Below are 131,058 nucleotides of genomic sequence, written 5' to 3'. Positions count from 1 at the left end.
TAGGATTACTCTAGATTCCATATGATGTGCAATGTAACCTGAATGCATTTTCGGGTGATTTTGCGCTTCCTAAGCTTAGCTCAGGCTTAGGATTACTCTAGATTCCATATGATGTGCAACGTAACCTGAATGCATTTTCGGGTGATTTTGCGCTTCCTAAGCTTAGCTCAGGCTTAGGATTGCTCTAGATTTCATATGATGTGCAACGTAACCTGAATGCATTTTCGGATGATTTTGCGCTTCCTAAGCTTAGCCCAGGCTTAGGATTACTCTAGATTCCATATGATGTGCAATGTAACCTGAATGCATTTTCGGGTGATTTTGCGCTTTTCAAGTTCTCAGGCTTAGGATTACTCTAGATTCCATATGATGTGCAATGTAACCTGAATGCATTTTCGGGTGATTTTGCGCTTCCTAAGCTTAGCTCAGGCTTAGGATTACTCTAGATTCCATATGATGTGCAATGTAACCTGAATGCATTTTTGGGTGATTTTGCGCTTTTCAAGTTCTCAGGCTTAGGATTACTCTAGATTCCATATGATGTGCAATGTAACCTGAATGCATTTTCGGGTGATTTTGCGCTTCCTAAGCTTAGCCCAGGCTTAGGATTACTCTAGATTCCATATGATGTGCAATGTAACCTGAATGCATTTTTGGGTGATTTTGCGCTTTTCAAGTTCTCAGGCTTAGGATTGCTCTAGATTTCATATGATGTGCAATGTAACCTGAATGCATTTTTGGGTGATTTTGCGCTTTTCAAGTTCTCAGGCTTGGGATTACTCTAGATTCCATATGATGTGCAATGTAACCTGAATGCATTTTCGGATGATTTTGCGCTTCCTAAGCTTAGCTCAGGCTTAGGATTACTCTAGATTCCATATGATGTGCAACGTAACCTGAATGCATTTTCGGGTGATTTTGCGCTTCTTAAGCTTAGCTCAGGCTTAGGATTACTCTAGATTCCATATGATGTGTAATGTAACCTGAATGCATTTTCGGATGATTTTGCGCTTCCTAAGCTTAGCTCAGGCTTAGGATTACTCTAGATTCCATATGATGTGCAACGTAACCTGAATGCATTTTCGGGTGATTTTGCGCTTCCTAAGCTTAGCTCAGGCTTAGGATTACTCTAGATTTCATATGATGTGCAATGTAACCTGAATGCATTTTCGGGTGATTTTGCGCTTCCTAAGCTTAGCTCAGGCTTAGGATTGCTCTAGATTCCATATGATGTGCAACGTAACCTGAATGCATTTTCGGGTGATTTTGCGCTTCCTAAGCTTAGCCCAGGCTTAGGATTACTCTAGATTCCATATGATGTGCAACGTAACCTGAATGCATTTTCGGATGATTTTGCGCTTCTTAAGCTTAGCTCAGGCTTAGGATTACTCTAGATTCCATATGATGTGTAATGTAACCTGAATGCATTTTCGGATGATTTTGCGCTTCCTAAGCTTAGCTCAGGCTTAGGATTACTCTAGATTCCATATGATGTGCAACGTAACCTGAATGCATTTTCGGGTGATTTTGCGCTTCCTAAGCTTAGCTCAGGCTTAGGATTGCTCTAGATTCCATATGATGTGCAACGTAACCTGAATGCATTTTCGGGTGATTTTGCGCTTCCTAAGCTTAGCTCAGGCTTAGGATTACTCTAGATTCCATATGATGTGCAACGTAACCTGAATGCATTTTCGGGTGATTTTGCGCTTCCTAAGCTTAGCTCAGGCTTAGGATTGCTCTAGATTTCATATGATGTGCAATGTAACCTGAATGCATTTTCGGGTGATTTTGCGCTTCCTAAGCTTAGCCCAGGCTTAGGATTACTCTAGATTCCATATGATGTGCAACGTAACCTGAATGCATTTTTGGGTGATTTTGCGCTTTTCAAGTTCTCAGGCTTAGGATTGCTCTAGATTTCATATGATGTGCAATGTAACCTGAATGCATTTTTGGGTGATTTTGCGCTTTTCAAGTTCTCAGGCTTAGGATTACTCTAGATTCCATATGATGTGCAATGTAACCTGAATGCATTTTCGGGTGATTTTGCGCTTCCTAAGCTTAGCTCAGGCTTAGGATTACTCTAGATTCCATATGATGTGCAACGTAACCTGAATGCATTTTCGGATGATTTTGCGCTTCCTAAGCTTAGCCCAGGCTTAGGATTACTCTAGATTCCATATGATGTGCAATGTAACCTGAATGCATTTTCGGGTGATTTTGCGCTTTTTAAGTTCTCAGGCTTAGGATTGCTCTAGATTCCATACGATGTGCAACGTAACCTGAATGCATTTTTGGGTGATTTTGCGCTTTTCATGTTCTCAGGCTTAGGATTACTCTAGATTCCATATGATGTGCAATGTAACCTGAATGCATTTTCGGGTGATTTTGCGCTTCCTAAGCTTAGCTCAGGCTTAGGATTGCTCTAGATTCCATATGATGTGCAATGTAACCTGAATGCATTTTCGGGTGATTTTGCGCTTCCTAAGCTTAGCCCAGGCTTAGGATTACTCTAGATTCCATATGATGTGCAACGTAACCTGAATGCATTTTCGGGTGATTTTGCGCTTCCTAAGCTTAGCTCAGGCTTAGGATTACTCTAGATTCCATATGATGTGCAACGTAACCTGAATGCATTTTCGGGTGATTTTGCGCTTCCTAAGCTTAGCTCAGGCTTAGGATTGCTCTAGATTTCATATGATGTGCAATGTAACCTGAATGCATTTTCGGGTGATTTTGCGCTTCCTAAGCTTAGCCCAGGCTTAGGATTACTCTAGATTCCATATGATGTGCAACGTAACCTGAATGCATTTTTGGGTGATTTTGCGCTTTTCAAGTTCTCAGGCTTAGGATTACTCTAGATTCCATATGATGTGCAATGTAACCTGAATGCATTTTCGGGTGATTTTGCGCTTCCTAAGCTTAGCTCAGGCTTAGGATTGCTCTAGATTCCATATGATGTGCAACGTAACCTGAATGCATTTTCGGGTGATTTTGCGCTTCCTAAGCTTAGCCCAGGCTTAGGATTACTCTAGATTCCATATGATGTGCAACGTAACCTGAATGCATTTTCGGGTGATTTTGCGCTTCCTAAGCTTAGCTCAGGCTTAGGATTGCTCTAGATTTCATATGATGTGCAATGTAACCTGAATGCATTTTCGGGTGATTTTGCGCTTCCTAAGCTTAGCTCAGGCTTAGGATTGCTCTAGATTCCATATGATGTGCAATGTAACCTGAATGCATTTTCGGGTGATTTTGCGCTTCCTAAGCTTAGCTCAGGCTTAGGATTACTCTAGATTCCATATGATGTGCAATGCAACCTGAATGCATTTTTGGGTGATTTTGCGCTTTTCAAGGTCTCAGGCTTAGGATTGCTCTAGATTCCATATGATGTGCAATGTAACCTGAATGCATTTTCGGGTGATTTTGCGCTTCCTAAGCTTAGCCCAGGCTTAGGATTACTCTAGATTCCATATGATGTGCAATGCAACCTGAATGCATTTTTGGGTGATTTTGCGCTTTTCAAGGTCTCAGGCTTAGGATTGCTCTAGATTTCATATGATGTGCAATGTAACCTGAATGCATTTTCGGGTGATTTTGCGCTTCCTAAGCTTAGCCCAGGCTTAGGATTACTCTAGATTCCATATGATGTGCAATGTAACCTGAATGCATTTTTGGGTGATTTTGCGCTTTTCAAGTTCTCAGGCTTAGGATTGCTCTAGATTTCATATGATGTGCAATGTAACCTGAATGCATTTTCGGGTGATTTTGCGCTTCCTAAGCTTAGCTCAGGCTTAGGATTGCTCTAGATTTCATATGATGTGCAATGTAACCTGAATGCATTTTCGGGTGATTTTGCGCTTCCTAAGCTTAGCTCAGGCTTAGGATTGCTCTAGATTCCATATGATGTGCAATGTAACCTGAATGCATTTTCGGGTGATTTTGCGCTTCCTAAGCTTAGCCCAGGCTTAGGATTACTCTAGATTCCATATGATGTGCAATGCAACCTGAATGCATTTTTGGGTGATTTTGCGCTTTTCAAGGTCTCAGGCTTAGGATTGCTCTAGATTCCATATGATGTGCAATGTAACCTGAATGCATTTTTGGGTGATTTTGCGCTTTTCAAGTTCTCAGGCTTAGGATTACTCTAGATTCCATATGATGTGCAATGTAACCTGAATGCATTTTCGGGTGATTTTGCGCTTCCTAAGCTTAGCTCAGGCTTAGGATTACTCTAGATTCCATATGATGTGCAACGTAACCTGAATGCATTTTCGGGTGATTTTGCGCTTCCTAAGCTTAGCTCAGGCTTAGGATTACTCTAGATTCCATATGATGTGCAACGTAACCTGAATGCATTTTCGGGTGATTTTGCGCTTCCTAAGCTTAGCTCAGGCTTAGGATTGCTCTAGATTCCATATGATGTGCAATGTAACCTGAATGCATTTTCGGGTGATTTTGCGCTTCCTAAGCTTAGCCCAGGCTTAGGATTACTCTAGATTCCATATGATGTGCAATGCAACCTGAATGCATTTTTGGGTGATTTTGCGCTTTTCAAGTTCTCAGGCTTAGGATTACTCTAGATTCCATATGATGTGCAATGTAACCTGAATGCATTTTCGGGTGATTTTGCGCTTCCTAAGCTTAGCCCAGGCTTAGGATTACTCTAGATTCCATATGATGTGCAATGTAACCTGAATGCATTTTTGGGTGATTTTGCGCTTTTCAAGTTCTCAGGCTTAGGATTACTCTAGATTCCATATGATGTGCAATGTAACCTGAATGCATTTTCGGGTGATTTTGCGCTTCCTAAGCTTAGCTCAGGCTTAGGATTACTCTAGATTCCATATGATGTGCAACGTAACCTGAATGCATTTTCGGGTGATTTTGCGCTTCCTAAGCTTAGCTCAGGCTTAGGATTGCTCTAGATTTCATATGATGTGCAACGTAACCTGAATGCATTTTCGGATGATTTTGCGCTTCCTAAGCTTAGCCCAGGCTTAGGATTACTCTAGATTCCATATGATGTGCAATGTAACCTGAATGCATTTTCGGGTGATTTTGCGCTTTTCAAGTTCTCAGGCTTAGGATTACTCTAGATTCCATATGATGTGCAATGTAACCTGAATGCATTTTCGGGTGATTTTGCGCTTCCTAAGCTTAGCTCAGGCTTAGGATTACTCTAGATTCCATATGATGTGCAATGTAACCTGAATGCATTTTTGGGTGATTTTGCGCTTTTCAAGTTCTCAGGCTTAGGATTACTCTAGATTCCATATGATGTGCAATGTAACCTGAATGCATTTTCGGGTGATTTTGCGCTTCCTAAGCTTAGCCCAGGCTTAGGATTACTCTAGATTCCATATGATGTGCAATGTAACCTGAATGCATTTTTGGGTGATTTTGCGCTTTTCAAGTTCTCAGGCTTAGGATTGCTCTAGATTTCATATGATGTGCAATGTAACCTGAATGCATTTTTGGGTGATTTTGCGCTTTTCAAGTTCTCAGGCTTGGGATTACTCTAGATTCCATATGATGTGCAATGTAACCTGAATGCATTTTCGGATGATTTTGCGCTTCCTAAGCTTAGCTCAGGCTTAGGATTACTCTAGATTCCATATGATGTGCAACGTAACCTGAATGCATTTTCGGGTGATTTTGCGCTTCTTAAGCTTAGCTCAGGCTTAGGATTACTCTAGATTCCATATGATGTGTAATGTAACCTGAATGCATTTTCGGATGATTTTGCGCTTCCTAAGCTTAGCTCAGGCTTAGGATTACTCTAGATTCCATATGATGTGCAACGTAACCTGAATGCATTTTCGGGTGATTTTGCGCTTCCTAAGCTTAGCTCAGGCTTAGGATTACTCTAGATTTCATATGATGTGCAATGTAACCTGAATGCATTTTCGGGTGATTTTGCGCTTCCTAAGCTTAGCTCAGGCTTAGGATTGCTCTAGATTCCATATGATGTGCAACGTAACCTGAATGCATTTTCGGGTGATTTTGCGCTTCCTAAGCTTAGCCCAGGCTTAGGATTACTCTAGATTCCATATGATGTGCAACGTAACCTGAATGCATTTTCGGATGATTTTGCGCTTCTTAAGCTTAGCTCAGGCTTAGGATTACTCTAGATTCCATATGATGTGTAATGTAACCTGAATGCATTTTCGGATGATTTTGCGCTTCCTAAGCTTAGCTCAGGCTTAGGATTACTCTAGATTCCATATGATGTGCAACGTAACCTGAATGCATTTTCGGGTGATTTTGCGCTTCCTAAGCTTAGCTCAGGCTTAGGATTGCTCTAGATTCCATATGATGTGCAACGTAACCTGAATGCATTTTCGGGTGATTTTGCGCTTCCTAAGCTTAGCTCAGGCTTAGGATTACTCTAGATTCCATATGATGTGCAACGTAACCTGAATGCATTTTCGGGTGATTTTGCGCTTCCTAAGCTTAGCTCAGGCTTAGGATTGCTCTAGATTTCATATGATGTGCAATGTAACCTGAATGCATTTTCGGGTGATTTTGCGCTTCCTAAGCTTAGCCCAGGCTTAGGATTACTCTAGATTCCATATGATGTGCAACGTAACCTGAATGCATTTTTGGGTGATTTTGCGCTTTTCAAGTTCTCAGGCTTAGGATTGCTCTAGATTTCATATGATGTGCAATGTAACCTGAATGCATTTTTGGGTGATTTTGCGCTTTTCAAGTTCTCAGGCTTAGGATTACTCTAGATTCCATATGATGTGCAATGTAACCTGAATGCATTTTCGGGTGATTTTGCGCTTCCTAAGCTTAGCTCAGGCTTAGGATTACTCTAGATTCCATATGATGTGCAACGTAACCTGAATGCATTTTCGGATGATTTTGCGCTTCCTAAGCTTAGCCCAGGCTTAGGATTACTCTAGATTCCATATGATGTGCAATGTAACCTGAATGCATTTTCGGGTGATTTTGCGCTTTTTAAGTTCTCAGGCTTAGGATTGCTCTAGATTCCATACGATGTGCAACGTAACCTGAATGCATTTTTGGGTGATTTTGCGCTTTTCATGTTCTCAGGCTTAGGATTACTCTAGATTCCATATGATGTGCAATGTAACCTGAATGCATTTTCGGGTGATTTTGCGCTTCCTAAGCTTAGCTCAGGCTTAGGATTGCTCTAGATTCCATATGATGTGCAATGTAACCTGAATGCATTTTCGGGTGATTTTGCGCTTCCTAAGCTTAGCCCAGGCTTAGGATTACTCTAGATTCCATATGATGTGCAACGTAACCTGAATGCATTTTCGGGTGATTTTGCGCTTCCTAAGCTTAGCTCAGGCTTAGGATTACTCTAGATTCCATATGATGTGCAACGTAACCTGAATGCATTTTCGGGTGATTTTGCGCTTCCTAAGCTTAGCTCAGGCTTAGGATTGCTCTAGATTTCATATGATGTGCAATGTAACCTGAATGCATTTTCGGGTGATTTTGCGCTTCCTAAGCTTAGCCCAGGCTTAGGATTACTCTAGATTCCATATGATGTGCAACGTAACCTGAATGCATTTTTGGGTGATTTTGCGCTTTTCAAGTTCTCAGGCTTAGGATTGCTCTAGATTTCATATGATGTGCAATGTAACCTGAATGCATTTTTGGGTGATTTTGCGCTTTTCAAGTTCTCAGGCTTAGGATTACTCTAGATTCCATATGATGTGCAATGTAACCTGAATGCATTTTCGGGTGATTTTGCGCTTCCTAAGCTTAGCTCAGGCTTAGGATTGCTCTAGATTTCATATGATGTGCAATGTAACCTGAATGCATTTTCGGGTGATTTTGCGCTTCCTAAGCTTAGCTCAGGCTTAGGATTGCTCTAGATTCCATATGATGTGCAATGTAACCTGAATGCATTTTCGGGTGATTTTGCGCTTCCTAAGCTTAGCTCAGGCTTAGGATTGCTCTAGATTCCATATGATGTGCAACGTAACCTGAATGCATTTTCGGGTGATTTTGCGCTTCCTAAGCTTAGCCCAGGCTTAGGATTACTCTAGATTCCATATGATGTGCAACGTAACCTGAATGCATTTTCGGGTGATTTTGCGCTTCCTAAGCTTAGCTCAGGCTTAGGATTGCTCTAGATTTCATATGATGTGCAATGTAACCTGAATGCATTTTCGGGTGATTTTGCGCTTCCTAAGCTTAGCTCAGGCTTAGGATTGCTCTAGATTCCATATGATGTGCAATGTAACCTGAATGCATTTTCGGGTGATTTTGCGCTTCCTAAGCTTAGCTCAGGCTTAGGATTACTCTAGATTCCATATGATGTGCAATGCAACCTGAATGCATTTTTGGGTGATTTTGCGCTTTTCAAGGTCTCAGGCTTAGGATTGCTCTAGATTCCATATGATGTGCAATGTAACCTGAATGCATTTTCGGGTGATTTTGCGCTTCCTAAGCTTAGCCCAGGCTTAGGATTACTCTAGATTCCATATGATGTGCAATGCAACCTGAATGCATTTTTGGGTGATTTTGCGCTTTTCAAGGTCTCAGGCTTAGGATTGCTCTAGATTCCATATGATGTGCAATGTAACCTGAATGCATTTTCGGGTGATTTTGCGCTTCCTAAGCTTAGCCCAGGCTTAGGATTGCTCTAGATTTCATATGATGTGCAATGTAACCTGAATGCATTTTCGGGTGATTTTGCGCTTCCTAAGCTTAGCTCAGGCTTAGGATTGCTCTAGATTTCATATGATGTGCAATGTAACCTGAATGCATTTTCGGGTGATTTTGCGCTTCCTAAGCTTAGCTCAGGCTTAGGATTGCTCTAGATTCCATATGATGTGCAATGTAACCTGAATGCATTTTCGGGTGATTTTGCGCTTCCTAAGCTTAGCCCAGGCTTAGGATTACTCTAGATTCCATATGATGTGCAATGCAACCTGAATGCATTTTTGGGTGATTTTGCGCTTTTCAAGGTCTCAGGCTTAGGATTGCTCTAGATTCCATATGATGTGCAATGTAACCTGAATGCATTTTTGGGTGATTTTGCGCTTTTCAAGTTCTCAGGCTTAGGATTACTCTAGATTCCATATGATGTGCAATGTAACCTGAATGCATTTTCGGGTGATTTTGCGCTTCCTAAGCTTAGCTCAGGCTTAGGATTACTCTAGATTCCATATGATGTGCAACGTAACCTGAATGCATTTTCGGGTGATTTTGCGCTTCCTAAGCTTAGCTCAGGCTTAGGATTGCTCTAGATTCCATATGATGTGCAATGTAACCTGAATGCATTTTCGGGTGATTTTGCGCTTCCTAAGCTTAGCCCAGGCTTAGGATTACTCTAGATTCCATATGATGTGCAATGCAACCTGAATGCATTTTTGGGTGATTTTGCGCTTTTCAAGTTCTCAGGCTTAGGATTACTCTAGATTCCATATGATGTGCAATGTAACCTGAATGCATTTTCGGGTGATTTTGCGCTTCCTAAGCTTAGCCCAGGCTTAGGATTACTCTAGATTCCATATGATGTGCAATGTAACCTGAATGCATTTTTGGGTGATTTTGCGCTTTTCAAGTTCTCAGGCTTAGGATTACTCTAGATTCCATATGATGTGCAATGTAACCTGAATGCATTTTCGGGTGATTTTGCGCTTCCTAAGCTTAGCTCAGGCTTAGGATTACTCTAGATTCCATATGATGTGCAACGTAACCTGAATGCATTTTCGGGTGATTTTGCGCTTCCTAAGCTTAGCTCAGGCTTTGGATTGCTCTAGATTTCATATGATGTGCAACGTAACCTGAATACATTTTCGGATGATTTTGCGCTTCCTAAGCTTAGCCCAGGCTTAGGATTACTCTAGATTCCATATGATGTGCAATGTAACCTGAATGCATTTTCGGGTGATTTTGCGCTTTTCAAGTTCTCAGGCTTAGGATTGCTCTAGATTCCATATGATGTGCAACGTAACCTGAATGCATTTTTGGGTGATTTTGCGCTTTTCAAGTTCTCAGGCTTAGGATTACTCTAGATTCCATATGATGTGCAATGTAACCTGAATGCATTTTCGGGTGATTTTGCGCTTCCTAAGCTTAGCTCAGGCTTAGGATTGCTCTAGATTTCATATGATGTGCAATGTAACCTGAATGCATTTTCGGGTGATTTTGCGCTTCCTAAGCTTAGCTCAGGCTTAGGATTGCTCTAGATTTCATATGATGTGCAATGTAACCTGAATGCATTTTCGGGTGATTTTGCGCTTCCTAAGCTTAGCCCAGGCTTAGGATTACTCTAGATTCCATATGATGTGCAATGTAACCTGAATGCATTTTTGGGTGATTTTGCGCTTTTCAAGTTCTCAGGCTTAGGATTGCTCTAGATTCCATATGATGTGCAATGTAACCTGAATGCATTTTCGGGTGATTTTGCGCTTCCTAAGCTTAGCCCAGGCTTAGGATTACTCTAGATTCCATATGATGTGCAATGCAACCTGAATGCATTTTTGGGTGATTTTGCGCTTTTCAAGGTCTCAGGCTTAGGATTGCTCTGGATTCCATATGATGTGCAATGTAACCTGAATGCATTTTTGGGTGATTTTGCGCTTTTCAAGTTCTCAGGCTTAGGATTGCTCTAGATTCCATATGATGTGCAATGTAACCTGAATGCATTTTCGGGTGATTTTGCGCTTCCTAAGCTTAGCTCAGGCTTAGGATTACTCTAGATTCCATATGATGTGCAATGTAACCTGAATGCATTTTCGGGTGATTTTGCGCTTCCTAAGCTTAGCTCAGGCTTAGGATTACTCTAGATTCCATATGATGTGCAATGTAACCTGAATGCATTTTCGGGTGATTTTGCGCTTCCTAAGCTTAGCTCAGGCTTAGGATTGCTCTAGATTTCATATGATGTGCAATGTAACCTGAATGCATTTTCGGGTGATTTTGCGCTTCCTAAGCTTAGCTCAGGCTTAGGATTGCTCTAGATTTCATATGATGTGCAATGTAACCTGAATGCATTTTCGGGTGATTTTGCGCTTCCTAAGCTTAGCTCAGGCTTAGGATTACTCTAGATTCCATATGATGTGCAATGTAACCTGAATGCATTTTCGGGTGATTTTGCGCTTCCTAAGCTTAGCTCAGGCTTAGGATTACTCTAGATTCCATATGATGTGCAATGTAACCTGAATGCATTTTCGGGTGATTTTGCGCTTCCTAAGCTTAGCTCAGGCTTAGGATTGCTCTAGATTCCATATGATGTGCAATGTAACCTGAATGCATTTTTGGGTGATTTTGCGCTTTTCAAGTTCTCAGGCTTAGGATTGCTCTAGATTCCATATGATGTGCAATGTAACCTGAATGCATTTTCGGGTGATTTTGCGCTTCCTAAGCTTAGCTCAGGCTTAGGATTACTCTAGATTCCATATGATGTGCAATGTAACCTGAATGCATTTTCGGGTGATTTTGCGCTTCCTAAGCTTAGCTCAGGCTTAGGATTACTCTAGATTCCATGATGTGCAATGTAACCTGAATGCATTTTCGGGTGATTTTGCGCTTCCTAAGCTTAGCTCAGGCTTAGGATTGCTCTAGATTTCATATGATGTGCAATGTAACCTGAATGCATTTTCGGGTGATTTTGCGCTTCCTAAGCTTAGCTCAGGCTTAGGATTGCTCTAGATTTCATATGATGTGCAATGTAACCTGAATGCATTTTCGGGTGATTTTGCGCTTCCTAAGCTTAGCCCAGGCTTAGGATTACTCTAGATTCCATATGATGTGCAATGTAACCTGAATGCATTTTCGGGTGATTTTGCGCTTCCTAAGCTTAGCTCAGGCTTAGGATTACTCTAGATTCCATATGATGTGCAATGTAACCTGAATGCATTTTCGGGTGATTTTGCGCTTCCTAAGCTTAGCTCAGGCTTAGGATTACTCTAGATTCCATATGATGTGCAATGTAACCTGAATGCATTTTCGGGTGATTTTGCGCTTCCTAAGCTTAGCTCAGGCTTAGGATTACTCTAGATTCCATATGATGTGCAATGTAACCTGAATGCATTTTCGGGTGATTTTGCGCTTCCTAAGCTTAGCTCAGGCTTAGGATTGCTCTAGATTTCATATGATGTGCAATGTAACCTGAATGCATTTTCGGGTGATTTTGCGCTTCCTAAGCTTAGCTCAGGCTTAGGATTGCTCTAGATTTCATATGATGTGCAATGCAACCTGAATGCATTTTTGGGTGATTTTGCGCTTTTCAAGGTCTCAGGCTTAGGATTGCTCTGGATTCCATATGATGTGCAATGTAACCTGAATGCATTTTTGGGTGATTTTGCGCTTTTCAAGTTCTCAGGCTTAGGATTACTCTAGATTCCATATGATGTGCAATGTAACCTGAATGCATTTTCGGGTGATTTTGCGCTTCCTAAGCTTAGCTCAGGCTTAGGATTACTCTAGATTCCATATGATGTGCAACGTAACCTGAATGCATTTTCGGGTGATTTTGCGCTTCCTAAGCTTAGCTCAGGCTTAGGATTGCTCTAGATTTCATATGATGTGCAACGTAACCTGAATGCATTTTCGGGTGATTTTGCGCTTCCTAAGCTTAGCCCAGGCTTAGGATTACTCTAGATTCCATATGATGTGCAATGCAACCTGAATGCATTTTCGGGTGATTTTGCGCTTCCTAAGCTTAGCCCAGGCTTAGGATTACTCTAGATTCCATATGATGTGCAATGCAACCTGAATGCATTTTTGGGTGATTTTGCGCTTTTCAAGGTCTCAGGCTTAGGATTGCTCTAGATTCCATATGATGTGCAATGTAACCTGAATGCATTTTTGGGTGATTTTGCGCTTTTCAAGTTCTCAGGCTTAGGATTACTCTAGATTCCATATGATGTGCAATGTAACCTGAATGCATTTTCGGGTGATTTTGCGTTTCCTAAGCTTAGCTCAGGCTTAGGATTACTCTAGATTCCATATGATGTGCAACGTAACCTGAATGCATTTTCGGGTGATTTTGCGCTTCCTAAGCTTAGCTCAGGCTTAGGATTACTCTAGATTCCATATGATGTGCAACGTAACTTGAATGCATTTTCGGGTGATTTTGCGCTTCCTAAGCTTAGCTCAGGCTTAGGATTGCTCTAGATTCCATATGATGTGCAATGTAACCTGAATGCATTTTCGGGTGATTTTGCGCTTCCTAAGCTTAGCCCAGGCTTAGGATTACTCTAGATTCCATATGATGTGCAATGCAACCTGAATGCATTTTTGGGTGATTTTGCGCTTTTCAAGGTCTCAGGCTTAGGATTGCTCTAGATTCCATATGATGTGCAATGTAACCTGAATGCATTTTTGGGTGATTTTGCGCTTTTCAAGTTCTCAGGCTTAGGATTACTCTAGATTCCATATGATGTGCAATGTAACCTGAATGCATTTTCGGGTGATTTTGCGCTTCCTAAGCTTAGCCCAGGCTTAGGATTACTCTAGATTTCATATGATGTGCAATGTAACCTGAATGCATTTTTGGGTGATTTTGCGCTTTTCAAGTTCTCAGGCTTAGGATTGCTCTAGATTTCATATGATGTGCAATGTAACCTGAATGCATTTTTGGGTGATTTTGCGCTTTTCAAGTTCTCAGGCTTAGGATTACTCTAGATTCCATATGATGTGCAATGTAACCTGAATGCATTTTCGGGTGATTTTGCGCTTCCTAAGCTTAGCTCAGGCTTAGGATTACTCTAGATTCCATATGATGTGCAACGTAACCTGAATGCATTTTCGGGTGATTTTGCGCTTCCTAAGCTTAGCTCAGGCTTAGGATTGCTCTAGATTTCATATGATGTGCAACGTAACCTGAATGCATTTTCGGATGATTTTGCGCTTCCTAAGCTTAGCCCAGGCTTAGGATTACTCTAGATTCCATATGATGTGCAATGTAACCTGAATGCATTTTCGGGTGATTTTGCGCTTTTCAAGTTCTCAGGCTTAGGATTACTCTAGATTCCATATGATGTGCAATGTAACCTGAATGCATTTTCGGGTGATTTTGCGCTTTTCAAGTTCTCAGGCTTAGGATTACTCTAGATTCCATATGATGTGCAATGTAACCTGAATGCATTTTCGGGTGATTTTGCGCTTCCTAAGCTTAGCTCAGGCTTAGGATTACTCTAGATTCCATATGATGTGCAATGTAACCTGAATGCATTTTTGGGTGATTTTGCGCTTTTCAAGTTCTCAGGCTTAGGATTACTCTAGATTCCATATGATGTGCAATGTAACCTGAATGCATTTTCGGGTGATTTTGCGCTTCCTAAGCTTAGCCCAGGCTTAGGATTACTCTAGATTCCATATGATGTGCAATGTAACCTGAATGCATTTTTGGGTGATTTTGCGCTTTTCAAGTTCTCAGGCTTAGGATTGCTCTAGATTTGCGCTTCCTAAGCTTAGCTCAGGCTTAGGATTACTCTAGATTCCATATGATGTGCAATGTAACCTGAATGCATTTTTGGGTGATTTTGCGCTTTTCAAGTTCTCAGGCTTAGGATTACTCTAGATTCCATATGATGTGCAATGTAACCTGAATGCATTTTCGGGTGATTTTGCGCTTCCTAAGCTTAGCCCAGGCTTAGGATTACTCTAGATTCCATATGATGTGCAATGTAACCTGAATGCATTTTTGGGTGATTTTGCGCTTTTCAAGTTCTCAGGCTTAGGATTGCTCTAGATTTCATATGATGTGCAATGTAACCTGAATGCATTTTTGGGTGATTTTGCGCTTTTCAAGTTCTCAGGCTTGGGATTACTCTAGATTCCATATGATGTGCAATGTAACCTGAATGCATTTTCGGGTGATTTTGCGCTTCCTAAGCTTAGCTCAGGCTTAGGATTACTCTAGATTCCATATGATGTGCAATGTAACCTGAATGCATTTTTGGGTGATTTTGCGCTTTTCAAGTTCTCAGGCTTAGGATTGCTCTAGATTTGCGCTTCCTACGCTTAGCTCAGGCTTAGGATTACTCTAGATTCCATATGATGTGCAATGTAACCTGAATGCATTTTTGGGTGATTTTGCGCTTTTCAAGTTCTCAGGCTTAGGATTACTCTAGATTCCATATGATGTGCAATGTAACCTGAATGCATTTTCGGGTGATTTTGCGCTTCCTAAGCTTAGCTCAGGCTTAGGATTACTCTAGATTCCATATGATGTGCAACGTAACCTGAATGCATTTTCGGGTGATTTTGCGCTTCCTAAGCTTAGCTCAGGCTTAGGATTGCTCTAGATTTCATATGATGTGCAACGTAACCTGAATGCATTTTCGGATGATTTTGCGCTTCCTAAGCTTAGCCCAGGCTTAGGATTACTCTAGATTCCATATGATGTGCAATGTAACCTGAATGCATTTTCGGGTGATTTTGCGCTTTTCAAGTTCTCAGGCTTAGGATTACTCTAGATTCCATATGATGTGCAATGTAACCTGAATGCATTTTCGGGTGATTTTGCGCTTTTCAAGTTCTCAGGCTTAGGATTACTCTAGATTCCATATGATGTGCAATGTAACCTGAATGCATTTTCGGGTGATTTTGCGCTTCCTAAGCTTAGCTCAGGCTTAGGATTACTCTAGATTTCATATGATGTGCAATGTAACCTGAATGCATTTTTGGGTGATTTTGCGCTTTTCAAGTTCTCAGGCTTAGGATTACTCTAGATTCCATATGATGTGCAATGTAACCTGAATGCATTTTCGGGTGATTTTGCGCTTCCTAAGCTTAGCCCAGGCTTAGGATTACTCTAGATTCCATATGATGTGCAATGTAACCTGAATGCATTTTTGGGTGATTTTGCGCTTTTCAAGTTCTCAGGCTTAGGATTGCTCTAGATTTGCGCTTCCTAAGCTTAGCTCAGGCTTAGGATTACTCTAGATTCCATATGATGTGCAATGTAACCTGAATGCATTTTTGGGTGATTTTGCGCTTTTCAAGTTCTCAGGCTTAGGATTACTCTAGATTCCATATGATGTGCAATGTAACCTGAATGCATTTTCGGGTGATTTTGCGCTTCCTAAGCTTAGCCCAGGCTTAGGATTACTCTAGATTCCATATGATGTGCAATGTAACCTGAATGCATTTTTGGGTGATTTTGCGCTTTTCAAGTTCTCAGGCTTAGGATTGCTCTAGATTTCATATGATGTGCAATGTAACCTGAATGCATTTTTGGGTGATTTTGCGCTTTTCAAGTTCTCAGGCTTGGGATTACTCTAGATTCCATATGATGTGCAATGTAACCTGAATGCATTTTCGGGTGATTTTGCGCTTCCTAAGCTTAGCTCAGGCTTAGGATTACTCTAGATTCCATATGATGTGCAATGTAACCTGAATGCATTTTTGGGTGATTTTGCGCTTTTCAAGTTCTCAGGCTTAGGATTGCTCTAGATTTGCGCTTCCTAAGCTTAGCTCAGGCTTAGGATTACTCTAGATTCCATATGATGTGCAATGTAACCTGAATGCATTTTTGGGTGATTTTGCGCTTTTCAAGTTCTCAGGCTTAGGATTACTCTAGATTCCATATGATGTGCAATGTAACCTGAATGCATTTTCGGGTGATTTTGCGCTTCCTAAGCTTAGCCCAGGCTTAGGATTACTCTAGATTCCATATGATGTGCAATGTAACCTGAATGCATTTTTGGGTGATTTTGCGCTTTTCAAGTTCTCAGGCTTAGGATTGCTCTAGATTTCATATGATGTGCAATGTAACCTGAATGCATTTTTGGGTGATTTTGCGCTTTTCAAGTTCTCAGGCTTGGGATTACTCTAGATTCCATATGATGTGCAATGTAACCTGAATGCATTTTCGGGTGATTTTGCGCTTCCTAAGCTTAGCTCAGGCTTAGGATTACTCTAGATTCCATATGATGTGCAACGTAACCTGAATGCATTTTCGGGTGATTTTGCGCTTCCTAAGCTTAGCTCAGGCTTAGGATTGCTCTAGATTCAATATGATGCGCAATGTAACCTGAATGCATTTTAGGGTGATTTTGCACTTCCTAAGCTTAGCTCAGGTTTAGGATTGCCCTGATTCCATACGATGCGCAATGTAACCTGAATGCATTTTCGGGTGATTTTGCGCTTCCTTAGCTTAGCTCAGGCTAAGGATTGCTCTAGATTCCATATGATGTGCAACGAATGCATTTTCGGGTGATTTTGCGCTTCCTAAGCTTAGCTCAGGCTTAGGATTGCTCTAGATTCCATATGATGTGCAATGTAACCTGAATGCATTTTCGGGTGATTTTGCGCTTCCTAAGCTTAGCTCAGGCTTAGGATTGCTCTAGATTCCATACGATGCGCAATGTAACCTGAATGCATTTTCGGGTGATTTTGCGCTTCCTAAGCTTAGCCCAGGCTTAGGATTGCTCTAAATTCCATATGATGCGCAATGTAACCTGAATGCATTTACAGGTGGAGAGACTTTCATGCACAAAAAACAAAACTTGAGCTAGTGGATAACGTGTTAATGTTGAAGGATAAAGTAATAATTCCTTATTGCCTGAGAGAAGGTTTATTGAAATTGTTGCACACGAATCATCAAGGCATGGTTAAAATGAAAACGCTAGCTAGGAGAATAGTGTATTGGCCAGGATCAACATCATATATAGAAGACTTTGTAAAATCTTGTTCAAGCTGTGCTAAGTAATCAAGAAGCCAGAACCAACTGATTCTTGGATTGCCACTACTCGTCCTTTTAGTCGTCTACACGCGGATTTCTTCTATCTAGAGGGAAACAACTTTCTTTTAATTGTAGACAGCCATACGAAGTGGCTAGAAATTGATTGGATGCGTTCTGGTACGACTGCGAGAATTGCAAATAAGAAATTTGCCACAATGTTTGCGAGGTTTGGTCTACCGGATGTAGTGGTCACCGACGGAGGACCACCATTTAACTCGCATGAATTTGTTGGATTCCTGGAAAATCACGGTATTAAAGTATTGAAAAGTCCTCCTTACCATCCAGCCAGTAATGGCCAAGCTGAGAGGATGGTGAGGGTGGCTAAAGAGGCACTGAAAAAGTTTCTACTTGACAGTAAAACAAAGTCATTAGACGTTGAAGATAAACTAAATTTATTTCTGATTAACTGTAGAAATAGTTGTATTGGTGCAGATGGCGAATTTCCTTCTGAAAGAGTTAACTGTAGAAATAGTTGTATTGGTGCAGATGGCGAATTTCCTTCTGAAAGAGTTCTTTCATACCAGCTGTTCCGTCGGAGGAACAGCACAGGACCGGTAGCTCGATGGGAAGGGAGGAAATCTTAGCCTTCGGAAAGGCTGTGGCTTCCACTGGGGAGGAAAAGGCGGTTTTACACTACAAACTACTTAACTACTGTATTTCACTTCTGTACAGGTTCGTGGTTGAATGGAGACTCTTTTCTCTGCAATGCGCACGCAATCTTCCAAGGAGAAGGAGGTAGAAAAAACTGCATGCGCTGCGCTATGGCAATGATGGAAACTTCCATTTACATAGGCGGTGGTGCGATTGTTCGGGCGTCGTCGGCTACTGGCACATAAGGACATGCCGTTTATGCGTGGTCGGTCGGCTGATCCTTGCGTACATGCTTGTTCACGTTGTCGGGTTGTCGCTCGGTTGGTTGGAGGGGCAAACAGACGATGTGGTGTGTGTGAAGGTAAATTGGGTGATTGTTAGTTGGGGCTGGAGCCGTAAATTACTCGCGGCGACTCGAGGTTAGTTTTGGTTAGGATATGGTCAAAATCTAAAAGCTACTTCGCGTTGGGAGCGAACACCAGCCAAAAATGTTACTGGATTTGATTAATCCGAAGAAAACGTACAAACATTATTTGAGAGATACCGAGCAACGTTCCTTACCAGGAGAGGAGGAACTAGGAGCGGTTTCTAAAATGCCTCAAGATGGTTTAGATAAGCTGGTGGCAGAGGATAAGCTATTTTATGAAAATATCAACAAATTCCCGAGATGGTTGGAGGCCGTATTTATAAAAAGAATGTCTAATAATATTTTCCAGATTCTGATCGGTAAGCATAAGACGAATGCCCATAGACGACAACTGAAGGCCGTTCACGAATCCAAGCGAAACCGAACAGTGGTCCACTTCCCAATCACTGCCAACGCGATGAATAAGCGTAGAAGGGACTCAATCGAGGATGATGACGATTTCTATGGATTTCCGGAAGAACTGACATCTGATCGCATACACGAAAGAAAGAAGGCCAAGCTCGTCCGAAGTCCCATCAACACCCGCTCGAGAGCAGCCCGATATAGCTGGGCATCAACTTGCTGAAGCTGAATTACCATCGTCAACGAGTTTTGATATCGAATGTTTGAAATGCTTTGAATTATTGAAATGTTCATTCTGAAATTTATTTGATAATTGTCTTTTCTTAAGAAGGGAGAATTACCCAGACAACCAGTAATCATTTAAGATGTTGTATTGGATGATAAAGTGGGGGCATATGTGTGCATGCTTCCATTCAGACGCATATCGCCTCCACTTTAACATCTTATTTAACATCTAATACGACCACTGGTTGACTGGGTATAGTGTGCACCCTAATCTGAACTATATATCACTATGTTATCCTGTAACGCATCTGAAAGTCCATCAATAAAGAGCTAGCTCAGTCTAGCATGAGCTGTTGCATGGGACGGAGTCGGAACGTACCTAACGTATTTTACTTCCTTTCATAGAAAGAGTTTCTTCCCTAGTTTATTTATTTAATATAAATCTTTATCGGTCAAGTTTAGTTATCGTATATAACAACATCAACTTATGAACGAGAACACCGAGGTCATATCCAATCTGAAATGAAATATAGTGACACCTTAGCTTCAAATATGCTCAGGTGACATCAACTCATGAACGAGAACAACGAGGTCATATCGAGTCTGAAATGAAATATAGTGACACCTTAGCTTCAAATATGCTCAGATGACATCAACTCATGAACGAGAACACCGAGGTCATATCGAGTCTGAAATGAAATCTGGGTCAACCTTAGCTTCAAATATGCTCAGGTGACATCAACTCATGAACGAGAACACCGAGGTCATATCGAGTCTGAAATGAAATCTGGTTAAACCTTAGCTTCAAATATGCTCAGGAGACATCAACTCATGAACGAGAACACCGAGGTCATATCGAGTCTGAAATGAAATCTGGTTACACCTTAGCTTCAAATATGCTCAGATGACATCAACTCATGAACGAGAACACCGAGGTCATATCGAGTCTGAAATGAAATCTGGTTACACCTTAGCTTCAAATATGCTCAGATGACATCAACTCATGAACGAGAACACCGAGGTCATATCGAGTCTGAAATGAAATCTGGTTACACCTTAGCTTCAAATATGCTCAGATGACATCAACTCATGAACGAGAACACCGAGGTCATATCGAGTCTGAAATGAAATCTGGTTACACCTTGGCTTCAAATATGCTCAGGTGACATCAACTCATGAACGAGAACACCGAGGTCATATCGAGTCTGAAATGAAATATAGTGACACTTTAGCTTCAAATATGCTCAGGTGACATCAACTTATGAACGAGAACAACGAGGTCATATCGAGTCTGAAATGAAATATAGTGACACTTTAGCTTCAAATATGCTCAGGTGACATCAACTTATGAACGAGAACAACGAGGTCATATCGAGTCTGAAATGAAATATAGTGACACCTTAGCTTCAAATATGCTCCGGTGACATCAACTTATGAACGAGAACACCGAGGTCATATCGAGTCTGAAATGAAATATAGTGACACCTTAGCTTCAAATATGCTCAGGTGACATCAACTCATGAACGAGAACACCGAGGTCATATCTAGTCTGAAATGAAATATAGTGACACCTTAGCTTCAAATATGCTCAGGAGACATCAACTCATGAACGAGAACACCGAGGTCATATCGAGTCTGAAATGAAATATAGTGACACCTTAGCTTCAAATATGCTCAGATGACATCAACTCATGAACGAGAACACCGAGGTCATATCGAGTCTGAAATGAAATCTGGGTCAACCTTAGCTTCAAATATGCTCAGGAGACATCAACTCATGAACGAGAACACCGAGGTCATATCGAGTCTGAAATGAAATATAGTGACACTTTAGCTTCAAATATGCTCCGGTGACATCAACTTATGAACGAGAACACCGAGGTCATATCGAGTCTGAAATGAAATATAGTGACACCTTAGCTTCAAATATACTCAGGTGACATCAACTCATGAACGAGAACACCGAGGTCATATCGAGTCTGAAATGAAATCTGGTTACACCTTAGCTTCAAATACGCTCAGGTGACATCAACTCATGAACGAGAACACCGAGGTCATATCGAGTCTGAAATGAAATCTGGTTACACCTTAGCTTCAAATATGCTCAGGTGACATCAACTCATGAACGAGAACACCGAGGTCATATCGAGTCTGAAATGAAATCTGGTTACACCTTAGCTTCAAATATGCTCAGGTGACATCAACTTATGAACGAGAACAACGAGGTCAAATCGAGTCTGAATTGAAATATAGTGACACCTTAGCTTCAAATATGCTCAGGTGACATCAACTCATGAACGAGAACACCGAGGTCATATCGAGTCTGAAATGAAATCTGGGTCAACCTTAGCTTCAAATATGCTCATGTGACATCAACTTATGAACGAGAACAACGAGGTCATATCGAGTCTGAAATGAAATCTGGTTACACCTTAGCTTCAAATATGCTCAGGTGACATCAACTTATGAACGAGAACACCGAGGTCATATCGAGTCTGAAATGAAATCTGGTTACACCTTAGCTTCAAATATGCTCAGGTGACATCAACTCATAAACGAGAACACCGAGGTCATATCGAGTCTGAAATGAAATCTGGGTCAACCTTAGCTTCAAATATGCTCAGGTGACATCAACTTATGAACGAGAACAACAAGGTCATATCGAGTCTGAAATGAAATCTGGTTACACCTTAGCTTCAAATATGCTCAGGTGACATCAACTTATGAACGAGAACACCGAGGTCATATCGAGTCTGAAATGAAATATAGTGACACCTTAGCTTCAAATATGCTCAGGAGACATCAACTCATGAACGAGAACACCGAGGTCATATCGAGTCTGAAATGAAATCTGGTTACACCTTAGCTTCAAATATGCTCAGGTGACATCAACTTATGAACGAGTACACCGAGGTCATATCGAGTCTGAAATGAAATCTGGTTACACCTTAGCTTCAAATATGCTCAGGTGACATCAACTCATGAACGAGAACACCGAGGTCATATCGAGTCTGAAATGAAATCTGGGTCAACCTTAGCTTCAAATATGCTCAGGTGACATCAACTTATGAACGAGAACACCGAGGTCATATCGAGTCTGAAATGAAATCTGGTTACACCTTAGCTTCAAATATGCTCAGGAGACATCAACTCATGAACGAGAACATCGAGGTCATATCGAGTCTGAAATGAAATCTGGGTCAACCTTAGCTTCAAATATGCTCAGGTGACATCAACTTATGAACGAGAACACCGAGGTCATATCGAGTCTGAAATGAAATATAGTGACACCTTAGCTTCAAATATGCTCAGGGAGACATCAACTCATGAACGAGAACACCGAGGTCATATCGAGTCTGAAATGAAATCTGGTTACACCTTAGCTTCAAATATGCTCAGGTGACATCAACTCATGAACGAGAAAACCGAGGTCATATCGAGTCTGAAATGAAATCTGGGTCAACCTTAGCTTCAAATATGCTCAGGAGACATCAACTCATGAACGAGAACACCGAGGTCATATCGAGTCTGAAATGAAATCTGGGTCAACCTTGGCTTCAAATACGCTCAGGTGACATCAACTCATGAACGAGAACACCGAGGTCATATCGAGTCTGAAATGAAATCTGGTTACACCTTAGCTTCAAATATGCTCAGGTGACATCAACTTATGAACGAGTACACCGAGGTCATATCGAGTCTGAAATGAAATCTGGTTACACCTTAGCTTCAAATATGCTCAGGTGACATCAACTCATGAACGAGAACACCGAGGTCAAATCGAGTCTGAAATGAAATCTGGTTACACCTTAGCTTCAAATATGCTCAGGTGACATCAACTTATGAACGAGTACACCGAGGTCATATCGAGTCTGAAATGAAATCTGGTTACACCTTAGCTTCAAATATGCTCAGGTGACATCAACTCATGAACGAGAACACCGAGGTCATATCGAGTCTGAAATGAAATCTGGGTCAACCTTAGCTTCAAATATGCTCAGGTGACATCAACTTATGAACGAGAACACCGAGGTCATATCGAGTCTGAAATGAAATCTGGTTACACCTTAGCTTCAAATATGCTCAGGAGACATCAACTCATGAACGAGAACATCGAGGTCATATCGAGTCTGAAATGAAATCTGGGTCAACCTTAGCTTCAAATATGCTCAGGAGACATCAACTCATGAACGAGAACACCGAGGTCATATCGAGTCTGAAATGAAATCTGGGTCAACCTTAGCTTCAAATATGCTCAGGTGACATCAACACCGAGGTCATATCGAGTCTGAAATGAAATCTGGTTACACCTTAGCTTCAAATACGCTCAGGTGACATCAACTTATGAACTAGAACACCAAGGTCATATCGAGTCTGAAATGAAATCTGGTTACACCTTAGCTTCAAATATGCTCAGGAGACATCAACTCATGAACGAGAACACCGAGGTCATATCGAGTCTGAAATGAAATCTGGGTCAACCTTAGCTTCAAATATGCTCAGGTGACATCAACTTATGAACTAGAATACCGAGGTCATATCGAGTCTGAAATGAAATCTGGGTCAACCTTAGCTTCAAATATGCTCAGGAGACATCAACTCATGAACGAGTACACCGAGGTCATATCGAGTCTGAAATGAAATCTGGTTACACCTTAGCTTCAAATATGCTCAGGTGACATCAACTCATGAACGAGAACACCGAGGTCAAATCGAGTCTGAAATGAAATCTGGTTACACCTTAGCTTCAAATATGCTCAGGTGACATCAACTCATGAACGAGAACACCGAGGTCATATCGAGTCTGAAATGAAATCTGGGTCAACCTTAGCTTCAAATATGCTCATGTGACATCAACTCATGAACGAGAACAACGAGGTCATATCGAGTCTGAAATGAAATCTGGTTACACCTTAGCTTCAAATATGCTCAGGTGACATCAACTTATGAACGAGAACACCGAGGTCATATCGAGTCTGAAATGAAATCTGGTTACACCTTAGCTTCAAATATGCTCAGGTGACATCAACTTATGAACTAGAATACCGAGGTCATATCGAGTCTGAAATGAAATCTGGGTCAACCTTAGCTTCAAATATGCTCAGGTGACATCAACTCATGAACGAGAACACCGAGGTCATATCGAGTCTGAAATGAAATCTGGTTACACCTTAGCTTCAAATATGCTCAGGTGACATCAACTTATGAACTAGAATACCGAGGTCATATCGAGTCTGAAATGAAATCTGGGTCAACCTTAGCTTCAAATATGCTCAGGTGACATCAACTCATGAACGAGAACACCGAGGTCATATCGAGTCTGAAATGAAATCTGGTTACACCTTAGCTTCAAATACGCTCAGGTGACATCAACTCATGAACGAGAACACCGAGGTCATATCGAGTCTGAAATGAAATCTGGTTACACCTTAGCTTCAAATATGCTCAGGTGACATCAACTTATGAACTAGAATACCGAGGTCATATCGAGTCTGAAATGAAATCTGGGTCAACCTTAGCTTCAAATATGCTCAGGAGACATCAACTCATGAACGAGTACACCGAGGTCATATCGAGTCTGAAATGAAATCTGGTTACACCTTAGCTTCAAATATGCTCAGGAGACATCAACTCATGAACGAGAACAACGAGGTCATATCGAGTCTGAAATGAAATCTGGGTCAACCTTAGCTTCAAATATGCTCAGGAGACATCAACTCATGAACGAGTACACCGAGGTCATATCGAGTCTGAAATGAAATCTGGTTACACCTTAGCTTCAAATATGCTCAGGTGACATCAACTTATGAACGAGAACACCGAGGTCATATCGAGTCTGAAATGAAATCTGGTTACACCTTAGCTTCAAATATGCTCAGGTGACATCAACTCATGAACGAGAACACCGAGGTCAAATCGAGTCTGAAATGAAATCTGGTTACACCTTAGCTTCAAATATGCTCAGGTGACATCAACTCATGAACGAGAACACCGAGGTCATATCGAGTCTGAAATGAAATCTGGTTACACCTTAGCTTCAAATATGCTCAGGTGACATCAACTCATGAACGAGAACACCGAGGTCATATCGATTCTGAAATGAAATCTGGTTACACCTTAGCTTCAAATATGCTCAGGTGACATCAACTCATGAACGAGAACACCGAGGTCATATCGAGTCTGAAATGAAATCTGGTTACACCTTAGCTTCAAATACGCTCAGGTGACATCAACTCATGAACGAGAACACCGAGGTCATATCGAGTCTGAAATGAAATCTGGTTACACCTTAGCTTCAAATATGCTCAGGTGACATCAACTCATGAACGAGAACACCGAGGTCATATCGAGTCTGAAATGAAATCTGGTTACACCTTAGCTTCAAATATGCTCAGGTGACATCAACTTATGAACGAGAACAACGAGGTCAAATCGAGTCTGAATTGAAATATAGTGACACCTTAGCTTCAAATATGCTCAGGTGACATCAACTCATGAACGAGAACACCGAGGTCATATCGAGTCTGAAATGAAATCTGGGTCAACCTTAGCTTCAAATATGCTCATGTGACATCAACTCATGAACGAGAACAACGAGGTCATATCGAGTCTGAAATGAAATCTGGTTACACCTTAGCTTCAAATATGCTCAGGTGACATCAACTTATGAACGAGAACACCGAGGTCATATCGAGTCTGAAATGAAATCTGGTTACACCTTAGCTTCAAATATGCTCAGGTGACATCAACTCATGAACGAGAACAACGAGGTCATATCGAGTCTGAAATGAAATCTGGTTACACCTTAGCTTCAAATATGCTCATGTGACATCAACTCATGAACGAGAACACCGAGGTCATATCGAGTCTGAAATGAAATCTGGGTCAACCTTAGCTTCAAATATGCTCATGTGACATCAACTTATGAACGAGAACAACAAGGTCATATCGAGTCTGAAATGAAATCTGGTTACACCTTAGCTTCAAATATGCTCAGGTGACATCAACTTATGAACGAGAACACCGAGGTCATATCGAGTCTGAATTGAAATATAGTGACACCTTAGCTTCAAATATGCTCAGGTGACATCAACTCATGAACGAGAACACCGAGGTCATATCGAGTCTGAAATGAAATCTGGGTCAACCTTAGCTTCAAATATGCTCATGTGACATCAACTCATGAACGAGAACAACGAGGTCATATCGAGTCTGAAATGAAATCTGGTTACACCTTAGCTTCAAATATGCTCATGTGACATCAACTCATGAACGAGAACACCGAGGTCATATCGAGTCTGAAATGAAATCTGGGTCAACCTTAGCTTCAAATATGCTCAGGTGACATCAACTTATGAACGAGAACAACAAGGTCATATCGAGTCTGAAATGAAATCTGGTTACACCTTAGCTTCAAATATGCTCAGGTGACATCAACTTATGAACGAGAACACCGAGGTCATATCGAGTCTGAAATGAAATATAGTGACACCTTAGCTTCAAATATGCTCAGGAGACATCAACTCATGAACGAGAACACCGAGGTCATATCGAGTCTGAAATGAAATCTGGTTACACCTTAGCTTCAAATATGCTCAGGTGACATCAACTTATGAACGAGTACACCGAGGTCATATCGAGTCTGAAATGAAATCTGGTTACACCTTAGCTTCAAATATGCTCAGGTGACATCAACTCATGAACGAGAACACCGAGGTCAAATCGAGTCTGAAATGAAATCTGGTTACACCTTAGCTTCAAATATGCTCAGGTGACATCAACTTATGAACGAGTACACCGAGGTCATATCGAGTCTGAAATGAAATCTGGTTACACCTTAGCTTCAAATATGCTCAGGTGACATCAACTCATGAACGAGAACACCGAGGTCATATCGAGTCTGAAATGAAATCTGGTTACACCTTAGCTTCAAATATGCTCAGGAGACATCAACTCATGAACGAGAACATCGAGGTCATATCGAGTCTGAAATGAAATCTGGGTCAACCTTAGCTTCAAATATGCTCAGGTGACATCAACTTATGAACGAGAACACCGAGGTCATATCGAGTCTGAAATGAAATATAGTGACACCTTAGCTTCAAATATGCTCAGGAGACATCAACTCATGAACGAGAACACCGAGGTCATATCGAGTCTGAAATGAAATCTGGTTACACCTTAGCTTCAAATATGCTCAGGTGACATCAACTCATGAACGAGAACACCGAGGTCATATCGAGTCTGAAATGAAATCTGGGTCAACCTTAGCTTCAAATATGCTCAGGTGACATCAACTTATGAACTAGAATACCGAGGTCATATCGAGTCTGAAATGAAATCTGGGTCAACCTTAGCTTCAAATATGCTCAGGTGACATCAACTTATGAACTAGAACACCGAGGTCATATCGAGTCTGAAATGAAATCTGGTTACACCTTAGCTTCAAATATGCTCAGGAGACATCAACTCATGAACGAGTACACCGAGGTCATATCGAGTCTGAAATGAAATCTGGGTCAACCTTAGCTTCAAATATGCTCAGGTGACATCAACTTATGAACTAGAATACCGAGGTCATATCGAGTCTGAAATGAAATCTGGGTCAACCTTAGCTTCAAATATGCTCAGGAGACATCAACTCATGAACGAGTACACCGAGGTCATATCGAGTCTGAAATGAAATCTGGTTACACCTTAGCTTCAAATATGCTCAGGAGACATCAACTCATGAACGAGAACACCGAGGTCATATCGAGTCTGAAATGAAATCTGGGTCAACCTTAGCTTCAAATATGCTCAGGTGACATCAACTTATGAACTAGAATACCGAGGTCATATCGAGTCTGAAATGAAATCTGGGTCAACCTTAGCTTCAAATATGCTCAGGTGACATCAACTTATGAACTAGAATACCGAGGTCATATCGAGTCTGAAATGAAATCTGGGTCAACCTTAGCTTCAAATATGCTCAGGTGACATCAACTTATGAACGAGAACACCGAGGTCATATCGAGTCTGAAATGAAATATAGTGACACCTTAGCTTCAAATATGCTCAGGAGACATCAACTCATGAACGAGAACACCGAGGTCATATCGAGTCTGAAATGAAATCTGGTTACACCTTAGCTTCAAATATGCTCAGGTGACATCAACTCATGAACGAGAACACCGAGGTCATATCGAGTCTGAAATGAAATCTGGGTCAACCTTAGCTTCAAATATGCTCAGGTGACATCAACTTATGAACTAGAATACCGAGGTCATATCGAGTCTGAAATGAAATCTGGGTCAACCTTAGCTTCAAATATGCTCAGGTGACATCAACTTATGAACTAGAACACCGAGGTCATATCGAGTCTGAAATGAAATCTGGTTACACCTTAGCTTCAAATATGCTCAGGAGACATCAACTCATGAACGAGTACACCGAGGTCATATCGAGTCTGAAATGAAATCTGGTTACACCTTAGCTTCAAATATGCTCAGGAGACATCAACTCATGAACGAGAACACCGAGGTCATATCGAGTCTGAAATGAAATCTGGGTCAACCTTAGCTTCAAATATGCTCAGGTGACATCAACTTATGAACTAGAATACCGAGGTCATATCGAGTCTGAAATGAAATCTGGGTCAACCTTAGCTTCAAATATGCTCAGGTGACATCAACTTATGAACTAGAATACCGAGGTCATATCGAGTCTGAAATGAAATCTGGGTCAACCTTAGCTTCAAATATGCTCAGGAGACATCAACTCATGAACGAGTACACCGAGGTCATATCGAGTCTGAAATGAAATCTGGTTACACCTTAGCTTCAAATATGCTCAGGAGACATCAACTCATGAACGAGAACAACGAGGTCATATCGAGTCTGAAATGAAATCTGGGTCAACCTTAGCTTCAAATATGCTCAGGAGACATCAACTCATGAACGAGTACACCGAGGTCATATCAAGTCTGAAATGAAATCTGGTTACACCTTAGCTTCAAATATGCTCAGGTGACATCAACTTATGAACGAGAACACCGAGGTCATATCGAGTCTGAAATGAAATCTGGTTACACCTTAGCTTCAAATATGCTCAGGTGACATCAACTCATGAACGAGAACACCGAGGTCAAATCGAGTCTGAAATGAAATCTGGTTACACCTTAGCTTCAAATATGCTCAGGTGACATCAACTCATGAACGAGAACACCGAGGCCATATCGAGTCTGAAATGAAATCTGGTTACACCTTAGCTTCAAATATGCTCAGGTGACATCAACTTATGAACGAGAACACCGAGGTCATATCGAGTCTGAAATGAAATCTGGTTACACCTTAGCTTCAAATACGCTCAGGTGACATCAACTCATGAACGAGAACACCGAGGTCATATCGAGTCTGAAATGAAATCTGGTTACACCTTAGCTTCAAATACGCTCAGGTGACATCAACTCATGAACGAGAACACCGAGGTCATATCGAGTCTGAAATGAAATCTGGTTACACCTTAGCTTCAAATATGCTCAGGTGACATCAACTCATGAACGAGAACACCGAGGTCATATCGAGTCTGAAATGAAATCTGGTTACACCTTAGCTTCAAATATGCTCAGGTGACATCAACTTATGAACGAGAACAACGAGGTCAAATCGAGTCTGAATTGAAATATAGTGACACCTTAGCTTCAAATATGCTCAGGTGACATCAACTCATGAACGAGAACACCGAGGTCATATCGAGTCTGAAATGAAATCTGGGTCAACCTTAGCTTCAAATATGCTCATGTGACATCAACTCATGAACGAGAACACCGAGGTCATATCGATTCTGAAATGAAATCTGGTTTCACCTTAGCTTCAAATATGCTCAGGTGACATCAACTTATGAACGAGAACACCGAGGTCATATCGAGTCTGAAATGAAATCTGGTTACACCTTAGCTTCAAATATGCTCAGGTGACATCAACTTATGAACGAGTACACCGAGGTCATATCGAGTCTGAAATGAAATCTGGTTACACCTTAGCTTCAAATATGCTCAGGTGACATCAACTCATGAACGAGAACACCGAGGTCATATCGAGTCTGAAATGAAATCTGGGTCAACCTTAGCTTCAAATATGCTCAGGTGACATCAACTTATGAACGAGAACAACAAGGTCATATCGAGTCTGAAATGAAATCTGGTTACACCTTAGCTTCAAATATGCTCAGGTGACATCAACTTATGAACGAGAACACCGAGGTCATATCGAGTCTGAAATGAAATATAGTGACACCTTAGCTTCAAATATGCTCAGGAGACATCAACTCATGAACGAGAACACCGAGGTCATATCGAGTCTGAAATGAAATCTGGTTACACCTTAGCTTCAAATATGCTCAGGTGACATCAACTTATGAACGAGTACACCGAGGTCATATCGAGTCTGAAATGAAATCTGGTTACACCTTAGCTTCAAATATGCTCAGGTGACATCAACTTATGAACGAGAACACCGAGGTCATATCGAGTCTGAAATGAAATATAGTGACACCTTAGCTTCAAATATGCTCAGGAGACATCAACTCATGAACGAGAACACCGAGGTCATATCGAGTCTGAAATGAAATCTGGTTACACCTTAGCTTCAAATATGCTCAGGTGACATCAACTTATGAACGAGTACACCGAGGTCATATCGAGTCTGAAATGAAATCTGGTTACACCTTAGCTTCAAATATGCTCAGGTGACATCAACTCATGAACGAGAACACCGAGGTCATATCGAGTCTGAAATGAAATCTGGGTCAACCTTAGCTTCAAATATGCTCAGGAGACATCAACTTATGAACGAGAACACCGAGGTCATATCGAGTCTGAAATGAAATCTGGTTACACCTTAGCTTCAAATATGCTCAGGAGACATCAACTCATGAACGAGAACACCGAGGTCATATCGAGTCTGAAATGAAATCTGGTTACACCTTAGCTTCAAATATGCTCAGGTGACATCAACTCATGAACGAGAACACCGAGGTCATATCGAGTCTGAAATGAAATCTGGGTCAACCTTAGCTTCAAATATGCTCAGGTGACATCAACTTATGAACTAGAATACCGAGGTCATATCGAGTCTGAAATGAAATCTGGGTCAACCTTAGCTTCAAATATGCTCAGGTGACATCAACTTATGAACTAGAACACCGAGGTCATATCGAGTCTGAAATGAAATCTGGTTACACCTTAGCTTCAAATATGCTCAGGAGACATCAACTCATGAACGAGTACACCGAGGTCATATCGAGTCTGAAATGAAATCTGGTTACACCTTAGCTTCAAATATGCTCAGGAGACATCAACTCATGAACGAGAACACCGAGGTCATATCGAGTCTGAAATGAAATCTGGGTCAACCTTAGCTTCAAATATGCTCAGGTGACATCAACTTATGAACTAGAATACCGAGGTCATATCGAGTCTGAAATGAAATCTGGGTCAACCTTAGCTTCAAATATGCTCAGGAGACATCAACTCATGAACGAGTACACCGAGGTCATATCGAGTCTGAAATGAAATCTGGTTACACCTTAGCTTCAAATACGCTCAGGTGACATCAACTCATGAACGAGAACACCGAGGTCATATCGAGTCTGAAATGAAATCTGGTTACACCTTAGCTTCAAATATGCTCAGGTGACATCAACTTATGAACGAGAACACCGAGGTCATATCGAGTCTGAAATGAAATCTGGTTACACCTTAGCTTCAAATATGCTCAGGTGACATCAACTTATGAACGAGTACACCGAGGTCATATCGAGTCTGAAATGAAATCTGGTTACACCTTAGCTTCAAATATGCTCAGGTGACATCAACTCATGAACGAGAACACCGAGGTCATATCGAGTCTGAAATGAAATCTGGGTCAACCTTAGCTTCAAATATGCTCAGGTGACATCAACTTATGAACGAGAACAACAAGGTCATATCGAGTCTGAAATGAAATCTGGTTACACCTTAGCTTCAAATATGCTCAGGTGACATCAACTTATGAACGAGAACACCGAGGTCATATCGAGTCTGAAATGAAATATAGTGACACCTTAGCTTCAAATATGCTCAGGAGACATCAACTCATGAACGAGTACACCGAGGTCATATCGAGTCTGAAATGAAATCTGGTTACACCTTAGCTTCAAATATGCTCAGGAGACATCAACTCATGAACGAGAACACCGAGGTCATATCGAGTCTGAAATGAAATCTGGGTCAACCTTAGCTTCAAATATGCTCAGGTGACATCAACTTATGAACTAGAATACCGAGGTCATATCGAGTCTGAAATGAAATCTGGGTCAACCTTAGCTTCAAATATGCTCAGGAGACATCAACTCATGAACGAGTACACCGAGGTCATATCGAGTCTGAAATGAAATCTGGTTACACCTTAGCTTCAAATATGCTCAGGTGACATCAACTCATGAACGAGAACACCGAGGTCATATCGAGTCTGAAATGAAATCTGGTTACACCTTAGCTTCAAATACGCTCAGGTGACATCAACTCATGAACGAGAACACCGAGGTCATATCGAGTCTGAAATGAAATCTGGTTACACCTTAGCTTCAAATATGCTCAGGTGACATCAACTCATGAACGAGAACACCGAGGTCATATCGAGTCTGAAATGAAATCTGGTTACACCTTAGCTTCAAATATGCTCAGGTGACATCAACTTATGAACGAGAACAACGAGGTCAAATCGAGTCTGAATTGAAATATAGTGACACCTTAGCTTCAAATATGCTCAGGTGACATCAACTCATGAACGAGAACACCGAGGTCATATCGAGTCTGAAATGAAATCTGGGTCAACCTTAGCTTCAAATATGCTCATGTGACATCAACTCATGAACGAGAACACCGAGGTCATATCGATTCTGAAATGAAATCTGGTTACACCTTAGCTTCAAATATGCTCAGGTGACATCAACTTATGAACGAGAACACCGAGGTCATATCGAGTCTGAAATGAAATCTGGTTACACCTTAGCTTCAAATATGCTCAGGTGACATCAACTTATGAACGAGTACACCGAGGTCATATCGAGTCTGAAATGAAATCTGGTTACACCTTAGCTTCAAATATGCTCAGGTGACATCAACTCATGAACGAGAACACCGAGGTCATATCGAGTCTGAAATGAAATCTGGGTCAACCTTAGCTTCAAATATGCTCAGGTGACATCAACTTATGAACGAGAACAACAAGGTCATATCGAGTCTGAAATGAAATCTGGTTACACCTTAGCTTCAAATATGCTCAGGAGACATCAACTTATGAACGAGAACACCGAGGTCATATCGAGTCTGAAATGAAATATAGTGACACCTTAGCTTCAAATATGCTCAGGAGACATCAACTCATGAACGAGAACACCGAGGTCATATCGAGTCTGAAATGAAATCTGGTTACACCTTAGCTTCAAATATGCTCAGGTGACATCAACTTATGAACGAGTACACCGAGGTCATATCGAGTCTGAAATGAAATCTGGTTACACCTTAGCTTCAAATATGCTCAGGTGACATCAACTTATGAACGAGAACACCGAGGTCATATCGAGTCTGAAATGAAATATAGTGACACCTTAGCTTCAAATATGCTCAGGAGACATCAACTCATGAACGAGAACACCGAGGTCATATCGAGTCTGAAATGAAATCTGGTTACACCTTAGCTTCAAATATGCTCAGGTGACATCAACTTATGAACGAGTACACCGAGGTCATATCGAGTCTGAAATGAAATCTGGTTACACCTTAGCTTCAAATATGCTCAGGTGACATCAACTCATGAACGAGAACACCGAGGTCATATCGAGTCTGAAATGAAATCTGGGTCAACCTTAGCTTCAAATATGCTCAGGAGACATCAACTTATGAACGAGAACACCGAGGTCATATCGAGTCTGAAATGAAATCTGGTTACACCTTAGCTTCAAATATGCTCAGGAGACATCAACTCATGAACGAGAACACCGAGGTCATATCGAGTCTGAAATGAAATCTGGTTACACCTTAGCTTCAAATATGCTCAGGTGACATCAACTCATGAACGAGAACACCGAGGTCATATCGAGTCTGAAATGAAATCTGGGTCAACCTTAGCTTCAAATATGCTCAGGTGACATCAACTTATGAACTAGAATACCGAGGTCATATCGAGTCTGAAATGAAATCTGGGTCAACCTTAGCTTCAAATATGCTCAGGTGACATCAACTTATGAACTAGAACACCGAGGTCATATCGAGTCTGAAATGAAATCTGGTTACACCTTAGCTTCAAATATGCTCAGGAGACATCAACTCATGAACGAGTACACCGAGGTCATATCGAGTCTGAAATGAAATCTGGTTACACCTTAGCTTCAAATATGCTCAGGAGACATCAACTCATGAACGAGAACACCGAGGTCATATCGAGTCTGAAATGAAATCTGGGTCAACCTTAGCTTCAAATATGCTCAGGTGACATCAACTTATGAACTAGAATACCGAGGTCATATCGAGTCTGAAATGAAATCTGGGTCAACCTTAGCTTCAAATATGCTCAGGTGACATCAACTTATGAACTAGAATACCGAGGTCATATCGAGTCTGAAATGAAATCTGGGTCAACCTTAGCTTCAAATATGCTCAGGAGACATCAACTCATGAACGAGTACACCGAGGTCATATCGAGTCTGAAATGAAATCTGGTTACACCTTAGCTTCAAATATGCTCAGGAGACATCAACTCATGAACGAGTACACCGAGGTCATATCGAGTCTGAAATGAAATCTGGTTACACCTTAGCTTCAAATATGCTCAGGAGACATCAACTCATGAACGAGAACACCGAGGTCATATCGAGTCTGAAATGAAATCTGGGTCAACCTTAGCTTCAAATATGCTCAGGTGACATCAACTCATGAACGAGAACACCGAGGTCATATCGAGTCTGAAATGAAATCTGGGTCAACCTTAGCTTCAAATATGCTCAGGTGACATCAACTTATGAACTAGAATACCGAGGTCATATCGAGTCTGAAATGAAATCTGGGTCAACCTTAGCTTCAAATATGCTCAGGTGACATCAACTTATGAACTAGAATACCGAGGTCATATCGAGTCTGAAATGAAATCTGGGTCAACCTTAGCTTCAAATATGCTCAGGAGACATCAACTCATGAACGAGTACACCGAGGTCATATCGAGTCTGAAATGAAATCTGGTTACACCTTAGCTTCAAATATGCTCAGGAGACATCAACTCATGAACGAGAACACCGAGGTCATATCGAGTCTGAAATGAAATCTGGGTCAACCTTAGCTTCAAATATGCTCAGGTGACATCAACTTATGAACTAGAATACCGAGGTCATATCGAGTCTGAAATGAAATCTGGGTCAACCTTAGCTTCAAATATGCTCAGGTGACATCAACTTATGAACTAGAATACCGAGGTCATATCGAGTCTGAAATGAAATCTGGGTCAACCTTAGCTTCAAATATGCTCAGGAGACATCAACTCATGAACGAGTACACCGAGGTCATATCGAGTCTGAAATGAAATCTGGTTACACCTTAGCTTCAAATATGCTCAGGAGACATCAACTCATGAACGAGAACAACGAGGTCATATCGAGTCTGAAATGAAATCTGGGTCAACCTTAGCTTCAAATATGCTCAGGTGACATCAACTTATGAACTAGAACACCGAGGTCATATCGAGTCTGAAATGAAATATAGTGACACCTTAGCTTCAAATATGCTCAGGAGACATCAACTCATGAACGAGAACACCGAGGTCATATCGAGTCTGAAATGAAATCTGGTTACACCTTAGCTTCAAATATGCTCAGGTGACATCAACTTATGAACGAGAACACCGAGGTCATATCGAGTCTGAAATGAAATATAGTGACACCTTAGCTTCAAATATGCTCAGGAGACATCAACTCATGAACGAGAACACCGAGGTCATATCGAGTCTGAAATGAAATCTGGTTACACCTTAGCTTCAAATATGCTCAGGTGACATCAACTTATGAACGAGTACACCGAGGTCATATCGAGTCTGAAATGAAATCTGGTTACACCTTAGCTTCAAATATGCTCAGGTGACATCAACTCATGAACGAGAACACCGAGGTCATATCGAGTCTGAAATGAAATCTGGGTCAACCTTAGCTTCAAATATGCTCAGGAGACATCAACTTATGAACGAGAACACCGAGGTCATATCGAGTCTGAAATGAAATCTGGTTACACCTTAGCTTCAAATATGCTCAGGAGACATCAACTCATGAACGAGAACACCGAGGTCATATCGATTCTGAAATGAAATCTGGTTACACCTTAGCTTCAAATATGCTCAGGTGACATCAACTTATGAACGAGAACACCGAGGTCATATCGAGTCTGAAATGAAATCTGGTTACACCTTAGCTTCAAATATGCTCAGGTGACATCAACTTATGAACGAGTACACCGAGGTCATATCGAGTCTGAAATGAAATCTGGTTACACCTTAGCTTCAAATATGCTCAGGTGACATCAACTCATGAACGAGAACACCGAGGTCATATCGAGTCTGAAATGAAATCTGGGTCAACCTTAGCTTCAAATATGCTCAGGTGACATCAACTTATGAACGAGAACAACAAGGTCATATCGAGTCTGAAATGAAATCTGGTTACACCTTAGCTTCAAATATGCTCAGGAGACATCAACTTATGAACGAGAACACCGAGGTCATATCGAGTCTGAAATGAAATATAGTGACACCTTAGCTTCAAATATGCTCAGGAGACATCAACTCATGAACGAGAACACCGAGGTCATATCGAGTCTGAAATGAAATCTGGTTACACCTTAGCTTCAAATATGCTCAGGTGACATCAACTTATGAACGAGTACACCGAGGTCATATCGAGTCTGAAATGAAATCTGGTTACACCTTAGCTTCAAATATGCTCAGGTGACATCAACTTATGAACGAGAACACCGAGGTCATATCGAGTCTGAAATGAAATATAGTGACACCTTAGCTTCAAATATGCTCAGGAGACATCAACTCATGAACGAGAACACCGAGGTCATATCGAGTCTGAAATGAAATCTGGTTACACCTTAGCTTCAAATATGCTCAGGTGACATCAACTTATGAACGAGTACACCGAGGTCATATCGAGTCTGAAATGAAATCTGGTTACACCTTAGCTTCAAATATGCTCAGGTGACATCAACTCATGAACGAGAACACCGAGGTCATATCGAGTCTGAAATGAAATCTGGGTCAACCTTAGCTTCAAATATGCTCAGGAGACATCAACTTATGAACGAGAACACCGAGGTCATATCGAGTCTGAAATGAAATCTGGTTACACCTTAGCTTCAAATATGCTCAGGAGACATCAACTCATGAACGAGAACACCGAGGTCATATCGAGTCTGAAATGAAATCTGGTTACACCTTAGCTTCAAATATGCTCAGGTGACATCAACTCATGAACGAGAACACCGAGGTCATATCGAGTCTGAAATGAAATCTGGGTCAACCTTAGCTTCAAATATGCTCAGGTGACATCAACTTATGAACTAGAATACCGAGGTCATATCGAGTCTGAAATGAAATCTGGGTCAACCTTAGCTTCAAATATGCTCAGGTGACATCAACTTATGAACTAGAACACCGAGGTCATATCGAGTCTGAAATGAAATCTGGTTACACCTTAGCTTCAAATATGCTCAGGAGACATCAACTCATGAACGAGTACACCGAGGTCATATCGAGTCTGAAATGAAATCTGGTTACACCTTAGCTTCAAATATGCTCAGGAGACATCAACTCATGAACGAGAACACCGAGGTCATATCGAGTCTGAAATGAAATCTGGGTCAACCTTAGCTTCAAATATGCTCAGGTGACATCAACTTATGAACTAGAATACCGAGGTCATATCGAGTCTGAAATGAAATCTGGGTCAACCTTAGCTTCAAATATGCTCAGGTGACATCAACTTATGAACTAGAATACCGAGGTCATATCGAGTCTGAAATGAAATCTGGGTCAATCTTAGCTTCAAATATGCTCAGGAGACATCAACTCATGAACGAGTACACCGAGGTCATATCGAGTCTGAAATGAAATCTGGTTACACCTTAGCTTCAAATATGCTCAGGAGACATCAACTCATGAACGAGTACACCGAGGTCATATCGAGTCTGAAATGAAATCTGGTTACACCTTAGCTTCAAATATGCTCAGGAGACATCAACTCATGAACGAGAACACCGAGGTCATATCGAGTCTGAAATGAAATCTGGGTCAACCTTAGCTTCAAATATGCTCAGGTGACATCAACTCATGAACGAGAACACCGAGGTCATATCGAGTCTGAAATGAAATCTGGGTCAACCTTAGCTTCAAATATGCTCAGGTGACATCAACTTATGAACTAGAATACCGAGGTCATATCGAGTCTGAAATGAAATCTGGGTCAACCTTAGCTTCAAATATGCTCAGGTGACATCAACTTATGAACTAGAATACCGAGGTCATATCGAGTCTGAAATGAAATCTGGGTCAACCTTAGCTTCAAATATGCTCAGGAGACATCAACTCATGAACGAGTACACCGAGGTCATATCGAGTCTGAAATGAAATCTGGTTACACCTTAGCTTCAAATATGCTCAGGAGACATCAACTCATGAACGAGAACACCGAGGTCATATCGAGTCTGAAATGAAATCTGGGTCAACCTTAGCTTCAAATATGCTCAGGTGACATCAACTTATGAACTAGAATACCGAGGTCATATCGAGTCTGAAATGAAATCTGGGTCAACCTTAGCTTCAAATATGCTCAGGTGACATCAACTTATGAACTAGAATACCGAGGTCATATCGAGTCTGAAATGAAATCTGGGTCAACCTTAGCTTCAAATATGCTCAGGAGACATCAACTCATGAACGAGTACACCGAGGTCATATCGAGTCTGAAATGAAATCTGGTTACACCTTAGCTTCAAATATGCTCAGGAGACATCAACTCATGAACGAGAACAACGAGGTCATATCGAGTCTGAAATGAAATCTGGGTCAACCTTAGCTTCAAATATGCTCAGGTGACATCAACTTATGAACTAGAACACCGAGGTCATATCGAGTCTGAAATGAAATATAGTGACACCTTAGCTTCAAATATGCTCAGGAGACATCAACTCATGAACGAGAACACCGAGGTCATATCGAGTCTGAAATGAAATCTGGTTACACCTTAGCTTCAAATATGCTCAGGTGACATCAACTTATGAACGAGAACACCGAGGTCATATCGAGTCTGAAATGAAATATAGTGACACCTTAGCTTCAAATATGCTCAGGAGACATCAACTCATGAACGAGAACACCGAGGTCATATCGAGTCTGAAATGAAATCTGGTTACACCTTAGCTTCAAATATGCTCAGGTGACATCAACTTATGAACGAGTACACCGAGGTCATATCGAGTCTGAAATGAAATCTGGTTACACCTTAGCTTCAAATATGCTCAGGTGACATCAACTCATGAACGAGAACACCGAGGTCATATCGAGTCTGAAATGAAATCTGGGTCAACCTTAGCTTCAAATATGCTCAGGAGACATCAACTTATGAACGAGAACACCGAGGTCATATCGAGTCTGAAATGAAATCTGGTTACACCTTAGCTTCAAATATGCTCAGGAGACATCAACTCATGAACGAGAACACCGAGGTCATATCGAGTCTGAAATGAAATCTGGTTACACCTTAGCTTCAAATATGCTCAGGTGACATCAACTCATGAACGAGAACACCGAGGTCATATCGAGTCTGAAATGAAATCTGGGTCAACCTTAGCTTCAAATATGCTCAGGTGACATCAACTTATGAACTAGAATACCGAGGTCATATCGAGTCTGAAATGAAATCTGGGTCAACCTTAGCTTCAAATATGCTCAGGTGACATCAACTTATGAACTAGAACACCGAGGTCATATCGAGTCTGAAATGAAATCTGGTTACACCTTAGCTTCAAATATGCTCAGGAGACATCAACTCATGAACGAGTACACCGAGGTCATATCGAGTCTGAAATGAAATCTGGTTACACCTTAGCTTCAAATATGCTCAGGAGACATCAACTCATGAACGAGAACACCGAGGTCATATCGAGTCTGAAATGAAATCTGGGTCAACCTTAGCTTCAAATATGCTCAGGTGACATCAACTTATGAACTAGAATACCGAGGTCATATCGAGTCTGAAATGAAATCTGGGTCAACCTTAGCTTCAAATATGCTCAGGTGACATCAACTTATGAACTAGAATACCGAGGTCATATCGAGTCTGAAATGAAATCTGGGTCAACCTTAGCTTCAAATATGCTCAGGAGACATCAACTCATGAACGAGTACACCGAGGTCATATCGAGTCTGAAATGAAATCTGGTTACACCTTAGCTTCAAATATGCTCAGGAGACATCAACTCATGAACGAGTACACCGAGGTCATATCGAGTCTGAAATGAAATCTGGTTACACCTTAGCTTCAAATATGCTCAGGAGACATCAACTCATGAACGAGAACACCGAGGTCATATCGAGTCTGAAATGAAATCTGGGTCAACCTTAGCTTCAAATATGCTCAGGTGACATCAACTCATGAACGAGAACACCGAGGTCATATCGAGTCTGAAATGAAATCTGGGTCAACCTTAGCTTCAAATATGCTCAGGTGACATCAACTTATGAACTAGAATACCGAGGTCATATCGAGTCTGAAATGAAATCTGGGTCAACCTTAGCTTCAAATATGCTCAGGTGACATCAACTTATGAACTAGAATACCGAGGTCATATCGAGTCTGAAATGAAATCTGGGTCAACCTTAGCTTCAAATATGCTCAGGAGACATCAACTCATGAACGAGTACACCGAGGTCATATCGAGTCTGAAATGAAATCTGGTTACACCTTAGCTTCAAATATGCTCAGGAGACATCAACTCATGAACGAGAACAACGAGGTCATATCGAGTCTGAAATGAAATCTGGGTCAACCTTAGCTTCAAATATGCTCAGGTGACATCAACTTATGAACTAGAACACCGAGGTCATATCGAGTCTGAAATGAAATATAGTGACACCTTAGCTTCAAATTTGCTCAGGTGCTGTTTCCATTGTCATAAACTGCTATAATAATATAATATGCTAAGCTACTTACTTGTTGCAACATACCTATACAATACACAGATTTGTTAGTTGACAAAATCTAACCGAGATTCAATTATGCAACGAAAAGTTTCGCATTAGTGTTTGTATGTGATACAAAATAATATGGTAGTACATATCTTTAATCGTAAACTGACTAAAGCCTAGGCAGATGAATATATTTTCATAAAATGAGAAGAAAAAACCGACCAACTTACATGATTTTAAAATTGTGTCCCCAAGCGATCTCAGAATATTTTTCAAAATTAGGACATATTTTCGCTACCGCAGTGTACAAACGCCGCCTTCAGTTTGTGGCGTCTTCTATGGACTTTCTCGCGATCTCCTTGTCAAAAATGTCACTCTCGTTGATTTCCAACACGGACGCCAGATTCCACTCGGCGCTGGGAATCGGATTAAAGATAAATTTGGCAGCCACTGCAACCGAGGGCAGCAAATGCGACTGCAGTGCTGTCCAAGGTGTTTGACTTGATCGGATCCCGCTCCCGCTCGTCCATGTCGTTCAGGTCATGAGAACTTGGATGGTAAATCAATCGTTTCAGCGCCAGATGCCGCAGTATGACGACCGATGAATCCCGGAATGACGACGATATTCTGTGGAGGGACAATCAGGACCAGGCGAAATTGAGAAAAATGCCACCAGATAGTAGGGGGCCTTGAACTTGGTGGGAAAGATTTACGGTTTGAGCATTGAGAACAATATCTCGTTGATTCCCAGATGGGAAAAAAATATGTTGCTGGATGAGGACAAAAATGTCCTGCATGACAAGGAGGCTGATGGCACCGCTAACGTCCAGCGAATCCACGAGGTAGTCGGTCAGCAGAACTGGTTTAACCAGATGAAACCTTCTCCAGCAGAAGCATTAATAGCTGCCGATGAATGGTTTCGCAGGACCAGATTTAGTTGATGTTTCCGGATTGGATTTAGGAGTTGTCCAGCTGCATCTGATTGCAGATGAACCTTTTTTACCACAAGCTTCCTAATAATTCAGCATGAAAACCGTTTCCGGGCAGAATTCCTTGGGTGCCATCGATGTCACAATTTTCTAGCAGAAGTAAATCCCGTCCGTGGGCCGAATATTCCAAAAAACGATTCATAAGGCGAATATTTAGCGGATCATAGGACAGCATCGCTTGAAGCACTTGTCTCAGCTTGGACAGCGGGAAGTGAACGGAATAGGCTGTGTTTCATTTCCGCGACCAATGTTTGCGAAACTCCCGCTGCCTCCGAACGACTCCGGTATGGTACTGAATTCAGCTAACGACTGTTTGTACTGGGCTTGCCTTTGCTTGTGGGACAATCCGGATGATTTATTGGCTATAGCTTCCATAGTTTCAATGGCCGTATCACATTTTGTTTCAGCAGCTTGCAGAAAATAGAATCTACCGCCAGCAGGGATACGGCACTTTTTATTGATTTTAATGCTCTTCAAAAAAACGCGACGATATCCGGGAGCTTTCCTCTTTAGCTAACGAGAGATGGCCATACTGCTGGATGACTGTTTTTGGCTGGAATGGGCAGACGACATTCTTCGCGAACTATTGAAACACTGCTGAAAATATTAATTATTTTATTAATTTTCCTGTTCTGACGACGACGACGAGACGACAACGACGACCGTAAACAAAATTCAAATTTCCAACTGAAACGGCACAGCTTTCAAAACAATATTTTATCACTAACACCACTATATAAAAGCGTCAAATGACTGCTAATCGAAATAAACGATCAGCGCGGCACAACGAAATGCGGCATAGAAAAGGGAGCCCGCCAGCATGTTAGGCTAACTTTTTGTCTCACTTTTGCCTAATGTTAGTCTAAAATTAGACAGATATGACACACTTTTGTTAGACATGTTGCAAATTCGAAACATGTTTGTTAGTCTAACATTAGACTAACGTTAGACATGTTTTAGTATGGGCTGTTAGACGAATGTTAGGCATAGATTTTATGCTGCTTGTTTTCATTCCAGCTGTCATCCGAGCAAGAAGTGTGATTGAAGTAGTGAACTTTTATCGGCGTTCACTACTACAACCGCACTTCTGCCTCGAATGGAAGCTGGACGAAACATATTTAAAAAAAAAACTCGGAGCCTGTTTTATTTTTTTTTTATTTCAATTTAAATTTATTTAAATTTAAATTTAAATTTAAATTTTTATATAATTTTAATTTTAATTTTAATTTAATATCAATTTTAATTTTAATTTTAATTTTAATTTTAATTTTAATTTCAATTTTAATTTTAATTTTAATTTTAATTTTAATTTTAATTTTATTTTAATTTCAATTTTAATTTTAATTTTAATTTTAATTTTAATTTTAATTTTAATTTTAATTTTAATTTCAATTTTAATTTTAATTTTAATTTTAATTTTAATTTTAATTTTAATTTCAATTTTAATTTTAATTTTAATTTTAATTTTAATTTTAATTTTAATTTTAATTTTAATTTTAATTTTAATTTTAATTTTAATTTTAATTTTAATTTTAATTTTAATTTTAATTTTAATTTTAATTTTAATTTTAATTTTAATTTTAATTTTAATTTTAATTTTAATTTTAATTTTAATTTTAATTTTAATTTTAATTTTAATTTTAATTTTAATTTTAATTTTAATTTTAATTTTAATTTTAATTTTAATTTTAATTTTAATTTTAATTTTAATTTTAATTTTAATTTTAATTTTAATTTTAATTTTAATTTTAATTTTAATTTTAATTTTAATTTTAATTTTAATTTTAATTTTAATTTTAATTTTAATTTTAATTTTAATTTTAATTTTAATTTTAATTTTAATTTTAATTTTAATTTTAATTTTAATTTTAATTTTAATTTTAATTTTAATTTTAATTTTAATTTTAATTTTAATTTTAATTTTAATTTTAATTTTAATTTTAATTTTAATTTTAATTTTAATTTTAATTTTAATTTTAATTTTAATTTTAATTTTAATTTTAATTTTAATTTTAATTTTAATTTTAATTTTAATTTTAATTTTAATTTTAATTTTAATTTTAATTTTAATTTTAATTTTAATTTTAATTTTAATTTTAATTTTAATTTTAATTTTAATTTTAATTTTAATTTTAATTTTAATTTTAATTTTAATTTTAATTTTAATTTTAATTTTAATTTTAATTTTAATTTTAATTTTAATTTTAATTTTAATTTTAATTTTAATTTTAATTTTAATTTTAATTTTAATTTTAATTTTAATTTTAATTTTAATTTTAATTTTAATTTTAATTTTAATTTTAATTTTAATTTTAATTTTAATTTTAATTTTAATTTTAATTTTAATTTTAATTTTAATTTTAATTTTAATTTTAATTTTAATTTTAATTTTAATTTTAATTTTAATTTTAATTTTAATTTTAATTTTAATTTTAATTTTAATTTTAATTTTAATTTTAATTTTAATTTTAATTTTAATTTTAATTTTAATTTTAATTTTAATTTTAATTTTAATTTTAATTTTAATTTTAATTTTAATTTTAATTTTAATTTTAATTTTAATTTTAATTTTAATTTTAATTTTAATTTTAATTTTAATTTTAATTTTAATTTTAATTTTAATTTTAATTTTAATTTTAATTTTAATTTTAATTTTAATTTTAATTTTAATTTTAATTTTAATTTTAATTTTAATTTTAATTTTAATTTTAATTTTAATTTTAATTTTAATTTTAATTTTAATTTTAATTTTAATTTTAATTTTAATTTTAATTTTAATTTTAATTTTAATTTTAATTTTAATTTTAATTTTAATTTTAATTTTAATTTTAATTTTAATTTTAATTTTAATTTTAATTTTAATTTTAATTTTAATTTTAATTTTAATTTTAATTTTAATTTTAATTTTAATTTTAATTTTAATTTTAATTTTAATTTTAATTTTAATTTTAATTTTAATTTTAATTTTAATTTTAATTTTAATTTTAATTTTAATTTTAATTTTAATTTTAATTTTAATTTTAATTTTAATTTTAATTTTAATTTTAATTTTAATTTTAATTTTAATTTTAATTTTAATTTTAATTTTAATTTTAATTTTAATTTTAATTTTAATTTTAATTTTAATTTTAATTTTAATTTTAATTTTAATTTTAATTTTAATTTTAATTTTAATTTTAATTTTAATTTTAATTTTAATTTTAATTTTAATTTTAATTTTAATTTTAATTTTAATTTTAATTTTAATTTTAATTTTAATTTTAATTTTAATTTTAATTTTAATTTTAATTTTAATTTTAATTTTAATTTTAATTTTAATTTTAATTTTAATTTTAATTTTAATTTTAATTTTAATTTTAATTTTAGTTTTAATTTTAATTTTAATTTTAATTTTAATTTTAATTTTAATTTTAATTTTAATTTTAATTTTAATTTTAATTTTAATTTTAATTTTAATTTTAATTTTAATTTTAATTTTAATTTTAATTTTAATTTTAATTTTAATTTTAATTTTAATTTTAATTTTAATTTTAGTTTTAATTTTAATTTTAATTTTAATTTTAATTTTAATTTTAATTTTAATTTTAATTTTAATTTTAATTTTAATTTTAATTTTAGTTTTAATTTTAATTTTAATTTTAATTTTAATTTTAATTTTAATTTTAATTTTAATTTTAATTTTAATTTCAAATTTAAATTTCAAATTTAAATTTAATTTTAAATTTAATTTTTATTTGTTTTTAAACTTTAATTTCAAACAAATAAAATTAAATTAAAATTAAATTAAAATTAAATTAAAATTAAATTAAAATTAAATTAAAATTAAATTAAAATTAAATTAAAATTAAATTAAAATTAAATTAAAATTAAATTAAAATTAAATTAAAATTAAATTAAAATTAAATTAAAAATTAAATTAAAATTAAATTAAAATTAAATTAAAATTAAATTAAAATTAAATTAAAATTAAATTAAAATTAAATTAAAATTAAATTAAAATTAAATTAAAATTAAATTAAAATTAAATTAAAATTAAATTAAAATTAAATTAAAATTAAATTAAAATTAAATTAAAATTAAATTAAAATTAAATTAAAATTAAATTAAAATTAAATTAAAATTAAATTAAAATTAAATTAAAATTAAATTAAAATTAAATTTAAATTAAATTAAAATTAAATTAAAATTAAATTAAAATAAATTAAAATTAAATTAAAATTAAATTAAAATTAAATTAAAATTAAATTAAAATTAAATTAAAATTAAATTAAAATTAAATTAAAATTAAATTAAAATTAAATTAAAATTAAATTAAAATTAAATTAAAATTAAATTAAAATTAAATTAAAATTAAATTAAAATTAAATTAAAATTAAATTAAAATTAAATTAAAATTAAATTAAAATTAAATTAAAATTAAATTAAAATTAAATTAAAATTAAATTAAAATTAAATTAAAATTAAATTAAAATTAAATTAAAATTAAATTAAAATTAAATTAAAATTAAATTAAAATTAAATTAAAATTAAATTAAAATTAAATTAAAATTAAATTAAAATTAAATTAAAATTAAATTAAAATTAAATTAAAATTAAATTAAAATTAAATTAAAATTAAATTAAAATTAAATTAAAATTAAATTAAAATTAAATTAAAATTAAATTAAAATTAAATTAAAAAATAATTAAAATTAAATTAAAATTAAATTGAAATTAAATTAAAATTAAATTAAAATTAAATTAAAATTAAATTAAAATTAAATTAAAATTAAATTAAAATTAAATTAAAATTAAATTAAAATTAAATTAAAATTAAATTAAAATTAAATTAAAATTAAATTAAAATTAAATTAAAATTAAATTAAAATTAAATTAAAATTAAATTAAAATTAAATTAAAATTAAATTAAAATTAAATTAAAATTAAATTAAAATTAAATTAAAATTAAATTAAAATTAAATTAAAATTAAATTAAAATTAAATTAAAATTAAATTAAAATTAAATTAAAATTAAATTAAAATTAAATTAAAATTAAATTAAAATTAAATTAAAATTAAATTAAAATTAAATTAAAATTAAATTAAAATTAAATTAAAATTAAATTAAAATTAAATTAAAATTAAATTAAAATTAAATTAAAATTAAATTAAAATTAAATTAAAATTAAATTAAAATTAAATTAAAATTAAATTAAAATTAAATTAAAATTAAATTAAAATTAAATTAAAATTAAATTAAAATTAAATTAAAATTAAATTAAAATTAAATTAAAATTAAATTAAAATTAAATTAAAATTAAATTAAAATTAAATTAAAATTAAATTAAAATTAAATTAAAATTAAATTAAAATTAAATTAAAATTAAATTAAAATTAAATTAAAATTAAATTAAAATTAAATTAAAATTAAATTAAAATTAAATTAAAATTAAATTAAAATTAAATTAAAATTAAATTAAAATTAAATTAAAATTAAATTAAAATTAAATTAAAATTAAATTAAAATTAAATTAAAATTAAATTAAAATTAAATTAAAATTAAATTAAAATTAAATTAAAATTAAATTAAAATTAAATTAAAATTAAATTAAAATTAAATTAAAATTAAATTAAAATTAAATTAAAATTAAATTAAAATTAAATTAAAATTAAATTAAAATTAAATTAAAATTAAATTAAAATTAAATTAAAATTAAATTAAAATTAATTAAAATTAAATAAAAAATTAAATTGAAATTAAATCTACATTAAATTAAAACTGAATTGAAATTGAATTAAAGTGACTCACCGACACGATGAGGCCAAACTTAACGGAATCGGACACTGTTTTGGTGATGACTGGTTCCGGCGACAGTGCGAAGAGAACGAACCGAACTTATTGGCCAGCAGCAGCGACGAGGAACTGACTGGTTGGACGACGGAACGACTTAAATGATTCCTACGAGTTTAAACTAATTGAGACCGCAAATTTTTCTCATTTTCTCGACCGACGAACGCGATTTTTAAACTGCCGCAACTAACAAAGTTTTTTTCCACTGCCATTTGCTCAACTGTCAATGACGCGCGAAAAAATCGAACATTCAGCATAAATTCGGGGTTATGATTTGTGCTCTCGAAAACTTTTCGATGAGCAACATAACTAACAAATGCCTAACATTGTCGAACGCCTAACTTCCTCCGTGCTGGGAAGGGATTCGTTCAATTTCGTTTTGCAAGATGATGTCACGATTGAACGTTTAGTACACACTAAACGCTTTCAGCAATATTTTGCTGAATTTTGCCGAGCTGAAGGGTCCAGCAATTTTTTTGCTGAACTTTCAGCAAAGTTTGCTGAATTTCAGCAAAACGTTACTGGTGATCAGCAGAGTTCTATTTAGATTGAGTTTAAATAAGGGCGAAAGTATGTAACATGAGAGAGTTCTCTTCATCGACTCTCTCTGCTTCAAATTAAAGTGACAAGATGCGAATATGGTTGCATTTTATGGTCATAAATCGCTAGGTTGCGATGCAATCTAGCGTCTAAGTGTAAAAAAGTTCGATTGAATTTGCATCTTGTCACTTTAATTTGCAGAAGAGAGAGTAGATGAAGAGAACTCTCTCATGTTACTTTCGCCCTTATTTAAACTCAATCTAGAGTTTACTGAACAAATCAGCAAAATTTGCTGAATTTCAGCAAATTTTTTGCTGAAGCCTTCAGCTCGGCAAAATTCAGCAAAATTTGGCTGAAACCCTCAATCGATTTTTGGTGTGTAGGGTATCACGCCACTTGGGCGGTGGCTTCTATATTCGTCTGTTTTCCACTATATCTCAGTCAATTTTGAACCAAATGACTTGAAATGTTGTTCACGGGTAGGTGTTGCGAACAGCAGTTACGGGCACCGCTCTTTTAGCCAGGTAAATGAAAAACGCGCAGTTTATGCATTTAGCCTATGCTGTAAAGCTGTAATTTATTATTCTTATTAGTACAATTAACACTATATTAAAAACTACTTACAACTTCGGTGTTTTACCCGTGCTGTTGCTTGGTTTGATGAATTGTTATTGCTTTACACATATTGACAGCACAGGATAAAACAGAAAACATCTGAAAAGTGACATGTACAGACAAAGGGTAATACGACGATGCACAGGGGTTCTCAAAACATTTCTCACGTAACAATACAACAATAATAATACAACATGTGAACCCCTGTGCACCTAATGAAAGTTGTTTGTGTCTTCCTTGTGTGATTTGTTCTACTCATTACTGTCAATCATTTCAGGCGTAGTGAAAACATGAGACGGAATGCATGTATAAAGAAATCACCGAAGTTGTAAGTGTCCTTTTATATGTACTATTTTATGTTAATAAAATGTTTTTAGCTTTGTAGTATGCGGTTTAATAATCTGTGTTTTATTGGCCCTGCTGGAAGAGCGGTGTTTCCGTCCTGTTTTCAACACTACAAAGAACTTCGAAAGTTCACTACCATCACACCGATGCTAACCTCAATCAGCAGTTCAGGATAGGCGAAGAATGGTTTTCTCGTAAAGCTGAAGAACAACTACTGGGTGCTATCATTGAAAACTGGACGACGCGAAGATAGCTGCAGCAGGCCGATTTACATGCAAACAGATTTGCACCGTAGGGTCTTTTGCGGACTATCGCTAATGCATGTCCCAAATGTTTTCTAACAAGTGTACCATTCCGGATTACTAGTTGTATTCAACCTCAAGTGGAACAATCGCCATGATACGATGCCCTCCTGTAGGCGAGAACCTCGATTAGCAGCGGAGTAGGGTTCGGCGAACAAAGCAGCAAAAATATTCGTCTCATTATAATAATGCGCTCTGTGGGAACTGGACGACGCGATACGCATGTCCCAAAGGTTTCTGTAGAAAGCACCATGTGGATGAGTTTGGTTGTTTCTTTGCTGCTGTTGCCCACGGATTCTCACGTAGCTCATCGGTTCAAAACGACGAGAAGGGTAAAACTTCATTGCTATTTGGCACGAAGTGTTACGGGGGGGGAGTATAACGTAATAATACAACATGTGAACCCCTGTGCACCTAATGAAAGTTGTTTGTGTCTTCGTTGTGTGATTTGTTCTACTCATTACTGTCAATCATTTCAGGCGTAGTGAAAACATGAGACGGAATGCATGTATAAAGAAATCACCGAAGTTGTAAGTGTCCTTTTATATGTACTATTTTATGTTAATAAAATGTTTTTAGCTTTGTAGCATGCGGTTTAATAATCTGTGTTTTATTGGCCCTGCTGGAAGAGCGGTGTTTCCGTCCTGTTTTCAACAGGTAGGTACTATACCTATATCACCACCACATTCCAAAAGTTGTGTCAATTGGTTCAAAATGATAAAATACACAGAAATTAAAACATAAAAAAAACAATTTGGAAACACATATCCCCATTTTTTTTTGAGCGCAAGGACCACAAGAGCGCTATGTGGACCGACGGCCTCGTCGACGGCAAAGGAGAGAACGAAAAGAAGATAATGATGACGTCACTGTGCAAGCTCCCATTTCTCCAAGGGAACGTTCATAAATTACATCCAATATTTGGTGGAGGGGAGAGGTTCTAGGAAAGTGTGACAGTACGTGCAGCGGCGTCATGGTCGCAATTTTTTCCGCAGTCAAGTTCGCAGACTGTGAACAATCCTCGGTACTCACTTTACGTAATTTATGTTTAGTCCCTTACTGTCAGAGCTGTCAGATCAATGTAACACGCTAAATAAAATTTACACAAAAGGCAATTTACACGGAAAAAAATACACGGTTATGAATATTTCTGGAGCTCGATTTGAATAGGTCGTATGTGCTTTTGTCGATTAAAAATTCGATCAGTTGGATTCGCTTATTATAGCGAAAACCGTTGAAATTGAGCAAAGTTGACACATACAGCAGAATCCTCACAAAACAGACTTTCTGTTCCATCATTAAAAATTTGCAAAATATCTGCCATATTGCTACAATGACTAAAATAAACTGATCGAATTTTATATCGACAAAAGCACATACGACCTATTCAAATCGAGCTCCAGATTTATTAGGTACCGGACTGGTCACCGAAAATTTGATCGTTTTCTTTGGTACATCGAGGTCTTGAAATTAGTCTATGGTACGTGTATAAGGTATAGGGAAATAGCGTGACAGAGGGGGAGGGAGTTTAGAAATCCCGAAAAACGATGGACGTAATAAATTAACCTTCCCCAAGGCTGTCGGGATAAACCTGCAACGGCACAACCCGCATAGTTGGCAACAAAAAGCATACTATCTGATATGCTGTCCGCAACCACTTGCTACTATTCCCGAACAATATGACATAATACCCAGCCTAACTTCAAATGGTAGAGTTAGTATATTGTAGTATACCACTTGGCAAATTGTAATGGGCTGTTTCACAATATGACGAATAGGCTGTTAAGTTAGGTTACAATAAAAAATCAGCTTTTTTCTCGAACAAAATTTTCGCAAAACAATAAGCCAAGGTGTTGACTTATTGTTCATTTTTTGCAGCGATAATTTCAAGACTTATTGTTGTAAAATTGTTGAACCATACATGGGCATCATGATTCCTGGTCTTATGGTATATTGTTCGTTTATAGTTGCAATGACAATATGTAATACGGTTCTCTTTCATTTGTTCTATTGACAGCGAAATAAGAAAACAAATAAAATTGCAGTAGTACACCCAGTATTATTGATTCCTATCCTATTGGAAAAATCTATTTTTTTATAATAGTTTTTAACAAGACTTACATTGATGGCGTTGCATCTCTATCAAGTTTCCGAGGGGACCTCCGGCAGTCATAAACCACATATCCTGTGGCAACATATGCATTATTGAGTTGGTTATCCATCGGTTTGTACCGGTCGGTGAAATCCAGCTGGTGTTTCAGCATTTTCTTACTTGTATCCCCGGTCAGCGCCGCGTGCTGTTGCGAGAGCTCCTAGCGTGATCGGTACTCGTGGAGAACCTTTCTCCGGAAGGAGCTGAGGGGATGTTGTTAATTTGGCCGTTGATAAGCTGTGCGACCAACGGCCATAGCATTTGCCGGATTTATCCTCCACGGATGACTTGACTAAACCGATCCTGCTGGCGGCCGTTGGAATGATGTTTCCAATTGTTCCGATTGGCAATCGTCGACACCATGAGAACATCCGTGAACATTGGTTATCTGTAGAAATATATATTACCATTATTATAGAATATTCATAGAAAATAATCTCACTACTCACCGGTCTAGTTCAAATAATAATTATTTGCCGAAATCTCCTCCCGACTCAACTGTTTTGTTTTTTTCTTTTCAATTCCACTCAAGTTCTCACCCGAGTTTATCGATATTCAAGCCGATACTCACACAAAGCTTGTGCAACATTATGACGAATCATTCACTTAGCATTGAACAATAATTTTCTAGAATGTGTGCGTGACATCATGTTTGCTTCGCTTTCGATACGAACAATAATCAGTTATAATTGAGCTTTATGTCACAATGTTAATCCATGTGGTATTGTTGAGTAACTATTCCTTGGTGTTTACAGTTGAAAACTACCTTGCTTATGAAGCACAAACAACTGTAAATGAACTATGTGATATGCATCAACAATTTGAGAAATGGTTGTAAAGGAGTTCTATATATTTTTGATAACGGTCATTATTAATGTTCGATAATAAGACGCTTTTTACACATATGTTAAGGCTCAAGCATTCGTCATCATTTTTCGGAAAATAAAAAGCAGTTTTCTCGCTGCAAATCAAAACAAGGATCATGTAAATATATTCTCTGCATTATATTCCTCAAGTGGAGTACAGTGAATATATTTTCATAGCAAAAACTTTTGTTTTGAACGAAAAAACTGCTTTCAAATGTTTGATGATGACGATGATTTCAATGACGAAAAGTTCAACGTTAACAACATGGCAAAAAACAAGTATATGGTAGGAACAATATGTCAAGTTGTTTTTTTCTATGCGGGAAAATACCTAAATTAAGGATATCACCAATCCAGGTAATTACCGACCGATAAGTCTCCTAAGCAGCCTAAGTAAAGTTCTGGAAAGGGTAATCCTCGCACGTTTAAACCGTCACCTGGAGACGGAAGAAGTCGTTCCAGCGGAGCAGTTCGGCTTCAAAGCGGGACACTCAACGGTGCACCAACTTGCTCGCATCACGCAAAAGGTGAATCACGGATTTCGAACGGGCAAATCGACTGGCATGGTTCTTCTCGACGTGGAAAAAGCCTACGACTCCGTCTGGCAAGACGCCATCGTATACAAGCTCTTCCGCTCGAATCTTCAACTCTACCTGGTCAAGATAGTACAATCGTTCCTTTCAAATCGGACTTTTACGGTTGCCGTGAATGGTGAAAATTCCAGCGTCCAAAACATCCCCTTTGGCGTGCCCCAAGGATCAGTCCTGAGTCCGATTCTCTACAACGTCCTCACTTCTGACGTACTGATGATAGACGGAGTACTGTACGCATTCTTTGCGGATGACACGGCTTTCCTGGTGTCGGACAAAGATCCGCAAATCGTCGTTACTCACCTCCAAGCGGCGATGAACAACCTCGGGGAATTCCAGCGGAAGTGGCGAATCAAACTGAATGCAGGGAAAACTCAGTCAATTTTCTTCACGAGGAGGCGTGCCGCTCGACACCTTCCCCGCAGGTCGATCACGGTCAATGGTCAGCCAACTACATGGGACGATGAAGTCAAGTATCTTGGAGTGCTGTTTGACAAGAAGCTGAAGTTTGACAAACACGTGAATTACGTCGCCGGAAAGGTTGATCGGTTTACCAAAGCGCTGTACTCCCAGCTGAATCGACGGTCGAAGCTGCACGTTAAAAACAAGTTACTGGTGGTCAAGTGCATCATCCGGCCAATGTTCACCTATGCATCGGCAGTTTGGGGCAACTGCGCCAAATCTCACCGCAAAAGGCTGCAAGTAAAACAGAACAAGCTGCTTAAGATGGTTCACAACCTGAACCCCAAGTACCCGACCGACGATCTCCACAAGTTGGCTGGTGTCGACACCATCGAAACAAGCATCAAACAGGCCACCAGATCCTTCAGGACCTCCTGTGAGATGTCAGCAAATCCGCTCATCGAAGCACTCATCCCTCAACATCTGTGATATTAGCTTTAAGACATTCTGAATTCTAGGGTTTTTTTTTTACTCTTTTCCCTAAAAAAGCTTTACATAGCTAGTACTTTTATGTTGTATGTATTGATGTCTCCTATGATGAATTTGAATTGTTCTCAGTTGAAAGTTAAACCAAATCTCTGAAATGTAAATGTAAATATTAGATGTAGTACCGTTGAATTCTGGAAAAATAAATTAAATTGAAATTGATACCTAAATTAAAAAAAAAAAAAACAATATAACGGTGTAATATGGTACAGTAAAATGGTAGGCACCGTTTTATGACAGCGTTTTCAAATCAAATGATGATGATGATAATGATGATAAACGAAAACACTTTTAGGAGATAGGGTATCGCCTCTTGAATTTTCCTGTTACGTATTTATGACATTAAATGTTACGTATTTATGACATTAAATTTTAACAAAAAATCGAACTATAATACCATTATCCTCTCAACAAATTGTTAGGTTTTTTATTAATATGTTTAAACTATTTAGTACGATAATAATAAATGACACATGTCCATGCGCTGGGGTTGTCCGGCGATATACACCACCGGGGAACAAAATAGATGCAGTTACCCCACTGCGAATGCGAAGCGAAGCGATTCCAACCGATCTGCGTACCTAACTAGTTTGCTTCTGGCAAGCGATAAGGTTCGTTCTGTTTTGTACCAATCGGTGTTTCTTTGGTCTGCAATATTCAACGTGTTTTACAACTGTAGTTTCCAGGTAAGAAAAAAAAAATGATTCACTTGTAATTACTATTATTGTTCAGCATTTATCGATATTATTACTTTCAGATTTCTACTACAAAAAATGAATCCCACTGAATGGTTTAGCGAAATTTCGGAACAACTATGGCCGAATCAATGCTTCTCGTTGAAAGTGAAAAAGGTTCTCCACGAAGAGCGCTCCAAATTCCAGGATATAAAGCTGCTAGAGACGTAAGTTTTCAATTGTTTTCTTCGAAATAAGTACTTTTCAAACACGTGGCAGCTCAATTCAAAAGATTCAAGTATCAATCGAATTTCGTTGATAAGAATATTTCCATTCATGCCTATGCATTGAATCAAGTAGGTAGCTTGAGATTATCTTCTCGTTTCCGCTCTTCGAAGGTCAATGTCAAAATGGCCTTGAGACAAAATTCTGGGAAGTTGTTCGATTTCATGTGCACATCAAAACTCAATTTATGTAAATAATAATTTTATAAAACATAGGTACACTAGTAATACACGTCTCGTATTAATAAGGCCTGTTTTAAGGAATTTTATATCTTGGATTTACTTGACAAATCGTCTTTGAGCTGCCGCATGAGCATGAATGAACGCTTGCCACTCTGTTAAGGGTAAGTGTGCCCATCGTTATGGTATTAATTATAAAAAAAAATCGTACCACCTAATGAAGGGTTTCAAAACGTTAGTCGGTAGTTTTCTATCCAAATTTGTTTGGAAGAACATGAAAACTATCGTTTTCCCCTGTTTTTCGATAAAAAATTGTTTGCTCCAACATTGATCTGCAACTACTCCGCTCGAGACGAGATGTAACCAGAGCACTGACCGTAGCTGATACGCTCCAGGGTCGAATCGATTGTGGGGCGATTCTGGAGCAAATCGATTTGAACGTTCAGCCAAGATCGCTTCGAAATAGTATCATGCTGAGACTGCCTCTACGTCGAACGAACTATGGGATACACGGTGCGATCAGCGGCTTGCAGCGGGTATTCAATAGAGTAGCTTCGTTGTTTGATTTCCACTTCTCACGTGAGACTCTTCGCCGGAGGTTTTCGTCGTTCTTCGCAGGGCGAAATGACGGACGCTGATTGTGCATTTACTTTAGTTTCAATTCCTGACCAAGTTTTGTTTCGTTGAATGTTGTCTCTGTATCATTATTTATTATTAGTTTCTTGACCATGTCATTGTATCATACTTCTTAACCATCATTGGGGCTACACCCAGCCTGTTGATGAAATAAATAAATCCAAATTGTTTCAAATTAGGTACATACACTGTTTCTATTATGGAGGCAAAATTTAATTTTGATTCCTATTGTTGCGGTATCCCATTGAAATCATGTGGGATTTTGGAGGATAGGAACACTACCGCAAGAACAGAAACACAGCAGCGAAAATATCAAGGAAAACATTTTTTTAAAGTGGTTTTCGGACAAATCTTAGCACACAAATGGTGTAATCTCATAATTGAAGCATGATACATCTATTAAAAATGCCCTTTGGTAACATTTCAGTGGAAAAAGTGCTCAAATGTCACTACCGCAACGAAGAGAACCTGTCCTTACACAATGATCCAACAGACCTCGCAGATTTGGCGCGGATAGTTTTCCACGCGTAACAATATTGTGGATTTACCGGCTATTTGTATTCCACCGGTTACTCAAATAGCCGTTTTCATATTAGCAGCAGAATAAATTTAAAAGTTAAAAAAATAAACTTAACATAACATGTTTCTCTTAGGACATTGTCTGACGGCATCTGACAAACATTTCTTCAAAAACACCCTGTGGATTGCTTCAGCGATTACGCTAAAAAACTTTAAAAGAATATTTTTGAACAAAAAAAGTTAATACGAAACGTCTTCTTACAATAATCAAGATGAGCTGCGTTGATTTACACATCAAAAGTTTATTTTTCACCCAGTACTTGAATTAGTACATTTCAGTTTCTTCAATAACACAGCGTAACAAAAAATCAGTAACAAATTTTGAAAACGACGTATGGTGTAGCATTAAATAACTTTTACACAGCGCAACACTTTTTTAGTCTCAAGAGCAAACTTATGTGTCCCTGATAGATTTTGGGCTGCTGAATACGAATCCGGGCTCAGATTTGCTCCAGCACGTCACAATTTTGAGCTATACCTCAATTTATAGGGCAAAATTTGCGATTTTGGGCTTTTATGATTGCAAGCCATAGGACAAGGGATTTTTTTAAGGCATTCACATCCAAATTAACGACTCATGCAAAATATTTTGTTTTACCAAATCGAATTTGATAGTTTTAAGCGAATAATGTTAGGCTACGATAGTTTCCATACAAGTTGCATTAGTTTACATACTAACATAAAATGCTTAAATCTATTTGATTTGGTGAAACAAAATATTTTACATGAGTCGAAAGTTAAGATGTTAATTGACCAATTTACCTTTTGATTGCTTAAAAAAATATTTCCATGCATTAACAATAGTTATAGAAAAGTATTTATGCAATTCAGTATCATAATTTACATTTTATATAACTCATTTTGATATCATAAAGGCCAATTTTTCCATACTGGCTCATTATGCAACTGAAATGAGTTGCATAATAAAAAATAGTTGCATAATGTTCATAATGCAACTCATTTGAGTTGCATTATGAACATTATGCAACTCAAATGAGTTCATTATGAAAAAAATCATTGCATAAAATTTTGTATGGAACTCGTTGCAAAACTCGATTTTTTCAACACTCTTCGTATTTATCCAACTCGGCAAGCCTCGTTGGATAAATGTTACCGACTCGTGTTGAAAAAATCAACTTTTTGCAACTCGTTACATAAATAACTATTAAGGTTTCTCACAACACTAGAAAACTATAAAATTACAAGTGCAAAATATCTATCGTGCCATGTCAATGTTATCTTTATGTAAGTTCTACTTTATTATCATTCCAGCTACTCACATGGCACCGTCCTGGTTTTGGACGGTATCATTCAATGTACGGAACGAGATGAATTTGCTTACCAGGAAATGATCTCATTTCTCCCGCTGTGCTGCCATCCGAATCCCAAAAAGGTGCTGATCGTCGGTGGAGGCGATGGTGGCGTGGCCCGGGAAGTGGTAAAACACCCCCTAGTGGAGGAAGTGCATCAAGTTGAGATCGACGACCGCGTGGTGGAACTGTCGAAGAAATATCTCCCTTTCATGGCATGCGGATTTGATTCGCCCAAATTGAAACTCACTATTGGGGATGGTTTCGAGTACATGAAGCAACGGGAAGGGGAATTTGATGTCATCATCACCGATAGCAGCGATCCGATTGGTCCGGCCGAGTCACTGTTCCAGGAGTCTTATTTTGCCCTTGCGAAGAAGGCGTTACGACCGAACGGCATCATTTGCTCGCAGGGAGGCACCTTCTGGATTGATATGGATCACATCAAGAGTACGTTAGATCACTGCAGGAAACATTTTCCTGTGGTGGGGTATGGAGTAGCGTCGGTACCGTCCTACCCAACGGGCCAAATTGGATTTTTCATCGCAAGTTCGAATGAGGTAGGTCTAGAGATTTGCTACAAATGATGCCGTAACTAAATAAGAAAATTAATAGAGCCAAAACATTCGAAATGTTTCAATCGTACATCGTTTCCTTCCAGAACACGAAGCTGAATGAACCGGCAAAAACATTCACCGACGAAGAGATCGACAACATGAACATGCGTTACTACACTTCGGATGTTCACCGGGCTGCATTCACGTTGCCCAGATATGCTGCTAAGAAACTTTACTAGCAAAGCACATGACTAGGAATATACAGATGAACAATAATGTACAATATGGTTGTACCTTATGCATTTTGGAATCTTTTTTATTCTTTGCTTATTGTGGAAATTTTATATACATTTATAATATACACGATTTAAACGTTATGTACGGCTCATTTAGGTTGTAGATATCACGTCCACGAAAAACTGTTGGCCTAGAATCGCTCACCGATCGGTTTTATTATCAGTTCATGAACCTAAAACAAAGAAAACATGCTTGAGTTTGGTTTTGAATTTGGTTCACATAGCACTGTATCGCCATAATGGCCAACTAAGGCCCCTATGTTTTACGAGCATTAATTTCAAAGATAATATAGCTCTAGCCAAGACGGTGCTCCATAGTAACATGTCCAAAATAATTAAAAACTACTTGATACTAAAAATACTAACTGTTCCAACGCTTGTGAAGTGGGATGACCGAAAATGAAATTTGCTGACCGAAAGATTATTATTCGGAACTCGACGCCCTGTACGACAGATTGAGACCGATTGGGGACTCCTTCGTTGGTGATGGAATACCTTGTCGGCGCTCGTTAAAGCCGATTAAGTAAGGGAGGATCAAATGTTGTTTTTTGGAACGAAGTTTTGAAATCCCTTTGAAAGGACGTTCAAGGACAAGCATCTTGAAATCCCGCTTCAACAGTGCATCAGAACTTCAGTCGCACAAATCTCAAGAAGCAAGCTTCAAAGAACACTATTCTTGTTCACTTGTAATAAGCTAAGAATAAGAAACTCATGTATGTGCACTGGTTTTGTTTACGAAGAGATTTGTACCCTCGAAATGAGTAGGTGCCAAAGTCGAACATTTTGGATACTAACAAGTCTGTCCTTAAATTTAGCATCCAACACCGCTGCAAGTTTAATCAATGCAGTTATTTCTGACGCGAGAAACCCTTTAAGGGAAATGGAACCATCTCGGCAGAGCTTCTATAAAAAAACTGATAAAAATACCAGCAGAATGAGCAGACAATACATTGTTTGGATGATCATATTCAGCTTCATATACGTCTTTCATTAGGGACCATGCACAAATTACGTCACGCTTTTAGGGAAGTTTTTTTTTTGCATAACGACCCATACAGAAATTGTTGAGGTCTCATACAAAAAGTGGGTGGGATTATGCCAAATGACTTGTAGAAATGTACAACCTAGGAATGAGGCAAAGGATCTAAGCTGGAGGCGATATCAGTCAGTGCCTTCGAAATGGATAACAAAATTCCATGTTTCATTTTGTTAATTCTACAGAATATTGGAAAAGCTTCCAAAGGCCTGAAGTGCACAGTGTCATTGACAAAGTTTGACAAGGTTGAATTTGGATCTCTCGGTGAGACTCAAACTCACGATTCCTCACTAGGCAGACGCGTTACCATCACTACACCACCAGAAGACGTCAAGATGTAGTGATTAATCTGAATTCGAGCTCAATTCAAAAGAACGTGATTATATTTTTTTCAGGTCAAACTTTCGGATGAATCAGACGCCGAATAAAAATTCCAATACAAATACAATACAAAACAATAATACTACAATACATTATATTGCCAACAACGAGGCCAAACATTCATTATATTGTTATCGTATGGTTATACAACAATACCCTCTATTGTAGGGTGGGGCAGGGCAAGATGGGTCACGTAAGGACGGACCATCATAACTTTGTAAATATAAATCGTATTGGTTTGCATTCGTCCTCTACTCTTCAATACACTAGTTAGCTATGCTAAAAACTAATAAAAAGTTCATTGAATACAAAATATGATGTTCAACAGTTTTAAAAAGTGACCGATTTTGCGCCGTGAAAAAGTGCGGGGCAAGATGGGTCACCACCAAGTAATTTACATTTTCTTAATGAAAAACGGCAATAAGGTTTGTTCAGTATTCATACATATGTACCCCATATCCATAATGAGTTAACAAAAGATAAATACTATAGTAAACATTTTATAAATTTATTTAGAGAATAAAAAAAAAGTTTACGGTTTGAGTAGTCCTAAGACGACTTGAAAATCGATGTTTTCACTAAAAAAATATAATTTTATGTTATAATTTTAGGCCTTTATTCCGCTTGATTGAAGTAAGTTATGAGATAGTGTTGTAATAAAAAATAAATAACTTTTAAATGATCCAAGAATACGCCCAAAATTGAAGTTAACCCATCTTGTCCGGCGGTGGTTTATATTGAGAATATATAGAATATATCGCATAAGAAAAATGGCGGATAAATTTTTCAATCGATACCCTAAACTTTTGTATATTCATGCTGGTCACCTAACAAAATTATTAACATAATCAAAACATGAGTAATGCGCTCGAAAATGGCACTGACTCATCTTGCCCCTCTCCACCCTATAAAAAGTTCAAACAATAAAATGTATGGGTTGCGTTTCAGTTTCAGATTTGTTCGAATAAAAAAAAATGTATTGTTACGATACTTAACAACCTGTCATTATATTGTAAAATGTTCATTTACACTACATTGTATGGTGCCCATAATCGCATAGTTGACGTAACCACCATTGACAATGTCAGCACTTACAAGCTAATATTCATCAAATGTGCATGATTGTGACCAGTTTTATTCAATAGAGCACAAGATCTAATCACTAGCTAGATATCAACGTGAAAAAAATCATGAACTTTTCATTAATCATTGTTAAAATTTCAAAAGTGTGCTAAAAACTATAGTGGCGCTTACGTCAACTATGCGATTATGGGCAGTATGGTGCATATCCATACGTCATATTGTTTTTATATTGTCTTCTGCATGGTATCAACGTACAATGAAATGTGTTGCGAATGTATTGTAATGTAACAATACAATATAGGGTGGGGCGGGGCAAGATAGGTCGCGGGGCAAGATGGGTCAGTGCCATTTTCGGGCGCATTACTCATGTTTTGATTATGGTAATAATTTTGTTAGATGACCAGCATGAATATACAAAAGTTTGGGGCATTGATGAAAAAATTATTCACTCTCATTGGAAATAAAAAATTAAATGCGTTTTAGCCATTTTTCTTATGCGATACATTCCATATAAACTCCATATAAACGGCCGCGGGGCAAGATGGGTCACCTTCAGTTTTGAACGTATTTTTGGAGCATTCAAATGTTATTTATTTTTTATTACAAGACTATCTCATAAATGACTTCAATCAAGCGGAATGAACGCTCAAAACTATAACATAAAATTATGATAATTTTTTTAGTGAAAACATCGATTTTTAAGTCGCCTTGGAACCACTCAAATCGTAAAATTTTTTATATTCCAAATAAAAATATAAAATGTTTACTAGTAACTCTTGTTTACTCAGTATGGATATGGAGCATATATGAATGCGGAACAAATCTTATATTTTGACGATTTTCGTTGAGAAAATGTGGATTACTTAAAAGGTGACCCATCTTGCCCCGCACTTTTTTCACGGCGCAAAATCGATCACTTTTTAAAACTGCTTGTTTAACATCATATTTTGTATTTAATGAACTTTTTATCGACTTTTAGCATAGCTAACTAGTGTATCAAAGAGTAGCGGACGAATACAAACCAGTATGATTTGTATTTACAAAGTTATGGTGATCCATCCTTAGGTGACCCATCTTGCCCCGCCCCACCCTATTGTACCTGTATTAGTCATTTTCACGAGGCTGATACGATTATTGGTCAATGCGACGATATGTAGTAAGAAAATCAGGGATATTCTCTAACCTCTTCGAATCTTGCAGTGGATTACGGCAAGTTGTGGAGGAGAAGAAGTACGTAAGGAGAGCGGGTAGCAGGTGTAAACACTTCAGCTGATATCCCGCAGGGAAATGGGCAAGGACAATGGCGGTTGTTGTAATTTACTACTCGTGAATCACTCGGCACGGCAATGTGTTTCGCTCAACAGATACGACTTACCTCTCCGATTGTCTGCAGCTCAATGAGTGACGATGATCCGACGATCGTTGCAGCAACTGCTGTGCAGTGCTACCAACCTAATGAGCTAGTGGCATTGTGTAACGACGTTACACACTGTCAGTCGAGAGGGGTAGGAATATATTCATATTCAGGCTCGTATATACGACACCTTACATCCTTCCCCTTCTTTAAAAAAAATATATATATCTACGCATTAGATGAAATTCCTGTTACTGAAACAGGCACAAGCCATCGTTGCTATCAATTTGTTCATAAGCACCTTTAAAAGCAAGCAGGAAAATATTTACGCAGTCAATAAACACCTTAAATCACAACATTAGTTGCTGAGTATTGCGTTGTTCTTTGCTGTGCCTTCGAGTGTCGAAATTTGTTTAGCAAAAGGTCGACGGAGACTCGAGTGAATGATTAATAATGATCGGTGAGCTTGTTCCTTGTTTTTCTTTGAAAAACGCAGTAAATGTATCTATTTATAAATTTTTCAACAAAAACTACAAAGTTCGTCACTTCAAGTGTTGGCCAAATTTTTCATTAATTTTTATATTTGAATTAAGTTCTCCTGTATTTTTGTACAATCCGCCACCTTACGGTGCTGACCACACTGACTTGATCCATAATTATGCATCAGTATTTTGCCTAAGTTTGTGCGGTCCGTCAATGTTACTGTCGACACAATGTTGTGTTTCAATATATCGATTTAATGGTAATTATTACTGGTTGCTTTCAATGATGGATTTCTGATGCACTTCACCTATCACACTATTTTTGTGCTCGTACGCTTTCGCCGACATGAATTTCACAAATTTCGCATTTTACAAACTTTCCCACGAATACAAACGCACAACTGCTCAACTGGCCACCCTGGAACGAGTGTGGTGAGAGAAAAAAAAAGAGGAATTCGAATCGGAGAGTTGTCAGATGGATGAGAATCAAAACAAAATCGAAGAAGAATTAGGCGAATCACACATCACGTGCCCATCTTTGACAATTCTAGACGTCCAAATGCGGTCAGACAAACCGGTTACACTATCGTCACACTTTTAAACCGTCGCACTTTCATACTGTGCAGTTCGATTTAGTGTGAACAGTGCAATAGTATATTGGTTCACCAGTTCTGCCAATTGCGAGGTGACGCAAAATATTTTTCATTCCATAAATTTTTATTTAAAATTTTCATGATCTCACCATTCTTCCAAAATGATTTTCACTTACCAAAGTAATTCATTGATCTATGCAACTATCAATTTCTCTCTAATAACAAAACTCCTTCCCGTAACAACTGTGGAGGGTCCAGTAGCATATACAACCTCTAGTAGCAACGGTCGTTGAAATTAAGATGTCTCGAGCATACTAAAGTGGCGAATCCTTATCGTTTTGACTGGTCTCCTGCTCGATTGGAACTATGGGGATGACAGCAAATCGACTGTTCCAATTTTGACGTTTCTCCTCTTCGTTTTATCCAGGCTCGCTAGTCGAAATAACATTCCTTCCCTTTCCCGGTTGAACGTAAGGACGTGGCCAGCGCCGTTATTGATCCAATAAAGTTAGAGCTCTCGAAACGTGTACGTGGCAAATCCCGAGCACCAAGCCTATTGCTTCTTTGTGCAATTACGCAAGCTCAGGTCAACCACGGAGTAGCAACTACGAAGTGTACAGTCACCAATGCTCATGCTCAAACACAACATTAATTGTTGATTTTTCCGATTTATTGTGTAAAACACTGTGAAGCACAATTTACAATAATTATGAAAAACGAATGTTTCCGTGCATACTATATTTTTTCTAGCGCACTGATCTATGAATTCGAGCACCCCTAAAGCCTGGAACACATAGCGTCCGTTCCGTCGAGGTTTGCGTTTTTTTTTTTGACAGTTTTCCCATGGGAAATGTGTCAAACTACTGTCACGCACACGCAAACGTATGCATTGTGTGGGGCACTTAACCCAATCGGCATCCCTGAAACGCTGACAGTTGACGTGATAGACTTTGACATCTCACCACATATGCACCAGTGTGTGTGCTCACTGAATAAGCGGGTTGCTGACAATAGAGATAAGTGACATTTCAACACACGAACACTAGCGCGAGTTTTTCCTCACGCTAAATTGCATGCTAATTCAAAGGCTTTTCAGATTGCATATGCAAATATTACCCAATAGATTTGGGTAAAACGAGTAAATAATGATAAAACTAACGTCCAGGGTAAGAATGGAAATGTTTTCCTCACTGTTTCACAACTACATCCACAAAAAAGGCACGCATACATTTGAACGTGATTACCACTATTGAAGCCAGCCCAGTAGTGGCAGGCATTGTTGCCAACTCTCTTGTTATAATGGCCCCAAAATGCGTTGATCAAACAAAAATGGGCCCCTAATATCTCTACCAACTGCATTGTTTCTGATAAAAACAACGCACTAATGCAACAAAGCTCCAGAAACATTTACAGTCCGGTTTCGCTGGTTGGGTCACGACTGCCCCCCGATTTGCGAATCGTGTTCGTTCGTTGGGGCAACTGACAATTAAAATGCTCTAGACACACGAAAGTGATGAAAAATACGTCACGAAACATTCACATACTTACACAAATGTTCTGTATATATTTAGAAGGTTGCAATACGACGGCGATTAGACGTCAAACACGTTTTGACATCGATTTTGACATTGACAGTGCTTTTTAGTTGGCTTTTGTCCAAACCAGTGAACATTCAGAACATTTTTGACAGTTTCACTATGTTTACTCAGCTGCTTAATGGTTCGAAGCAAAACGGGAGTCAAACTCTCGGCGTAAATGTTTCGGGGTTGGGACTGACAGTGATTTTTCGATACGGATCGCAGCTGCTGCAGGTATCGACGAAGTCTATCCATTGACTTATCCACGGTCTCCTTTTCTCCCGGGTTGATTCTTCTTTTCTTCTGCAATCGCGATCACTGTTTACACAAAATGACACTTATGAATACCCAGCGACCAAAAGTTCACTGAATGTTCACCGGATCTCACCGGATGCAAGATGTGAGCAGTGATTTTTGTCAACACGACCCGCAATTACCGTTTCCCATCTTGCTGTCCGTTGGCGTGTGACGTCATCGTGGACAAGTTCATTCGGCATTCTGCAAGCTTTTAGGACACATCTGGGAATCGACTTCGCCATCCCACAATGAAATTCACACTCTCGGAACTCGTTTCTGCCTTCCTGAAAATTCTAAGCGCGTTGGTCCCATGACAGCACAAAAAAAACATCGTTTTAGATCTGCATTTCGGCAGCATCTTCATTCTTTAACAATTGACAGATCTCCAGATATTTAAATCAGTTTGAATAATTATTCTACTTTATTCTTGCTTTCGCTTCCATCATGTGTTCCATCACTTTTTTCAAAGTTTTTTTTTTTTTGGTACACTTACAATTTGAAGGTTGTTTTCCTTACACACCCTCTCGCCTGTGGTTTTCATTACTCACTTTGGCGAACGCCTCAAAGGTCTTTGTAGGTTGTTTTCTTTACACACCTTTGTGTTTGCTAGTGGTTTTCGTTACTCACATTAGCAGACGCCTCAAAGGTCTTTGCAGGTGGTTTTCATTACGCACCCTCTTGCCAGTGGTTTTCATTACTCACTCAAGCGAACGCCTCAAAGGTCTTTGTAGGTGGTTTTCTTTACGCACCCTCTCTTGCTAGTGGTTTTCTTTACACACTAGCGATCGCCTCGAAGGTCTTCGTAGGTGGTTTTCCTTACTCACTTTCACTTTGGATGGTTTTACAACTCGACGGACACTAGACACTCTTCCACTTCATTATTCTTCATGATGGTTTTCGTTACGCAACACTATTCCCTGTTCACACCGAATTTCTCCACAAAATGCATTCCCGTACCGAGTGATTCAATTAACAGATCAATAATGTCTGGCAGGATCGCCAATGTAAACACTTCAGCTGATATCCCGCAGGGAAATGGGCAAGGACAATGGCGGTTGTTGTAATTTACTACTCGTGAATCACTCGGCACGGCAATGTGTTTCGCTCAACAGATACGACTTACCTCTCCGATTGTCTGCAGCTCAATGAGTGACGATGATCCGACGATCGTTGCAGCAACTGCTGTGCAGTGCTACCAACCTAATGAGCTAGTGGCATTGTGTAACGACGTTACACACTGTCAGTCGAGAGGGGTAGGAATATATTCATATTCAGGCTCGTATATACGACACCTTACAGCAGGTATGGTACGATTTTCAAATAGAGGTAATAAACTATAGAGGAAGAATGTCGCTGGCGTCGCTGCCGCAACATCTCTTGCTGGCGGAGATAGGCCGGGCTATAAGTGTCAAAGCGAAAAAGTATGCAGTTTGACAGATAGATACCCGACATGTTTGCGAACGAGAACAAAGGGAACAGCAGCGACATTCGTCCTCTATAGTTTCTTAACTCTATTGATTTTCACTAATGCCGTCCAGCTGCTTGTTTTCGCCGATGATATTATCGTTGCAGCACCATATCGAAATCGCGACTCGCGCGATATGCGAAGGTACAGATGCGAAGTAAAATTGAGCTTTTTGTTGGCATTGCGCATCATTCAGCTAATTAAGAGCTACAATTTGCGCACCTCCGAATCGAGTTGCGACACATAAAAGTGGGTAAAAACGAATTTCATCCAAAAGCATAATATTTATATTATAGCTCGCAAATTTGAGACGGTGGCGGAAGCATGCTGTAGTAGTAAAGATTGTGCAAAGAGCTATTTACGAAGCCCAACCTCTATTACTACACGTACATTCGCAAAGGATGAAGCCAGGCGAATCGGATTAATCATTAAGGTGAAACGGGACGCCGTGTTATTTTTCCTATCTTGCCTCTCTTTCTAACAATTTGCCTCGCGATTTTGAAGATGGTAATCTCGAGTTCTATCGCACTGAAGATGTTGAAAACCAATCAGCATATGCACTGCAAGTGAGCATACACAATGATAGGTTTTTGTTGCAAAATATGAAGTAGAATCTGAGATTACCATCTTAGTAGCCACAGAGCAATGGCGGATATTTCCTCGACCGTCCCGTCCACCCTTAAATGTGTCGAAGACAAGCATGTTCGACGGCGTACGTCATTCACCATTTACTAAACGTTGATATTCCCGATAGTCCTTTACGGATACCATGCATGGCCAATGCATGTAGAGGACCAATGCGCCCTTGGAGTTTTCGCTTGAAGAGTTACGCGTACCATCTACGGCGAAGTGCAAATGGTAGACGGAACATGGAAAAGGCGAATGTACCACGAGCTGCATCTCCGGCTAAGAGAACCAACCGTCGGCCGCAACACGAAAATCGCTAGGCTACGGTAGACGGTAATCGTCACTAGAATGTCGTATAATAATTCGATAAAAAATGGTTGTAGAGAGCCATCCAACCGGTAAAGACTACGTGGTGCGCACCGAGCGAGATGGGTCGTTCGCAGAGTACTTGACTGGAGACGCCGACCACAGAGAAACAGACGTAACACTTCGAAACATTTTTCGATTCAAATTATAGTCACGGAAACATATTCGCCCAATGCTAAAAGCACTGGGTTTGGCCGACTATCAACTAGGTGGCGGTAGTGGGCAAACGTCAAACTCGAACAAAAACGATGCGAGCGCTACGGGTGGTCAGTTGGCCAACTATCAAAATTTCAAATAGACCGTTAAATCGGTGTACGATGGGAATAGGGTCCTAAAATGAAAAATATTTTCGCGCTTTTGGTGCATAACACGAAAGAGCTTGGTTTTCTGATCTCAATGGTAATTTTCTTGAACTTGAACAATAACAGAATCAGGGTGTCTACTCAATTATGAAAATGAAATTCCCTGATATTTCCAGGATTTTTCCAGGTTTTTGAAAATAATTCCAGGTTTAACAAATCGACTAAACTAAACATGTTTTCAGATTTCTAGAAATTCGTGGAAACGTAACTTTTTGGGAAATTTCTAGTTCCTACTATAATGACATTTAAGGAGAACATTCCACCAGAATTTAGGACGAGATGATTTTCTGATGGAATTCTTAAAACACAGTCCTGGCTATACTTTAAATAGGAGAATTTTGTGCATAATTTGATGAAAATTTTGTTTATGAATTTCTGAAGGAATTGAGCAAGGAAAACAACAAGAAATTACACTATATTTTTATAAAAGTTAAGCTTGGCCGTTCCTGCAGAAAATTTTCTGAGTAGTTCCTGAGCAAACTTTCTTAAATATTGTCGGACATTTTAAAAATTGCAGCTAACGCTTTGGAACAAATCCTCAAAGAAACCCTTCACGCATAGCTTCAGTTATTGCGCACGAACACCTTCGTTGGTTTCGCAAAAGATTCACTCAAGTATGTATTTTTCATGAATTTCACTAGACTTTTCTCTCAAGCGATTCCTTCTTTTATAGAAATTGCTAGCAACAATGTAAGATATGTTTATAGGTCTTCAGTCAGAAATTTTTTTCAGAGTTTGAAAAGAATTGACTTCAAATAATACTGCCAGTTACTCTGGAAAATTTAAAAAATGTCTACATAAATTCAACTAGAGGAATTTCTTAATTCCTTCAGAATATTTTATTTTTTTTTCTTCACAACAATTTTAATCGATTACTTCACGTCAAAGCATCGTTTTTTACCAAATGTATACGAATAAATATTGTTACAGATGGACTACTTTCAAAATTAATAGGAAAAAATTGTAATTCAATAGTTTTCGTTGTCAACTATGGGAAAGTGAGAGCTGAACATTGTTTCAAACATTGTTCAGAATCATTTATGAGTTGTTCTAGAAACGTTTCAGAAATAATCAGAAAAATATTGAAAAATTCTTTCAGAAGCAAATTCCGCTAGAAATACCATCGAATCCGCCAGAAGTCCCAATTGATCAATAATATTCTGCAGGAGTTTCAGGAACTACGCTCAAAATATATCTTTAAGTTCTTTCAGGTATTTTCCAACATCAACAGGCGATTGCAAATTTGTTAGGCAAACCTCAATAAATTCTGCAAGACAATAAGCTCATATAAATGGAAATAAAGAAAAATAGATTATACAATTTAAGTCACTAAGCCAATATTTAGAGCTTCAATAGATTGAAAAATTTGAGAATTCAAAATCCTAACAATAAAAGCATGTCGACTCAGTTTTCCGAAATAGGTAAAACATAAAATAGGATATTGCTGTGGAAAAAGTACAAGTTAGTTTCAACGTCAAGAGTAAAGCATATCTGATAAATAATATTTAACGAGCGGGTAGTTAATAGCGGCGCAGCCGAAATTTTTATTCGCTTTGAGGCATTTCTAACTAAAAATTTGTATTAAAATGATAAACACAGAAATTCCCTGATTGTCACCATAATTCCCTGAGAATTCCAGGATTTTTCCAGGTCGAGTAAAATTCCCTGATAATTCCAGGTTTTCCAGGTTTTTCCAGGTAGTAGACACCCTGAGAATAGTTAATAAACTCGAAAATAAAATAATGATGAGCAAGTCTTGTTTGACATTCGAGGTCAACCTTGACGTAACGAAAGTGAAACGGCGGGTTGCAAAAGACACCACATTGGCTCACTTTTGACAACAAATGTTCCTGTTTGACATACACGGTAAACAAAATTTACCCAAAATTGAGTGCTAAACAAGGAGTGTTGCAAAAATTATTAAAATTTTTGAAAATATATTTTATGGGCTTTACCTAATAGGAATACTTAAAAAATGAGTAAACATGTCGTTTTATTCAATGCTTGATCGAATTATGCAGAAATTGAGATAGGCCTTTAGGAGCCTATTATCAGAGTGTTACGTCTGTTTGTCTGTGCGCCGACTATGGACTGAGCCGAATGAAGACAATTTCTACATACAACCAGGGCGAATGACACTGCCTCGGCTAACCGGAAAATCCGCATTTATCCGTTGCTAACCGTCGTTAGCCGCGTCTAACTGCTGCTCAGTTAGCAGTAGTTAGCGACGGTTATGTACGGATAAAAGCATATTTTCAAGTTACAAAAGAATATGTCATTCCCCTTGCATATGGCAGACCATACTTAGGCTATAGTCTGACCGATAACGTAAGTAAGGAACTTTTTAAAATTGATTACAAAGATTTAGTTTTGGAACTTTGAATTTTGAATTACAAAAGTGTGTAGGGTCTGGGACCATTTGGGCAGGAGCATCTATTTTGGGCACTTGCTGCTATAACTCAGTCAATTTTGAACCGATTGACCTGATTTTTGAGACACGATCTGATACGCACAGCATCTAGCCATGTACAAAAATTCAAGTCAGTCGGTTTGAAATTGTCTGAGTTACAGCTGTAAGTGCCCAAAATAGGTGCTCCTGCCCAAATAGTCCCAGACCATAGGCGCCAACTTAGGGGGGGCAAGCATGGTTTTGCCCCCCCAATATTTGACGATTTTTAGATTTTCTCATACAAAAAATCAGAAAAACCAGGCTTTGCCCCCCCAATAATTTGACCAAGTTGGCGCGTCTGGTCCCAGACCCTACATACCTTTTTCTTAATTGGGCTCTTTACATACCTGTACATGCGATGGTGTTGACAGTACGTAGAGTACAGCCTGTGCGATATCTTCTGCATTGAGAAGGGGAAACTGTACTTCAGTTAGTTCTAATATTTCCGTTTTCACTGCTCCAGGGCTAATACTCTTAAAATAGACAGTCATAAAATTTAAATTGATTAGAATGTATAAACACTTTCATTTACTACATATCACATACCGTAACTTTAACTTTCGATTTATCGTTCAACAGCTCCTGACGCGTAACCCGAATAAAAAATACAGTAGAAAAACCGAATGTTGTATTGTAACAGTACTATTTAGAACCATATTTTTACAATAGACACCACTGTAAAAATAAAAATACAAAAACAATAAGATGTAATGTTGGATACCATACCGTGAATTGTAAATAAGATTTTTACAATATATTATACAGGTTGTTAAGTATCGTAACAATATAAAAAAATATTTTTCTCCATATATATTTTTTTGCAAAACCATACATTTTATTGTTAATGAATTGTTCAAAATACTGATACGTGGGTTTAAATATACCGTACATTGTATGGTACATGAATGGTTTCAAACAATAAAATGTACCGTAAATAAATTGTTTTTAATTGTAATTTCACTACTGGTTATACATTTAATCAAATGGTTTTGGAATGGTTCTCTTTTGTTATGTTGAATTGTTTTACATTACATTAACCATATATTGTTATATTATCTTGCCAATTTCCTCCTGTTAATGGCTTATTAGATTTATTAGAATGCGCTTTGGGAATTCCCAGAGCGTTTTGGATAACCCTTCATATATAGGATCGCCCACGTCTAAGTCTGAGTAGTCTCTGATTGCATTAACAGTTGAAGCTTAGGTTCCCATTCCCCACCAGCCAGAACTGGGTTTCGCAAACTAAGCATTATTTGTGGCAACACTTTGAGCGGCATGATGGAACTATGCTGAGCGCGCTAAGTGTTATTAGACCACTAATGTAGTTGCATGAAGTGGGTGACGAGGTACATAAGTATCATTACAGCGTGCTTAACCGTTATTGCAATATTGAGGCACCAGTTTGACTAAAGTTTGAAATACATAACAACTCATGAGATAACTGTCAAGTTCGATTCAAATATAAATTAGGTTAAAAAGCGAACCCGCAGACGAACCTATATTAAAAGTCATTTCAGTGTTCAGTCCAGTCCATATGTTAAAGATGGCTCTACGTCAAAGATAAAGTTTGTCAACCGCATTTGATTCGATTGTGGTCGAAGGCAAGTTCACATGAGAGAAGAGGAGAAAACTCCCCTAAGAGCAACCTTAACGGCGGCTACTATTCGAGCAACCCGCGCAGCGCTACCATTTTGACTTAACCACCCTTTTCCACACCGATAGCAATCAAATTAGTCACCCTGATTCGTATCGGGAGGGCTGACATATTCCCATAGCATTTTTAGGGTCTGTGTCAATTGGCGAATTAAAATTAATTTTCACTTAAACTTGACAGTTCGATAATTATTTCCTTAGGAGAACTGTCAAGTTTAAGTGTTGAACTGTCAAATTTAAGTAAAAATTAATTTTAATTCGCCAATTGACACAGACCCTTAGCAGCGCAACTGTCCCGCTACTATATTTGGTCACCTACCCATAGCGCTACTATTTTGCGAGCGCATCCAGCAGCGACCGGTAAAGTTTGCTGCAATGATGGAGGGCTGCCAAACGGGGTATAGAAGCGCACCGTTAAAGGTGCTCTAAATGCAAATTCAGAAAGAATAGTGTTGAAGTGTTGAACTCATCTCCTGATTTACGGTAATCTGACCTGCATCTTTCCGGGTTGGCCTACATTGCATTCGTATTTCTCTCATCGCACTCTACACACCTAGCCCGCCATATCTCTTGGACCCCTGCTTGGACCTGCAGTTCTTAGGACATCTGGTTTACCACTGATTTAAACATGTTATTGGCATTAACTCTTTGGAGCCGGAGGGGTCATATATGACCCCGGCGATGAAACCGAGCATAACAAACGTGTTTGACACCAGCGAGGTTGCGTCAACAGCGGCGAAAAAAATCGATTCCAAAAGGTTAAATTGATGTTTCAACTTATTCACTTTTTTTTCTTTCCTTTCCTTTGCATCAAAAAAGTCACAAACATCAACAAAACAAAGCACGGAAAAAATCTTAAACTGAATAAATCTGATGTTCGATTTGAATAGGTCGAATCTGCATAGGCAGTGGCGATTCCCTAACCTCAAATCTACCTGTTCAACGAATGTAAATTCTTGAATTTTCTTAACAAATTGGCTTGTAATTTGTAGAAAATGGCGAGAATAGTAGTTTCCGTCCATTTTGAATTTGATCCTGGTCCTGTACTCTTCGCAAATACAAGTTTTAGGGTCGTTGGACAGGTAAAAAGTGAGGTTACGAGACGCCACTGTGCATAGGAATCACAGCAAACATACGATCTATTCAAATCGAACACCAGAAATAATTAAAAATTCACGGAAAAATAATGTTTCGGAAAAGTGAATGGTTCAAACGTAAGAAAAACAGTATAATATATTGTTACATAAAAATCCAATGTAAATGTATAGTATAGCGAACCATTTCATTACAATACACTTTATTGTAGCTGGTACACTGTATGGTGCAGGAATGGTTTTCACCATACACCCTATGGTTAGTTTTTATCCGGGAACTTCTGTGATTGCCGTTACCGCATGCTTTGAAGGAGCGTACATGTTGTACGATGAAATCAGAGCTTCTACTGAGTAGGGAAGACTGTGTCCAACGATGCTATTGATGTTGATGATATGTCCGGCAACCGATCTTCGCTTCATTGATTGATATGCCTCTCGACTGCACATAACTAAGCCCATCACATTCGTTTCCCATGTCTCACGAATAGGCAGCGAATTGTTCGGGTCGATTAATCTTGTGTCACGAACCACACCAGCGTTATTAACCAGCACATCTACACCTCCAAACGTTTCTTCGATATTCTTGAAGGCCACCACTATATCACTTTCTTTGCTAACATCACATTGCATAGCGTGTAAGTTATTTCTCAAATTTGCGAATATTTGTTCCTTCAATGCTAGTGTACGCTCAGTACGCCTGGCCAACCCAACCACTACCATTCCGGCGTTAGTCAAGTGGATGGCTATGGCGGCGCCGATTCCTGCACTTGATCCCGTGACAACCGCAATTTTACCATGCCATTGTTCCATCTTTGAATCCAACCTTCGACAAGTGATATTTCCGATATTTCAATGCAACTAATGTCCCATGAGATCAGTTCGCCGGTTTTTATTCAATACGACAGATCACCTATTCCTCACAAGTAGTCACATCAATCAGCGTGCACATCAAAGGCTCGTCATCATTTGAGCAGAGTATAGTCAGATAGACAAATGAATCAAACATTTTGATACCATCGTGTCGGTAGAAGTTTATTTGCAAACATTGAAGTGGCAGCTCCCGACTTAGTGAATAAATAATGATGATGAAGTGTGCTGTTTATTAATAAGCTTTAGACGAGGTATCTGCTTCAGCTATTAATAATTCTGGTTTGAAAGTTTTTCGCAAGTCATGTTGCATTTATCAAATATTGCGTCCAGCATCATATAGGGCTATCGATTTCTCCCACAGGTTCTTTTCAAGTCAACAATAGGAAAGTTGATTAAATTGCATGACTAAAAAGTGTATCATACTCATTCATTACAACAAAAATGAAATTTCAAGATAAGATGGCTACTGAAATCGCATTTTTCGAAAATAGTTTTAAACGGGTTGAAACACGGGTGTCAAAAATATATACCTAAGGGGCGATTTCTTCACCCTGGCTTAAGGTGAAACGGGACGCCGTGTTATTTTTCCTATCTTGCCTCTCTTTCTAACAATTTGCCTTGCGATTTTGAAGATGGTAATCTCGAGTTCTATCGCACTGAAGATGCTGAAAAACAATCAGCATATGCACTGCAAGTGAGCATACACAGTGATAGGTTTTTGTTGCAAAATATGAAGTAGAATCTGAGATTACCATCTTAGTAGCAACAGAGCAATGGCGGATATTTCCCCGACCGTCCCGTCCGCCCTTAAGCGTTAAGCCAGGTTTAACTGTATGGGTAAGCCTGGCTTATCGGTTAAGCCGAGGTGAAGAAATCGGCCCTAAGAGGGTCCAAAATACATTAGGGTGTCATAAACTGAAAACTGATGCTTCAAAGTCAATTATATTCATCAAATTTTCAGCCAGAAATGAGCTGGGACGGGTATTGGAGGCTTTTACGATCATACTAATTTCATCATTATGTGCAACATCCTTTGAATCTGTTTGGTTCCTAGATAAATTCAAAAAGTTTTTCAAACTTAGAAAAAATCATAACTGCTCATCAAACATGAAAATTTGTTCTTTTTTTTTAAATTTTAATAGCAATGGAAGTTGAAATCATGACATTTAACGCTTAAAATCAAAAGGAATAATGAATAGGACATTAGCAGAAATATCGGAAATTTTTGATCAATTTTAAACTCCAGCACCAAAGAGCCTACCACAGACAAACAGACGTATCACTTGGAACAAAGTGCGAATAGGTAAAATCATCGTCACAAAAGCATAATCGTCCAATGCTAATTATGATGTGTTTCGCAAATCCACTGAGTAGATGGCGGTAGTGAGCAAACGTCAAACAGGAGCAAAAACGATGCGAGCACCATGAACGACAGATTTGCGAACTGAAGAATATTTGAATAGTCCGTTAAAAAGGGAAACGATGGAAAGTGGGTAGAGTGAAACGTCTGTTTGTCTGTGATGAGCCTACTGTCTAGCATTGCCAAGTACAGTGTCGGACAAAATAATAAGACCATCAGCTATTTTTCATATAAACTGGCCATGTTTGACGATACGGTGCTCGGTTTCTAGAGAACCAATTTCGCTGATATTTTGGCAGTCGACAAGGACACAGACAAACAGACGTAGCACATAGAACAATATTCGTGAAAATCCATCGCCCACTTCACTTCACACTATCATCACCTGGTGGAAATGTTTCACGACACACTGCGTTGTGCAATATCTTCAACAGAAGGAGCTAGTGTGAAACGTCAAATGCAAAGAAAAACGATGCGCGCGCCTCTGATTGTGAAAACCACTACTATAAAGATTTAAGGTGAATATATAACGAAGCCACACCTCGAATTTTCAAGAGCACAAATCTGAGGAATCAAATGACGGATTGCACTGAAAAGTTGATCGATCGGTGACCTGCTGGTGGTGACCAATCGATCAACTTTCTAGCGCAAACCAACCCTGGGTTCTTCAGATTTGTGCTTTTGAAAATTCTATGTGTGGCTTCGTTATATATTCACCTTAAGATGATCGTTAAAAGCGTGGTCGATGGAAATTTCGCAAGTGTTACGTCTGTTTGTCTGTGACAAGGACTTACGTGAATTTTGATTTTTATTAAAATGATTGAGCTCTGTTCACTACAACAAAAAGATATATACACTGTATTTACGATATACTTTTAAACATTAATAATAAAATTAGTCGTCTGATCTGGCATTAGATAGAGCGTGCCGGTAAATATATTTCTTAACTTATTGCCCGTTGCGAAGATTTATAGATTCCGACGCAAATGAATGATTAGGCTGATTTTTAGCGTGGGTGCATTATAAATGTTTGTTTACAATACAAAACTATCACCAAGTGTGTACTTAAGAACGCAGCGTAAAATATTCACCAGGACGCGGTTTGTTTTTATATCTGTGGGCCCACGCAAGAAAAATCCACGCAACTAATTTTCGCGCAGGAGTCTAAACAGGTGGAATCTCCGCAATACTCCGAGCTGTAAAGCCGGCAGCGACAAGTCTCATTACTGTCTATTATTATTATTGATGATAAGAAACTCATGCAGCCGCTATAAATTAGCTGTGCGCCAATGGTAATGCATTATTTGCGTAACAGTGACTATTCGTAATGGATCGTTGGCAGAATCGCGTGGCTGCAGTAACTGGTGCTAGTGCCGGAATAGGATGGGCCATCGCTAAGGCGCTTTTACAATCCGGTATGGTTGTTGTCGGCATGGCAAGACGTGTGGATAAAATAGAAGAACTCAAATTAACGCTTGACGAAAAGTTACAACGAAGGATGCACGGCTGCAAGTGTGACGTGAGCAGTGAGAAGGACATAGTGACGGCTTTCAAGTGGATTGACGCTAATCTCGGAGGGGCGGATGTATTGGTGAACAATGCTGGTGTCTTGAAATCCACCCAACTCATCGAACCCGGAAATACTCAGATGATTCGCGATGTTGTAGAAACGAATATTGTGGGCCTGATCCTGTGTGCCCGTGAAGCTTATCAGTCAATGAAAAGACGGAACATTGATGGCCATATCGTTAACATGAACAGTGTCGTCGGCCATGGAGTGCCAGTTGGAGTTGACACTCTGACTACATACAACGTGTATCCCGCAACGAAGCATGCAGTCACCGCTCTTACCGAAACATTTCGCATAGAATTATTGAATGAGAAGAGTCAGGTCAAATTAACGGTAAGCTAAATGTGTGTGGGTGTCTTTGATTTGCCGCAAATATGCAATTTGATAACCGTTTTCTAGAGTATAAGCCCTGGAGCCGTTCGAACAGATATATTCAATGATCCGGATTTACTGAAGAAACCGATACCATTCCTAGAACCTGAAGATATAGCAAATAGTGTGGTACACGTAATTTCAACTCCAAAGCATGTCGAGGTTAGCAAATGTAGACCAACAGCGTAACACTGACGCGCTGTCAATCATTAATGATTACGTTTTGTTATTCATTGCAGATTAAGGAGCTCACTATCAAACCGCTTGGAGAGAGATTTTAGTGACTTGCATTCGTGGATGACGTATTTAATGGCAGAAAAATCTTCTACATAACCACCTGCAAGTGCAATAACAATTAGGGTTAGAACAATTAGTTCTGAAACGAATTAAACTTCCATGAATAGGCTAGAATACCCTGCGGTTGAGAAGCTTTATGTTACTTGTATGTACCTCCGAGGTAGATACATAGGCTGTTGTATAACGTTGATCTATACTAATTTTTTTAAACGATTTAATCGAGGAGTTGAATAAGCCTCATAAAAAAAGTTTTGTAGTTCGATAAATGTTGAAATTGGAATAAATAAAATACAACTATAAACTGAGTATTTGAAACTTTGTATTAGGGCCTGAGTATCATTTAGTAGTCTTACGCTCCCAAATTCATCATAATTAATTATGTACCTAATGTACTAACTTAGCTGTACCGGCAAGAAGTGCCCCACAAAATTATCAGTTTAGAGGGGGAGGGGTCTCAGACCATGCTGCTTCCCTTCTAAGAAACCCTTTACGCAAATTTTCTCGCCAATCGGTCCAGTAGTTTTCGAATCCATAACGGTCAGACAGACAGACAGACAGACAGATGGAAAGAAGAAATTCATGTTTATAATTACATAGCCATTCCATAGAAAATCTATATAGTGCAACTCCGATTGCCGTGAAACTTGGTGAGTTTGTAGTTCATTAAAAATAATTAGACCGGTATTTTTTTATTTCGTTATTATCGTGACCAATTTTCAAATAGCCTGGTCCAAAAAATCATATCTTTTGACCAGTTGACCGATTTTAATCTTCTTTGTTTTTGTGTGAAAGATATTGAATTGTAGTATTTCAGGAAAAATATTGCTAAATGGGACAAACTGTGTTTAGGGTTCTTTAGGGGTATCCGGATTATTTCATAATTGGAATCTCCGCCTAAAAATTAGTCGAAATCCAAAATTTCACAATTTTTGGAGTCCGGCAAGTATTTTTAAAATGCATTTAAAGTTTATGGGTACATTTTTTTGTTCGGGCCGAACTGTCATTTTATTGATTGAAAACTAGAATGACAGAACGGAAATTAAAATTGTTTTGTTGATTTGATCGATTGATTTGTCTTTATTAAAGAGACTTTCAGCCCTTGGCTTGTTTTGTTAATTTAACCATCAAAACAAACCCGCATAGAAAAATACAGTTTGCATTAAGGTCCAAACAGTATGTCTCCTTTATCTGTCACTGTTACTGTATCACAAACAGGTGCTTTTCTGTTGAAATCTATGAAACTGGCATTTGATCATAAAGAACGGTCTACGTAACCCATACCAAGTTGTAACAATATGTCATATTGTGTAGAAATTGTCAAAACATATGGCGATGAAAGCTTGTGAAACATGGTGGCAAACTGGAATGACCATTTGTCAAATGGTTTGTGATTATATTTGCACAACACACTCACACACGGGTATTACACTGTATACCACTTATAACTCAACAGTTTGCCAAATAGTTGCACACATTGGTGTATGTATCAATCAATTGCCGCAGTTTGCAGTTTTGTAGAAAAAACGAAAAAAAAACTTTTCTGTTATCCACCTGAGTGAAAACAAACGAAAAACTCAAACGGATCACTTCGCGGTAAGCAATTTGAAATAACTGGAGAAAGAAAATGGTAAGTTTTGAATGATAATTCTATTTTGTTTTTTGGTGCTTTATCTCATACATGAATATTGTTTTACACAATTCACGAACTTGAATTCAAAGGAATTCAATAGCATCCTGCCCGAAATTGCAACTGCAGAATGTTTCGCACAATCCGGGAGAAGCGAAGCATTCGTCCTGATGCCGGTGGAAATTCTGTCTCTTTTTTTCATTAGAAATCCGCTGCCGCCCAGGAATGTTCACAGCTTTAATCGCCGTATGTGCTGCCGGGCGTACGATAAGATGCGTCGCGAGTCGGAGAACTTCAGCAGTCATCACTGCTCTCGGAATGACCCGGATATGATGCGAGGATGTTTTTGCATGAAGGTAAATCGTCTTGTTCAACCACAATATAAATATGATGGCAAATATGTATTGTATAATAAATAAATCATCAGTAAACGCATAACCGCCTTTTTATTTTTAAATGGTTCAAATGCACTAGACCCATATATCATTTGCTTAAAAAAACCATGGAAAACCTTAAATCAATAGTAACACATATAGTGTGCGTTTTTACTGCAGATTTATTGTTAAATTGTTCTCTAACCATTTACCATGCAGTGAGTTCTCTTAAAAACTGGATAATACATTGACTGTTTCCTTTACTGTATTGCGAAAAATTTGTTCGAGAAAACGAGCGATTTTTTATGGTAACCTATCTTAACCGCCTATTCCACATACTGTAATTTGGCGGCTTACCATTTGTCAAACTGGCAAATCTGTACATGGAATGGTTATCTTACTGTTATCTCAAACGGTCTGAGAATTGGTTGAATGATAATTGTTTATGGTCATCTACAGTATGAAAAACGTTCAATGTACAGTTCGTGATTATGCGGGAAGGTATTGGAACTCAATAAAATCACGTTACACTCAGAAAAATTAGCTCTTTATATATGGCTATAGAAAATAGCAATATTTTATTCACTAAACAACCCAATTGTCGGACATGAGGCACAAAACAAGCAACAAAAGAATGGATGAAAGAATGGTAACAGACAATGGAATGATTTCGATTTTTTTTTGTTGGTGACAAAACAGAAGATAATTTGTTGCAACTTTTCAACTCGTGAATAATTGATTATTACTAGTAATCCTACATTATAGAGATGTGCGGAGGCGGCCATTGTGAGCCAATCGAACAGAGAGAACTGTCAAAGTGTGAGCCAAATGAACATGTTTATCGTTTGTAGGAAGGCGTTGTTTGAACGGTATTGCAATCGACAATAAACGTATTACAAATATTTATTTTTATTATCGAGAATTTGATATGTAAATTTAGTAAGAAGATAATATTTAATTAATTCTGCTTTCAAAAGCGTATGCTCATGAAGAAACTTTTGTCGCTGCTCTTCTCGAAAAAACTTTCATTGCTGCTGCTTGATTCACTTCTGCCGATTTGATTCGCGCTATTCTTTGCAATACATTTCAGATTTCTTCGAAAAATTTGGGGAAAAAAGTTCGAATATAATAAGAAAACGTTAAGGACAAGGTATTTGGAGTACATTGCTCAAAATTTCTAGAGCACCGTTTTTTAGAACCGTTGAACGGATTTGGATTAAAATGCATCACGCTGTTGACAACCACTGAACAATTAGCGTGATGCATTTTCATCCAAATCCGTTCAACGGTTCTAAAAAACGGTGCTCTAGAAATTTTGAGCTATGTACTCCAAATACCTTGTCCTTAACAAAACAACTTGCACCACAATAAAGTCATGCAAAAAGTTTGAACATATAGCTTTGTGGCAAGTGTTGGAAGCTGTTGTAAACAAAACAAACAGCGTTGCCGAATCGTCATATGTATGTAGCTTCCGCTCATCTCTATGTAGAGGATTTCTAATTATTACTAACCCAAAATCGAAACTGTTTGATGATAGATCTTCAACAGCGTTGCAATGTTTGCCAACTCGAAGCTATCCCTCGAAAATCGAAATTCAGGGCATAAAAATCTCAAAACTAGTGATGAACGATCTTTATCCTATTTTGTTCAAGTTAGGACAAACCTATATCGCATTGGGTGGATTGTCACAACAAATTCAGGTAGCGACATTGTCATTATTGTTGCGCGATGATTGAAATTTGATTCAGTCAGTGGTTTAGGTGCAGCAAATTTCCCTGCTAACTGAGTTCTGCATGTTCCGCGCCTCATTCGCCCTCGTACGGTGTTGCAAAATTCTCGCCACGCCCATGTTGCATTCTTCTCGTTCTTAACTGTTCACATTCGCTGTCCTACCAGAGGGTTCTGTGATTTGTAGCCGCTGAGCCTAGTGCTGCTGCTGCTCATCATCCAGTAATTTTCAAGAGTTGCTGCGCCAAGCTGCCAACTGCTAGGGCGTAATCTTTATAGCTACTTCCACGTTCCGCAGTTACTCGTTGCTGAGTCGCAGCGTTCGACTTCGGGGACTAGTTTAGTGATCCGAATCTTTATTCGCACTGCGGTGTGTACGGACGTGAGTTATTTATTTCTGTTTGATGGTGGGTGATCTCTAGGTGGCTCTGGGGAAATCTTTACGGGGAAGAAAGTGCTTCGGTTTACCGTTGGCCGCTATTATTCGATACGGCTTACAGGCTGTTTCGCCTGAGATTTGTGTTTATGGACATTCCTTTCTTAACTCTAGTTATACCTGTACGTTAATGAAGCCGACAACGATTTTCACGACACGCGGCGAGTAACCAACTTCTTTCTTGTCATCAGAATAAATCCTGTTCCCAGGACATCGTGGAGCACAGCGGACAATGTGGACTGATCAGAGCGCAAGAGACTGCCTCATTTGGTACAATGAAGTTTTAGAATTACATTATGTAGATTGCATTCTTTACATCCCAAGAGTTGCTTTACACACATAAAAGTTTATATAATATTAGAGCCAGAAATCAAAAGTACCTACTGAGAATAATAACACGAATGGATTTTCACAAACTTTCGACAACAAAAACACGATACAGGTTATTACACATATAGAGAATACATTCAGTTTATTGAGTTTAGGTAAATAGTTTTGCTAATGCTAGCAGCATGGCACGTAATATAAATAATAACAAATATAATAAATATGTTCTAATTATGCTATTCAATGGATTTGTATGACAGTTTTCTGAATCGTAATAAAATGGTAAAATGATTTGTACATATTCATCTTTGGTAAAATATAAATTACAAAGGAAAATACGCCTAAGTATAAAACAAATATTGGTCTAAGGCAAAAGCATCCGAAAAATTTTTGATTATAAATGCATTTGTTTTGACTAATCAACGATATTTTGATAGAATATCTTTAGTTATAGACAGAGAGACACAACAACTCTTATTAGTTCTTCCTAATACTTCATTCATTGTAATTTTTCAATACTACAGCGATTGCGCTTTGTTTGTGTGATATATTCTATTGTTTGACGACACATTGCGTTACTTAAGCCCATATCTGAAAATGAAAGAAAATTTAGAAAACATTGATCGAAATACTGTTAGAAAACACTCACTCTAAGGGTGAAATCCCAGCTTCCGGTGGACAATGCTGTGCCATCCGGAGAAACTTGTAGGCAAGATACCTTATTTTCATGGCCATATAGTAGACAAACGCGTTGTGCTTTGAGTGTATCCCATACATTTACTGTGTAATCATTATATCCAGCGAACAACAATCTACCGCTGACGGAAAAGTCGACCGAGTTGACACCAAATATTATGCTATCCTTGCTGAATACGGCCACTTCCTTATCCGCTCTCATATCGAACAGTCGACACTACAGTGGAGAATGGGTGATAACGAGTTGCAGTTGCACGATTTCGTATGGATTTAGATAACACAGGTTATTTATTAAATAATAGAATAATACATCCATCATACTCACAGTGCTATCGTCTGAACCAGTACTGATTGCATCTCCGCTGGGATGAAATTTGACGCTGTTGACATCGGACTGATGTCCCTCAAATGACTGGACAACATGGCCGCTCCGCATGTCCCAGATGAATGCCATTTTATCGCAACTGCCCGACACAAAAGTATTACCAGTTTCGTTCGGTGCCAGATCTATTGACATTACATCCCCTGTGTGACCGTGGAAGCTTTGGAGCAACTGGCCCGATTCGACATCCCACAAAGCGCAAGTGGAATCGCCACTTCCGGTCAGTATCTGTTGGTCCGAGTTGGGAAAAATGCAGCAAGACATGTAGCTCGTGTGCGTTCCAACGGTTTTCTTTCGGGAAGAAATATCTTCTTCCATAGTAATCGGATACACCGTTACTTTATTATCCAGTCCACTATTAAGAATAAGAATAGATTGTTAGGAAGTTCGTCATCTTAAATACTAAAACCGACCAAATTTGGCCTAACCAGTCAAAATATGATACAATATTTATACATCATGAACACTGACATGATAATAAACATCACTATAGACGAGTGCACCGATGAACTGAATTCATCGCGGTCCGAAAATTTTGACACTACAGCGGGGTCGTTCCCAATCAGAATTGTTCAATTCTGATTGGAAATCCTTCACTTCTGATTGGAAGCGACCCCGCTGTAGTGTCAAAATTCTCGCACCGCGATGAATTCAGTTCATCGGTGCACTCGTCTATTGTTATTTTTTTTTTTCTACCTTTTCGAATTTTGTGAATGGGAACGGTAAAATGGTTACCCTTCCGGGAATCACGCCGTTGTAAATGATCACTTATTACAAACAACACAAATGAAAAGGGTTCTGATGCGCATCCATGCCTCAATAGCGTATCTGCTATGAGATATCTCAAAAGTGACGACGAAACACTCCTTTGGGGGCACCCACAAACATTCAATTACTAATTACTGCTAAGAATGACGAGAAGAGATGCTGGTTTTTGAGCATCTGGTGAATGATCGATTTCTCTCCGTCGATTCTATCTTTCGCTAATAACTTGACCAAAACAAACTAAATTATTTTTTTTTGTTTCTATAACACGATGCAGTCGTCTCCTTTGTATTTCAACCAAAAAATCTTCGGAAAACTCAATACACATTGTTCGTGCAACGGGATGGACCCTTAATTGTTGTGATGACGATGGAAATAAAACACGGGAATATCATTCGCCATCCTGCCATGGCAGAGGCATATGAACTACTGGTTCTTAGGGAGCGTCCATAAATTACGTCACGCAAAAATTGCAAATTTTCAACCCCACCTCCCCCCTATGTCACACTTTTTATATGAGACTTCTGAAACTTTTGTATGGGTTGTCACACTTTACGGACCCCCCCTCCCCCCTCAAAGCGTGACGTAATTCATGGACGTTCCCTTATTGGTTCTTTTCGTAGACGGATGTACATGTAGTAGTCTTGGTATGTATAGAATGATAGTATAGACATGTATCACAGATGTGTTGTACAAACACACATTCTGTAATAACACAAAGAAAGGATCGTCAGTTTGGCCCTAATGAAAAATCAGTGTCGCTTTAGGGAAGATTCAAAAATTACGTCCATCGTTTTTCGGGATTTCTAGACCCCCCCCTCCCCCCTCTGTCACGCAATTTCCCTATACCCAATACACGTACTGTCACACTTTTCTAGACCCCCCCCCCTCCCCAAAATGTTGGACGTAATTTTTGAACGTTCCCTTATGCGACTTCTAGTATGGCATCGCATCGTAAGGCAACGTTGTCAAAGGCATCTTCGATACCAAAGAAAACACCCTAACAAGATTGTTGTTGATCATAAACAACTTTATACACTTTCCAAAATGGCAAACATGTTGGTTCACATGAAAACGCATATTAGCCAGATGAATATCACGGATGTAATGATCGACTATAAGTTCTAAACGTTTCAGAAGAAAATTGATCGGCATGGAACTCAACTTCTTCATACGACGTACGACCCACATTCGGGATAATTCAATTCAATTTAATTTATTTTTCCAGAATTCAACGGTACTACATCTAATATTTACATTCACATTTCAGAGAATTGGTTTAACTTTTAACTGAGAGCAATTCAAATTCATCATAGGAGACATCGATACATTCGGGATAAACTTTACAGTAATATGTTGTTGACAAGTACACATTCTCAAGACATGACATGCTGGTTTGCTATTTTATTTTTACTGCATGTAGAAAACATCGGGCTTAGCTCGGGATTTACAAAGTTAGGTAAGGACTGTTTGCAGTTCAGAAGGAATTTCTCGGCCTATCTTGATGCATGGGAAATTCCTGGCCTGAATCGCCCAAGAAACCGTTTTCTTCCATCGCAGTACGCAGTTGCGAAGAAATGACAATTCAAATGGCAGTCACCGTAGAAAGCTTCTGCCAGGAATCGCTCAAGAAGCTTCTTGAGCGATTCCTTTTGAACTTGAAACTGCGCTTTACCTAGATAGAATTTTTTCTTACGAAAGTAAGGTTCTTGGACTAAAGCCACATGAGCTGTACAATTTGAAATAAAATCTGAAAAATTTATTTATATGGAAACTGTTATTCACTAGGGTTACAGGGCAAAATATATGTTGTGTGTTGTACATGTCCTTGTTTATTACGCATTTGTAGTGTTCTACTATGTTATATTTTAATGCGCATTTGTAGTGCTTCATTATTTTTTCGCAATAATGGTTTGTCAAACCCAACCCGGGAGCTACTTGACAGCTGCCGAACAACGTCAGCGTACCTAAAAATTTTGGTCCGGGTGGTACTGTCAGATTCAAAGCGGCAAGCGCTACCTTTGAAAAGGACGAAAACCGACAATAACAAAATATATTAAAACTTCAAAAAAACCTTAATTTGCTGTTTCCGCTTTTTTTTGTGGTAGATAAATGCAAATTAAGTGCGACATGATGAATTTGTTTAATAGAAGCGAAAATTATGTCTATAAAACGGGTAAAGGCAAAATACATAGTCGACTTTCATAAAATTAATAAGAAACTCATGTTTTCTTCTTGTGCGGTTATTAAGCACCAGCAAGTAATAAATTAGGTTACTTATGCTAACATTTTACAGCTACATATCTGGTGGCAAGCCAAAATGGAAGTTAAAAATAAGCATTTGCAGATGTTTTTTTTTCGAGTTTAATCTTCGGTTTGATCTAGCATGCGCAGTCACAAATTAATATGCAAGACTGTTTAAACATGTGCTTTTATTACATTTCTGACAACAACAAAAAGAAAAATCTAAAAGATTTCAATTTAATGAACATTAGTTTTTGCGCTTCTGTTGAATACGTCCATTTGATACGAAACGCTAGCCTCTTGTTGGCTTCCACTCACCACGAAACAAAAAGATGTTTTCGCATGGACAAAAATTGTTGTAATTGTAATTTGTAATTTTTATTGTTAACGTAACGTGAACCGGTTAGCATAGCCATTCTTAGGGTCAAGGAATTTTTACAACAAAATGAAAAAAAAAACTTAGGACAGTTAAGCAAGTGAATTACATCAGTATCAAAACCTTAATCTTAAATCTATTGAGCGTTCAAAGCTGATCTGAAAGCTGATACTGTTGGTGCGTTTCTTGTGGCCAAAGGCAGCTGGTTCCAGCATTGTGCACCGTATATAATTGTTGCGTCAGTGAAGGTCGGACCCGTTGTTTACGAACAGTAGCGACATCTGCGATTTGCAAGTAGGTACGCGAAACTGAGCTCATCTGTCAAGTTACGGAGGGGTTGGTCAAACCTGACCACACGACCGATCATACCGTTATTTTGTCATTATCTTGGAAGACCACTGTACAATCGTTAGTATTTGTATTTATTCAGTAAAACGTAAGCCTTTAGTTTAACACTTTTTGTTAGGTCAAGGAAACAAACATACAGAAAAAAAAACTAGTGGATAATTATTAATGGCGTACGGAAACGAACCAGCCTCGGGCTGAAAGTCTCGATAACAAAGATATAAAAAAAAAATTAATGAGAGAACCTGATTCTCCACACTAGTAATAAAATAGAGAAAGTAGTACTTACCCGCAAGCCACCAGGTTCCCGGACGGAGCGTACGAGCAGCCCATCACCCATGTAGTGGGCATCGTTACGGCATGCTCTTTGTAGTTGGTAAAAGCATCCCAGATGATCAACTTCCCATCCTGCGAAGACGAAACGATGTGCCTCTTGTCGGGCGACCAATCGGAACACAGTACTTTTGCCTGGTGCCCCTTGAGTACCCGGCGGGGCTTGATGTTGAGATACGTGATCATTTCAAGCCGCTCAGCCACGGAAGATACTAAAATTATAAATTTGGAGAATATAACTTCCCTTTTCCAGTCAATCAAAACAAAAAAAAACTTACGAGTGACATCGTTCAGCTTCTGCCGTTCCTCCTCCAGTTTGGCCTTGAGCGATTCGGCTTCCTTCACAAGCGCAGCTACCTTGTCGGTAGTGTTGTTGCTCAGGACCTCGGTCATATTTTTCACCGTTATTTTTGCGGATTTTTGTGGTTCCGAGCGCAAGGAGGAAAAGTTACACCAGCTACTGCCGAAAGTGGACTGAATTTTGCAGCAAATTTTTGCACCACTTGACAGGTGCGGAAAAATCAATAAACAAATCTCTGTCAACAAAACTGCGGAGGGGTAGGACAGCACTTTGAATTGGATTCATTTCCACTGTGAGTTCAACTTTGTTCATTTATTTGTAACGTAACATTTGAAAAATTTGTTATTTATTCAGAGCTCCGTCTAAAGCTTGGTCTAAGGACTCTACGTTGGGATTGTGAAACAAATAACAGAGGTCAGTTGGTGTTCCGATTAATGCATTTCTACAATAGTTCCCAGGCCAGTAAATAGAGTAAAAATAAACAAGATAAATAAATAATATTTTGGATAAAATGCTATTTTAGAATGGAGATTAGGGGAATTCAGGTACACAGCAAAAAAAATGCAACCCGCCCGATGTAATTCATTCCGATGTACTAAATAATCAATGTAATCACGATTACTATGTACGATTACATCGTTTTGGGGTGATACACAAATTATGTCATTCGAAAATCGACCTCTTTCAACCCCCCTCCCCCCCTATGTCACATTTTTTGTATGGGACGTCACCAATTTTTGTATGAGTCGTCACGTTTTTCAACCTTCTACCACCCACCAAATCCCCCCCTCCTCAAAGCATGACGTAATTTGTGTACGGCCCCTTTGATGCAAAATCTTTTGTTATTATGTGTACATCGTCCGATGTAATATTCATGCAACCGACGTAATGATCGGGTTGCAGCCAGTTTTTTTCTGTTTTTCTTGGACAGAACGTTATATTTTGGACATTTACGGCAAAATCAAATGGAAGTGTCCAAAATATATACGCGTAACGGTCTGTCCAAATTACTTGAATCTCCCTAAACATAGATTATGAATTTGGATATCGGTCTTAAAAAGCCCAATTTTTTACCCAATTATTATGCTTTTGGTCGAAATACGAAGTGACCGAACGTGCGAAAATTGATTTTTAACCTACTTAGAAATGTCGCAACTAAATTTGGATTAGTGCATATTGTTGCTATTAATTAGCTTAATGATGCACAACAGAAAAAATAGATTAAAATTTACTTCGCAGCTGCAACTTCGCATGTGCTTCTAGCGACGACTTCGATTTGGTGGTGCGACGATAATAAATATTTAATAATAAATGATTAAATATTAATCTTTTCTTCCGTTTTTCTCAGGGTGTAAAATGAACCTGCCCTTTTCGCGCGGAGTGTGTTTTGTTGTTGTTCATCAGTTCAGTTGTCTGTGGATTGTTTTGCCGGTTGCCTCAACCTTTTCCTGTAATTTTGCCAAAAATAAAGTGATTTGTGCCGTAAAATTTGTAACAATTGTTAAATCGTTGATATCGATAGCCTGTTAGTCGTTCCTTGTATGATTTTGCGCTTATCCTACCGCGATGGACGAAGAATCGAACAGTGAGCCGTCAGCAGCAACGGAAGCTTCCACAGTGGTTCCCAAACAGCAGCAGGAACGGAACAAATCGGATGCCGTGTGGGAGACGCTGATAGCGACGCTGGTCGACAAGGTCAGCAAACGCAGTTCGTATCTGGAGAAAATCCTGGATATGATCCGACGGGACCTTACGTACGAAAACCCGGGGCTGTTTCCGTCGTCGCTCTTGGCCACACCAACCGAAAGAGACCCCGTCCAGGCATGTAACTTTTGGCTGCTCAATCAATTGCTCCACATTGCTTCGGTTGAGGATTTCTTCAGGTTAGTATTGTATTGTTTTTATTTTACGAAACGGCAACATGTTAGTTTTTAGCTTTAGTAGAAGGGTTTCCGTTCAACCAATCGTGAAATCGGGTAAATCATTTGTTTTGAACAAGACATGCTAAATATGTGAACAATAGGACAGATCGGCGAAGTACTAGATTTGTAGTAATGAGCTGAATTTTAGTATGGTGAGAAGGCCAATTCTCCGTGTCTGCAATGAAAAGGTGCAAAAAGCGTGGGTATTATGATTCATTGCCTAATTTGATGCTGTTTGAGCAAAACTTTGGGCAACAGTGTTGTTGTTTTCTCCATTTCTTGCAACATAAACAACATAGTTTGTGGCTCAGAGTGCCAAAAGGTTTTTAAGTCACAATCAAGGCTATCAATCTCGGATAAATCTCGAGATTCTGGCTAGTTCTTCTACTCGTTCGAGAAGCTATTCCAGAATTGAGATTATCTAATCTTGTAGCGTTCGGATAATGTGACGCGTGAGTTCGAATAGTGAAATGACTCTTACCAAGTTTCAAGTGCAAAATGCTACCTTTATTTTCTGAACAAGGGTTTTTATACAAAAATATCTTAATTCTAAGTTTACCTAAAAAATACCTGCGAGACCTTTTTCGTTCACATGCCTCGCACATGTTTCGCGTGTCCGCCTGCTTTGCCGCCAGCTTCAGGTAATCAGTTGTTATCTACTTTGTTAACGGCCGTGCCGTCGTCGCCGGTCAGACACAGTCACGTGTTATCACTGTTATCCTTTTTGTCTTGCAAATTACCTGAGGAGGTGTCTCGTGATCGGGATGATTGAAAAAGGGATGTTACTAATGAGAGAGGCGGTACAGGCTGATCCTTGTTTCCTACTTCTAATTTGAAGGGTCTGTTTTATTGCCGGTTTATTTTCCTTTTGTTTTTGTACTGCTAATTGATCGTATTGTATTTTTATGATAGCGTCGGCGACATTCCCGCCCTCGTAAAACTACCCTATAGTTTTACCAAAAAATGTCTATAATTCTGATTCATCTTCTGTTATATGGACTCTTTTATTATGATTATTTCTACGATTAATCGGCAAATGGGAAACAGATTGTTTCGCTCGGAAACATTTGAAATATATTACTACACCTAGTATAAAAATCAAAATGATTATTGCTCCAATCCATGAGTAAGGATGATAGTAGTTAAAATTTGGATTTTCATCGAATAATTCATTTATATCATCAACTTCATCATAACTACCGTCTAGTTTCTCCTTTTGCATGTTAGAAACAGTATGAATATATGCATTTACTTTAATTGTCGCTCTGGGTTGAAAAAATGTCATGGTTTTTTTAGATTCGTTTTTCATGTTAGCATAGATAGTTCTGAAATTTGATTTAATTTTACAATCTGAATCCATATTTACAATAGCAGCTTCGTATGGTGGAGAAATAACTGTTTTATCACAATGAATAACAATTTCCTTTGGATTATTTGTATAATATAATACTGTGTTGATCTTCGCCAATTTGATTAGTTTTGCATATTTAATTGGTAACCTGATTGTGGTACATTTTTCTTCACTTTTTACTTGTTGTAATGCTGCAGCTATGCAATCAGGCTTTTGCATTATTTCAGGTTGGCTTATAATAAAATGAGTTTCATTGATTTTTGTTAGATCTGCTGTTGGATAAAAATATTCTCCTTGAGAATTCAAAGCGATACGTTGATCTGATACCATAATTTTTGAGTTATTAGCAACATTTGGAATTGATATGACATGAAATAGTTCAAACTGTTCTTTACTAATAAGAACTGTATGCATTTTAATAACAATGGTATCCTGTACAATCTTTGTTTCATATTTTATGGCTGAAGAATGATCTAACAATCTATATCCAATCGGTAATGAGTTTGAAATATTTAGTTTTATACTTTCCAATTCATTAATTGTTAAAGGAAATGTTTTTAGCTTTCGATATTTATAAATGATCTCTTCAATCATTTCTTTAGCTAACATTGATGTTTCCATCAACCTGCCATGTAAAAGTTCAAAGTCGTAAAATGAATTTTCGTGATCTAAAGAATGAATTCCTTCATATAGCCTATTAATTTTATCCTGTAGTTGCCCATTCATGATCTTTGTCTTTTCGTAGACCTTTTGTACCGTTTCCGATACATGATGAATCTTGTTGTCCTCCTCGATCCTCATGGCTTGTACTGCTTCGTCAATGTCGTCTCCTCCAAAGAATATATCTTTTAGGAATCCAAATATTCCTTTACTTCGACGCCGTCGGGTTGTTTGTTGAATCTCCTGGATTGCCTCATCACATTGATGGCCGATAGATACTGTCAGCTGATGAATAGTATCGTCCGTTGTTTGCTTTTCCATTTCGGCTAACGCATTTGTTAAGTTTCGATGAATACAATTGATCAAGTCGACATCCTGAGTTCGTGAAATTCCGGTTTCTATGTTGGTACTCCAGGAACCTCGTTTGATAAGACACGTGCCTTCGTGATCGAAAATTAATCCATCTTCCTCAATTGGTTTTATACTGATGGCGTTTGAGAGAGATAACAAAGCTGTTGTAGCCAGGATAACTTGTCCCAGTGATCCAGATGCATTTGTCTTCACCTTTTTCTTCCGTAAAGACTTGTCTCTGGGAGTCTTCACAGCGTCTTCATCAAATGTTTTTCGTTTACCCCAATTTGGAAACTTTCTGTTGACACTATGTGTAGGTTCGGGATAGCTCTCTGATATATGCATAACTTTCTCCTTTGCAGTAATTGATTGCTGTATTTTCCTGTCCATTTCCTTCTCCTTTGATCCAGAGACGTCTAACACTGCAATTTTAACGGCTGGTCTTTTGATTATTCCTTTGCTAGTTTTAATCTCCGCAGATCGAACTTGTCCGTCTGATGAACTATGAACCTTTTCTACACGTCCTTTCGACCAGGTGTTTGGTGCTGCGTTATCATCAGTTATAATAACAATGTCACCGACTTGGATTGGTTCAATTTTGTTCGTCCATTTATTTCTCTTCGCAAGTGTTGGGAGATATTCTGACTTCCATCGATTCCAAAATTGTCTTCCAGCGTGTTCAATTTGTTTACACTGTTCCCTGTCGAATTCTTTAACTTCCATAAATTGTGGTGGAGCATACTCTCCTGACCGTCCTATCAGTGCATGGAATGGAGTTAATACCTCATCGTCAATATTTTCGACAGGTATGTGCGTGAGTGGTCTAGCGTTCAAGAAGAATTCGGCTTGAATAAAAGCTCCTCTCAATGTTTCGCACCTTGGCGTTCTGGTACCCCATGACTCAATTAGAACTTTCAGAGACGATTTAATTATCCTTATTAATCGTTCCCAGACTCCACCGAAATGTGGGGATGATGGTGGATTGAATGACCACTGGATTTCCATTTTAGCTGCTTCTCCGCTGCCCATTCTCGTGTTGATATCATCGATCAATTTTTTCATTATATTATTAGCTCCAACAAAATTTGTACCATTGTCGCTGTACAAATGAGATATTTTTCCACGTCGGTTTTGGAAGTTTCGTAAACATACTATGAACGAGTCCGTATCAAGCTTTTCAGCCATTTCGATGTGAACAGCTCTTGATGACATGCAAGTAAATAGCACTCCCCATCTTTTTTCAGTCGATCTCTTCACGGTTACTTCGAATGGACCAAAGTAATCTACTCCACAATTAGTGAATGGGTAGACAAATGGTTCTGTTCTGAATGCTGGTAAAGCTGCCATCATGGGTGCTACTGGTTTTGCATGAGTGATTATACATTTCTGACAACATTTCTGTATATTCCTCACAACTGTTCTGATGTTGATAATCCAGTACTTTTGTTGTAATGCAGCAATGACACTGTTTTCTCCTTGATGCAAATATCGTTCATGCATAGACCTCACTACCAGTTTTGTAATGTGAGTTTTCTGGGGCAGAATTATGGGAGTTCGGGCATCCGGGGATAATGTGAGCGCCTTTTCCAAACGTCCCCTAGATCTCATGACTCCAAATTCGTCCAAGAACGGATTGAGATTTCGAATGTGGCTCTTCTTACTGACTTCACCTTTCAATATCAAATCTTCCATTTCTTCCGGGAATGCTTGCCATTGAGCTTTTTTGTACAGAGCATTCTCAGCGGCTTTTCTAGTTTTGTTGGTGAATTCGTTAACGAAGTTTCCTTTATCCTTTATCCATTCGGTGAATTTTATCAGAACGCATAAATGCCTCACTAGCTTCCACCAATCTGAGAATTGATTTTCGTGGATAAATTCATGTTCTGCATAGTCTTGATGTGTCATGGCGTGTTGGATTTCTTTGTCCGTTTTGACAGGCCAGTTATTCTCCTCTGGTCTTAGAAAATCTGGTCCATTTAGCCAAATTTGTTTGTTTGAAATTGATTTCGTTGCGGCATCAGCAGGGTTTTTCTCTGAAGGTACCCATCTCCATTGATCCATTGTTGAGGAGTCTAAGATTTCTCCAATTCGATGTGCCACAAATGGTTGATATTTCACGTTGACATTTCTTATCCATGATAGTACCGTTTGAGAATCCGACCAGAATATGATTCGCGATACCTTAAGACGTAATTCCTTTGAGACTATACTTGTTAGTCTTGTACCTAGTATAGCTGCCTGCAGCTCAAGTCTTGGTATAGAGAGCCCTTTGATAGGAGCTACTCTAGCTTTTCCTGCAACTAGTCTCACACAAATTCCGTGGTGATTCATGCTTCTACTGTAGACTCCGGCTGCGAATGCTTTTTCTGAGGCGTCCACAAATGTGTGCAGTTCTATGCTCTCAACATTTCCGTTTGTTATGCATCGAGGAATGGATACATTTTCGGCTTCCTTGATTGTATTAATCCACATCTTCCAATAATCGTGCAAGTGGTTTGGGATGACATCGTCCCATTTGGTCGTGGCCTTGTGTAATTCTTGCATTAAAATCTTGCCATGAATTGATAAGTCTGATATCAACCCCATTGGATCATAGATGCTCATAATGTAAGCCAAGACTTCTCTCATTGTGGGCATTTCATTTTTTAGAAGCTTTTCACCATAGCTATTCCATTTTATCTGGTAAGCTAGGCAATCGTCCTTCGTATTCCAATATACACCAAGAACTTTTTCGGCTTGAGATTCCTTGTCCTCCATAGGTTTTATGAAGGACTTATGGCGTCTTTCCTCAGAAATCGATTGCATTAACTCCCGATCATTCGAAATAAAATTGCGAATATGGTATCCCGCATGCTGGTGAATCTCGATGACTTGATTTGTTATCTTTTTGGCATCGTCAATACTTGAAAAGCTATCCAGGTAGTCGTCCACATAATGCTGTTTCCTTACTGCTACGGTTGCTTCTGGATACGTTTTCTCGAACTTCTCCGCATTGAAATTTTTAACATATTGCGCACAGAATGGAGAACATGTTGCTCCGAACGACATAACTTGCAGCACATATATTTCCACTGGTTTATCCGCGTTGCAGTTTCGCCACAAAATCCGTTGAGAATCCTGATCTTCCTTGATTATCTTCGTCTGATGGAACATTTCTTGGATGTCTCCACTAATTGCTATTGAACCTTCTCGGAATCGTAAAATTACTCCATGAATTGGTTCATTTATGTCAGGTCCGGATAACAATTCTGAGTTGAAAGATGTTCCACCTACTTTAGCCGCTGCGTCGAAAACCAATCGTGGTTTTTGCTTGTTCTTATTGATAACCACGAAATGCGGTAAATAGAAGGTTCGCGGTGTTGTCCTGTTTGATTCTTCCGGTGTCAATTTGCGCAGATAGCCTTTTCGTTTATATTCCTGGAATGTGTTTATGGCCCAATCTTTAAGCTTAGGATCCTTTTCCAATTTCTTCTCCATCATTGTCAGGCGTTTGTAGGCATTTCCGTAACTTTCTGGAAACTGAATGTTGTCGTTTTTCCACAAAAGTCCAACTTCGTATTTGCCATCTTCATACTTCAGTGTTTTATTCATCAGCATATCAACTCTTTTTTCTTCTTCCGAATTTCTTGTGTTTTTGGAAACATTTACACCGAAATCCTCTGTTGAAAAATATGCTTTCATAAGCTTATTCATCTCTTCTTCGTGATGAATCATTGCGTAATGACCTTGATTTGCAGTTGATATGTTTCCGAAAATGAACCAGCCTAATTTTGATTTCACAGCTATTGGTTCACTCCATTTTCCCATTCGTCGTTCTAACGGCATTAACAAATGGCTATGTTTTATACCGATTAGGATCATGGGTTTCGCATTTTTGTAGCTGGATATTGGCAAGTTTTTCAGATGGGCGTATTTTTGTTTCAATTCTTCATATGCTACCGTTTGTACCGGAAGTTGTAAGTTTTCCATCGTCCGTACTCCTGTCAAGGTGTAGCATTTTTTTTGAAGGTCCGCTGATGGCTAATTCAACATTCATGCTGTTTTTCTCGTCTCTGGTGATGTCCTGAGTCCATGTTAGCTGTAATGGATCAGTTTTTCCTTGAAGCTTCAGCTTTTTGGCCACACTTTGATCGACCAGTGTTACCGATGATCCAGCATCAAGGAAAGCATACGTGTCCATTGATTGCGATCCGTTGTATAATTTTACCGGAATCACTTGGTAGAGTACCTTACTCCGATTGATCTGGTGATGACTCACCAAGTGATCGTCCTTTTCTCGATTTTGAGCTGGTGATTTTGCGTCTAGTTGCTTATCGTGAAGCCATGAATGATGATTTTTGCTGCAACCATTGATTCCACACTTTCGTGCACGCTTGCATGTTTTATAGAAATGAGATGGACTGAGGCATCCTAAGCATAGTTTTTTAGTCCTTACAATCTCATTGCGTTCTCGAGCGTTCATATCTCTGAACGACTGGCAATCAGTAATACGATGATTACCTGAACAGTTTGCGCAATTATTCCGATAATTGTTTTGTTGATGCACGTTGATATTTCCCTTTTTAGTGTCCTTTTGAATAATCGAAGACGGTTGCATCATCCGCATGGTTTTTGCATGCGGTTCCAGAAATTGATTCAAGTCCTTCAGCGTTGCGACAGCTCCTGCCACTTGTCTTTCTTCTGTCCACTTAACTTGAAGAGAATATGGCAGTTTTCGAACCGTTTCATCGATAAGCCTTGGATCTCGTAGATAATCTTGATAGTTGATCAGCTCCAAGTTGCTGACAAGATTGTCTAAGGCTTCAGATATTTCGATTACGGCTGTTTTGGTCTCCTTACGAATCTTTGCCAGCTCTGACACAAGTTCGTTATAAATGGTTTCTGGACGGCCATAGTTCAGTTTTAATCTGGCCATGATATTCGCGACATTGCCGGGGTCCATCATTAGCTGATTAACGCTTTTTGCAGCTGCTCCTACTAGAGACTGCTGCAAACGATTCAGATTCTCCATGGCGGTGAATCTTCCCTCTAGCGTTGTGTCGTTGAAAACTTTTTCAAATTTCGGCCACTCCTTTGCCGATCCATCGAATTTTGGAAGGTTGATTAGAGCCTGCCTCTTGAGATAGACAGTCCAATCATTGGCATTATCATTTGGTTCGACCTTAATGCGTTGGAACGCATTAGTTATTGCATTAGTCATTTCATGTAATAACTGTTGGTTCGAACTCGTTGATGGTGAGGCATTCTGCTTTTCAGCTGCCGCACCTTGCTTTTGCCATTTTTCCTGGTTGGTCATGCACTTGACACAGATCCAGGTTTCCTCAGCAGTAGGCATGCGAGTTAATTTGGCGCATCTGATATGGTACCAGCGATCGCATTCATCGCAAGCAACCATATTGTCTTTGCTATTCTTGTCGGTGCATAACCGACAATCCCCATTTGGGTTGTTGATAAGCTTAGACATTGCCTTTTCAGTTTTAAATTTACGAATCCTCAGCAATAATTTGGGCGCTTCTAGCGAAATGTTGATGAAACTTTGCAAATTTTTCCGTTGCTCCTCTATGCTTTTTCAAAATTTTGTTATGCTACTAATCGATTTAGTAGGCTTACAAATACAATTTCACCAAATGGATGTGAAAATTGTGCAATCAATATGCTACTTATAATTTAAGTAGGCTTACAAATACAATTTCACGAAGTGGTTGTGAAAATTGCGCAGACAATATGCTACTTATTATTTAAGTAGGCTTACAAAGAAATTTTGCAAATTGAAATTGGTATCAGAGTAGAGTCTTTCTCTCTGGAGCCACCAAAATGTTTATGGCCCAGAGTGCCAAAAGGTTTTTAAGTCACAATCAAGGCTATCAATCTCGGATAAATCTCGAGATTCTGGCTAGTTCTTCTACTCGTTCGAGAAGCTATTCCAGAATTGAGATTATCTAATCTTGTAGCGTTCGGATAATGTGACGCGTGAGTTCGAATAGTGAAATGACTCTTACCAAGTTTCAAGTGCAAAATGCTACCTTTATTTTCTGAACAAGGGTTTTTATACAAAAATATCTTAATTCTAAGTTTACCTAAAAAATACCTGCGAGACCTTTTTCGTTCACATGCCTCGCACATGTTTCGCGTGTCCGCCTGCTTTGCCGCCAGCTTCAGGTAATCAGTTGTTATCTACTTTGTTAACGGCCGCGCCGTCGTCGCCGGTCAGACACAGTCACGTGTTATCACTGTTATCCTTTTTGTCTTGCAAATTACCTGAGGAGGTGTCTCGTGATCGGGATGATTGAAAAAGGGATGTTACTAATGAGAGAGGCGGTACAGGCTGATCCTTGTTTCCTACTTCTAATTTGAAGGGTCTGTTTTATTGCCGGTTTATTTTCCTTTTGTTTTTGTACTGCTAATTGATCGTATTGTATTTTTATGATAGCGTCGGCGACATAGTTATCCAAAGTTTTGCTCAAACAGCATCAAAATAGGCAAAGAATCATAATACCCACGCTTTTTGCACCATTTTATTGCAGAAACGGAGAATTGACCTGCTCACCATACAAAAATTCAGCTCATTACTACAAATCTAGTACTACACCGAACGTGCCCCATTACTTGATTTTAGCCATGAAAGGCACGAAATTACAAACACAAATTATTGTGATAAAAGCATAGTGCATGTCTAAATTACATTACATGTCGATTATGTATACTACATTTTCACTTCACACATTATGTGATTATTCTTTATTTCAGCATCAAGGAAAGTAACATTTTGCTCCAGAAAGCGATTCTCTCAGCCAGCTTTGTAAAGCAGGTTTGGTTCCTTCATGAGGCAGCAGAGAAATATTTGGACATATTGGATACACTGAATTGCTACGACTCCGAGAAGGAGATAAAGCTGGAAAACTTCCAGATGTCCCTGCAATATTTCGAAAATTTGAATTGTTCTTGCGCCTTCGCACCGATCGTCATCAAAGGCAGCGTAACGAAGATCACCCTAACCGAGGTTTGCCTTCACGTGCTGAGTCAGGTGGTTAGCCTGGTGGACGATTCATGCAATCGAAGGCTTCGCGAGCGTTCGGCCGAGATAGTCATGACTACACTCATCAGCGGATCGTTGGATGAGAAAACGCTCTGCATCATGTTTTTCGGACAGTTTCTCAAATTGTGCACTGTCTATACACCGAATTTAGAACACCTCGTTTGGGAAGTTTTGTCGGTCGTGGAAACTACTTTGGAACGATTCAACCGGTGGTTGAGCAGTGAACTGGTTCGACTCAGATCGCTGGAACAGTTCAAAACAGCTCTTGTCGACTTCTATAGTAAACTAAATGCTTTGAAGTACGATCGCAATCCGTCCGAATTGCGACAAAAGCTGTTCCAGTGTTCGATGAGGATAATAAAGAACTTGATGAGCATTAAGAAAGATGCCGGAGATCTGAAGTTTAAACTTTTGGAAGAAATTAGCAAATTCCTGAAAGCTGTCCAGAACCAGTTTGGGGTCGACATGGTTTACGACATCTACGACGATGTATACGAATTGTCGTATCAGTTCCCGGATCTTTTGAATCTTCTGGAGGTTCCGATCACTAGTGAACTTATCGCCTCTAAAGATGCAGGCGATTCTTTGACATTGAACCGAAGTCACTTTTGGAACAGAGCACTGGACATTGCACTGGAAGAAGAAGACAAGTCGAAACAAATGCAGAAGATTTATTTGTACCAAAAGATTGTCCACCTTGGCACCAACGTCGTGTACAATTTCACCTGCTGGTTACAGAAAGAAAGCAACAAAACGACATATCTTTTGGCATTCGACGGAAGATTACGAACTTTTCTGGAAACGTTGTTCCAAGAACTAAGTGAGATTAATTTCACCACCGATGTCGTTCTCCTCATACTGGATGTATGCTTCGATGCCACCCTGCTGAAGGACTTCGGATCTCTGGACGTGGACTTTCAACGGCAGATTTGCAGCTGGCTGTTACTTCCATTTGCTGACGATCGAAAATCAAACTACCACATCACGATACAAGAAAGTTTGAAAACCAAATTCTATGACGGACTTAAGAACGGTTGTGATATCAACCTTATCAAAGCAAGATCTTTGGATCAGTTGTGTACCCTATCGTTGACCAACATCGGTGACTCAGTAGCGGAAACAGTGAAGGCCAGCTTTTGGGACATTATTCAAAGCATAGTTCGTTCGGACGACCTTCCCCAGAAACGAATTCTCCACCGGTTCTACGTGAACGCATTGCTCTCTTTCAAATTCGCGCCATCGCAACTTTACAGTGAGCTTCTCCACCCAGCCCTCAATATACAAGAATTGAGACCCATTGCCATTCAGAATCTCGCCACTCACTTCTGCATGAAGTCCGGCAATTTTTCTGTATTTGAAGTCAACCGAGATGGCTGCCTTCGAAGAAAACTCCGCTGCTTCCGGTGCAAACCCAGCGCCAACGAACAGGACATCACCAGCACTCAGACCAGCCCGTCACAGAAGCAAGAGCTCTTTGCCCAAAGTGATGGCATACGTCTTACGCTCAACGATCTCGATCAATACACAGCCTTCAATATCCCATCCGACGACATTCTGGAAATGCTCTACCAATCCGAAGACAGCGATACACGCGTAGAGATGGTCAAACTGTTGCCCATTTTGCTGAAACATACCCCGGAGGTAGCGACCACTGAACGGATGGTGAAGGCTTGGAGCGAACTGATAACGTGCAATTCGGGAGATGCGTCCATCACGTTCTCCAAGACGTTTCCCATTCTGATGTATTATGTCGTGGTGAGTACAGCTCGTTTAAAACAACTAATTTAAATATATTTCTTGCTAAATAAAGCTGAATAGTGTTGTACTGCCGTGAATCGCATATCAGTCCCATCTTTGCTGGATTTCCTATGCAAATGGGACACGGCGAATGTAATACAAATGCGAATCACGGCAGTGTAAGTCAAGTGTGTCAACAAATGCTACATTGAACACGTTTCATTCCCAGAATTCATCATTGGAACCCCATACCAAGGATAAAATCATTCAATCCTGCCTGGATAAGTTGCTGCAGGCGGTGAAGCTAAGCCTGAAAAAATCTGACTACAACTACCAATCCGCTGTGATGAACATGGTGGTCAAGTTCGCCACCTGTGACGGTATCACCGAGGAACGATTGATGCACTGCCTGCGTATGCTGTTCTTCTTCCTGATGCTCCGGGAGTCCGAAGTTTCTCGAGAGGCCACCCTAGCCGCTGGAGAGATGTGCGAACATCATGGTGTTACGCCGTTGGATATGCTCCACTGGTACCGGCACGACATGATCAAGCTCATAATCGCAATTTGTGCCACAAATTATTGCTGCTTTGAAGTGTCGCTGCAAAAATCGCTCTACCATGTGAGTATTAATTTAGATTTTGAACGTTATCGGAATTTTCTAATCATCTGTACAACATTTACAGATCAGCCGAACATTTAATTACAGCGGACCGGTGAAATTTGCCACCAAGTATTACAAAATAATATTAGCTATGTTGCTGCCATGGTGTGTGAAGGTAAATTTTATAAACAAACCCTTTTAGCTTACCTATATTAAAAACCATTATCTTTTCCAGCGCCCAAAATGTGAAAAGTTGCTGGACGAGCTCACTAACATAATACGAAGAGATAAGGCCGTGTTGCTTTCGGGTTCCTTCCTTACTGTCTATCCGTATCTGTTCATAAACGAGCCTGCGAACATCACGAATCAATGCATTGACTACATCATGACCAATACAGGAAACACTTTGGTGCATTTGCTGCACTCCGATATAAAGGTTGGTATCATTGGTATATATATTAGGTATGTAAGTTCCTTAACCCTTTCAGGTTGGACGTTAGTTTTCAGCTAGCTAAATTTTTATACACCAGCGACAGTAAAAAATTGGCCTACAACGGTGATTAATGCCACGGTTCGGTTCAAAACTATCTTACTTACCTTACCGGTCAGGCTAAGGCCGGGGTGGCCTCTGCTGTACATAGTAGCCGCCTCCATTCCACTCGGTCCACGGCTGTTTGTCTCCAGTTCCGCACTCTGCGTATGGTCCGCAGATCGTCCTCCACTTGGTCGACCCACCTAGCTCGCTGCGCTCCACGTCTTCTTGTACCGGTCGGATGACTCTCGAGAACCATTTTAGTCGGGCTGCTATCCGACATCCTGATGACGTGACCCGCCCACCGTAGCCTCCCGATTTTCGCGGTGTGAACGATGGTTGGTTCTCCCAGCAGCTGATGAAGCTCGTGGTTCATTCGCCTTCTCCAAGTCCCGTCTTCCATCTGCACTCCGATGTAGATGGTACGCAACACCTTCCGTTCGAAAACTCCAAGGGCGCGTTGGTCCTCTGCACGTAGGATCCATGTTTCGTGCCCATAGAGGACGACCGGTCTAATCAACGTTTTGTAGATGGTTAACTTCATGATACGGCGAACTTTATTCGATCGTAGAGTTCTGCGGAATCCAAAGTAGGCACGATTTCCTGCCACAATGCTCCTCTGAATTTCTCTGCTGGTGTCGTTGTCGTCGGTCACCAGTGAGCCCAAGTACACGAATTCTTCAACCGCCTCGATTTCATCACCGTCGATATGAATTCGGGGTGGCGGGCGCGGTGATTCTTCCCTGGAGCCCTTTGCCATCATGTACTTTGTCTTCGACACATTAACGACTAGGGCTGTGCATTTATCGATATTATCGATAATATCGATATTATCGGATCAAATTTATCGATACGATATCCGATATTGCTCAAACCGATATAAAATGATACCGATAAAGGCTAATTATTCCCGATATTTACGATTAATTTGATTATTAGGTCAGACTTTGTAATATATTTTTATGAATTTCACCATTTACGCACCAACATTAAATCCAAATGTTCATTTGAAGCACATTTATTATGCAAATCGACACCAACATTTCAAAAGGGCGTAACTGCTTTTGGAATCATCACCTTCTTTTAAAGCTGTGGATCATGTGTTATGATTTCCATGTTTTTCACAACAAGTACCAGGTGGGAAAAACTCTCCTCTTTCCGACAACCACGGTGGTTTGAGTGTAAGGGAGGCAGTACGACCTACAGCTTTGAAAGAAGGTATTACTTCCAAATGCAGTTACGCCCTTTTGAAATGTTGGTGTCGAAATGACACAAAACTTCGTCATTTTTTGTGTACTTCCCTTTAATGAAGTTATCGGATATCTTGGGGCAAGACACTGTGCTGGAGAGTACATTTTCCTTCACAGAGTTGCTCAGAATTTCTCTGGATTGCTCCCGTTTTTGCTTGGGTGTTGCCTGATATGCCGCAAAATCAAAACAATATTGCCCGATATCCCGCTTTTCTTGTAGTTTTAGGGGTGTTTTCCAACAGATTTCGTCGATCATTGGTAAAAAGAGTTACTCAGCATTTCTCAGAGTTACTCGCGTTTGCACAGTGTCTTGCCCCTAGTCGGATATCGATACGATATCGATAATGTCGAATCCGATATATCGCCGATACCGATATGAGATGAATTACGTTTTGCCGATACCGATAAACGGTCAGGATGCACAGCCCTATTAACGACTAATCCGATTCGTCTGGCTTCACTCTTTAGTCGGATGTACGTTTCCGCCATCGTCTCAAATTTACGAGCAATAATATCAATATCATCGGCAAAACCAAGTAGCAGAACGGACTTCGTGAAAATCGTCCCACTCGTGTTTATCCCCGCTCTTCTTATTACACCCTCCAAAGCAATGTTGAACAGCAAGCACGAAAGACCATCACCTTGCCGTAACCCTCTGCGAGATTCGAAGGGACTCGAAAGTGTCCCTGATACTCGAACTACGCACATCACTCGATCCATCGTCGCCTTGATCAACCGTATCAGTTTATCCGTGAATCCGTATTCGTGCATAATCTGCCAAAACTATCTTGCCCGTCTTATTTCACCTTACAGATTTCGTAACCTGTTAGTTGTATTGCAGGAAAGAAGATTCATTACTGTGTAGACTTACGATGTTCCCTGATAAAAAACATCATAAAAATACGATAAATTTTATTGTTACAACACCATTTTTTCGAAAAATATTCACCATTAAACGTATTGTAATTTACACGGCACACTCACCATCACCCCTATTGTTCTACACCATTCGGCGAATGGTAAATGGAACTTTTACAATAAACAATAGTCGTCGTTATGTATCTTAACCATAAAATTTTGAGAAAATTTTCATACACTTTTTCGCGAAAAACAATAGAATGTATTGTGTTTTTATGAGACATTTTTAGGGCAATTTTCAAAAGAAAATAATATATCTTAATGTTTTTCATTGTTCTTACAATACAAATACAATTAATTGAATGGCGTCAAATGAATCGTTGTTACAATAAAAATACAATAATATTTGTTGTTATTTGTAAGCAGTTTTCGCTTTTGAAAATCCATAGAATTTATATTTCCCGGTAACATTTATATCCAGCATTTACGAGCACTAACGGCCGCCAGAATGATATGCACATTTTATGATAAGAGTCAAACACTCTGATGTCTGTCTGGTATGTGTTGTTTGGCACTAGCTGTTGATAAGATCTATCATCAATCTTTTCAAATAACTGCCAAATATCACAAGTCAGACCTCAGGTCGTGTGATCCATACCATAAATCGTTCACAATTCATGTGGCCATTAGTATCTGTAAATGCTGAAGAAAAATGATACCGAGAAATATGAATTCTTTGGTTTTTCAAAGGCAAAATCTGTTTACATAACAACAAATATTATTGCATGTTTATTTTAACATCGATTCAATTGACCCCATTAACCCTTATGTGTCCGACAGGGTACCCGGGTACCCAGCGCTCATTTAAAAAGTACGGTGTAGAAAAAAGCAAAAAGTTTGTCGGACACACAACGGTTAAACAAATTGTATTTGTATTGTTGTCAATGGTAGTTTACTATTAACTAGATTCCTTTAATTTGTTGGAAAACATTAGAAAAATCATTGTTCATCTTTTTCTTGCCGTAACGTCCTCATTTGGCTAAAACCTACTTTTCAGCTAGTTTTCTATAAGTACTTCCTCAGTAGGCTGTCCCAAAAAATCTATGTTCGAAAAGTCAAGGTGCTCAACCCTTAAATGAAAGATATGCATATTTGAAGCATTTTTGTAGAACATTTCGATTTTCTAAAAAATCGAGGTTCCGCTAGGGCGATTTTTGAAAAATGGCATTTTTTCATGAAAAGTCTCAAAAAAATCATTTTTTCGTAATATTTTTTCAACTTCTGATTTTTTTCAATATTTTTGTATTTTTCTATGGACCTCTAGGCATTCTTGAAGGGGATAAGTTTTTGAAATATTGTATTTATATTGACGGCAGAACCGTTTTTATGTTGATAAAAATATCAGTTTTTGAGAATTTTTCATCTAAATTTGAGAAAAAAATACATGCACTATTTTTTATTTTCAATTTTGAATTTTTTGTCTGATAGTACTATTTGTATGCGTCATTTCTCTAAAAAAAGATTTAAAATATTTTGTCTAGAAGCTGAGATATTAGGATTTTAGTAAATGGACAATATTTCATTTTTTTGCAAAACTTTGTATATTTGGAGTATTGTAAGGTTTTTGTGACACTCAAATGTACGTATATTAAAAGAAATTAAAAAAAAAACAGCTGTTCTTGTTGTATGGTCAAGCTAGTTTAAACATGGATCTTTTATCCTGGGCTGGTTGGTAGTAGATTCATGAAGAGCTTTTATTTGAATAACTACAACAATGACGGGTAGCAACGCATTAATTTCGATATTATGTCGTTTAATTCTCGACAATTACACCCCTTTTCTGAAGTAGCAAAAACCATTCCATGCAGAGATAACATAATAGTGATGAAATCAATTAAAAATAACTAAGTTAAGTCAGGACTGATTTTTAAAAACTTTGAAAATAACAGACAATAATAGGCTTTTGAGGAAATACGCGATCTTAGGATTGCTAAACGTTCATTTCTTTGATGAATTGAACTAATATTTTGACACGAAATTGCAAATATACTGATTTTTGCATATACGAAATACAAATCGTGTCTGATCACAAGCTTAGGCACGATAGGGCAACCAAAATGTGTCAAAGTGATCGGACAACGGCAGTCTTTTGATTTACACGTGTGTTGTTGTTCGATCAGTTTTGCACTTACATCCACACATGTGATCAGAAATGTTTTGTATTTCTTATACGCAAAATTCTTCATCGTGTCGGTTTCGTATCAAAATTTGAGTTTAATTCATCAAAGGAAATATAGTTAAACCATCTCAAAGTTGGCAATTTTGTATGACAATCGGCGTTTGTCTGATTAACTATGCACCCCCGTTGCCGAATTTCATACCAAATTGTCCATTACATTTCAAATTCAAGTCTTCAGTAAAAATCATGTCTTAACTATGTTTTTTTTTATTGATTTTATCAATGTTATATATATATTATAATCTCTGCATGAAATGATCGTTCCTATTTCAGAAAAAATGGGCGCAGTAGTCGGGAAATCCACGACGTAATCTCGAACTAAATGCGTTGCTACCAGTAACCACGATACCCGTCATATTTGTAGTTATTCAGATAAAAGCTCTTCATGAATCTACTGCCAACCAGCCCAGAATAATAGATCCATGTTTAAACTAGCTTGACCATACAACAAGAACAGCTGTTTTTTTTTTATTTCTTTTCATATACGTACATTGGAGTGTCACAAAAACCTTACAATATTCCAAATATACAAAGTTTTGCAAAAAAAATGAAATATTGTCCATTTACTAAAATCCTAATATCTCAGCTTCTAGACAAAATATTTTGAATCTTTTTTAGAGAAATGACGCATACAAATAGTACTATCAGACAAAACTTTCAAAATTGAAAATAAAAAATAGTGCATGTATTTTTTTCTCAAATTTAGATGAAAAATTCTCAAAAACTGGAATTCTTATCAACATAAAAACTGATGTGGCGTCAATATAAATACAATATTTCAAAAACTTATCCCCTTCAAGAATGCCTAGAGGTCCATAGAAAAATATAAAAATATTGAAAAAATTCAGAAGTTGAAAAAATATTACGAAAAAATGATTTTGTTGAGGCTTTTCATGAAAAAAGGCCATTTTTCAAAAATCGCCCTAGCGGAACCTCTAAATGATTTTTTAGAAAATCAAAATGTTCTACAAAAATGCTTCAAATATGCATATCTTTCATTTAAGGGTTGAGCACCTTGACTTTTCAATCATCGATTTTTTTTTGGGACAGTCTATTCCTCAGTTATTCATTGAGAGCTTCCTCTGCCAACACTGACAGACGTCAAGCCAGTCGTTGAAGTTTTAGCGAATAACATTCGATAACCGAAACATCTACTGTACTCAAATTTAAAACGAAAACTATAAAAAATATGTCAAGTGGTTTTGTATTTGTACGAATTGTTTTTAAGTGTAATTGAGAAATAAACTATTTTTTAATAAAAAGTCCATGAGAACTTTGCAGGCACTTTTGCAACTATATAAAAACAACTTAAATTAATTTTTACTGATAGTAACTTTAAATTAGGCTGACAAAAATTTCACCGCCCCCTCGGAAAATTTTGGTCGAAATTCAACATTTTGAGGGGGAGCACCAATAAATTATTCAAGAAATTTTAAAATTTTAAGGTGAAATTAGAGTTGCACAGAAAATTTCTCAACAAATCCGATGAGTTTATAGATTTTGCCGAATTGTTTGGGTATTTCTTCGTCAAATACATTTATTATTTATTGTCCTCCCCCTTAGCGAGCCAACGAGTATTATGACAAAAGAAGACAATGAGATTTGTTCCGACCTTATTATAGAACTATTGAAAAACAATCGAATAAATTAGTCACTAATAAAGCTAATGTTCACTTATTGTACGAACTATATGGGCTTGATTTCTATTGTAAAAAGTAACAATATATCTACTATATGTTTTATTGTGAACAATAAAACCAGTCATATGTTAATAATATTTACCATGTAATAAATGGTAATTTTTTATCCGGGTTGCTATTCGCTTAGTAACTCGAACAGGTACACCAGTGAGTGGGCGGCACAACAATAGCAGGGATCTCTAACGAAGCCTGCTGACACTCCGCAATTTGGTGGCTTTCGCCAAGAAGGAATACGGCCTTTTGGCAAGAGCGAAGCGCGGTCAATGCGCGCGAGTAGGAAAGGTGCACCCAACGAACAACTCTTTTCTTTGCCGAAAATTCGACAATCACGCATGAGTTCATGCAGTTCGCTGGTAGCGGAACATTTGGCATAAAGTCATTTGGCTTGGCATAAGGCTGTTTGGCATAAGGTTACTTGGCATAAAGACATTTGGCATAATAGACACTTGGCAAAATAAAGAAGAGTGCATTTCGGTTATGCCAAATGTCCATTATGCCAAATGTCCATTATGCCAAATGTCCCGCTCTCGTTCTATCGTCATGGGTAAAATTCCTAACCCCATCAAAAAACACTTCATTCAGACACCAGAAGACGCCGCACGGAGGACAGTGCATTGGGAGAGCACATCTATCCTGCGTCAGTATTGGATGGTGAGTGAGACAACTGACCCTCTTCGACGGCAACAAGCCTGACATACCATTTACGGTAAAACGAAACCGCGGCGCACACAATGGACTGGATGGAAACGTATTGGAACCACACGCTGCTGTAGAGAAACAAGCAATTGTCAATAGGACTAAGAATAGACTGCATCATAGTGTAGGAGCTTACAGAAGATATAGATAAACTACAGAAATCGGCACAGTAGAAGTCCAAGGGCACAGAGTGCCTGCAAAATACCTAAATGAAATGGATAAAAAAAATCGTACTATACCTCGAGCTGCATGATCGAAACACGAGAACCATGCTAGCGAATCGCGGCGGGGTGCAAGAAATGAACGGCAGACCGTTCAAGACGAAGGCGACGACCAGCGCGAGTAGCCAGGCACCAAGCCGGTTACAAGCCGCACGCAAGGGAGAACCATGGCAAAGGTAAGCCTCAAAAGGCTTAACTTCCTCACCAAGAAGGCCGCGAACTCCAGCTTCTGCGGAACCTCTGGATCGCGGTTGAAAAGAAGAAGATTGTCAGATTCTCTGGAAAGGAAACACCGCGTGGTGGTTGGTGCGGCGAATGCCAAATTTTACGCGGCATTGCTGTGCATCAAAGATGCGCAGCGCTTGAGGAATCGCCGTAATGTTTTACTCTCATAATAATCAAGTAAAAGGGAGCAAAAACCGCGTCGGTTGTTTCTTCAAGAAATAGACCACGTAAACTTTTGGGCAAATACCTCAATAAACTAATGCTAAGCAAGCCAGCCCGCAAGTGCGACAAAAGAGTCGAGCTAGTCTTCAAGACCGATGGGGATAATTTCGCCGATTAATATAATTATAATTATATTATAATTAACTTTTTTATCGGTGAATATAATAATGAATGCGTGTAACGAAAGAACTTGAATTAAAATGGAAATAAACAGAGGTCTATCATTGAACAACACGAGAACACGACGACGACCTTCTTGCCTAAAATCTTGGTCTTGAACGGCTAGGGACTAGTAGTTCGATAATGACTACTAACCCTAGGCAGGCCGATGCATTGACACGCCGTGAGAGGCGAAAATTGTGGCTGGATCACAACGTCCCGAGACCATACTGTCGTTAAGTTGCTTTTTTTGTGAAGTAACATCCAAAAGTTTGGATGCGTCATAATATCCTATGTGCCTTCTTTCTTTGAACTTCGTGACATATTTGCATGCCCCGAAAAAAATGCACCATGAAGTCCTGGTACATTATGGCCTCGGATACTATGCTACTGCGTCGCGAAAATTGACTCCCGTTGTTGGGTGCGAATGTAAAACGCATCCGGCGCACCAGTATAGGTGAAATGATTTTGATCCTGAAGAAGAAGGTGGCGTAGAAAGGCACGTTCTATAAGGCCTAGCCCTAGAGGTCCGGGGGAAAAGGCACAAGTAAGAGCCCTGACATTGCAGGCGACTCTCCAGTGTAAAAATCAGGATTGGATAACCAACGCCGAGTAGATCGTAGCCGCTCTGAAACAGCAATGCGAGATCAATGTACGAAGTGCATTAATCTGCGTCTGCCAAAAGGCCTGACGGATACCCAGCTCGCCTCCTTTAAGCTCCCAGTTATTAAGGTTAACAAGGTGGCCGCACTCGGGAAGATCAGTGACGAACTACAAAACATTTCAATTTTCAAAAACTATTGAAAAAGTTCAGTGATAACTATTGTTACAAAAGTTACAGATAGGTTGAATTTTGACAATAAAAATGCTCCAAGGCAAAAAATTGTGTAGCTTAAAATGCTGAAGTCAGATAGCTATGGTGTCTTCAGCAAATTTATTGGTCATCACACAAGAAACATATTTGCCGAAGACACTATAGTGATTTGAATTCAGCATTTTTGGCTACATATTTTTTTGTCTTGGTGCATTTTTATTGTCAAAATTCAACCTATCTGTAACTTTTGTAACAATAGTTATCACTGAACTTTTTCAATAGTTTTTGAAAATTCGTTCGTCACAGAAAAATGAAAACAATCGGTTGAGACATAACTGAGATATGGCAATCCAAAGTTGACTAGTTTGTATGGGAAAACGGCTTTGGTGCATTTTTATTGTCCGATACTGTATATTAAATTCTAAAATAAACGACTTTGAAACAAAAATAAAATATCATTGATCCACGGCCTAAGTGCAATTTTTATTGAATCAACAACAACGAGTATTAGTTTCAAAGTATTTATTTTGTTGTTTTAAAGTCTAGCTGTCATAAGGCTGAATGTAAATTCAAAGTGAAAAATATTTGATTCTAATATTCAATTTCATTGAAACAAATATATAACTACTTTATTTCAAAAATATTTATTTTTGAATCAAAAAGCACATATTTTTGAATCAAATACAGATTGTTTTTTTTAAATAATATTATTTGATAGTAATATATTTCAAAACCATCATAAAAATGTATTTGGAATGGATTACCTGCTTTGATTGATTGCGATCTAACAAATAATGAGAGCATGTGATCAAAATGCTCCCGTTATTTACGAGATCGCATTCAATCAAAGCAGATAATCCAATAAAAATGGATAAGACTTTTGGGGAACAATATTTATTATATTTACCTAATTGCATAATCTTAATAGGTTTTTTTTTTGAATTTTTCGGTGATAGACCTGCCTTTTGCTGATGTTTGTAGCATGGTGTACAGCTACCTTTTGTTACATCTGCGACAGCCGGTGGATGGGAAGGCGGCGTAGTTTCAGATTTGGTGGATGGTTTTCTGGATAGCGGAGGAAGATTCTGTCAATTAAAAAGGGTTTCCGTAGTAAACATAATTTTATGAATAGTAGATGCTTACCAGGACTTGTCACCATTACGACAACATGCACTTTCTTCTTATCCCCTAAAAACCGCTACAAAATGAGTTCCTCCAGTTCCTTGCACTTGAGCAAGGCTAGCTGTGTAGCCGTTATCTAGAAAAAAATATATGAATTTTAGACATGAACCATAAGTTTCACTTTACTGTACTTACCAATAATGAACCCAAGGAACAATTCGAAGTCATATATAAGCATGCATGTTGAACTATTGCTGGTTTATAACATTCGCAGCTGAACAAAACCCAATGCTGAATAATAAGCTGAAATAGCATCATTTACATTGGAAATAAGCCAAAATGCAACATTTGGCACGTATGTGAACAGCAATTTAATTATAAGCTTAACAAACGTCAGAAATTTTTGTTGTTCGATTTGCCCTTACTAACTTTAATATAAGCTGAAGAAGAACTTTTTTCTACGCGTGAAAAAGCTTATGTTCCACAGTTTCCGATAGTTGATTATTGTGGTCTATATAAGTCAAACAAATGCTTTTGATGTTTAATACTTCAGCTATTGTGGAAACGTTCAAAAATGGTTTAACAGTAAGTTATATAAACGGATTTTTGATTTATTTGTTCGATTATCACTTTTCGATTGAACAACAGGTCAAAATGATTATAATAGAGCAGTACTGGAACGTTCCTCATTATTAAATATGTATTGAGGTTTGTTGCACACCAATGCAAAATATTCGAAACACTTGCCAATTTTCGTAGCAATTTCTAAGTTGTAGTCATCTTTTTCACAACTTTTTGTAAATAAATAATTACAACCTTCCATAAATCTGAATATTGATCCTTCACAGCTTTGTGAAGGTGTTTCACTCTTAGCGAGCAACTTACCTATTCCAGGATGGCGTAGTCGGCAAGGCATGCGAAGGGTGATTGGGAGATCACGAGTTCAAATCCCAAGTTGAGAAATTTTTAGAAGAGCTTGTGTGTTAAATGTGTTTAGATGCGACAAATAAACATGATTGGAACATAATTGCACCTCGCATTTCAATTTGTTTTTGTTTTCGCAGCAGGTTATTATAGCTGAATACAAGTTTAATTTGAGCCTGATAAAACACATATAACTCCCGATTGTAAAGCCTGTATCACGCTTGCAGAAAAGATTGCTGAATAATTTCTCCACTTTTGTTTGAACAACGCCTGATTACAAGCTGTGATAAAATAATGTTAAACTGCAGTTCAATCAAATGTGGAATAAAAATGTCATTGCAATGTTGGTTAAATGAGTGATTGTTCCTTGGGAAGGCACCCAACGTGTCATTCGAGAAACCAAACGTTTTAAATTGATTTAATGTTTTTAGTATTCAAACATCGACCGCTTCTTCAACAATTTCGTCCGGCGAGTATTTTATTTTTTCACTTTATGACAACATAAACAAAATGGCAAGGGAAAAACTTGTGCAAAATGCTATATTTATTTCAAAGTAGTTATTTTTTTAAATCAAAGGCACAAGGACTTTGTTTCTAATACTTTTATTTTAGAATCAAAGTCACTTAGTATTAGAATCAAATATTAATTTGCTTTGATTTAAAAAACAGTATTGAATTTGAATCAAAGTGGTAATGAATTTGTTTCAAATATGCGACATTTTTCTGCGTGTGGAAATACCATAAATACGATGTAGTACCATTTATTGATAATTATTATTTTCTTCTTTCAGAAAACGGTTGCCGAGATTTTAATCTTCTATCACATCAACTCCGAGTGTGTTCTGCACGCCTTTCGGAGTATGCTGGCCAAGGACGATGCCCAGGAAATCACAACGACTCAAATGGCCGACTACATTTTCACCCGGTTCCTGGGTGTGTTGACGTTCTTCGAGGCCACACTGATCAATCCGGAAACGGAAAAGGCCTTGAAGCGAGAAACGCTGCTTAGTTTGGGGGAAATAATTCGTCTGCTCGGAGGGGCTCACATTACTCCGTTCCGGTTTAAGATCATTGCACTGCTGAAAACGGCCCTGTCGTTCGAGGAGGCAACGCTGAAGAGTATCTGCATTAAAGTTTGGCGAATTTTCATCTGCACGGTTGATGTTCAACAGCTGGGACAGTTGCTGAGCACGATCTTCGTTTCTTTGGTGCAGTTCATTGATGAATTTCCGGAGGATATCAACTTCATATTCCACTACTTGGTTGTGCAAAACAACAGTCTTTTGAGCATGTACATACCGGATCTGTTCTTTTTGGATGAAACGAAGGTGAACGATGATATTAAGACCATAGTCGCAAAGCACATCAAGGTGGAAAAGGATCAGGATCAATTCTCGCTTCGCTTTAAAGAACTTACCAAACAGGTGAGTCATGAAAACCTGTCGGTGCGAGTTTTTGCGTTGAAATATCTTAAAAGATTGTTTGCCAGCAGTCGGAAGCAAGTTAACGATGCGACTATTGGGCAACTGACTTTCAATCCGAGAGTGGAGAGTTTGTTGAACAATCTAATTAAGAGCTGCAGCGATATCGATGTCAACTACAGGCTGCGAGCTTCCGAATGTATCGGGGAATTGGGGGCAGTAGCTCCCAGCTATCTCCCTCCTAATTACGCACCGCAGGACAGTTTCGCACTCAGCGTTCATTCGGATGCATTTGCCAGCATGGCTTTGGCGGAACTCTGCAGAGCTTACCAGTTTCAAAAGGATACCAAACATGTTGATACATTCTCATTGGCAATTCAGGAGATTTTGGTTGAGCGCGGAGTTTCACCCAAGACTGGGAAGAAGCTCGATGTTTGGGAGGCCATACCTGCACGACTGCGGCCAATTATGGAACCCCTGCTGACTTCATGTTACACCGGCCTTGCAATGAGCGCTACCGTTGAATGCCATCCAATATTTGGAAGTTCCAAAGCTCAATCCTGCCAAGAATGGGCATATCTATGGGCTTGCCAAATGATCGAGCACCTGGAGAAAGACAACACCCAAAATCTTTTGAAATCTTTCAAACCAAGCATCCGATGCGATATGAGCACGATGACTTTGTTCCTGCCGTACATATTACTGCACGCCATACAAGCAAGTCCCGAAAATTGCCGGAAGAAGATGGTGGAGGAACTTCAGTTCTTGTTCAATGCCATTATGAACAACAATCCGGAAATTGATAGTCCTGAAGATCAAGATCATTACATCCGAGGTCTTCGAACATTGCATTTCAAGGTGGATGAACACTCTTTGCCTACGGCGGATGTTGAGACCAGCGATATGTCTAATGAATGTGCCAAGTTTGCGTTCAATTTGTTAGACTTTCTTGAGAAATGGAAGCGTCAGTGGCGAAAGGTTTACCAACTTGACGATAGCAAATGTGACTTTCACAACGTGGATTGGTTTGTCAACGAATTCGATCATAAAATGCTGGCAGACATCAACTACAAATGCAACGAATTTGCGCGGTCGCTGATGTACTTGGAAGCGTTTATAGAGGACGACCCTTCGAGGCTACAGCAGCACTTGTTCTTCCTGGCCAAGTTATTCACCCACTTGAACGATCCGGACTCGGTGGAAGGGGTCATGTGTCTCAAGACAACCGAACCAACCTTGGCGGAACAGATACTTCTCCATAACGCCACCGGCAGACTTCACCAGACGGCGGCCTGCTACGAACGCATGCTTCAGGTTGGCGATATGAGCCCAAGGGATATCCACAACATGGTTGAGTGCTATCTGCGATTGGATCAGCCGGAAACGGCTCTTCTGCTCTCGGAAAGTTTGCTGAACAAATACTACGAGAGTAATGTGCACACGCTGCTGCAGGAAATCAAGGCCGAACCCTTGTATCGGCTTGGGCGTTTCGAAGAACTGGAAGAACTGCTCGAGTCTCCGTCGGTGCAGGACAGCGATAGTTGGGGAGTGGTGTGCGGTTCCCTGATGACCAGCTACCGCAAGAATGAACACGAACAGTTTATGCACAAACTGGAGCAAGCAAGGCTTGCCGTGTTGAGGATTCTGCGTCATTCGGATCTCAAAATCAGTGCCTACGAGAAGGGCTACGAACAAGTGAGTATTTTAATCCTATCGCTACATCTACACCTGCTATCCTTCCTATGTCACACTCTTTACATTGGACCTTACCATTGTTTGTATGGGTCGTACCGTTCTGCAATCATTGTGTCGGCCAAGGTGTCCTATTTTGACACTTTTCGCTATAACTCAGTCAATACCAATTGTTTTATTTTTGTGCACGGTGAGATACAGCATCCGCTCGATAACTGAATGCTGTTTAACTGGACTGCTTTTTAACTGGGCGCTCGATAACTGGGGCAAAATTCAGTTAAAAAGCAGTTATCTGTCAAAAATAAGCGAATTATAATTTCACATTTTACAAATCGATAAACAAAACAAAATATAACAATAGCCTCCGGCTGCGGAAGCTCAGTCCAGTTATCGAGCGGCGCTTGCTTACTGGACTGTCGACAAAGCCCAGTTATCGAGCGAATGCTGTACGTACTTTATCTAAACGTGTACATGAAATCAAGCTAATTGGTATGAATTGAAGTATAGCGGAAAGTGTCCAAATTATGATCACCGCGGTTCAAATATTTCCTTACCTTACTTAATAGATGTAAGCGCATTGAAAATTGAAGTGCCTCATTAAAATTAAATTCTCATCAATGTTCATTATTCCAACAGGTTCTGAAACTTCACATGATAACCGAGTTTGAAAAATGCGAACAAGTGCTGGATAACGTACGTTCCAACGGTCTGTCAATGTGTCACAACAACATAAAAAAACTGATCGAAAACTTCGAATCTCGTTTGGAACTGCTGCAGCCAGCGGCCGGTACAGTGGAACCAATCATAAACCTTCGTCGTATTCTGCTGAACGAGACAAAAATATTGATCAACGGTTTGCCATCCAATCACAGCAGCGGACAAACGCTCAAAGATATCAACGAAACCATCGACAGTCACATTGGTGAACTGTGGATTAAAAGTACGGAACTTGCTTCCAGGGCGAAACTTTTCGAACAAGCACATCTCTATATTCTTCACGCCGAGAGCTACAAACCCAAAGAACTTTTCATCAAAAAGGCAAAATTGCTCTGGGAAAAACGTGACGTGGCAAATGTATTCAAAGTTCTTGAACGAGGTCTCGCAGAAATCATGCAGACAGCCAACGTAACTGAGGCAAAGCAATTACCTAAAGAAGACAGGATGATTTACGCACAAGGAAAGCTGTTGATTGCTATTTACAACGCGGATTCGTCAAACGTATCAACTAGTATCAATCAAAAGTGCTTCAAAGAAGCAGTACTTGCTAATCCGGAATCGGAAACTTGTATGGTCCACTTGGCCCAATATCTGGACAAGCTGCACGCCAACTTTTCGACTGATGACCAAGATTCAACTAAAGGTTGGGAGCTGCTACAGGACGTGATGACCTACTATGGTAAATCTATGATGTACGGTTCTACATACATCTACCAGTCGATGCCAAAAGTGCTCAGTATTTGGCTCGATTTCACGTCCAGGGGTGTTCAGAACGATTCCTACAGGAAGATCTGCTCCAATATGAACAAATTAGCGCAACGATTCAGTGAGACCTTATCGCCGTATTTCTTTTTCACTGCATTCTCTCAGCTCATGAGTCGAGTGGCACATCCCTCGGTAGAAGTGTTCCAAGTCTTGAAATCGATCATCGTCAAACTGATTCTCACTTATCCGCAACAATCGCTGTGGATGTTGCTCAGTGTCTACAAATCGTCCTACGCAAATCGCGTCAAGCGATGCCACGAGATATTCCACGACAAGAAGCTAGCGAAATCTTCCATGCAAAAGATGATCACCGATTTTAACGCTCTTGCGGAAAAGTTCATCGAACTGACCAACAAAGACCTGGGATCATCAAGGGAGACCAAGGGCTTGGTATCGTCCGTAGTTAAATCCCTTCCGAAACTGTTCCAGGATGGGGTTCTGTCCAACATCATGATGCCCATCCAGAAGTGTATGCAACTGGTCTTGGACCGGAATTCTCCCAACTTTTCGTCGTGTCCGATGGATTTGGTGTACATCAATGGAATACGTGAAGAGGTAATCTGCCGTGAATCGCAAGTCAGTCCCATATGTAAAAAGTAGGCATTGAGAAAATGGCCTCTGAAGTTTTCAAATTCGATTTCTATACGAAACTCTAAAAAATCGCTATGAGTTGAAAACTTCTGCGATCATCATGAAACTTTCACATATTGTTTCAAACGTTAAAACATAACAGTGAAAAATGTAAAACTAGATAAAATAGTGTTAGGTCTTGTACTGGAGGGCCCACAAGTTCGTAATGGGACTGACTTGCGATTACATTTCATTATGGGACAATCTGACTTGGTGTTGTTTTTCAATTTTACTGAACAAACTATATATTTTTATGCACGCAGCTGAAAGATCATCCGAAGAAAGCTCGAAAACGGTCATTAACTCATTTTTGCCCAAAATGCAGATGGGACTGACTTGCGATTCACGGCAGTAATGTAACAATCTAATCATAAACCCGTTAAAATAGCTCGTTTCGATCATTATTTAACTATTCAGTCATTATTCAAAACTGTTAGCACTTCCTATTCATATGGGAATGTTATGCGAGTGGGTGCAGATCAGTTTCATTTGAAAAAGTCTGCAAATTAACCTTTTAAGGTCGAACAAATGTCTGTTGTATGTAGTACTTAAATATTTACTATTTTGTCATTTGGTACAATACTTTACTATTCTTTCTCATTCTTTTTATTTTTAGTTTACTATTCTTCAATCGTTACAAAAACCTCGGAAAATAACACTCATCGGAAGTGATGGACATGATTACATCATGATGATGAAACCAAAGGATGACCTCCGAAAGGATTTCCGCTTGATGGAGTTTAATGCCGTTGTCAAACAATACCTCTACAAGGACCCAGACGCCAAACACCGTCGCCTGAACATCCGTACCTATGCTGTCCTTCCATTGAATGAAGAGTGTGGCATCATAGAATGGGTGGAGAATTTGAACACATTCCGCAGTATCATATGCACCTACTATAAGCAACGGGGACTTGGCATGCCGGCAAAAGAACTGCGAAACTACAACTTCAAACGCCAGGAGCTGTTGCAGAAGAAACGGGATACATTCCTAAACATTCTCCTTCCGCGACATCCGCCTGTGTTCGGAGAATGGTTCCGCGATCGGTTCTCTAACCCCCACAACTGGTTCCAAGCTCGAAGTTCCTACATTCGAACTACGGCTGTAATCTCCATTGTGGGCTATATCTTGGGACTCGGAGATCGCCATGGGGAGAACATTCTGTTCGATGCCAAGAGCGGCGATTCGGTCCATGTCGACTTCAACTGTCTGTTCAACAAGGGCGAAACGTTTGAAGTGCCTGAACTGGTGCCTTTCCGTCTCACGCACAACATGGTGAAAGCGATGGGACCACTGGGCGTCGAAGGTCTCTACCGCAAGTGCTGCGAGATTACCTTAAGAGTGCTTCAGAACCAAACACCGACGCTGATGTCGGTGCTGAAACCGTTCGTGTACGATCCTTTGGTGTCTTGGAGTAAAATTACCAAACACGATGGTACTACCGAGAGAACTGATCCCCAGGCGATGAACAACGTTAAACACATCGAAGAACGACTGAAGGGATACGTACGAATAAACGGTAAAACATCACAGATGCCGCTCTCGGTCGAAGGTCAGGTGAACCATCTGATTACCGAGGCGACCAATCTGGACAATCTGGCTCAAATGTACATCGGGTGGGCAGGATACATGTAAAGTGAGTACCTTAACTATTTTAATTTTGCTGTTATGTTAACTATTGCATATTACATAATAAGTTGTATGTTTCGTAACGATAGTTGAGAATTTATTAATCCGAACAAGCCTAAACATGCTTCTTTTTGATGGTGCAACGACTCTACTGGTACAGAGTAACAGTGAAACGTATAAAATACGGCATTCTTCAGTGGGCTAGTCAAGTAGGAATGTCGGCAAAACTGAGAACTGCGAAACCAATATTCAGTCGAAGTCGACGACTTCGTTTGCGGCCGTGAACATGCACGTTGCACGCGGTTGAAGAAGGCCTGGGAGCCTCTAACTTGCGAGTCAACTGGATAGCCCAAGACCGACGGGTGTTCAATAAAACATGGGAATTGGGCCGAAGGGAAAATCCACCTATGAAAAGCTAAAATTGTCAGTTTTTCAAAACTCTAAAAAAGTTTGAAAAGCTATGCTCGCATTATTGAGTAACAGTTGAAAACGGGGACGAACCTCGATTTTGCCTACAATTTTGCCGAGCTGAACCGTCCAGCAAAACATTTTGCTGAAATTTCAGCAAAGTTTGCTGAATTTCAGCAAAACGTTACTGGTGGTCAGCAGTTTTTACTGAACAAATCAGCAAATTTTGCTGAATGCAGCTCGGCAAAATTCAGCAAAATTTTGCTGAAACCCTCAATCGATTTTTTGTGTATAATTTTGCTGCAGGTGCCTTTGTGCATACATGATGTTGTTACATGTCGTTGCCGGTGCGCATGAAAATGTATGGAGAAAACGTGACATGATTTACAAAAGTGCAGGTAACATTTGATAGGAAAAAAAAAATACATCTCTAATTTTTAATATTTGTGTACAGGTAAATGTCATAGCTTTCAATTGGTGCAAAAGTTTTGAAAATTGGTGGCTGCCAGCATAATTTGGTATATAAATATAAATCAATATTGCCGACACAACTTTTTATAACTGCCAAAAGTACAGGGGATAGACAAAATGATCGGGACAGGCAAAATTGTCACTTTTCAAAAAATGTCCAATTAGCTGTAACTTTTCGAAAAGTGCATCAAATATTCTCAAATTTTGACTGTAAGTTAATCAACTAGTTGTGTATCAGTGGACAGAATTTGGAAATGATCGGGCAATTCTGCACGAAGTTATAATCATTTTAGAAAAAGGTAGAATTATCCGATAGCCAACTTTGAGCTGTTATATCTCCGGATTCAATGAACCGAATGCAATGAAATTTTGTTCATTTATGACTTATATAATTAGCTCTGAAAAACGTTTGACTGAACTTGAAATTATTAACAAGAGAAAAAGTTGTAGCGATTTCATTGATTTTATGATTTTTAAGTGAATTGATCTATTTTTAATATGCATCCCATTACTTTTTCAATGAATTGCCGCCTATGCTGTTATTTTCTTTCAAAACATATCTGTATTCAAGACAATCAGAGGGAATTTAAATGAACTATTATGAGCATCTTGAATTTTGAAACGATGTTGAAATTTTGGATAATTTAGTGTTTTATTAGAAAAATAATCTAATCGTTATAACTTTCTTCCGTATTAAGAATTTTAAGTTATGCCAAAAGTTTTTCAAAGCTCATTATATAAGTCATAAATGGTCAAAATATCATAGCATTCGGTTCATTGAATCCGGAGATATAACAGCTCAAAGTTGGCTATCGTAAAATTATACCTTTTTTTAGAATCTTTATAGCTTCGTGCAGAATAGTTCGATCTTTTCCAAATTTTGTCCACTGATACACAAATAGTTGATCTACTTACAGTCAAAATTTGAGAATATTTGATGCACTTTTCGAAAAGTTACAGCTATTTGAAATTTTTTTGAGATGGGAAAATTTTGCCTGTCCCGATCATTTTGTCTATCCCCTGTACCTCTATCTTTCCTCTTTTCAACAACCTTTCGTTTTGAAGTGTTTTCTGAAGAAACTTGCGTGAATTAACGCTCGTGTGCATGGGCTCTAAATAAGTCAACAACAATTACGTTTACGTTTGACTGGCAGCTTTGAATTCCCATGTAGTTTGAGGTGCCGTACGATTGATTTGACCAACGTTGTGGAAATGGCCAATTTGGTCACTTTCCTGGGGACATCCGGAATATTTCGGATCGGGCCAGAACCACTCCAAGGGGTCATGGGAGCCTAAATGGACTATTATTCTGCATGTTTCGACAAATCATGAAGTTTGAGGTGTTACACGGCTGATTTTGATAATGTTTGAAAAAAAAATAAATGACCAATTCCCTGAGGGCATCCGGAACATTCTGGGTATGGCCAAACCGGTCCCAAGGGGCCATAAGGGCCTAGAAGGACAATTTTGCTATATGTTTCAACAAATCATGAAGTTAGAGGTGTCGCACGGTTGATTTTGATAACATTGTGGGAATGGCCACTTTTGTCGCATCCCTAGGGGGCACCTGGAACATTCCGGGTATGGCCAGGCCGTTCCCGAGGGGTTTTAGGAGCGTGAAAGGACTATTTTCCTTCATGTTTCGACAAATTATGAAGTTCGAGGTGCCGCATGAATGATTCTGACAATGTTGCTAGAATGACCACTTTGGCCACATCCCTGGGAACACCCGGGACATATCCGGTTCATGGAACTTCTTGATTGTCTCATTTCAAGTCAATAGCTCCTTGCGGTTATATAGTTTCTGTATTCCTGGCGTATAATATGTGTCATTTTCCGGCCGGTCATGACCCCAACAGAATCTGGAATAACTCCGGAACGGATGGGTGAACCGGTTCCGTATGGTAGTCCTTGACAATTTGGACAAACCTGGAGCGAATGCGATTGACTTCAAAAAAATCTTTTGAGAAATGCCTTTTTCATAGCTGATTCTAGATTCGAAAATCATCCGAAATAGACGTTGGGTACAGCTGTACTGAGTACAGTCGGGACTCCTATTAGACGCTGCCACCCACTTTACGCCCACCGCGTTTTCCAGCTTGTCTTCCAACCAATTTAGTTCATTTTTTGTAAGTGATGAGACTATAGTAAGCACTAACTGCGCTGAAAAAAATCAGCTGGATTGGATGTAAGACAGCTGAGAACTTGCGGTGGGCGTAAAGTGGGTGGCAGCGTTTAATAGGAGACTCGACTGTATAGCCGCTCGTCTTCCAATAGCCGCTCACCGTCTTGAAAATGATGTTTAGGCCGGAACAAATCTCATTTTCTTCTTTTGTCACTTTGCTCGTTGACTCGTCAAAGGGGGGGGGGGATGATAAATAATAAACGTATTTCATGAAAAATTACCTAAACAATTAGGCAAAATCGTCAAACTCATCGGATTTGTTAAGAAATTTTCTCGACGGCACTAATTTCACGTTAAAATTTTTAAAATTCCTAAATAATTTATTTGTGTCCCCCCTCAAAATGTCGAATTTCGACAAAAATTTTCCGAGGGGGGGGGGGTGACATTAGAGAAAATCGAAATTTGTGTCAGCCTTATTGGCATAAATATGTATGATTGTCTTCATCCATGTATAATTCGGCACGCATATTTTGAATATCTGTGGAAAAAAGATTGTATTTTTGCAAGGAACTTCGTGTTCCACGCTCCTGAGCGGCTATTGGAACATGAGCGGCTACTGGTACACTGAGGAATATCCAAAGTAATACCTTGAAGTAATTTATGGAGCAGTTCGTGAAAGAAATGCCTGTAATAATTTAAGGAGAACCACTGGTAGAATTTTCGGAAGAATACTTGGAAGGATTTTTGAAGAAATTCCTGAAAAAAGTTCTACTAGGAATCTTTGAAGGATTTTCTAAAAAAAACCCTAAAAGTGTTTATGAACAAATCACTGGAGGAATTTTTGAAGGAATCGATGGAAGGCTTTCAAACGAAACCTCTGTAGAAATTTTGGATGAAATTAATGGCAGATGTTCTGACGGTTTTTTTCTGAAACAATTTTGAATTTATGATTTTCTGGAGGAATTTATGAGGTTTTATAGAGCAATTCTAGCAGAAATTCGGGAGGAATCAATGGAATATTTTTTTTAAAGATGTGAGAGATTTCTTATTTCTTAAGAAATGTATAGAAGATATGAAGGTAATTTTGTCAAGTTTTTTAAGAAAAAATTAGAAGATTTTCTATCAAAATCGCTGGAAGAATTACTAATGGAATTTTCAAAGCCATTTCTGGAGGAATTCGTGAAGGATGTACTGAGGAAATGAAAGGGTTTCTAAATAACCCTTAGATATATTTTTACATGAATCTCTAAAAAATTTTTTGAAGGAAATTCCGAAAGTTTTCTAGAGAAATTCATTTAAGGTTTTCTAGGATAAACTACAGAAAAAAAATGTAAAATAGTATTTTTTTTATTAACGTGTATTTTAACTTAAGCATATTCTACACTCGAAATAGTAGTATTAAGAAATAGAAGTATTAGAAAAAGAAGTATGAACCCTTAAAAGATTTTTTGAATGAATCAGTGATGTATTTCTTGAAGAAAATTCCCAAATTTATCCCTGGAAGATTTTGTGAAAGAATATCTGCAAAAGTTTCCAAACATATTTCCAAAACTATGGGAGATTATCTGACAAAATCCTTGGAGAAATATCGAGAGGGATCCTTTCGGAATAAACTACTAGATAACTTCCTGGAGGAATTCCAAGAGGAAGCTAAAAGAGATTTTTGAAATCCCTGAAAAAGTTTCTGTAAGGATTACTGGGTGAATTCTTTGAGGTTTTTGCTAAGATATCCATTGAGGCATTTCTAGAAGAGCTTCAGAAAGTTTTATTTTCTGAATGAAACCCAGCAAGAAAATTCGAAGAAATACCTGGTTAAAATAATGAAGTTATTCCTGGAATATTTAATTTGGTTTGAGGAAATAAAAAAAAAACAATTCCACTTGAATGGTTTCTGCTAGATTTTCAAGAGTTTTAATCCAAAGAAACATTTACAATGGTAAGAAGTGGAAGAGCATCGCCTCCCACTCGCATAACAGTCCCATTAGGGTGGGGCTAATTTCAAAAAATCTCTCCGATATATAATTTCCCAAGTGGAAAGTGATCTACTAGTCGAAATAAGTGAGCTGTACAAAAATGAGCGATTTCGGTTGATATTTAGGGGTGGCGCAAAGGGTTCAAGTAAAATTTTTGCTAGAACAACTTTCAAAAAACATTTCAGATTTAATTTTCAAACTTAATTTTTCTAAACTAAATCGGTGATTCTAGACTCCAATCGGTGATTCTAGACCCCAATTCACCCAATAGAGCCACATTTGTGCTCAAAATTGCGATATCTCTACTGGTTTCTGAGATATATGAAAAAACTGTATTTTTTTAGTTGGATACCAAAATATTACTTTTTTAACCTTAGTAAGGTCTTGGGGTCTTTTTTGACCTTTTACAAATTTCTATTCTCTGTAGCTTTTGTTTAACGAATCCTAGCAATCTGAAATTTTCTGACAATTATTTTTTTGTGGAAATTAACCTTTCCCAAAAATCAAAAGCATTGAATGACCCCTAGGGGCGCTCCCATAAAAAAGTTACAAATAAGACCCTGGGGTCATTTTTAACCCCAAACTTTGGACAGCTCGCAAAAATCAGTGGCTTGACCGATTTTGGATCTCTTTGGCTCAAATGAAAGGGGCACAAGTCTAGTTTTCAAAACCACCGGAGAAATCCGGATTCGGTCACTGTGGCCACCGGGAACCTGCTTCAACTGAAAAATGCCGCTTTTGAGACCCTAACTTTGGCAAGCTATAACTTTGCAACCAAACAAGTAATCAGGACCGTCCAAGGGTCGTTGCAAAGGTATTCACGTGGACTTTGATTATAGACATTAATATTGACTAATTATTGCGAACCGGTTCCGGAAATCCGGAACATCCGAAATTTTAATTTTCATCATAGCTATGTGCTTGAAAATCCACAAATGTGTTCCCTTTATGCATTTTATTGCATTACTGCTCTGCAGGCTTCACTGAAATGAGACACATATTGTTTAAGACCATTTTTGAAGGGTTCTGGGCAGGTCTGGTCAATGCGGAACGGGTTACAGGGACTCCGAAAGGTGGTCAATTAGGTAACGACAATGAACTTCGTATAGTTTTCGCTCCAAAACCCGGCGCCACATGGGGCAACCTTCGTGGATTTTCATATCTGTTGTTCGTGTGATACACAAAGAGATCGATAGTCATCATCTTCTTCTTTTTCTTCTTCTTGGCGTACCATCCCTACTGGAAATATCCTGCTTCTCAGCATGTGCACTTCTACTAGTATATACTGAAAGTTTTCTCTGCCAATCATTAGTTTACATATGTATATCGTGTGGCAGGCACGAAGATACTATATGCGCATGGGAGTAAGAGTAATTTCCCTTACGAAAAGTTCCTAGGCCAACCGTAAATCGAGCCCGTCACCCTCAGCATGGTCATGCTAAATGCCATTGGGACCAGCTATGGTCATAGGGGCCCCGAATGAATAGTCATATTGGTTCCACATGGTCACCGGAGAAATCCATATTGTATTGCTCTCAGATTTTTACAACAAATGTAGGCTTCGACAGCTAAATTTAAATCATTTACATTTATAATTTTTAATGTTCTGGTATAAAAAGGAACAAATGATGATCTCAATCTTGTCTTGCGATTTTGACTGTGAAGATTACAAATTGGGTTGCAAACGTTGGAGCCAATACAATAAATTTGTAGGCCAATTTATTATGCAAGCCAGACCAAAGTTCGTTCAAAGATCAAAGATGATCTCGATCTTTCCAGGCCATGGTCACCAGAGAAACTGTTCTAAAGCATAAGTAGACATTTAGCAGCTGACCTCATATTGTTTTTCACACTTGAGGTGCAAAGTGTGAGAAACCAATCTGTCAATTGTTTTTTTTGTGATCAAAGAATTGATTATAAATGATTCCGTACTGTAGGAAATGAAGTTTTCCGTGCTTTAGAAATAGAAGTTATACTGAGAATTACTCCAAAAGCTTCACCAGGAATTTCTCCAGAAGATGCACTGAGAATTTTTGTAGGAGTCACACCGGGTATCTCTTTTTGATGGATTCGCCGATAAATCATCTAAAATTCCCGCGGATAATTTATCTAAGAGTTTCCCGGAGAATCTATTGAAGGAATTGTCGGGTCAATCTCCTTCGAAACTCATGGAAAAATTATGGCGAAAATTCCGAAGGAACTCTTGAAGGAATTTTCGGACGACCACCCTAAGAAATATCCTGAGAGACTACTGAACGAAATTCCAGAGATCTACTGAAGAACTGTCTGCTAGAAAGATTCTTAGTAGAAACCCTAGAAGAATTAGGGGTGGAACTCTTAGGACAATTCCTGTGGAAGTCCTTGAGGAATTCCCAACTAACATTTTTACTGTATAAGAGCTTGAAGAGCATTCGTCCAAAGGCGTTTGTTCTATAAGCTGCTATTCGGCTACGTTTGTTAGTGTGGTTCCTGGTGGAACTGTTTTTTGTTAGTGTTTGGTTTGGTATTTTTTTTACAGAATTTCCCGGTAAAGCTCCTTGATGATTTTCGATAGGAAATCTTAGAGGGATTCCCGATGAAAATCCCAAAAAAAAATCGAATAAAAGTCTTTGAAGAATTCCATGTAGAGCATCCATATAAACTTTAAACCAGAAACATCGGGCATTTAGTGGCACTCCTAGAGGATTTTTCGGTGAAACTCCTCTGAGTGTACCTACTATAAATTCTAGAGGAATATCCGGTGTAACTATTGTAAATTAGAGTGGAATTTCAGGAGGAGCTAGAGGAATTCACGAAGCATCTGTGATGCAAAGCTCCTACAGTTGTTCACAGCAAAACTCTTGGAAGCAGATGGATCTCTCAGAAAAATTGCCGGTTAAACTTCTTAACAAATTTACGGTGAAAATCTGAGAAAAATTAGAGCGGAGCTCTGGATTTTCACACAAGAAAATGCGTCACGGAGGGGTGAGGAGGGTACGAAAATTAAGATTTATGTATTACGTAATAAATTGATGCTGCCTAGATTAATTTCCAAAGGAACTCCTAGTAGACTTTCCGCTGAATTTTCTGTGGAAATTTTAAAGCACTATATAGTGAAACTTGAAGAGAAATTCTCGATGGAATTCCTGCAGGAATGTATGGTGTAACTTCTAAAGTAATTACTTAGAGAAATTCTTAGTGAGGTTCCTAGAGGATTTTCCAAAGGTATTTTGAAAATAAATTTCCACAAGTATTCTCGGTGGTACTCCTGTTAGGAAAGTATCTCCTGTGAATTAAACTTTCAAAGGAATTCCTGACAGAATTTCTCTAGGGATTAAAAGTTTATCTCCTTGTGGAAATTTGTGGAGGAACACATAGAGAATTATTTTGAGGAATTCTTGGGGAAATTCTCTTTGGAACTTTTTGAACGATTTCTGAAGAGATTTTCGGTGGAACTTCGAGAAAAACTACCAGAAGAATTCCCGATAAAACTCTTGCCAGACTTCCCGATGGAACTTCGAGAAATAATCGATGCAACTCCTAGGGAAATTCCCTTTGGAACTCCTTGACGAATCCCTAGTGGATTTCCTAGAGGGATTCTTGCTGTAACTCCTAAAAGAATTTCTGGTCGAAGGCTTAGAGGATTTCCAGTGAATTTACTGAAGGAATTCACGGTGTATTTGCTGAACGGATTCAAGGTGGATCAACTACTACTAATTTTGGATATTAGCGGAGGGGGTCCCACAAGTATTCACAGAGGATCTTCGAGTGAATCTTCCTCTGTAACTGGAAGTACTTCCGTTGATACTTTGAGCAGAATTGCCAGTGAAACTCTGACAGGAACTCCTAGAAGAATTCCCAGTGGATCTACCAAAGAAATAATTAATGGAAGTAGAAAAAAAAACAATTAGTGGAACTCCTAGAGAAAGTCTATTTGGAACTCCTAAGAGAATGCGTAACGGAACTCCTAGAGGATTTTCCTGAGAAACTCGTAGAGGCATTTCCGTTGTAACTTCGGAAACAGTTCTTAGTGCAAAAAATTACTACTGGCGAGAGAATTTCCAGGGCAACCTCTAGACGTTATGGAGAAAATCCTTAGTTATATTTTCAATCTTTCGAGATATCCTCGATTGAGTAAAAAAATAGCACTCATATTTGCCAAAGTTCGTCAAATTACGAAAAGTTACAAAACTAAGTTTAGTAACCTTGTATTACAAAATAACTTCGATACTAAGCTTCAGTTTGAATACAAATTTGTTTGTTATTGAAATGGTTTTCGATAAGTACTAAGCAATTTTATTGATGAAATGCGTATAGTGCTGAGCACCATTGATCTAGAGGAATTCCTGCAGGAGCTCCTGCGGGCACTTCTAGATGAATAATAGGTGGAGCTTCGTGGGAGATTCTTATTTGAACTCTGTGAGGGAAATTCTGCCGGAATGCCAAGTTAAACTCCTATAGCAATAATCGTGGGAGCTCCCGAAGGTTTTTTATTTATTTTCACCGGAGATGAAAAAGGCCGCTGGAATAGAGCAATTTTCAACAATCCTTCCTCCAACAGGTATGAAACCTCCTCATTTCTTCATCTTTGTATTTTATAATTTGCAATAACATTTTTTGAGTTCATTTCCAATGAGAGTGCACTCATTGAGAGTAAGATTGCTGCATCTACAATAATTGTTGTTGTGAGAACACTAACAAAAATTACAAATCAATACATTTATTGGTAACGAAACGTGATCATATTTGCAACACCAAAAGTAATTCCTAGTGGAAGTCCTGGTAAAATTCTAGGCGGAACTGCCTCATGAATTTCCGGTATTTTTATTTTGGAATCTTCAGTTTTTATGGAATCTCTCGAATACTATCATACACCCGGAACTGATAATGTTATGCTATGTTGTCGTTATTCTGCAGAATGACGTAAGTGACTATGACAATTTTGGCTCCTTTTTAGTTATTCAACCTAACAATCTATCGGTCATTATTTTACTTTTCTTTCGTAGATGCAACCGAATGCGTGATAGTGTTAGCACCATCGTACAAATTAGGTTCCCGTATCCCGTATCACACACAATGTCTTGGTTTTCTTTACATACACGTAAGCTCTAACTCACATCATAGTCAGTGCTGAGATGTCACTTCGACATATCTAAATTCAACCACCTACAGCACATTTTAGAAGATGATCCCGAGAATATTGTATATTCTAACATGTGCGGCTAGACCAGTCCAGTGTGTTTGAAGGTGATACGGGAACCCTATTTGTACGATGGTGCAAACATTATCACGCATCGGTAGATAATGACAAAATCTTGCATCATAATCTGGCAGAAATATTATAGTTTTATTATTTTACGAGACATATACAAGAAAGTCAAAATTTTGAATAGTGTTCACGACAGTATGGTGAGCTTCTGAATGCCTACTTTTGTTGCAGAAAATTGAAGTAACACAATTGGGGTTACTCCGGTGGTCGCTCTAGTGGCCTAAAAAGATCGAGATCATTATTTGTTTATTTCTATACCAGAACATTACAGTTACGATAAATAATAAAAATTGAGCCGTCAAAAGCCTACATTTATTGTAATAATCTGAGAGTAACACAATATGGATTGCTCCGGTGGCCACTCCGGTGACCACGTGGAACCAATATGACTATTCATTTGGGCCCCTATTGCCATAGCTGGCCCCAAAGGCATTTAGCATGACCATGCTGAGGGTTACGGGCTCGATTTAAGGTTGGCCTAGGCCTTTTCGTAAGGGAAATTACTCTTACTCCCATGCGCATATAGTATCTTCGTGCCTGCCACACGATCAGGGATGCCAGGTTAAATTTTCAAATGTCTTCCCAAGGCACGCTAAAATGTCTTCACATGTCTTCACAGTCTATATTGTGGCTTTGTTTATAATTAATGCTTAAAATCAAAATTTATGCATTTTTTCATTTTTAAATCAAGTAATATAGCGTGATGACCTTGGTAATGACATCCTATATCAAGAGAGGCGTTCACACTACGCCGACATGATGTAGTTTACCGTTTATGTACATGAACTTAAAAAACAATAACGGTGCGCGTAAACTTACAGAAAATGTTTATTTATGTAGATATGTAAATTTATTAACAGATTCCTCAAGAAACTGTAGTGGATTTCTGATATTCTGATTTTAAGGAAATTTCTATGGAAAT

At 38.3% G+C, this 131,058-nt stretch overlaps 5 protein-coding genes, 1 long non-coding RNA gene and 1 pseudogene across 7 annotated transcripts; 3 read left to right on the top strand and 4 right to left on the bottom strand.

Annotated features, from left to right (window-relative positions):
- Positions 1 to 41,419: 41,419 nt before the first annotated feature.
- Positions 41,420 to 43,083, bottom strand: LOC115257108 (nucleolar complex protein 4 homolog A-like; annotated as a pseudogene).
- A 9,098-nt stretch (positions 43,084 to 52,181) lies between these two features.
- LOC134289696 (uncharacterized) lies at positions 52,182 to 53,199 on the bottom strand. Its single transcript, XR_009998624.1, has 2 exons — positions 52,744 to 53,199; positions 52,182 to 52,682 (listed from the first exon to the last, which is right to left on the bottom strand). It is a non-coding gene; the product is annotated as an uncharacterized LOC134289696 (long non-coding RNA).
- A 2,027-nt stretch (positions 53,200 to 55,226) lies between these two features.
- LOC109428785 (spermidine synthase) lies at positions 55,227 to 59,295 on the top strand. The gene is made up of 4 exons (XM_019704630.3): positions 55,227 to 55,384; positions 55,456 to 55,599; positions 58,324 to 58,921; positions 59,023 to 59,295. Exons 2-4 carry the CDS (start codon positions 55,472 to 55,474, stop codon positions 59,155 to 59,157), a joined length of 861 nt encoding a protein of 286 aa, XP_019560175.1. The 5' UTR covers positions 55,227 to 55,384; positions 55,456 to 55,471; the 3' UTR covers positions 59,158 to 59,295.
- LOC109428787 (farnesol dehydrogenase-like) lies at positions 59,207 to 74,869 on the bottom strand. 2 transcript variants are annotated; one of them, XM_062859272.1, is made up of 4 exons: positions 74,313 to 74,869; positions 71,833 to 71,880; positions 71,634 to 71,759; positions 59,207 to 59,387 (listed from the first exon to the last, which is right to left on the bottom strand). In XM_062859272.1, the coding sequence occupies exons 1-4, from the start codon at positions 74,841 to 74,843 to the stop codon at positions 59,346 to 59,348; spliced, it is 747 nt and encodes a 248-aa protein (XP_062715256.1). In that variant the 5' UTR covers positions 74,844 to 74,869; the 3' UTR covers positions 59,207 to 59,345. The 2 variants fall into 2 exon arrangements, with proteins under 2 accessions (XP_062715256.1, XP_062715257.1); XM_062859273.1 differs by lacking the exon at positions 71,634 to 71,759.
- Positions 74,870 to 77,463: 2,594 nt separating this feature from the next.
- Positions 77,464 to 78,810, top strand: LOC109428786 (farnesol dehydrogenase). The gene is made up of 3 exons (XM_019704631.3): positions 77,464 to 78,166; positions 78,233 to 78,367; positions 78,445 to 78,810. The coding sequence occupies exons 1-3, from the start codon at positions 77,591 to 77,593 to the stop codon at positions 78,484 to 78,486; spliced, it is 753 nt and encodes a 250-aa protein (XP_019560176.2). The 5' UTR covers positions 77,464 to 77,590; the 3' UTR covers positions 78,487 to 78,810.
- Positions 78,811 to 83,110: 4,300 nt separating this feature from the next.
- Positions 83,111 to 88,709, bottom strand: LOC115254229 (guanine nucleotide-binding protein subunit beta-5). The gene is made up of 5 exons (XM_029878082.2): positions 88,414 to 88,709; positions 88,092 to 88,347; positions 84,016 to 84,427; positions 83,644 to 83,907; positions 83,111 to 83,585 (listed from the first exon to the last, which is right to left on the bottom strand). Exons 1-5 carry the CDS (start codon positions 88,526 to 88,528, stop codon positions 83,574 to 83,576), a joined length of 1,059 nt encoding a protein of 352 aa, XP_029733942.1. The 5' UTR covers positions 88,529 to 88,709; the 3' UTR covers positions 83,111 to 83,573.
- A 1,099-nt stretch (positions 88,710 to 89,808) lies between these two features.
- On the top strand, positions 89,809 to 119,994 carry LOC109397767 (serine/threonine-protein kinase ATR). The gene is made up of 8 exons (XM_062859252.1): positions 89,809 to 90,319; positions 99,468 to 101,511; positions 101,723 to 102,112; positions 102,177 to 102,269; positions 102,330 to 102,530; positions 113,848 to 116,172; positions 116,806 to 118,206; positions 118,898 to 119,994. The coding sequence occupies exons 1-8, from the start codon at positions 90,003 to 90,005 to the stop codon at positions 119,915 to 119,917; spliced, it is 7,791 nt and encodes a 2,596-aa protein (XP_062715236.1). The 5' UTR covers positions 89,809 to 90,002; the 3' UTR covers positions 119,918 to 119,994.
- The last annotated feature ends 11,064 nt before the right edge of the window (positions 119,995 to 131,058 follow it).

The sequence above is a fragment of the Aedes albopictus genome, chromosome 3, assembly GCF_035046485.1.
Source record: "Aedes albopictus strain Foshan chromosome 3, AalbF5, whole genome shotgun sequence".
Taxonomy (NCBI): Eukaryota; Metazoa; Arthropoda; class Insecta; order Diptera; family Culicidae; genus Aedes; species Aedes albopictus.
Note: the sequence above shows the minus strand (reverse complement) of the source record. Positions and strands in the feature narration are given on the sequence as shown.

Coding starts and splice junctions, on each gene's coding strand:
- LOC109397767 (XM_062859252.1), top strand. CDS start 90,003: ATGGACGAAGAATCGAACAGTGAGCCGTCAGCAGCAACGGAAGCTTCC. Junction 102,270..102,329: donor TGCTGCCATGGTGTGTGAAG/GTAAATTTTATA, acceptor TATCTTTTCCAG/CGCCCAAAATGTGAAAAGTT. Junction 118,207..118,897: donor TCAATGGAATACGTGAAGAG/GTAATCTGCCGT, acceptor TTTTATTTTTAG/TTTACTATTCTTCAATCGTT.
- LOC115254229 (XM_029878082.2), bottom strand. CDS start 88,528: ATGACCGAGGTCCTGAGCAACAACACTACCGACAAGGTAGCTGCGCTT. Junction 88,348..88,413: donor GAAGCTGAACGATGTCACTC/GTAAGTTTTTTT, acceptor TTATAATTTTAG/TATCTTCCGTGGCTGAGCGG. Junction 83,908..84,015: donor CTGGTTCAGACGATAGCACT/GTGAGTATGATG, acceptor TCTCCACTGTAG/TGTCGACTGTTCGATATGAG.
- LOC109428787 (XM_062859272.1), bottom strand. CDS start 74,843: ATGGAACAATGGCATGGTAAAATTGCGGTTGTCACGGGATCAAGTGCA. Junction 71,881..74,312: donor CGGTAACGGCAATCACAGAA/GTTCCCGGATAA, acceptor TTTTTTATTCGG/GTTACGCGTCAGGAGCTGTT. Junction 59,388..71,633: donor CAACACCATCGCATGTACAG/GTATGTAAAGAG, acceptor TCTTTGTTTTAG/GTTCATGAACTGATAATAAA.
- LOC109428785 (XM_019704630.3), top strand. CDS start 55,472: ATGAATCCCACTGAATGGTTTAGCGAAATTTCGGAACAACTATGGCCG. Junction 55,600..58,323: donor GATATAAAGCTGCTAGAGAC/GTAAGTTTTCAA, acceptor TTATCATTCCAG/CTACTCACATGGCACCGTCC. Junction 58,922..59,022: donor TCATCGCAAGTTCGAATGAG/GTAGGTCTAGAG, acceptor GTTTCCTTCCAG/AACACGAAGCTGAATGAACC.
- LOC109428786 (XM_019704631.3), top strand. CDS start 77,591: ATGGATCGTTGGCAGAATCGCGTGGCTGCAGTAACTGGTGCTAGTGCC. Junction 78,167..78,232: donor AGAGTCAGGTCAAATTAACG/GTAAGCTAAATG, acceptor ACCGTTTTCTAG/AGTATAAGCCCTGGAGCCGT. Junction 78,368..78,444: donor CAACTCCAAAGCATGTCGAG/GTTAGCAAATGT, acceptor TATTCATTGCAG/ATTAAGGAGCTCACTATCAA.